Source organism: Acinonyx jubatus, chromosome E2 (genome assembly GCF_027475565.1).
Source record: "Acinonyx jubatus isolate Ajub_Pintada_27869175 chromosome E2, VMU_Ajub_asm_v1.0, whole genome shotgun sequence".
Taxonomy (NCBI): domain Eukaryota; kingdom Metazoa; phylum Chordata; class Mammalia; order Carnivora; family Felidae; genus Acinonyx; species Acinonyx jubatus.
This window is the reverse complement of record NC_069396.1, coordinates 59,895,778-60,019,663: the sequence shown is the minus strand read 5'-3', so window position 1 is coordinate 60,019,663 and position 123,886 is coordinate 59,895,778. Positions and strand designations below refer to the sequence as shown.

The 123,886-nt window shown below is 43.4% G+C and overlaps 4 protein-coding genes across 5 annotated transcripts; 3 read left to right on the top strand and 1 right to left on the bottom strand.

Annotated features, from left to right (window-relative positions):
- Window positions 1-16,090: 16,090 nt before the first annotated feature.
- LOC106989027 (zinc finger protein 586-like) lies at window positions 16,091-24,154 on the bottom strand. Its single transcript, XM_053211268.1, is given in 3 exon segments — window positions 16,091-22,087; window positions 23,356-23,500; window positions 23,951-24,154. A coding segment is annotated over 1 exon segment (636 nt). The 5' UTR covers window positions 21,580-22,087; window positions 23,356-23,500; window positions 23,951-24,154; the 3' UTR covers window positions 16,091-20,943.
- A 3,440-nt stretch (window positions 24,155-27,594) lies between these two features.
- ZNF671 (zinc finger protein 671) lies at window positions 27,595-42,050 on the top strand. Its single transcript, XM_027038196.2, has 4 exons — window positions 27,595-27,991; window positions 38,777-38,903; window positions 39,389-39,511; window positions 40,119-42,050. The coding sequence occupies exons 1-4, from the start codon at window positions 27,680-27,682 to the stop codon at window positions 41,324-41,326; spliced, it is 1,770 nt and encodes a 589-aa protein (XP_026893997.2). The 5' UTR covers window positions 27,595-27,679; the 3' UTR covers window positions 41,327-42,050.
- A 24,484-nt stretch (window positions 42,051-66,534) lies between these two features.
- On the top strand, window positions 66,535-114,679 carry LOC106989618 (zinc finger protein 658B-like). Of its 2 annotated transcripts, XM_053211259.1 has the most exons (4): window positions 66,535-66,816; window positions 69,242-69,368; window positions 73,357-73,890; window positions 74,480-77,216. In XM_053211259.1, the coding sequence occupies exons 1-4, from the start codon at window positions 66,784-66,786 to the stop codon at window positions 75,940-75,942; spliced, it is 2,157 nt and encodes a 718-aa protein (XP_053067234.1). In that variant the 5' UTR covers window positions 66,535-66,783; the 3' UTR covers window positions 75,943-77,216. The 2 variants fall into 2 exon arrangements, with proteins under 2 accessions (XP_053067234.1, XP_053067233.1); XM_053211258.1 differs by lacking the exons at window positions 66,535-66,816; window positions 69,242-69,368; window positions 73,357-73,890 and adding an exon at window positions 107,256-114,679 and having other exon boundaries at window positions 74,030-75,926.
- On the top strand, window positions 69,242-107,251 carry LOC128313294 (zinc finger protein 418-like; the record flags this gene model as incomplete). Its single annotated transcript, XM_053211052.1, has 4 exons — window positions 69,242-69,368; window positions 97,689-99,419; window positions 101,884-102,010; window positions 105,024-107,251. Coding segments are annotated over exons 2-4 (2,478 nt in total), but the record flags the coding sequence as incomplete, so codon positions are not given.
- Window positions 114,680-123,886: the final 9,207 nt, after the last annotated feature.

The window sequence follows — 123,886 nt, the reverse complement described above, 5'->3', positions numbered from 1 at the left end:
ATTTGTCCATTAGCATTTGTCACATTCTGGATTTGTCTTTTTTGCATATCTGATGCAGTTTAATTTGGTTACCCTTTCCCTAAATTTCTCATAAACTAGATATCAATGAGATGGATCAGAGAGCTGTAGTCCCAGATGAGTGTGTTGGTGATATACCTGGAAGCTCATACAGTGTTTGTGAGGACATGACCTCTCTGCCTGGAAACCCAAACATTTCAGATACCATATGCCCCAGTATATGACAAATATGCACCTGTTATACTGCAGCATAGTCTAGAGAAATATACATCCCACCAGCTCTCTGTGACAGGTATGTGGTACTGACAAACCTGTGGAGGCCCCACTAACAGCCTAAGGACAGGTGTGGGATGCTGATGCTCCCCAAGACAGCCTGGACCCACATACACATATACCACCCCGTCCACAAAACAAGTTTGACAAGCATGAGACGGAACTTGCATTTGTAAAAGGCCATAGGCCCGTGGTGAAAAGGAAGGTGCTGACACACAACAGCAGGTGTGGCCATAGGAAAACACACATACTGGGGCGCCTGGGTGGCTCAGTCCTTCGGCTCAGGTCACGATCTCGCGGTCCGTGAGTTCGAGCCCCGTGTCGGGCTCTGTGCTGACTGCTCAGAGCCTGGAGCCTGTTTCACATTCTGTGTCTCCCTCTGTCTCTGACCCTCCCCTGACCCTCCCCTGTTCATGCTCTGTCTCTCTCTGTCTCAAAAATAAATAAACGTTAAAAAAAAATAAAAAAAAAAAAGAAAACACACATACTACATAGAGACGTGTGAGATGGGCATGCGACAGGGTTATGCCAACGCTGGTGTTTGAGACACATGTGCAGTCACACAGTGTCCGTGGATTGGGTGTGACAAGGCAGGCACAGCCTGGCTTGGAGACAACCAGCTTCTCCATCATCCCTGCAGGTTTGTTGATTGTGGAAATGAGAACAAACACACACTGGTGCAACCATTTTCACGAACAAAATGATGAACTTATCCTTCCTTCCCAATGTTACCTCCTGCCCCTAGACAATTTCTCTCTTGCTGTCTTCCATGGTTTTCCTTTCCCGACAACTGTTTACTTCAGTATAGATTAGTTTGCCTTTTCTAGAATTTTATATCAATTGAATCTTTATTTTTTGTTGTGTGGTCTGTTTCCTACTGCATAATTATTTTGAGATTCATCCTTGTGCATATGGTGTATAAGTAGATTTGGGATTTTTTGCTTAGTTGTGTGTGTGTGTGTTTCCCTAAATATTCTATTGTATGTATAGAACACAATCTATTTATATATTCATCTGCTAATTGACATGTGTTTGTTTCTGGTGTTTTGGCTGTTAGAGATAATGTTGCCACAGACATTTATATTTTATATTAAGTCTTTATGTGGAAATTTGTTTCATTTCCTTGAAGTTAAGACCTAAGAGTATAATCGCTCATACAGATGATAGGTGAGTGTATCTATTGTTAAGGAACTGTCAGACTGTTTTTAAAGTGGTTAGACAATTTTACAGTCTCACCAGCACCGGTATTGTTTGAGAATTTTAGCTTATCCAGATCCTCACCAACAATTGCCTTAATCAGTCCTTTTAATTTTTGTCATTCTCCAAAGTGTTTCTTGAATCTTCTTGCAAAAAAAAAAAAAAAAAAAAAAAAAAAAAGGAAGCACAATACCTGGTAACTTCCTTTAACTTTAAAAGGCAACGTTTTGTCAACTAGAAATAGAGCTGATAAAACAGGGGACATGGAAGATGGCCAGCATTGAGGGAATCCTAGGGCAGGAAGGGACTCCAGAATGTCCTGGTTGTGGTGCAAGCAGTCCTGCCACTCCGGCCACATGATCTAACAGACGCCTTGGAACTGAAGGCATTGGTGGTGGGAAGATGTCCAGTGCTTGGTTTCGGGCAGTCCCTAGCCAGAGAATCACCATGCATGCTCCTGCCTCTCTGGAGGATGTCCATGCCACCTGAAGTCCAGATTTCTGCATCATTTTGAAACAATTCCTGTTGTGTCACTGTCCTCACGTGAGAACAGAATGGTTAAATATGAGGCATCAAATCACGCATCCAGAACAGCCTTGCTACATTCCATTATTATGGAAACGTATACGTTTATACACGTATAATGTATACCTCCTGGTTATAACCAAGATTTAGCTGGATCATATGCAGAGAACACAAGTGGGCTGTGCAAGTAGGCGGTTGAGGAGCCCCCCCACGGTAGTTGACAGTTCTGGCCAATGGCGATTCTTGGTGTTCTGCACAGCCAGATGGAGGGGAAGAAAGCCTGAACTTTGCTTCTGCCTTTGTCATTACCACCGCCTGGATGATGTTCCTTCACCCTAAATTCATATGTTGAAGCCCTGTTCCTCAGTGTGATGGGATTCGAAGGTGGGGCCTTTGGGAAATAGAGTTTAAATGAGGTTGAGAGTATGAAGCCCTCATGGTGGGATTAATGTTGTTATGAGAGACCTCAGAGAACTTACTCTCTGCTCTCTTCTTTCTTGTCTTCTCTCTCCCTTCTTCCCTCCTTCCCTTATTTTAATTAGGCCATACATGTACATTGCTTAGCATATTTGCTTCTCTGAATCACCTGCTGCATAACAGACTGAGAGCACTCTTTTTAATTCGTGTATTTCTCCAGAAATATTTTCTATCCTATTCAAATGTGGTGGGAAATCTCCTTATACTCATTTGCTCATTTTCTTTTCTTTTAAAAAAATTTTTTAAAAACATTTATTTATTATTGAGAGACAGAAAGACCCAGAGTGTGAGCAGGAGAGGGGCAGAGAGATAGGGAGACACAGAATCCGAGGCAGGCTCCAGGCTCTGAGCTGTCAGCACAGAGCCCGACACGGGGCTCGAACTCACAAACTGCAAGATCATGACCTGAGCCAAAGTCAGTCACCCAACCAACTGAGCCACCCAGGTGCCTCATTTGCTCATTTTCTATGTACCTTAACTGCTGAATTCATTCTCCTCAAACCATCTTTAACTGAATCTGATTTATGATCATGAAACACGAAATGACCAATGCCATTAGGATGTTCCATACACCTGATTTTCTTTTCCATGGTTAAATTTTTGGTTTATTAAGACTTACTATTTTCTTCCCCTCCAAATTTAATGTGTTTTACTTTTAAAAATTTTAATTATTTAATGTAATTAAACAACCAAGAACTGTTTCAAAAAACTTCTCATTTTAATGAATCTCATGAGAATAGTAATAATGATTTTTCTAGTTGGATTTAGAATTACACAATTTTAATTATTTGATCTTATATTTGCATTTTTTTCTCTTGGGATGAAAACTTTGGTTCTCAATAACATTCATACTTGCAAATAGCAGTGCCATGGGTTCCTGGGTGGCTCAGTCAGTTAAGCATCAAACTTCAGCTTAGGTCATGATCTTACAGGTCATGGATTAGGGTGCCGCATTGGGCTCTGTGCTGACAGCTCAGAGCCTGGAAGCTGTTTCAGATTCTGTGTCTCCCTTTCTCTCTGTCCCTCCCCTGCTTGCATTCTGTGTCTCTTTCTCTTTAAAAAATAAATAAACATTTTTTTAAAAAAAAAGTCAATGCCATTAATTTACTAATAATATAATGGAAAACAGTTTGAATATTTTCAGGTATTTTTCTTTAAGATAATAATCAACTAGTGATGTAGAGTCTGTAGTTTATGTTTTTAAATCTAATAAACAAATCTCTCTTGATGTGAAAATGTCACTAATTTTCCAAGTATTCAGAATATTTTTAAAGATTGCTTTTGTTTTAATGTTTTTGATTACTGTTTTATAATTAGGTAAAATGTTTACATTTGTTGAAATGTCAAAACAATAACATAAAATTCAGGTAATTGTTGCTTCCTGATGATTGATGTCTCCTCCCTATATGAGGATATGTCAATAACTTTTTACTTATTTCCTGCCTTGTTTATAAAAAAATAGATACACGTTTATTTATTATTATTATTTTAAAATATTTATTTATTTTTGGGAGAGTGCAAGTGGGGGAGGGGCTGGAAGAGGGGGACCAAGGATCCCAAGCAGGCTCTTCACTGACAAGCTGACAGCAGCTAACCCAATATGAGGCCTGAACTCACAAACCACAAGATCATGACCTGAGCCGAAGTTGGAAGCTCAACCAACTGAGCCACCCAGGTGGCCCCAAAAGTAGATACATGTTTAAATTCCTCTGCATTTTAAGTTTACTTATTTTGTGAGAGAGAGAGAGAGAGAGAGAGAGAGAGAGAGAGAGAGAGAAGGGCAGAGAGAGAGGGGGAGAGAGAGGATCCCAAGCAGGCTCCACACTGTCAGTGCAGAGCCTGATGTGGGGCTCAAACTCATGAACTGCGAGATCATTCACAACTTGAGCCAAAATCAAGAGTCTGATGCTCAACCAACTGAGCCACCCAGGCGCTCACAAAATCCCTCTGCATTTTAAAAATCGACTTTCTTTTTTGGAGCAGTTTAGGTTCACAGCAAAATTAAGCAGAAAGTACTGAGATTTTTCCCTATATCTCTTCACCTACACATGCATAGTCTCCTCCATTATCAATATCTACCATCAGCAAACATACATCACACTCATCACCCGATCCTCAGCTTCAGTTTATTTTTTGATGATTCTGGCTGCTGTAAATGTCCTCTTTGGTTCTCCCTACATGCTGGTATTGTTCAACGTTCTCAAGAATGAAAAAGATTCGCATTTTGGAGAATGAAACATTAAGAATGACCATTTTATTCATGTGCTCAGCTTAACTCTTATCTGTTCTCAGACATTGCTGCAACTTCTCTAAGGTATTACCTCTTTTCACCATCTATGATATTACACCCATGCTTTTTAAAGTAGGCTTCACACTCAGTGCAGAGCCCAACACAGGGCTTGAACTCATGACCCTGAGATCAAGACCTGAGCTGATATCAAGAGTTGGACACTCAACCTACTGAGCCACCCAGGTGCCCTTTTGCCACCACTTATGAATAACTACATAGATACTGTTATTAGCTGTTTGTAAGTTGCATTTTACAACTTTTTTTCTGAGATAATATCAATTCCCATGGATATCAGCCTCTGCAACCACAAGAGAAATGATGGTAATTTCCTAGCAAAGAGATGAAATCATGGATTTAAGATATTCCCAATATCTCAGTTTTCAGAACAACCTTTGCATTTGTGCTCTACCTTTGAACACTGCAGTCACTGCTCTGTATCAAACAGCATGGTTTTTCTGGTTCTCTTTTTGAGATTGGTATCGGATTCCTAAAGGAATATATGTCAGAATATAAAATGAGAGAGGGGCACCTGGCTGGGTCAGTAGTGCATGAGAGTCTTGATGTTGAGGTCCTGTCTTTGAGCTCCATGTTGGGGGAGTAGAGTTTATTTAAGAAGAATATAAAGAGAGAGAGATTCAACAGATATGTGTTGCTCAATAAATTGTATATGATTAAAGGCAGGAGAAATGTTTTCTGTGGGAACTATGAAGGTCCATTTTTATACTCCTGCTTCAGCATGGCCCAACATCCCCCTCCCCCCACCTTCCTTGCCATGTCATTATGAGGATTATTTTTTCTCTTATTGCTGACCAAATATACACAAAGGTGACTGAAAAAAATGATTTTAAAGCTTCAGAGTGATGCAATTGAGCTACAGTGGGTACTGTTCATTGGTATTAAAAACCAAAATTCAACTGAGTAAATTTTAAAGATCTTATTGCCTTTACTTGGCAATTCATGAATTGGGCAGCATCCAATCTAGCAGATAGGAAGTAGCTCTGAGATCTGTACCAATGAATGATTTGTATAGACAGAAGGGAGCAGGAACAGACAAATCATACAAGGCATATTTGCTGATTGGTTACAGCAGAGTTACATTCCTTAAATGGAGCAAAGAAAAGTCTTGGAGCCCAGTCAGGTGACGTGTGGGTCAGGCAAGTACTAATTGGTTGACCTAAGCATTCCTTCTCTAGGAAAGCTGAACAAAGAAATTCAGTTATATTTTGGTGTGCTGACATGGGGCTTACCATGTGTGACCATATTTTGAGTGTGGTTAGATTACTTTAGATTCAGCTTCCAGTGAATGTATTTTGTGTTTGAATGACTCTATGGGATAAAATAAGCATTTGGATTTGTGCCCCCCCCCCTTTTTTTTTTTAATTTTAGAGCGCTAGCAGGAGAGAGGGGTAGAGTACGAGACAGAATCTTAAGTAGGCTCCATGCTCAGCGCGGAGCCCCCCCTCCCTCCCCCCCGCAGGGCTGGATCCCATGACCCTGGGATTATGACCTCATCTGAAATCAAGAGTCAGATCGGATGCTCAACCAACTGAGCCACCTGAGGCGCCCCTGGATTTGTGAACTTGTAAAGCATCTAGAAATATTTTTAGTCACTAGGAACATGCCGAGCTTCTAGAATCCAAGATCCTGTCTCCAAACACTTGGTTGATTAGCTGCAGACAGTACTCCCCGGAAATCTGACCTAGCCCTTTTAGTAAGGTGCGAAGCCCCTCTGCTCTCGGCCCAGTAGTCACCCTCTCCAAGTGTCTGAGGATTTCCTCCTTTCCACCAGAATTCAGTTAGGAACCAACCCAGCCCCTGCCTGTGGATCCAGGGCACTAGAACACCCTGAAAGCTCGGCGCAGAGCTGCAGTGTAGGTAACTTAACGAAGTCCCAGAAAAATAGGCGTTTCCTGTGAGGCGCCAGGACTTCCGCGTTCTCCGCTTGGCGGTCGTTTGGCTGTTCTGGGAATGGGTCTTCCTGCTGAGGGCCCTCAGAGCGGGCCGGGGACCGAGGTGACGGGACCCAGAAGGGACGGGAGGAGGAAGCGCTGTCTCCGCCGCGCAGACAGGGGTCCGTGACACCGCCCGCCCGGGTGTCCGCCCCGCCCACAGAGTCCGATGGCGGCGGCCGCGCGCAGGGACCCGGCTGAGGTAAACGCGCGACCCCCGCACCCTCCCCGCCCCGTCCCCCCGCCCCTCCAGGCGAGCAGCGCCGGGCACCTGCTTGCGTCCCTGCGGCCCAGGTTCGGTGTCCCGGCCGGGGAGGCGCTCGCGGATGGGGACCTCGTATCTGAGCGCCGGCGTGACGGGATGCGGGAGCGGGCTGCTGGGGTGGGGCCGGCTGGTGCAGGCCTGCAGGGGGCGTTCAAGGGGGTCGAATCGGGGATGTGGGGTTCGCCTTCTGCCCTCGGGGGACACAGGGTGTGCGGCGGGGTCACAGGGGCACTGGCGGGTTGTCCCTTCATGTGAGGACTCTAGACGCCAAGGAGAATTCTGGCCGAAGGAGGGACACAATCTCCGTTTGGGATTTAAAAATTTCCCAAAGGTTGGGGCGCCTGGGTGGCTCAGTCAGTTAAGCGCCCGACTTTGGCTCAGGTCACCATCTCGCGGTCTGTGAGTTCGAGCCCCGCGTCCGGCTCTGTGCTGACAGCTTGGAGCCTGGAACCTGCTTCGGATTCTGTGTCTCCGCCCCCTCCCCCGCCTCTCTGCCCCTACCCCACTCCTGCTGAGTCTCGTTCTGTCTCTCAAAAATAAATGTTAAAAGAAAAATTTTTTTAACTCCCCCAAGGAGTTCAAAGGAAGAGCAGATTGGAGGAGGATGCGGAGTTCCTTGAGTTCGCTCATGTGGAAATGTTGGGGTGGGTTCAGAGCCAATGTTCAGGAAAATTCCTGAGAAGGCTTTGGTGCAAATAGGTGGCTTTACTAAAGTACAGCGACAGTACCTGTGGGCAGAAAGAGCTGCACTTGGGTTGTGGTGGGTGACTGATTATATACTTTCAAGTTGGGAGGGCGTCAGGGATAGCGGAAGTCTGTAAGGAATTTGGAAGCCAGGTTTCCAGGACCATTTATTGCTGCCTCATAAAACCGTAGTCATGAGGGGCGCCTGGGTGGCTCAGTCGTTTGAGAGTCGAACTTCAGCTCAGGTCATGATCTCACGGCTCTTGCGTTGTAGCTCCGTGTTGGGCTTTGCACTGACAGCTCAGAGCCTGCTTCAGATTCTGTCTCCCTCTCTCTCTCTCTCCCTAGCTCTCTCTCTCAGAAATAAGTAAACTTGAAAAACAAACAAACAAACAAACAAACACCTTAGTCATTAGGCCCTTCACGGATATATCAGAGGACCTCATGCTTGGAAAATGATTGCTAACATGTATCTTGGGAAGGTACAGACAAAGGAAGTTTCCAAAGGAATTTTTTATGTTAAAGGAGACTTACAGGATCATGGACGTTCAGGATGATGTTAAGCTAAGATTGCTTTTTACCTCTAGTAAAGTAGTAACATCAAGGCAGTTGAGTTTGTAGAGGAAGGTTTCACTGCCTCTCTCAGGGACTTGTCAGTGGGCTCTGAGTTGTAAGGAAATTTAATTTTTTTCTTTTGCCTTTGTTCCCCATATCAGTCACTGCTGGTGAGAGGCAACATTGAGCATTGAGTGAGAAGTGAGACAGTGAGCCTAAAATCAGCTGGCTCTGGGGTTAGGGAAGGGAACAGAGAGGCAGGAACTCCTCGAACCCTGCCGTGAACCCATTTCTCAAAGTCTTGCCTCTTCACACATGTTCTCATGACTGAAGCACCTCTTACAGAATTCACAGAGATCAGTGGAGGCTGTCCCAGGCCCTCGATATTGCTAGCTCCCCACCCCGGTATTTTCTGGGACTCTTAATGCTGTTCCTCCAGTCCTCGACTCTGGGGACACTGGAGAAGCCCCCAGCCCAGGGTTCTAAGTCCATTGCAGGCTGTACATAGTGGTATTCCCATGACTGGGGACTAATGTAAACCAGTGTGGAAAGTTAACCTAGGAGCTCTACCAGGATGTGTATATGCTTAGAGGTAAAACTGATCAGAATGAGGAAGTGATATGAAGATCTTATAACAGACTCCATCTGGGTGCAGAGCAGAGAACAGTCTGTGGACTTGAGAGAGGAGGAAGGAAGATCAGGGTTAAGGCTACTACCATTGTCCAGGTGCAAGTTAATGACAGAGTTGTGACTTAGGAGTTGTGGTTGGAATCTGGCCGCCTATTTTTTTTTTTTTTTTACTGTTTATTTATTTTTAAGAGAGAGAGTGTAAGCAGGGGAGGGGTATGGGGGGGGGGGGACACAGGATCTGAAGCAGGCTCTGAGCTGACAGTAGAGAGCCTGATGTGGGGTTCTATCTCACAAATTGTGAGACCATGACCTGAGCCAAAGTCAGACACTCAATTGACTGAGCCACCCAGGCATCCCTCTGGCTCCCTATTTAAAATAAAAAAAAAAGTTTTTAAAATGCTTACTTATTTTTCAGGGGGAGGGTAGAGAGAGGGGGAGACACAGAATCCGAAGCAGACCCCAGGCTCTGAGCTGTCAGCACAGAGCCCAATACGGGACTCGAACACACGAACCGCAAGATCATGACATGAGCCAAAGTTGGACACTCAACCGACTGAACCACCCAGGCACTCCACTGGTTGCCTACTTTAAAGGGCAAGTAGATTTTCTAATGTGGAGGGCAAGGGAATGAAACAGAGTAATCGATGATGACCCCAGGGTACACAAGGGTCTTAACAGCAGTTGGGATGAAAGTTGTATCATTTGAGACGAGCTACTTGGTAACTGGTGTAATATTTACTGGGGGTATAAGGAGGTCTGTGTTGACCTTATTAAAGAGTCTAAGCTATATCAGAGACCATGAAATGGAGCCCTAAAATGGGCAGCTGGACACACAGGTTGAGAAATCTGGGGAGGAATTCAGATTGGATACATCTAAAATGTACAAGATATTGTGAAGACCAAGGTGAGTGTGCTGTGGTCACATTTAAGAAAGGCAACTTCAGGTTATGGTGGCAATGCTATTAGGAGGTGAAGAAGGGAAGGGTGGGGGCCCAAGGACTGGGTCTTTTGCTTGCGTACCGGGGTGATGGTGTTGGGTTTCATATCCACAGATAAGGGAGACAAGTGACCATGAAGGCATCAGACAGGATAGTCTGGCAGGTGGTCAAGGCTTCCAAGGGAAGAGTGGACATGAGATGGATGCGGAGGCAAGGCGTAACTGAGGCAAATAACACTCAGGCTGGAATAGGTGGTTATTCTCCACTTTACGGACTCACCAAGATTTTGTTTTGACTTTGATGGAACCTGGGGTGTTTTCCTTCAGCCTGGTGTATGGTGAGGGGCAAATCTGGTCATCATCTGTGAGAATCACTAGGCCTGAGGTGGGTAGTCAGTGGGGCTGGCTTGGAATGAGGACTGGATGGACAGAGGAAAGTTGTAATTACTGAGGGCACAGCAAGTGCGGCAAAAGCAGTGTAGGACCTTGAGTGTCTGAGACCCACACGTGGTTCTGAGTGGCTAAATCTGAGGCAAGGTATGTAGCTGGACCATCATAGAATGATTTGAGGCTACCATTGCTAATGGGAGCCACGGGAAGTCTGACTTATTATTGGATGCTGTTTGAATTTGTCCAGCATACTCTGGGTTAGAGGTCAGCCTATGGAGGGAACAGTTGTTAGGCCAACCTTTAGTGTTTTCAGAGCCACATGAAGTTCTTCTCTTGCTCACGAGGTATTGCATCTTGCTTAGTACTGGCAAGGGGAGCCTGTTCCCAAGTCCACAGTGGAACCACAGGCCCTGATGTCCTGAATTCCTTGGGCCAGTGTCACTGGTTTAAGATTATAGGGGCAATCATACATGTTACACAAACACTGGATTTCTATGAAGCGGAGGAAGGAGACTGCAACAAATTGATTGAAATGTACCTCTTTTAAAGGGTGTGCACAGTATTTAGTCTCTGTGGCTGTGAAGGATGAGCAGGTGCACAAATTCTCAGGACCTCCAGAACTGTGCATCTTGGGTGTCTGACGGCTTGTCAGAGAAAATAATCTAAAGGTTTTGTTGTTTCCTGTAGCCTATCTGGGCTTTTCACCTCAAGCCCACTGCTGTACAGGTAGATGATGAGCACGAGGAGGAGGGAGATCTTGTAGTTTAGCTCTGTGGCCTTTGTGACCAGCCTGCATTCCTATTGAATCAGGTGGAAATGGCCTTCACTGCTCACCAGTATTTGTCACCACTGAGGCAAGTCGTCCCTCCCAGGGCGTGCAGAGTCCAATGGCGGAGTCAATATAGTGTTGCCAAGCTTGATTCTCCAAAAACGGAAGAAATTACAGATTTTTATTTTGAATCGTATTTTAAAGCTTTGAGAAGGTACAAATGATGTGCAATAAACTACAATATTTAAATTGTAAAACTTAGTAAGATTTGATATTCGTTTCAACTCCTGAAGCCTTTATCACAATCATGATAATGAACCTATTCATCACCCCATAATTACCTCCTTACCTTTTATAATCTCCTTTCCTCTGCTCTCCAGTCAGCTGTTGATTTAGTTTCCTTTATAATAGAGAAGTTTATTTTTTTTCTAAAATTTTATATGACTAAAGTCATAAAGTGTTTACTCTTTTCCCCCTGGGAACCCTCGTTGCAGTGTATTCATTTTGAGGTTCATTAATGATGCTTGTATGAGTAGTTCATGCTTTTTATGTTGTTGAAAAAATATGTTCTGTGGATATGCCATTATTTTGTTAATTTGCTTATGAATATTTGTTTCTAGTTTTTGACTACTGCAAATAATACTGCTACACAGATTTTAATATAATTCTTCATATGCATGTTTCATTTAGCTGTGATAATATCTTGGGTTCCAATGCTGGAAAATATGTAACTTTTAGGAAGCATCAAACTGTGATCTAAAATGGTTATTCTTAGGGCACCTGGGTGGCTCAGTCAGTTAAGCGTCTGACCTTTGGTTTTGGTTTGGGTCATGATCTTACGATTTGGGAGATTGAGCCCTGTGTTGGGCTCCAGGCTGACACCACGGAGGCTGCTTTGTATTCTCTCTCCCACTCCCTCTCTGTCCCTAGTCCTGCTCACACTCTTCTTTTGCTCAAAATAAGTAAATAAACTTTTAAATAAAATTGTTGTTCTGTTTTATATTCCTATCAGCACTGTATGAGAGTTTAAGTTTCTCCATATCATTGCCAATAGTGGGGATGGTTAGTCTTTTGAAATTTTCACCCATTTAAATAAATGTGTAGCAGTATCTCACTGTGGTTTTAGTTGCATTTCTCTGATGTTCCATGATGTTGAGCATTTTTTTCCCATTTATTTGCAACCTGTATGTCTTCCTTGGTAAAATATCTATTCATTTCTTTTGCTTACTTTTTATTTTTTAAATTTTATTTTGTTTTAAGTAATCTCTTCCCCCAATGTGGAGCTTGAACTCACAACCCTGAGGTCAAGAGTCGCATGCTCTACTGACTGAGCCAGCCAGCCACCCCAAATTTTGCTTATTTTTAAAAGTGAATTTTGGCTATTTCTCTTTTTGTTAACAGATAAGAGTGAAACAACAAACATTTATGTTAAGAACCTCATTCATTTTTCGTTGATGTGACTTGTTTGCTGTCAGCCATACTGTCTTTGAATACCAGGAGAATATTTTCAAAATGTTGTGCTGTACACAGTGCAGTGACCACATATAGCATATACTTTTAAGTTTTATCTCATTATTAATATATTCTCCATCACATTTTTAGGTGTAGATATTCAACAGTACAATAAATCAAGCCATGATTTGTAGTGTTCATTTTGTCAATTTTCCTGGTGTAAATACTGCCAGCATGACCAATTTAAAAACATCAGTGGAAAAGGCAGTTGGGAAAGTGGAACTGGGAAGAATTGCCAGTAGCCTACTGTTGTATTCTATTTCTACCATACTGATAGAATGCTGCAATTAACCCAAGAACATAAAAATAATAAAATGTAGTATAATCACTAGGAAATCAGTAGTTTTTATATTTGATTTTTAAAACAGTGGAGGTGTATTGACTTAAACTGTGCATAACTTTTTTTGTTTTGTTTTTGTTTTAGAGAGAGAAAGAGAATGAGAACGGGGGAGTAGGGCAGAGGGAGAGAGAGAGAAAGAGAAAGAATCCCAAGCAGGCCCCACACAGAGCGCGGACCCGCATGCAGGGCTTGATCCCACAACCCTGGGATCATGACCTGAGCTGAAATCACGAGTCAGACACCAACTGATTGAGCCACCCAGGGACCCGAACTACACATACTTAACATGTACATTTTGATGTTTTGATTCATGCTTACACCCTGAAACCAAAAATATCCTTCCTTTTAAAATTCATCCTTCTCGCGGGGCCTGGGTGGCTCAGTCGGTTTGGCTCAGGTCGTGATCTCTCAATCTGTGAGTTCCAGACCTGAGTGGCTCTGTGCTGACAGCTCAGAGCAAGGAGACTGCTTCAGATTCTCTCTCTGTCTCTCTCTACCCCTCCCCTGCTTGTGCTCTATCCTCTCTCAAATATAAACATAAAAAAAATAATAAAATAAAATAAAATTCATCCTTGTCAACACATAAAATTACTGATACAGCGACACCGTCTATCTTTGGTTATGGTTATTTTCAAATATTTACAAGGGGCTGGCTGATTCAGTTGTTAGAGCATGTGACTCTTCATCTCAGGGTTGTGAGCCTCACATTGGGCATAGAGCTTACATTAAAAAAATATATAAGTGTACACACACTCACGAAGGAAATGACAATATTAGAAGCCAGGTGAACCCTTCTCCAATTTTCCACCATTATTTATTGTTTCATGGCTGTTCTTGCTTTGTCTATCCCTATGTATATAAGTGGGTTAGTTTACATATTTTTCCAGACATTGTTATCATTTAATGCATACTCTCTTCAGAATGCATTTTTAAAATATAAGGTCTCCTTTATAAGCCAGTAGTTACCACAAAAATATGTTTTATCAATGTTCAGTCGTCTCAAAATGTGTTCTTTTTTAATTTTTAATGTTTTTATTTTTGAGAGAGAGAGAGAGAGACAGAGCATGAGTGGGAAGGGGCAGAGAGAGGGGGAGACACAGAATCCGAAGCCGGCTCCAGGCTCTGAGCGGTCAGCACACAGCCTGATGTGGGGCTTGAACTCATGAATCACAAGATAATGACCTGAGCCAAAATCAGATGCTTACCTGACTGAGCCACCCAGGTGCCCCAAAATGTGTTTGTTTCTAAGTCAGATTAATTGCAATCAGAATCCAAAATACATCCTTGCAGTTTTCAGTAGCTGTGTCTCAGAAGTCTTTTAACATTCAGGGTCTGCTTACCTTTTTAAATTCTTATTTGTTGATGTTGCTGGGGCATTTTCATTAAAATTTGGTATGTTCTAGGTGTGGCTTATGGAGTCTCTGACACTGTCCAGCTGATCCCCCTCACCCATGATGTGTACACTAAATAGTGATGAGACGGACGATGAGGTTTGTTGCTGCAGACTTGTGTGATGGTAACTGTTGGGGACACAAAACAATCTTCTTCCACCCACAGATCCTCTCCACAGAGACAGTAGAGACAGAAAACACTGTTAGTCAATGGCACAATGTGCCATGAATTGCCATCATTCACCATGAAACTGCAAAGACAGGGGAAAAAAATCTCACTTCCTTCTAGAGCCAACAGATACAACCCAGTAGGTACATGTATTTCAGATACACAGTAACTAGTCCTCAAGTAAGACAGCTTGACAGCAGTATTTGTCATGGAGTTTGTTCTAACTTGGTCATTGAGGTGACTATCTGTGTTAGCTTATTGGAAAAGGAATTGAGGAAAGACAAACCTCATCCTAATAACGGGAGGTAGTTTTGTGGGTTGGAGCAAGGTGTCCACGAAGAGGAGGCTCCCACCCTCCGGGGCAGGGGACTATCAGGAACTAATAGAGGAGCTGTCTCCCTTGATGCTTTTGCATTTTGAAGGGACAGGTCCTGGGTTCTTGAGAAAGACATTTCTGGTTCCAAGAGCTAGAGAAGAGGGGGTAAAGGCCTATGTAGTTTTGTAAGGCATGTATTTTATCTTAAAGCTCAAGCATATCACAAATTACAAATAACTGTGGATAAAGGGGGCAAACATATTTAAATTAATTCAAGATTATCAAAATATCTGTAATAGATTTTTTGGATTCTTCTCTTGCCCTTCTAATTCTGTACCTACTCCCCATTGGTTGCTTCAAATATTATTGATTGGATTTTTATTATGATTTCTGTATTTATGCTATAAATATTATTAAAAATGTAAAGAGAAAAACCACAAAGCACACATAGAGTGTTTGCACAACAATTGGATCCTCACTGAACAAATGGTAATAATATACCCTATTGAAGGCTGCACTGTTGACACCTCCATGTAGACTCCTAAGCAACCTAAATTGGCCTAGAATGGAGGCACATGTTGGATCTAGGGCAAATGAGTAGTCACCTTGGCATTGAGGGACAAAATAATCAGCAATGCTTTCTGTTGAAAGAATATGATCAAAAGGGAGAAATGATGAGAGAAAAATTCTAAAAGCCCGATATATAAGGGAAGCCATTTTATTTTATTTATTTTTTAATTTTTTCAATGTTTATTTTTGAGAGAGAGAGGGAGGTAGGGAGAGAGGGAGGGAGAGAGAAAGGACGAGCAGGGAAGGGGTAGAGACAGATGGAGACAGAGAATTCGAAGCAGGCTCCAGGCTCTGAGCTGTCAGCACAGAGCCTGATGCGGGGCTCGAACTCAAGAGTCAGAGATCATGACCTGAGCTGAAGTCAGAAGCTTAACTGACTGAGCCACCCAGGCGCCCCTAAGGGAAGCCATTTTAGATTTCTTTCTAAGTCAGCACAATTATACTTAAAATTTGTTTGAACTAAAAGCCTGACTCATGGCCCATCAAGCATAAATTGTATGTCTGCTTTGTAAACAAATAGCCTTAAATGTACACCCTTACAATTTTTTTCCCCACCCTTACAGTATTGATCAGTGCTCCTACTCCTTGCATTCCTGGACATTGAAACTTGTTATTCCTGCCTACATGTTAATCTATGATCTTTTTAAACTCTTACAAGAACGTACCTCTGATACACTGATTTGTGGCTCTTTATGTAAAAATTATATAATCCTATAAAAACTGTTCATTCTCTGGAGCACTTTTTTCCTCATGAAGATCACGTTTCCTAGGCAGCTATACTAATGTGGCTCAAATAAAACAATTCTTTTCCTGTATTAAAGTTCTTTCTGATCTGTTTCTGTTGACCCAGGCTAGACCTGGATCTAGGCTCTCCTAAAGCCTACATCTGTCACACAGGGTGCCCACTCCACTTTGGTCTCCAGGCTGTGCTTTGGTATCATCACCACATACTGGTTACATTTGATATCTGAAATGTTGATTCCAGGCTGTGGAACTATGTGCTAAGGAAACACAGTTATGCTTTTTGTGTTTCCAGGTGATGGAGTTTTAGAGTGATGGGGAGTTCATGAGGTCTGGAGCTGACGACCAAGAAAGAATTCTTGAAGATGTCTTTTGTACAAAAAGGTGATTTTATTAAAGCACAAGGACAGGACCCGTGGGCAGGAAGAGCTGCACTGGGGTTGTGGGGGTGAGTGTTTTATGGAGTCAGGGGAGATAAAGTCCAGAGGGTAGATAAAGTCAAGACGGAGTTTCCAAAGAGACTTTCACATGCTGAAGACTTATTGGAAGCCTAGCTCTTGTCAAGCTAAGGTTGTTTTTCTCTCTAGCAAGGCATTAACATTAAGACAGTAGGAAGTTCCTGGACTTTAGGCTACCATGGGATTGCCTTTTTCTGGTAAAATGGTGGAGACTCTTATCAGTTTATCCATGTTTTTGTATGTTTGTTTGTTTGGTTTGTTTGTTTTGTCCTTTCCTGTTTTGGGGCAGCTGGGAGTGTCCAAGGAATATCATTCATGTCCCACCTGGGGAGGGTGTGTGTGCTAACTTGTACTTTGCCCTCAGCTTGCTTCATGCTCCTTCATCACAGGTATGTCATGTAAAGACAAATATAAATTAAAAATAAGAGGCTTAATTCTCTTTTGAAAATGAGGTGTTTGGGGCACCTGATGGACTTAGTTGGTTAAGCATCTGACTTCAGCTCAGGTCATGATTTCACAGTTGATGAGTTTGAACCCCACATCGGGCTCTGTGCTGACAGCTCAGAGCCTGGAGCCTGCTTACTTCAGATTCTGTGTCTTCCTCTCTCTCTCTGCTCCTCCCTAACTCGTGCTCTGTCTCTCTCTTGCTCGCTCTCAAAAATAAACATTAAAAAAAAAGAAAGAAAGACAATGGGGTGTTTCTACTCCCCTCCCTTTCCTCATTTACCTTAGAAAACTTGTTAATTCTGCATCTCTTTAAGGAATATCCCTTTGAAAGATAGGTCTCTCCCTTTTATTCCACCTTTATGAACAGAAATGTCTTTCTCAAATATCTGGGAGCCACCTCTTTAAAATAAAAACAGGGGGAAATGAGGGGTGGTAATAGGAAGCTTTTGGTTTAAGTGGTAACCAAGTACATGAACACATACGTTTGAAATATGTGCAGCTTATTTTATGCAATTATATCAAAACGAAACTGCTTGAAAATATATAAAAACTTGTACCTTTCTAGTCACTCCACTACATTTATTTTCTGTGTTCTTGAGGTTATTTGTGGCCACTGGATCGCTATGGTGGGAAAAAAGATAGATTAGCATACTCCTGGCACCTTGGAACTCCAGCTACAGTGATATCACAGTGGTGGTTTTCACAGTGGTGGGAATATTTACACTGGGGAAACTGCAAACACTACAAGTGATGGCTTTATTTATTTTATTGTTAGATATTTAGACTTATGTGATGGAGAACATGTTAATGCATATTAAACTGTAAAGTATATGCTGTGTGTGGCCACTGTATTGTGTATAGCAGAAGATGATTTAGGAAATATTCTTCTGGCATTTAAAAGCAATTCTTTTTATTGCAAAAATGTCACATCACTAAAGAGTGAATAAAGTTCTGAATAAGTCTTTGTTGTTTCATTCTTTTATATATATCTTAAAAACTTGGCAAAAGTATAAAAAAGATATTTTGCCAAAAGGGACGTACAGCTGGCAAATCAACAAATGAAAAAATGCTCAACATCATAAAATATCTGAGAAATACAGTTTAAAACCACAGTAGGACACTGCTACACAATTATTAGAAGGGTTAAAGGTTTTAAAAAGATTAACCATACCCACTACTGCCAAGGATATGGAAGAATTAGAAGTTCCAAACACTCCTGTTAGGAATACAAAAGGAAACAACTATTTTAGATCACAGTATGGAGTTCGTTAAAAAGTTATATATCCACTAACCCTGTAACTCAGACATGTACTCCAAAGTATTAACAAAAGAAAAATGAAACCTATCCATATGAAAATTTGTATTCAAACCTCTGTAGTTTTACCTGCAACAGTCAAAAACTGAAGACAACTCGTATTCATACAGATGAATGCATAAACTAATAGTGGCAAATCCACAGAACAAACACTTAATGACTTTAATCATAAAGTTCCAGACAATGCAGATGAATATATTGTAATGAAAGGTAAATCAATATGTGACTACAGAGCACAGTGACATCATTAAAGATAAGTGTGGGGGTGAGGGATAGGTTAATTACAAACATGATGGTTTCATTTATTTATATATAAATGTCAAAATTTATCAAATTGCATTTTGAAAATATATTTTATCATTTATGTCTCATTAACATTTTAAAAATATAATTCGAAAGAAATTTGAATGTCCTATTTTAAGAATCCCTTACATTGACTTCATCATCTCTCTCCTCATGCCCTGGGAAGGGCTTCTTGCCTCAGTGGCCAAAAATTAAGTGAATAATGAAGACTTAGCAACAGATTCAGTAGGAATCCTGGCTGGGTCCTAAGGTTCCCATAACTTGAAGAAGAGCTACCCCTTCTCTCTGTACTCATATTTTTCTCTGCACGGAAATGGCTTGGAGGACATCCCAGAGAGACTACAAGAATCCACAAAACTTTTAGATTATTTTATCCCACTGTGCCTTATGCTATAAAAGATTCATAGTTCAGGTCAGAGAAGTTCTGTATCTACCAATACTTCACAGCTATAGTGATTGGAACATTGTGGAAACCCCTTTAAAAAAAGGCACATTCTAAGCACTTTGTTAGTATCCTCCTCTTACTATTAATGTGTGTGTGTGTGTGTTTTAAGTTTCTTTTATGTTTTTTCTTTTGTTTTAGTAATCTCCACACCCATCGTGGGGCTGAAACTCAACAACCTGGAGATCAAGAGTCACACACTCTTGTGACTGAGCCAGCTAGGCGTCCTTAATCTAGTGTTTCTGTGACAATTATAGTTACCCTTCTAGTCTTACAATGATGCTACCCTACAGAATTTTGAACATCAAAATTTGGCCCATGAGTCCACTGCAGGACCTGGGAGGTTTTCCTCACCAGTGCTGAGCCCAAGGCAACATTCCGCGTGAATAATTTCATGGTGCTCTCAGAAGCACCACAGGAGTCGTGAGAACTGCCCCCTCCTCACGTACCTCTGAACCCAGAAAATATTATGGCATTCAGTCTACAAACTAGGCCCAGAGATCTTGAAGGTTTTCATTGGAGGCCTTGGGCAGCAATGCAAACAAGGGCAAACCTGGAGAACAACTCTCTGCCATCATACTGTCACCTCTGAGGCACACGAAGCTTGGGATCCCAACAACAGGCTATTCTTTGTGTTTGTAAAACCCAGCTGTTTTTCAAATCATCCCATAGAGTGAACAGAACTCCAAGATTAAAGGTAGCTTAACCAATAAAGTTTCTATTATCATACAAACCAGAGCATTGGGAGGCAAGTTACTCCTGCATCGGTGACTTGATGGCTGGGAACCTCCATCACAGAAGTCACATGAAACCAATAATACCCCCAGAAAAGGCAGTCAGTCTATGTTGTCAAGTTAAGAACAGAGTCCACTGGGCCAAAATGGGTCAGGTACAAGGCACAGCTTATCAAAGAGAGAAAAAAAGAGTGAGTGCTGAGACTTTTCAGTAATCTCTGCTGGGAATGGAAACACCAAGGTTTCCTTCCCTGAACACACTGGATTGGGTGAAAGATGCATACTATAGGCACCTGCCAGGTAGTAGAGGTGAAATGGCTTTTTCCGCAGAAACCACCAGTGGCATAAATCTGGAAAGGCCATGGGCAGGTTAAAAAGTGCAATGCAGCTCCAACATACCTGGGATTTTTGTGTTTGGATGAGGTTCAATTCAGGCAGCACCGTCATTAGGGATCGCCCCCAAGTTTTGATATATGGAACAAAAAATTGTACTTGCTTGCACATTAAAGGTGTTTTCACCCATGTGAAATTTGTGGTATGCAGAGAGTAAAGGACTTGGGCTTCTGGCTTTCTTACATTCATTGCATTTGTAAGACCTTGATGTGGTGTGAACTCCCCTATGTTTCATGAGGCTGGAATTTTTATTTTTTATGTATTTTATTTATTTATTTTTAATGTTTATTTTTGAAAGAGAGAGAGACAGAGCCCAAGTGGGGGAGGGGCAGAGAGCGAGGGAGACACAGAATCCAAAGCAGCTCCAGGCTCTGAGCTGTCAGCACAGAGCCCAATGCAGGGCTCAAACCCACAAACTGGGAGATCATGAGGAGCCAAAGTCAGATGCTTAACCAACTGAGCCACCCAGGTGCCCCGAGGCTGGTGTTTTTAGTAGGGGATTTCCCACATACAATGCACTCATAAAGTCTTTCTCCAGTGTATGCATTTTGGTATTTTAGGAGCTTGAAACTGTAGGTATAGAATTGCACACATTCCTCAAACTATAAGGTTATTTTCCAGTGTGAATTTTCTGATGTGTGGTGATGGTAGAGCTTTGACTAAAGGATTTCTCACATTCACTGCACTGATAAGGCTTTTCTCCAGTGTGAATCCTCTGATGTTGAAGGAGCACAAAATTTTGATGAAATGATTTCCCACATTTGCTGCATTCATAAGGCCTTTTCCCAGTGTGAACTCTCAGATGGTAAAGGAAAAAGAGCTTTTCTCAAAAGATTTCCCACACTCATTGCACTCATAGGGCCTTTCTCCAATCAATTTTCTGATGTGTAATGAGGCTGGATATATGTCTAAATGATTTCTCATATTCATTGCACCAATAAGGTTTTTCTGTAGTGTGAACCCTCTGGTGTTGATGGAGCACAGTGTTTTAGCAAAATGATTTCCCACATTTGCTGCATTCGTAAGGCCTCTCTCCACTGTGAACTCTCTAATGTTGAAGGAGTGCAGAGCTTTTCTTAAAGGATTTCCCACTTTCACTGCACTCATAAGGCCTTTCTCCAGTGTGAACTCTCTGATGTGTAATGAGGCTGGACATATATCTAAAGGATTTCCCACATTCACTACATTCATAAGGCCTTTTGGCAGTATGAACTCTTCTATGTTGAAGGAGTGCAGAGCTTTGATGAAAAGATTTCCTGCATTCATAGCACTCATAATGTCTTACTTCAGTGTGAATTCTCTGATGTTGAATGAGATTAGAGTTTTGGCTAAAAGATCTCCCACATTCACTACACTCATAAGACCTTTCTCCAGTGTGACCTCTCTGATGTCTAATGAGGTAGGAGACTTGGCTAAAGGATTTCACGCATTCATTGCAAATACAACATCTTTCTCCAGGGCGGCTGTCTGGCACTAAACAAATGTGCATTTGCAGCTTAAAGTTTTTGTGGTCTTCCCTGTTGTAATGAGTATTTTCCTTTGTAGAGGCATCCTCACACTTGATTCCACTATCTGACTTCTCCCTGGTGTGTGTGGCCTGTTGATAAAATCCTGAGTCATCCAGGAAGTCCTTCCCAGCCTCCCTGAAGGTGAAGGGCTTCCCTGACACACAGAATTTGCAGTTGTTCACAAATAAGGCTCTCCTTACATTGCTTCTCAATAGTTTCTCTCCAATATCTGCTTTTCGTGCTGATAAAGGTTTGCTCTGAAATAAAATAGTTCCTCACATGCTGCATATATGCATAATTTCTGCCTGTGATGTGTTCCCTGGTACTCAGCCAAGTGAAAAATGTCATTCAAGATCAAGCCACATATCTCACAAGGGTTGGCCTTCTGAGGAGACAGACCTGCCTTGACAGGCCGGATCTGTGAACCCCCTTGATCTGAAATATGCTGCTCAGAAGGTCCTTCATCATCCTCTACTCCATGCCAACCACCTAAAAGCAGAGAAACCCTGGTGAAGTACATGTTGACCTTGTGCAGGGAGATGGCATTATTACAAATGTATGTCTGACAAACCCAAGAATGAGTCCATAGGATTAACAGTAGGAGAAAGTGGTTGAGTTCAGGTTGAGGATGAGGCTGATTAGCAGTACTGGCCAACTGAAGACGACAGAATGCGGGAGGCCTTACAAAGTGAAGGACAAAATCACGGGGTGACACAAAGAGAACAGGCAATGTCTACAGCCTATTCCTCTACAAACAACTTTCAGCAGGACCTTGCCTGCTGGTGACACATAAGTGCTACATGGAATGTGGTGTCCAGGCCCGTGAAAATCCAACTGCAACAGAGCCGCTATTGTTCAAAGACTGAGAATGTGCATAGCTTATGACACAGAGGCCAATGTTGTACAAGACTGCAGATGGACCACGGTGAAAAGCGTTGAGATGTGGAGTCCAGACAGGTGAGGATTATCCCTGAGAGGTGAGGAGTAAGAGCAGAAGTGACAAGTAGTAGAGTTGACAAGGTGGCTAATTGTGAAGAATGGGTAAAGACAGGCCAAAATGAGGTATGGGTGCTTCTGCCCAAAGCAAGCAAACAGGTCTCTGGTGTGCTTTGTACACAGCCCTGATGCCATGCTTTCCCCTCCCCCAGGGTGCCGTTTCTTTGGACCAGGCTGTGTTCGAGTTCATCTTGCAGCAGTTAGATTCATTTCCATCCTGTGAACCTTTCCCCCACACCTCCTTGATGAGCAACTACACAGAACCTAGATGATTCAAATACTCAAGTAAAGTCGGGCCAGATAAGCAGCCCTCACTGGCCAAAAATAATGCAGTACATTGTAGAGCACAAGTAGCAAAACTAAATATTACAAAAAGAACTTGCAAGAATAGCCCATGGTCCACATAAGTAATTACCAAGTCAGTGATGGCAATTTCTGGCACAAGAATGAAGAAATGATAACTAGAGGAATGAAGTAGAACCTAGGGTGGCTTGGATCTGGAAAATTCACCTGGTGATGGAGAGGCAAGCAAGATGGAATTGATGACTGCAAGTTTCCTGATTCTGGATCATCCCTGTGAGACTAGAAGGAAGAGGTGTTGGGTCTACTCAAGGAAGGAGAGGAGAGTGTTCGTATCCCAGCCCTACCAACCACAGCACCTATTCAGGGAACTAGGAAAGGAGGCAGTGCCCAGGGTCCTGATGTGAAAAGGGCTGACTTGCCAATGGATAAAGGGTAAGGGGTATGTTTAGGGACCTTACCAAGTGAGATCACAAGTGCCACGTTCTCCAGCATCACATCATGGTACAGGCGTCTCTGAGCCTTAGCAAGGAGACCCGATTCTTCCCAGGAGAAGTACACGGCCACATCCTGGAAGGTCACACTGACCTGTCATGATTGGGAAAACTGAAACCACAAATACCAACTTTCTTGAAGACCTGTAGTCCATTCTCCCATATGTCTATCCTATGCCCATCCTCCTCCCAATTTCCCCAACTCAGAGAAGAAACTAGGCCCTTGGCACTACTGGTGCTGTTGTCTACTTATGGGACGACTGATTACTAGGCCCAGCCATCAGCAACAAGAAGCAGGTGGACAAATATACCTAAACCGTGAACCTGGCATAGAGGCATTCAACACCCCCTGCCAGGCGATTTTCGGGTAATGCACAAGCCGGCCCCTCACCTGCAGCACACTCCCGCAGCCCGTCACGCCGGCGCTCAGACATGGGGTCCCCGCCGACGAGCGCCTCCCTGGCCCGGATCCATGGGGTTGGGGACAGGGACGCGACCAGACGCCCCGTGCTCGGGCCTTCAGAGTCTGGCTGGGAGGAGGGCCCGAGGGCAGCGCGTTTACCTGAGCCGGGTACCTGGGCGGGCCGCCGCCAACGGATCTGTGGGTGGACTGAACACCCGGGCGGGAGGCCACTATCTCGCCCCGGCGCGGAGCGCCTCCTCCAGCGACTCCTCGGTTCCGTCACCGTCTCGACCCTGCGTAGACGCAACTGGAACAGGAGGAACCAAAATAACCGCCACGCCCCTTTGTGCTCAAAAGGAAACTCCTGTTACCTTCACAGGCTCAGCGACGCCGTCGTCGACGCGTGGCTTTCTGGGAAATGTATTTTGCCCTGTCCATGGCTGAGATTAGGAATTCACCAGATTCCAGGAGAAAAGTCTTACATCCATGGCGAGGGGCACTGGGCAATGGCGGGCCCCTGTCCAAGGGACATTATGAAAATGGCTAGAGAAAGAGAAGATATCAGGCACTTTTCTCGCTTTGATATATAGACTGCACTTAAGGGTAAAAAAGTCGAAAATGAAGAAAATGTCTTTATAGATGATTCCTAGGTCATAAATGTATAAGTCCTGATAAAATTAGGTAGAATACAGACATGCCTTGACAGGTCATGAAATAATGGATTTAACCAAGATCATCAGGCAATTACTTTTGCCAAAAAACTTCTAACAACAACTGGCACAATAGATAACAGTCCAGTAAGCAAACCTGATAGTGGATGAAGACACCTAGTAACAGTTGCACTCACCGTGCAAAGTTAACATCGCAAAACAGAGACACTCAAGACTTCAGAGCATCTGTTCGTGATTAAAGTCAGAAGTCCTAGCCCTGCCTATGGAGCCCTGCCTGTGGCCAAAGTTAATCTGGGTTTGATTTATGCCTGTGGTTCTAATTGTACATTATTTGGAAGCAATGTGATGATGAGACAGGGGAACTGAAGGGACCCATAAAGGACTGCTTTTTGCTCCTTTTCCTGCTTCTGTTCTTGCTAGGACTTGCACCCCCACCCTACACATGCCTTATAGTACTTATAATGTATGTCCTCCTCAGACAAGGACAAGAAGTTCATGATTACTTTTGAGTTCCAAAGAAGTGACTGGGTGGGGTCATTATGTGTTTTCCAAGACCACTGACTCCAGATACCATGACACGGAGATCCTAGGCTCCAGGGCATAAGTGATTTCTGATCACTTCCTGGATGCTGTTTTGACCAATTCCTGGATGCCTGAGAGGACACATACACCAGACCACTGTCCTCAAAAAAATCCTCATTCCCCACAAAAAACAAGACTCCCTCTCCTCTTCTGAATCTCCCAGATGCTCTGTATCTGCATTCTATGTCTTTAATAAACTCTGCTCTCATTTCATCCTGGCTAGTGATTAATTTCTATTCTACAGGAAGCCAAGGAGTCTCTTGACTGCTCCTGTAGGATATCTTCTGGGTCCTTGGGCCTACCCAGCCTGCATCAAGGACATTAAAGAGATGCAATTACATTAGAGAACGTGGGAACTTAATGCCAGACAAATGACCTAGTTATACCATCATACATATGGCAAATATAACACAAGAATGTAGTACAAACTTTTGAAGTAAAAGAGAAGATTCTAATATAAACATAAAATGTGAGTATATTGTTTATGATTTTAAAAATATCAATTATAAAAAACAACTTTTTGAAAAAGTGGGAAAATTGAATCATGACTATAAGTTACTGGCATTTTTTTTTTAGTGTGAAAATGCTACTGTAATTATAATGAAAGAGAACTTGTACTTTACAGACATTGGAAAGACTTATAAATGAAATGATCTATCTGGCATTTTTGGTGGTATAAGATTAGGAACATATTAGGAATTATATTACAGTAATTGAGGAGTACATATTCATACTGAAAGTTGACATATGAAAGCTGAGAATCCTTTTAAAATCACATGAAAAGTTATAATTAACAAGAAATTATAGGTATTCCTACATATAATGAAAGTTAAAAATCAATAGCAGTCCTGTCAGAAGCTTTCTCCTATTTAAAAATTTAAAACAAACATCTTACTGAAATACAAAAGGTTGAAGAACATCAACAACACTCACCTGGATTAAAAAAAATTTTTTTAAAGTAGTCTCCACACCCAACATGGGGCTTGAACTCACCACCCTGAGATAAAGAGTTTCATGCTCTACCAACTGAGCCAGCCACGGGCCCCTAAATTCCCCTTCTTGTTCTAATTTCACCATTAAAGAATATGCCCATAAAACTCTAGGTCCCCATCTTCCAATTCAATAAAAACAGAACCCCAGGCCCATTCTCTCTGCTCCCCCTCTTTGCCTCCCCCCACCCCCCCAACATTTCTCTCTCCCTACAGCAAACTTGCTCTGTGGCCCCAAGTGTGCCATGTGCTTTTCAGGGCCTGTAAGTAATCTTGTCTCTTTCAAAGTTTCCTGATGGTTATCACTGAGGGTGTTTTACAATCATAATAAGAATCACAAGGGTCATTCCAGACATTATATTGGTTATTGATAGGCTGAGACTGGCATAAAACACATGGCTACTATCACCATTTTTGCCATGTTTTCAGGTGTATGTAAACACATATTACCCTATTACTGTGGTGGGAAAATAGCCCTAACTGCTGATTTTTGGTGGTGTATTGAAAACAGCTGAACATAAAACACTTTAGGCATCCTGACAGTGTCAATGAAGAATGCAGGACAAAGATCTCTGAAGGTAGGATATTTCCTATATATACACAACTCCTTGAAACCCCACTAATTAAGACAGGGCAGTTGTTCATTGAAAATACACACGAGAAGAATGAATTACCATGACAACATAGTTTTGCTATTGATTTTTACCATTCTAATGTCCTCTAAATATCCTCTTTCTCTCTCCCTCCAACTGTTCCATGTTTCCAGGAGAGAAAAAAAGAATCAAAACTTGTAGACAAAGCTTTGACTGTGGTCAGGATTTCAATACAGACATGTGCTCAGCTTTATTCCTTTGTTTCTCATACTTCAGTACTCAGAAATTTTTTCAGCCATAATCTCAACTCCCTGTTCAGAAACCTACCCCCAAAATATCACGTGAAATAGTGATTACTTCACAGGAGGATATGTGAGACACCTCATGGTGTCTCAAACATTTGACAATGACAGACCCCGTCCAAGCAGGAAATGACCTTGAAATGGTTGCATTCCTTTTCGACCTGTCTCAGATCTTAAAAGCAATTCTATGTATCTTAGGATATAGAGTAAAAAATATTATCTGGAAAAAAATGTCCCTTGCTGGGCTGGTACAATCACCAATTGATTATACAAGCTGGAGAAAACTTTCCTGAGGAAATCTGTCCACTGGCTTCACAGCTGCTCAACATCCCTTTTTTCCCTTCCACTCAGTGGCCCTGTCTGGTCTTTTCTCTCTTGTCCCTGACCAGAACTGAAGTTCACAAAACTGATCCTAAAGCTTCCTTGTGTATGTATTTAAAAAGCAGCCGGGTGATACTTATTAGCTCCCACACATGAGTGGACAGAGAGATAGGGTGTGGTGTTGTGTCCTTTTGGTTTTGTGGCTTTGGGGAACATCTGAAGTAATGTCAACAGACATTTCTGTAATCGGTCAGGAGTACACTCCACGGAATCCGGGTCCTGCCCCTTCCTCGAAGAGAGCGGGTACCATTTACCACGCCCTTCTCTGTGGCCCTTTGCTTTTGCCAGGAACCTCAGCCCAGGACCATTTGTCTGGACCTAAGGCTCATGGGAAACTACATTACCCAGAAGCCTACTCGCCGCACGTCCAATGAAGGCCCGGGAGAGCTGCGTTTTCGTGCGTGAGAAAGGCGACTGGGCGGGCCTGGCATCCTCCTTGCAATCGGCATTTTCTCACTTTTTGTTAGGATCTACACAAGCCGGGGCCTTTGAATGCTTGGTTAGGCCGGAGGCGGAGACGTTGTCCTCGTTTCATGGAGACAAATCCGAGGCTCGGCGTTGGCGACGCCCACCGTGGCCCTGCAGCTGGGGTGAGACTTGGGACAGCTGTGTTTGCGTCCCCGACCTAGAGCCGGCGTCTCCCGCCCCGCCCACAGAGTCCGATGGCTGCGGCTGCGCCCAGGTACCCGGCTCAGGTAAACGCGCGGCTCCCGGGCCCTCCCCGCCCTCCCCACCCCCCGCCCAGACCCTCCAGGCCCGAGCGCGGGGCGCCTGGTCGCGTCCCTGCGGCCCGGGTCCCGGTGTCCGGGCCGGGGAGGCGCTCGCGGGCTGAGGCCCAGTGTCTGAGCGCCGGCGTGACGGGGTGCGGGAGCTGGTTGTAGGGGAGGGGCCGTTTGGTGCAGGGCCTGGGCGGGACTGAGACGGAGGAAAACCGGAGTCTGGGGTCTTGCGTCTGCAGTATGCAGAGTGTGAGGGCTCACGCCTTGGGTGAGAAGTTGCACTCTTTGTGAGGACTCTGGGACCCATCAGATTTTGAGTAGAAGGACTTGGTGTGTGTGTGTTGGGGGGGGGGGGGCGGGCTTCAAAAGTAGCCACATTTTTTGCGCTCAGCAAAAATTAGATTAGGGCGGGCGGGGAATATGAATTCCTGGAGACCAGTAAGTACGTAGTGTACCGGGCTCCCAAAAGTGTTTTAACGATGGGTGAACCAGAGTAGTGCCAGAGGAAAGGGAAGAAGTGGTCGGATTCTGGATAGATTTTAAGGTTAGAACCAACACTATTTACTGCTGCAACAGAAGTGGCAGTGATTGAGAGTAAGGAGTGAAAAACTAACTTTTTAATTTTTGCTGTTCTATTATTTTTCACGGACGTCTTGAAAATGGAAATCAATAAGTCAAAGTAGGAAGGTTTCAAGGGGATCCGAAGTTGGATTTTGGACGTGGTTAATTGTGAGATGTCTGAGTTTGGAGGTGTCATATGGGGTTTGGGGATGGAAGCTTTGGGATTGTGGGAGAATGGGCTGGGTTGGAGATGTCCACAGGGTGAGGATGGTGATCTGGACTAGGTCAAGGCCTGGAGATCAGAATTAGGGGTAGAATTCTTAAGCATGTTATTGTATTGTATTGTATTGTATTGTATTGTATTTTTTAAGATTTTAAAGTTATCTCTACACCCAACGTAGGGCTTGAATTTACAACCCCGAGATCAAAAGTTGTGCGCTTCACTGAAGGAGCCAGTCAGGCACCCCTTAAGTGTGTTTAGTTTCAAAAGTTTTGTTTTGTTTTGTTTTGTTTTGTTTTTTTCAGGTGCACCTGGGTGGCTCAGTCAGTTAAGCCTCCGACTTCGGCTCAGGTCATGATCTTGTGGTTCACAAGTTCAAGCCCCACATCATGCTCTCTGCCAACAGCTCAGATCCTGGAGCCTGTTTCAGATTTTGAGTCTCCCTCTCTCTCTGCCCCTTCCCCATTTGGCGCTGTCTCTCCCTCTCTCTCTTTCTCTCTCTCTCTCTCTGTCTGAAAAATAAATAAAAAACATTTTTTTAAAAAGTGTGTTTTTTTCTTTAAGTTCATTTTATTTATTTTGAGACAGAGAGAGAAAGCACAAGTTGGGGAGGGGCAAGGAGAGAGGAAGAGAGAATCCCAAGCAGGCTCTATGCTGTCAGGGAGGAGCCTGATGCAGGCTCAGACTCACCAACCGTGAGATCATGACCTGAGCAGAAGTCAGACGCTCAACCAACTGAGCCACTCAGGTGCCTCATGTCAGACTGTATTAAATGCATTGGGAAAACTCCATACAGTCTGTTATAAAAGATCCCTCATTACTGAAATAGAGATAAGCTAAAAGGAATGGAGTGGAATAAGATATGAATACTAATAAGTTTGGAGTGATTAATATAAGAAATGGTGAAGTTCAAAAAATATTAAAAATTTAAAAAAATGGTAAACTTCCGGGAAAGTAATATTACCAAAGATAACATAGGGATATTTTACAGTATCAAACAAGTAATTTAATCAAGAAAATACAAGAATGGTAACGTACATAAGAACAGACCTTCAAAAATTCTTTTAAAATATTTTTATTTATTTTATTTTTTAAAGTAATCTCTGCACCCAACATGAGGCTTGAACTCATGACCCCAAGATCAGGGGTCTACCAACTGAGCTAGCCAAGTGTCCCCCAAAATTATTTTAATAATTAATAGAATACACACAAAAACAGTAAGGATATGGAAAACACAACATCTCAGCTAACTTGATTCAATAGATATGTATAAAAGATTGCTCCAGGGGCACCTTGGTGGCCCAGTTAAGTGTCCAACTCTTGATTCAGCTCAGGTCATGATCTCATAGTTGTAGGATTGAGCCGCACATTGGGCTCTGTGCTGAAGCTAGAAAAAGAACAAACAGAACCCCAAACCAGTAGAAGGAAAGAAATAATAAAGATTAGAGCAGAAATAAAATAGAAACTTAAAACATAATAGAACAGATCAATGAAACTAAAAGGTGGTTCTTTGGAAAGATCAACAATACTGATAAACCTTTAGCCACACTCATCAAAAATTAATAAAAATTAAAAATAGAGGGGTGCCTGGGTGGCTCAGAGTGCAAGCCGTGTGTCGATCTCTGTGCTGACAGCCCAGAGCCTAAAGCCTGCTTCAGATTCTGTGTCTCCCTCTCCCTCTGCTCCTGTCCTGCTCATGCTGTGTCTCTCTCTCTGTGTCTCTCAAAAATAAATAAGCATTAAAATTTTTTTAAATTAAAAATAGAAGACTCCAACAGAAGCAGAAATGAAAGAGGAGAAATAACCAACACCACAAATACAAAGTATTGTAGGAATATTATGAAACATTATATGCCAACAAATAGGACAACCTAGAGGAAATAGATAAATTACTAGGATCTTATAACCTCCTAAAACTAAATCAGGAAGAAGTAGAAAATTTAAATAGACTTATTACTAGCAATGCAATTGAATGAGTAATCAAAAATCTCCCAACAAAGAAAAGGCCAGGACCAGATGGCTTCACAGGTGAATCCTACCAAACATTGAAAGAAGAGTTAATACTTATTCTTCTCAAACTATTCCAAAAAATAGAGGAAAGAAAACTTCCAGATTCATTTTACAAGGCTAGTATTATCCTGGCACCAAAACCAGATGAAGACACTACCAAAAAAAAAAAACAAAAAAAAAACCAAACAAAAAAAAAAAAAAAGAGAGAGAGAGAGAGAGAACTACAGGCCAATATCTGATGAACATAGATGTAAAAATTTTCAACAAAATACTAGCAAATGGAATCAAACCAAACATTATAAAAATAATTCACTACAATCAAGTGGGATTTATTCCTGGTATACAAGGGTGAGTTCAGTATTCACAAATCAATCAATGTGGTACGTTACCTGAACAAGAGAAAGAATAAAAACCACATGATCACTTGAGTAGATATAGAGAAAGCTTTTGTCAAAATACAACATCCATTCATTTTTTAAAAGTTTTTCTAATTTATTTAAGTGATCTCTACACCAAATGTGGGACTTGAACTCATGACCCCAAGATCAAGAGTCACATGTTCTTCCAACTGAGCCAGTCATGTGGCTCATACAACATCCATTTATGATAAAACTCTCAACAAAGTAGGTTTAGAGGAAATATACTTCAACTTGATAAAGGCCATATATGAAGAACCACAGCTACCCTCATGCTCAATGGTGACAAACAGAGCTTTCTCCCTAAGATCAGGAGATAGACAAGGGCATCACTGTCACCACGTTTATTCAACATAGTACTGGAAGTCCTAACCATAACAATCAGACAACAAAAGGAAATGAAAGGAATCCAAATTGGTAAGGAAGAAGAAGTAAAACTTTCACTATTTGCAGATGACATAATACTTTATATAGAAAACCTGAAATACTCCACCAGAAAATTCTAAAATTAATAAATGAATTCGGCAAGGTCACAGGATACAAATTAGTAGCATTTTGGTGAGTCTAGGTGGTACAGTTAGTTAAGCATCCAACTCTTGGTTTCTGCTCAGGTCATGATGTCTTGTTTTCATGGGTTTGAGCCCCACATTGGGGTAGCACTCACAGTGCAGAGCCTGCTTGGAATTCTCTGTCTCCCTCACTCTCTGCCCCTCCCCCACTTGCACTGTCTCTGACTTTTTCAAAATAAATAAACGTTTAAAAAAGTCAGTTACACTTTTACTTACTTTTTTTAAAGTTTATTTATTTATTTATTTTGAGAGCGTGAGTGCAAGAGAGGAAGAAACAGAGAGAAGGAGAGACAGAATCCCACGTAGGTTCCACACTGTCAGTGCATAGCCTGACGGACTTGAACTCACAAACCATGAGATCATGACCTGAGCGAAGATCAGGAATCTGGTGCTTAACCAACTGGGCCACCCAAGGGCCCCTCAGTTACATTTTTATTCACTAATAATGAATTAGCAGAAAGAGAAATTAAGAAAACAATCCCATTTATAATTGCACCAAAAATAATAACATGCCTAGGGATAAACTTAACCAGAGGTGAAAGACTGTACTATGAAAACTATAAAACATTGATGAAAGAAAGTGAAGATAACTGAAACAAATGGAAAGATATTCCATGCTCATGAATTGGGAGAGCAAATATTGTTAAAATGTCCATATTACCTAAGCAAACTACACATTTAATGCAATCCCTATTAAAATACCAACAGCATTTTTCACAGAACTAGAACAAATAATCCTAAAATATGTATGGAACTACAAAAAACTCCAAATAGCCAAAGCTATCCTGAGAAAGAACAAAACTGGAGGTATTACAATCCAATTTTCAAGATATACTACAAAGCTCTAGTAATCAAAACAATATAGTAATGACAGAAAACAGACACATAGATCAGTGGAACAGAACAGAGAGCTCAGAAGTAAACCCACCATTATATGGTCAATTGATCTTCAACAAAAGAAGCAAAAATATCCAGTGAGAAAGATAGTCTCTTTAATAAGTGGTGTTGGGAAAACTGGGCAGCTACATGCAAAACCATGAAACTGGATCACTTTCTTACATCATACACAAAAATAAAATGGATGAAAAACCTTAATGGAAGACCTGAAACTATAAAAATCCTAGAAGAGAGCAGAGACAGTAATTTCTGTCTATGGCCATAGCAACATTTTTCTAGATCTGTCTCCTAATCAAGGGAAACAAAAGCAAAAATAAAATATTGTGACTACATCCAAATAAAAGTTTCTGCAGAGCAAATGAAATGATAAAACAAAAAGACCACCCCTACTGAATGGGAGAAAGTATTTGCAAATGATATATCTGATAAAGTGTTAGTATCTAAAATATATACAGAACTTTTACAACTCAACACCAAAAATACCCAAAGAATTTAGTTCAAAAATGGGCAGAAGATGTGAACAGATAATTCTCCAAAGGCAGCATCCCAATGGCCAACAGACCTATCAAAAGATGCTCAATATCACTTATTATCAGGGAAATGAAAATCAAAACCACAATGAGGGGTGCCTTGGTGGCTCATCTGGTTGAGCGTCTGACTCTTGATTTTGGCTCAGGTCATGATCTCACAGTTCGTTGAGTTCGAGCCCGACATGGCAGTGCAGAGCCTGCTTGGGATTCTCTCACTGTCTCTGCCCCTCCATTGCTTGCTCTCCTGCTTTCTTAAAAATAAGTAAATTAGACACACACACACACACACACACACACACACACACACACAATGAACCTTACACCTGTTGGAATGGCTAAAATAAAAAACACAAGAAACAACAAGTATTGGTGAGGATATGGAAAAAAAGGATCCCTTGTGCACTTTTGGTGGGAATGCAAGCTGGCAAGATGGTATGTATATCCAAAGCAATATTTTTCAGCGATAAAAAAAGATGAAATCTTGCCACATGCAATAATGTGGATGGACCTAGAGGGTGTAATGCTAAGTGAAAATTGGTCAGAGAAAGACAAATATCCTATGATTTCACTTGTATGTGAAATTTAAGAAAGAGAGTAGATGAACAAGGAAAAAAAATGAAACAAAACAAGATTTTTATTTACTTTATTATTATTATTTTTTTTAATGTTTATTTTTTTGACAGAGAGACAGAGCATGAGCGGGGGAGTGGCAGAGAGAGAGGGAGACACAGAATCTGAAACAGGCTCCAGGCCCTGAGCTGTCAGCACAGAGCCTGACGCAGGGCTCGAACTCACAGACTGCAAGATCACGACCTGAGCCGAAGTCAGATGCTCAACCGACTGAGCCACCCAGGCGCCCCAACAAGATTTTTAAATATAGAGAACAAACTGGTGGTTACCAGAGGGGAGGTGGGTCGGAGATGAGTGGAAAAGATGAAGGGGAAGGGGAATAAGAGTACACTTACCATGATGAACACTGAATAACACGTAGAATTGTTGAATCAATATATTGTCCACCTGAAATTAATATAACACTGTATGTTAATTATACTGGAAACAAGAAAATCAAGAGAGGATATCTCCAATGTCTAAAATTGTGAAGGGATCAATGCATAGTCCATACAAAGAAATAGCATTAATCAGAGCAAGAAATAAGACTCCAGTCTAAATGCCCAAATTATGAGCGGTCAGTAGAAGTGGGTACCCAAGTGGCTATCAGGCATGTGAAAAGTATACAAACACATTTTAGTTTAGAAATTAATACCAAATACAACTGTCTTACAGAACACATAATAGAATATAAAGAGAATTCTAAGTCATCTGAAAAGTATACTAGAACTAACCTCATGAATATAGATACAAATAACATTAAGACTATATTAACAAAGTTCAGCAATGTATAAAATGTACTATACACCATAACCAAGAGAGATGTATTCCAGTGATGCCAGGCTGCTTTAATATTAGCAAAACATTATGTTATCTAACATATTAAACAGGTCAAGGAAAAATTATCATATCAATTGGTACAAAAAATTCACTGGCATAAGTAAATGTAAAGTGCTGTGTACAGGTTCTCTCCCTTTACATATATGTATGAATACACATATGAAGCGTAGACAGATGTAAGTGAACTATAGTCTATATGTCAACAATGCATAGAACACAAAAATTGAATGATGAAATTGTTACAGGTCAATTCTATAGCATCAAATAATAAAATTCTTAGGAATCAGAATAATATGTTTAAGTTACTTCATTACATTCATTAACAAAAATTTTTTTAATGTTTATTTATTTTGGGGAGAGGGAGAGACTGAGTGTGAGCAGGGGAGGGGCAGAGAGAGTGGGAGACACAGAATCCAAAGCAGGCACCAGGCTCTGAACTGTCAGCACAGAGGCCGATGTGGGGCTGAACCCACAAACAGTGAGCTCATGACCTGAGCCCATGTTGGATCCTTAACCCTGACTGAGCTATTCAGGCGCCCCACATTACATTCATTTTTAAATATTTTTTTGAAAGCTACAAAGTTATTTGAATTTTACTGAAAACTTGGTTGTTGAAACCTACAAAACTCTTCTGCTGAGAGAAATTAAAGGTGTCCTAAATAAATGGTATGACATTTTCCATAGAATTCATTGGCTTCACTTTTTCTCCCTAGAAGTGTACAGTACCCTGTTTGGTCTTCAGTATCAAGGGACGTTATCCTGTTGGGACACTGAACCTGGTGGGTATGAGTCAGGAATTTAGTGTGAGCTTCCACTGAATACAGAGATCCATGTGAGACCCAGTTTACCTGAGGGTGGTAGCAGGAGATGAGCACCTGGAACCCTCTGAATCAAGGGTGCAGGTTAAGAAGATGTGGATGGTCAGGAGTCACTTTCTTTCCTCCGGTGGGAAGGGTCTGAAGTGCTGTTGGGAGAATGACCAGAGGATAGCATGTAATTCCCCAGGTAATAAATAGTTCCAATCACCATATGTTTTGTATACTAGTATTTCCCCACTTCAGAAATGAGGAAGTGGAGGCTTGGAGAGGTGAGGCCATGCTCAAGGAATCATAATCAATAATGGAGTTACTGCAAACCCAGGTTAGCTTTCCTCTAGAGCTGAGGCCCTGAAGTTAGATGCCATCTGGCAGATTCCATTGCCAATTGGAACCTAAACACTGTGTGATTGGTTGTAATTCAAGTTCAAAGTTTGTGAATTTGAACAGAAGATACAGAAGAAATGTGCTACAAAATTTGAAATGATGTCCACCCTAAGCTACAATTCAGTCCTGAGGAAAAACATTTTTTTAACTTTTTTTTTTAATTTTTTTTTAACGTTTTATTTATTTTTGAGACAGAGAGAGACAGAGCATGAACGGGGGAGGGACAGAGAGAGAGGGAGACACAGAATCGGAAGCAGGCTCCAGGCTCTGAGCCATCAGCCCAGAGCCCGACACGGGGCTTGAACTCACGGACCGCGAGATCATGACCTGAGCCGAAGTCGGACGCCCAACCGACTGAGCCACCCAGGCGCCCCTTAACTTTTTTTTTTTTTTTAATGTTTATTTGTTTTTGAGAGAGACAGAGACAGGCCGTGAGTGGGGGAGGGGCAGAGAGAGAGGGAGACACAGAATCTGAAGCAGGCTCCAGGCCTTGAGCCCGTCAGCACAGAGCCCTATGTGGGGCACGAACTCATGAATTCACGAACCATGAAATCATGACCTGAGCCGAAGTCGGATGCTTAACCGACTGAGTCACCCAGGCGCCCCGAAAAATATTTTTTAAATTGTAAATCTTGAATCATCTTGCTTAGAAAAACATAACCTTAGTGCAACAGGCTACCCAAAACACGCAGAAACGTATAGCATTCTGTATGTTTGATTGTTTTTTCTTAGAATAGTTTTGAATGTCACAGGTTGTACACACTGTTCTGTCCTTTAAAAATTTTAATCATTTCTATTAAGGCTACTTGTTGGTCTGGGGTATGTGTATTTGAATTTTGATAGATATGGTCTTTAAGTCTGCAAATGGGCAGCATGGACTCCTCTTCAGCCACATGGGTATATGAGAGCCCAGATTGGTGGTGATGAGGATTGTATCCAGCACTAAATGTGCACCTTGCACCATTTTAAGTGCTTTATACATAACTTCACCAATATATACAGACTGTTTTTTCCTGCCATTTTAATGAATGGAGCATTATGTGTGAGAAGCATTTAAACAACTGCACAGAGGTCTACCAGGGAGGTTTTGTCTTCATTTTTCATTTCACATCCTGGAGGTGAAACTGTTCCCCTTGTGTCCTAAATTAGGAGGGGTGAGGCTGGGATTTACGAATCCTGAACCTCCAGAATAGCCAGGGCCAGTTCATTCATGCTTAGGACATGGGACACCTGCTGTGGCTTGGGAGCAACTGGCAGACTTAGCACACAGTAGGCTCTCAATAAATGATTTCTTTGCCTTCCACCTCTGACCACCCTGGCTTCCTGTCCGAGCCCCGTGGGGTGGTAGTCACTACAATACCCAGAAGGCTCTGCATCATGAGGTGGCAGCTCCCAGCCAATGATGGGCCAGGAGAGGAGGTCTTTTCCTGCCAGTGCTTCTGGTCACAGCAGAACTTCCAGAGTCATCCTCCTGGTGGCTAGTTTGTTTTTTTTTTAGGGGAGGTCTGTGTGTGTGTGTGTTTCTTAATGTTTATTTTCAAGAGAGAGAGATTGACAGAGCAAGAGTGGGGGAGGGGCAGAGAGAGAGGGAGACCCAGAATCCGGAGTGGTCTCCAGGCTCTGAGCTGTCAGCACAGCGCCCGACACGGGGCTCAAACTTACGAACCATGAAATCATGACCTGAGCTGAAGTCAGATGCTTAACTGACTGAGCCACCCAGGTGCCCCAGATTATATTTTCTGTTTGTTACTTTACTAAGGCCTGTTTTGTTTGAAGTGGATTGTGAGAAGAAAGGTAGGGAGTTAGAGGTGACTCAAAATTGTGAACATGCTGCACTATGAACTGAACTGGGGAAGTCAGTCGTAAAACTAATGTTCAGAGGATTGGGTGGAGATAAGGAAGTTGTGACTACTGAGGATAAAGCATGTGTATAATTGATGAAATAATGCCTCCCAAAGATGTCCATGTTCTAATCCCTTGAACTTCTGGATATGTTACCTCACGTATCACAAGGGACTTCGTGTATATGATTGAATTAAGTATATTAAAATGGAGAGATTATCCATTGGGCCCAGTGTAATCACAGAAGAATAGAGTCAAAGAAGATTTGAGGAAACAAACAGAGGTCAGAGTGATAACATATGTTGGCTTTGAAGACAGAGGAAAGGGCAAGGAGTCAAGGATTGCATGAGCTCTTGAGAAACTGGGAAAGTTAAGGAAACAGATTCTTCTGTAGAACTGCCCAAAGGCACACAGTCCTGATTTTATCCTAGTGAGTGCTATTTTGGATTTATAGCCTCTAGAGTGGTAAGAAGATGAATTTGTGTTAAGCCACAATGTGGTAATGGTTTGTTACAGCAGCTATAGGAAACTAATACAATGTGCAGCAGAGAATTGGAAGAAGGCTGCAGGTACCTGAAATACACATGGAGTTCTGGGTGCCTGAAATTGAAGGAAAGGTCCAGACTGAGAGGCCTTCAAAGCAGGAATGGGGGCTTTCCTTTGGCAATTGGGGCCACTTGAGGTTTGTTGCAAGATGGGATCCCGAATGTACTGCCAAGCGTTCTCTCTGTGCTAGTTGCAGGGCAACATGTGAGGAGTCTGGTGTGGGCAAGAAGAGTGGTGCTAGGTGACTGAAGGTGTGTGTGGGGGTGTGGTCTGAGAAGTGACGTGCACGAGACGGGAGAGTGTCAACTGATGGTCCTGAAGCCCTGTTACTGGGGGCTTCCGTGAGAGCAGTGAGTCTAGGTTTATGTCTAGGAGGCATGATTTAGGGCACCCCAGAGGAACTGGCAGGCACATGGGGATGTGGCTGAGCCTGATATTGTTGTGGGTAGAGTGGGGATACTCAGTCAAGAGACTTTTCCTGGACCCTGCTGGCCATGTCATTGCAGGGCTGTGTGATCTCTGAGGACGTGTTTGTGTACTTCTCGTGGGAAGAATGGATGCTCCTTGATGATTCTCAGAGACTTTTATATCAGGATGTGATGCTCGAGAACTTTGCACTTTTAGCCTCACTGGGTAAGGTCCGCACACCAATCCCATCTTCTTTCTCTTTTTCGCCACGGTCCGCTGTGTCCTTCCCTGGTCAGATCACAGGCACTGCTTCCCTGCCAGGCTTCCTGGAGTAGGCACTGTGGGTGCCAGGTCTGAGCCGTATGGAGTGTTCTCGCCTCTTAGTGACCCCATCCCGAAGCCACACAGCTAAGGCTTTGAGAGTCACAGCGCATGGTTTGCCCCATGGATGCTTTTGTCTTGGGCATTTTCTGGGCTGGTGAATCTGTCCAGAACTATGGTATCTCTGTGCCTAAAGTTCCTCTCCCTTTTTCTAGGTGACATTTTCTGGGGCTTACTTATACCAGGAGTTTGCAGGACCTTTGTGCCTGCAAAACCTTCCTTCAAGGTTTTTGTTTTGGTGATAATTTTTTTTTTTGAACTTGTGGAGCATCATGGGATGAGTTGCTCTGGCCGGTAGTGGCCGCTCACCTGTCCTGTGTCTCCCTCAGGAATTGCACCCTCCATATCATGCTTAGTCGCACAACCAAAGCAAAGGGAATATCCCTGGGTGCCTGACCAGGTGGATGTGACCCCAGCCACAGAAAGAGAGGCTCCGAAGGGACCTGGACCTGGTGAGTGCATGTGGGGGAGGGCCATGATATCAAGGTGGGGTTCAAAACCAGCAGAATTAATTTTGCACACTAGTGCTTGGTTTCAAGGCTGGTGGCCACACAGTATTCCCATCCTTCCCCGTTCTTGACGTCGTCGCTTATTTCCCGTCTGACTTGAAGCCCCTTGCCGTCTCTCATTTGCCCCGCACCCGGTCTTCTCCACTGCTCAGTCCACGTTGTTTTACAGCGTTGACACTTAACGTGTCAGGAGATGGGCCCATACCCTTAAATAATCCTCAAGCACCAGCTATACACTTGTAAGTGGATCTTCCTGGGCCTGTGCGTGCCCTTCTGCCTAGCACTCCCCTGTCTCGGCAGCCAGATTCCTCCCGGAAGCCGTTTGCCGTACTCTGTGCACATATCCTTGTCTTCGGGGGGCTTCCGTCATTCTGTGACCTTCAGAGACCCAGTTCTGTGTTTTCAGCCCATTTCTTAACCTGTCCCAACTTCCCTTGTCCTATAAACGGTCCTGCTGATGTGTTCCTGTATGCGTCATACACTTATTTGTGATGGGGTTGCGCGTCCGCAGAGTCCAGCATGCGTGTTAGCAACGCTTCTCTGGTTTCAGGTTGTTGGCGTGCAGTGGAGGATAATGATACATCCTCTGTCTCCTCAGAAGGAGTGTCACGGGTCAGGACTCCTGAGGCAGGTGTGAAGACCCGCCCATGTGACAGCTCTGGCTCAGTGTTGAAAGAAATCTTATACCTGACTGAACGCCAGCAGGGAGAGGCCAGGCCGAAGCCACCCGCACGGGGGGCACGTTGGAAGCAATGGTGGCTCAGTGCCAGCCTCCATCAGCACCAGAAGCAGCCCACTGGAGAGAGGCCCTTCCGAAGAGGTGAGGGCAGGGCCTCCGTGAAAAGCTGCAGACCATATGTGCCAGAGAAGACCTCCATATGCACGGAGGGTAGGATGGACTTGCCAGCCCCCTCTGGCCTTCCTCAGCACCAAGTCCCCTGCATGCCTTTGAAGCCCTACAAGAGCACCGGGCTTGGCGGAGCCCTTCACACTGGACAGAGGCATCACAGGTGCACTGAATGTGGGAAAGTGTTCACCCGCAAAGACACGCTTACGCGGCACCAGAGAATCCATAGTGGAGAAAGGCCTTATGAGTGCAGCCAGTGTGGGAAACTCTTTAGCCAAAGCTGTGACCTTTTCAAACATGAGACCATACACACTGGAGAAAGGCCGTATGAGTGCTGTGAATGTGGGAAATTTTTTAGACAAATCTCTGGACTCATTGAACATAGGCGAGTTCACACTGGCGAAAGACTCCATCAGTGCAGCAATTGTGGAAAATTCTTCAGTAGTAAGTCTAACCTCATTAGGCACCAAGAAGTTCACACAGGAGCAAGGCCTTATGTATGCAGCACATGCGGGAAAGAGTTCAGCCGCAAACACACACTCCTTCTGCACCAGAGAACTCACACTGGAGAGAGACCTTACGAGTGCAGTGAGTGTGGGAAGGCCTTTAGCCAGAGCTCTCACCTTAACGTGCACTGGAGAATTCACAGCAGTGATTATGAGTGCAGCAGATGTGGGAAAGCCTTTAGCTGCATCTCTAAACTCGTTCAGCACCAGAAAGTTCACTCTGGGGAAAATCCTTACGAGTGCAGCAGGTGTGGGAAAGCCTTCACCCAGAGGCCGAATCTGATTCGGCACTGGAAAGTTCACAGTGGAGAGCGGCCTTATGTGTGTGGCAGATGTGGGAAAGAGTTTAACTGCAAACACACACTTGTTCTCCATCAGAAGATTCACACAGGAGAGAAGCCTTAATACTGCAGCAAATGTGGGAGATCCTTTAGTCAATGCCCCAACTTATAGTTCATTTGAGAATTCCCAGCAGGGATCGTGTGTGCATCGGACATAGGACAGCCTTCACCCAAAGACTAAACCGTTTTCAGCACGGGAAAGTCTACCCTGGACAAAGGCCTCAGCTGTACAGCGAATGTGCTGTCTCCTCATTCAGCCTGACCGTTCTCCCCAGAGTGAAGCTCTGAGAGTAGGCTTTGTGAGGGAGCCATCATTCACAAGTCGTAGCTCACACTTGTGCACATCTACACTGGGGAGATTCCTTGGGAGCGCCTGGTATGTGAGGTGCGTTCGGGAGCTGTGTTGCACATTGTAAACTGCTGAGTCCCTTTGCCAGTGGCAAAGCCACCCTACCGTTACCATCTGGCAAAGCTCCACCGTGTGTGTCTGTCACTTCAATATGCTCAGGCAGGCGGACCTCTGTGCTGTCTCCACAGTCCCTTGCAGTCATGTTTGGCCTCCATGGACCATCAGGGGCCTCATTTCCTTCCTTTTGTCTGGGTTAGGTGTGGAAAGAATTGGCTCATGAGATGGGTTTTCCAGGAAGCTTGCAAAGGTTTGTCTTCATGGACTTTTTGGTCTCATGTCATGCTCTCTGTGGATGTCTACGGTCTCACGTCATCCAGCCCTGGAACTGCATGCCTCTCGTTGCTCATGTTTGTACAATGAGAAAATGCTTATTCTTTCAGCCTTTTTTTTTCTTTTTTTTTCAACGTTTTTTATTATTTTTTATTTTATTTTTTTTATTTTTGGGACAGAGAGAGACAGAGCATGAACGGGGGAGGGGCAGAGAGAGAGGGAGACACAGAATCGGAAACAGGATCCAGGCTCCGAGCCATCAGCCCAGAGCCTGACGCGGGGCTCGAACTCACGGACCGCGAGATCGTGACCTGGCTGAAGTCGGACGCTTAACCGACTGTGCCACCCAGGCGCCCCTCTTTCAGCCATTTTTAATCTTGAGGGTTCTGTTCATTGTGTGGGGTGTGTTGAGGACATAGTTGTGTTCTACCAACATGAAAGGATCAAGTTTATGGGAGCCCCCAGTTTTTCATGTCTCAGAGAGGACAGTGTGATGGCAGAGAAAAGCTCTCATTCCAGGTTTGGCCTAATTTGTGCTGCTGCCCGAGGTCTTCTGGGAAAGACTTACGGGCTTTGTGGGACCTGTCATGTGGCCCGGGTCCGTAAGTAACTGTGGAGAGGTAGTTGTGACAACCTCCAGTGTATCTGGAAGCAGAATGAGTTTGGTCCCTGGTTCCTATGGAATGTCTCATGTCCCCAGGCACTATGAAGAGGAAACTGGCCTCTGGTACCTGACAAGGAGCCTGAGTCAGAATTCGGTAGGCAGATGTCACTGGCTGGAAGAGCTACAGGAGCCAGGCAGGAACTATAATGGATACAGGAACAAAGTGTAATTAATATGGGGTTAGAGAGATTGCAGCATGCTAGAAGGGATGCCCCGCAAGAGGTACCTGCTTGGATATTCCCCAACTATGGCTGAACAGAATGAGAAGGTGCAGACATTTTCAGGACCTCCAGAGCTGCCTCCTGTGGCCAAGACCCCTTGCAGGACAAATAATCTAAGTATTTTGTGGATTTTCTTAGACTCTGGATGGCTCAAGTCAGAGCTCTTGCTGTGCAGGCAGGAAAACGGGTTGAGAGAAGGGAGATCTGGGATTCCAGGGATGTGGCTTTTGTGACTTACCCAGTGTTCTTGGTGACTTATATAGAAACAGTTTTCATTGGTTGCCAATTGACACTGCCCCTGTGGCAGGACTGCTCCCAAGGTGTGAGAGGAGAGACGATGAAGTAAACAGGGTTGCCTATAGGATTTAATTTCTTTCCTATTTTCTTAAGATGAACCATGTCATTTATTTGAGAACTTCCTTCTAATATAGTCATTTTGTAAGTTTCCTTATAATGACTATGTTAGCAGCATTCCCCGCATTTTGATATATTGTGCGTTTGTTTCATCTAATACAGAATCAGTTTAAAATTGGCTGAAAAAGTTCTAGCTTTATTTTTAGGGACTTCTGAGTATCTGGCTTTGACACTTGGCTAAGATGAGGGCCATGCATTTATTATGTGTTGCTTAATACCCCAAATTTCCTGACCACACCTAGTCCCAGTTTGGGTTGGCATAATGGTCAGATAGTCTAGCTTGACTGTGTTACCAAAAATGCATAAAAACTCCTACCGGTATCTTCTGACTCTCTGTAAGCCAGGGCTCATTACTCTGGGAATGAACCACAAGAGTGTGTAAATAAGAATCTGGGAAACTACCTGGATGTTTGACCCCCAATATGCTTTTAAGAGAACCTTACATACAAGTGTGCTCTGTGGAGTCATGCAAATATTTTCAATTACAATGTGTGAAATGTTTGCAGTTGGTGATGAGGATGGGGTCTTTGATATGATCCTTGATTCCAGTTCAAATAATAATGACTAAGAGGGCAGTGCCTGGATGGATCAGTCGGTAAAACATGTGACTCTTGATCCCAGGGTCGTGAGTTCAGTCACCACATTGGATGTGGAGCGTACTTTTAAAATATGACTAAGGGGTTATTACACAGGAAGAAAGATAAAAGATGACAGAGGCTGATGAGAGGATTTTTATTAACAGGTTGGTTACTAGGCCATCCCTGAGTTGAGTATGCATAAGTGTTGTACTCAACCAGAAGAAAAGCAAGTGAGAACTGAATTCTGTAGGTCCAGTGTAAATGGATTGCAAATCAAATACAAACTAAGAGGATGTCAGCCAAGAATATGGTTCCTTTGCTGCCCCTCCCCCATTATTCTAGCAAAAGTAAATGGCATCAGAGAAACAGCTAGAGGCTCTTAAAGCTGTAGATTATAGCCTGTGGTTCAGTATACCATACCTTCTATCTCCATCCCTCTGAGCCAGCTGGTGATTGACATCATGATAAAAGGGGAGATAAGGGGCACCTAAGTGCTCAGTCGGTTAAGCGTTTAAGCGTCCGACTCTTGGTTTCAGCTCAGGTCATGATCTCATAGTTCGCAAGTTCGAGCCCTGTGCCCAGCTCTACTCTGACAGTGCAGAGCCTGCTTGGGATTCTCTCTCTCCCTCTCTCTCTCTCTGCCCCTCCCTGTTTGCTCTCTCTGTCTCTCAAAAATGCATAAAATTTTTAAAAATTAAAAAAATATGGTGTGGGAGACAATATGATGTGAGGCATGATATTATACATCTCTTTATTCAACTCTCTTGAATGGGGCTTAATGCTGGGAGAAAGATAAGGATTATTCAGAAGAAAGGTAACAATTTAAATAAAAGAGTTGGAAGAAATCTGAGAATAACTGAATCAGATAAAGATGTTCAGGTAGTTGATTAAAAGTGACACTAGGTGCCTGGGTGGCTCAGTTGGTTAAGTGTGCAACTCTTAGTTTCGGCTCAGGTCATGATCTCATGGTTTGTGAGGTCGAGCCCCACCTCGGGGTCTATGCTGACAGCATGAACCTGATTCTCTGTCTCCTCTCTGTGCCCTTCCCCTACCCACATGTGCTGTCTCAAAATAAAAAAGATTATTTAAAAAATGCCATTAAAAAGGAGAGAGTAGATGGAATAGTTACTAAAATTTTGATGGAGCACTATAAGAAATTGATACTCTGTTCAAAGAACTGGGACAAATTATTTCAATTGATCCCAGTCATGATAAACTTTAAAATATTAAGATTATAGGGGCGCCTGGGTGGCTCAGTTGGTTAAGTGTCCAACTTCAGCTCACGGTCATGATCTCACGGTTCACAAGTGTGAGTCCTGCATTGGGCTCTGTGCTGACGGCTCAGAGCCTGGAGCCTGCTTCAGATTCTGTGTCTCCCTCTCTCTCTGCCCCTCCCCCACTCACGTTCTGTCTGTCTGTCTCTCTTTCTGTCAAAAGTAAGTAAAACATTTTTAAAAATTTAAATATTAATATTATAAAAAAAAAAAAAAGAGGCCTCTATAATCTTTTGAGAACCTGTTCTGATGCTAACCAGGCAAGGAAATGCAGGGGATTATGATTGAATGATGGGCAGGCCTGGGTGTCATGATCTTTTAGCAGGGACCCCAAGTCTACTTTCATTGGTATTGGTAACATAACCTGAAGACAGTACAAATTTACAATTGCTAGGCTTGTTGATATATGTATTGTTTTAACTTAAAAGTCAAATGAAAACTGAGAGGGCAATATGTGATGATTGAATGTGATGATACTATAGAAGGCTTGCAGGTGAAAGCATAGTCCACAAAGGAATTTCTGGATAGAAACCATGTATGGTTGTTGCCTCCTCCTGGCCATAGTGCATTATTGGAATGGATATGATGTCATATTAATCTACTTAGTCCTTTTTTTAAAAGTAAGCTCTATGCCCAACGTCGGGCTTGAACTGAGGACCCCAAGATCAAGAGTTGCATGCTCTACCAGCTGAGCCAGCCAGGTGCCCCAAGGATCTTTTATTTTATTTTTGTGTTTTGTTTATTTATTTTGAGAGAGAGAGAGAGAGAGGAGAGAGAGAGAGAGAGAGAGAGAGAGAGAGAGAGAAAGCATGTGAGCGAGCGAGTGAAGGGCAGAAAGAGAGGGAGAGAGAGAGAGAATCCCAAGCAGGTATCGTATTGTCAGCACAGAGCTCAGTACGGTGCTCTGTTCCACGACCCTAGGATCATGACCTGAGCCAAAATCAAGAGTCAGATGCTTAACGGACTGAGCCACCCAGGCGCCCCCAAGGATCTTTTAGGTGCAGCTGTGTTAGCATTTGCAAATTCCCATTTAACGGTTTCATAGTGTGTGAGGAAAGCTGATGGATCTGAGAGGTTAACTATAGATTTTGGAGGGCTTGATAAGTTGTAACCCAAACCCTCACCCTAAATTGTCAGCTGTATTTGATATGGTATCAACAGTTAAAGCTCAGGGGCATCATTATTTCGTTTTGGATTTGGCTAATGCCTTCTTTTCCATTGGGAAGCCAAAGCATTCATTAGGGGTAGACCCCAGTATTCAGATACTGTTCCCTCACAAGAACATTTTCAATAATCTGGCTGAAACTTGGCCCTTGATTTAAACTTCATTCTATGACAATATTTAGTATATGGGCAAAGGCCACTTTTGGAGGGTTAGGCCGAGAAAATACTATTTTAAATCCGACTTATTTTGTAATGATCTTGTCTAATTCATAATGTAATTGTTATTTGGTGTAATGCTGGTATAACTGGTATGATCAATTTAATGGGTTCTAACAAAACCTGTGGTAATACTGACATAGGTTATAAAGTATATTGGCAAACTGAATTAAAACCTCTACAGGGTGCTCTCTCAATGGAATATGTTTGGCCAGAAGAGGGACTAGAATTATTTAATAATAATATAATTTCAAATTTAATAAATCCACAGATACCTTTAATTGACTTACTAAAAGTTTCTTAAAATCAAATTCCAGTGTAATTAATGTACATTAATTAATATATTGGTTTTAGGCATTACTATAGTGAACAATTCTATACATTACTCAGTGCTCATCATGGTAAGTACACTCCAATTCATCTTCACCTTTTTCATCCAACCCCCACCCACCTCCCCTCTGGTAACCTTCACTTTGTTCTCTGTATTTAAGGGTCTGTTTTTTTGTTTGTCTCATTTTTCCCTTGTTTTGTTTCTTAAATTCCACATACAGCTGAAATCATATGGTATTTGTCTTTCTCTAACTGACTTATTTCACTTAGCTTAACACCCTCTAGTTCCATCCATGTTATTACAAATGGCAATATTTCATTATTTTTTATGGCTGAGTAATATTTCAGTGTGTGTGTGTGTGTGTGTGTGTGTGTGTGTGTGTGTGTACACACGCACACATACATATATATCACATCTTCTTTATCCCTTCGTCTATCACTGGATAGATGTTGCTTCCCTACTTTGGCTACCATAATGCTGCAGTAAACATAGGGTGCATATATCTTTTTGAATTAGGGTTTTCCTACTCTCTTTGTAAATACCCAGTGGTAGAATTACCGGATCATATGGTAATTCTGTTTATATACCGATACCTTTTTAAAGTTCCAATCTTGGTGGTGGAGAATTATAACAGTTACCAATCTTGTACACGATTACACACACCTTTGTTGCTGGAGTATATTGTTTTTTATATTTTCTTTAAACCAATAGCCACATCTCATATGAGGCACACATACATATTATATTGGCAGCTGTCTTTTTCCAGTGATGCAGGCAAAGGATTGAGAATGTGATTTATAATTAAAAACATTTAACCAACAGAAGGATAACTATGGAGGATAGAGATAGTTTTGCGCTTATCTCTGGGGATATCTGGATATCTGGTTTGACTCCTTGTTAAGATAAAGGCAGTGGGAATACAACATACTCTTTAAACTCTCCCAAGGTTGGTTTCTTTCCTGATGGCTTTCACCTGGCATAAATGATGGCTCAGGTCATGGAACCAGAGGGGCATTAAAGTTCCTCCTGGAACTTCTGCCATCTGCTCTCCTAAAGTCAAACTCTGTCATCACACAGATCTTAGTGGTTCAATCCAGAGATGAAGCATGTCCATTTGTGAATAAGGATCCTGAGGGTCTTCTGACCAGATGTGTCTTTAGGCCTCAAGGTTGGACTGCCTTGTCTTTGTCTAATTGTATCCTATACTTTGCACTTAAATAAAAGCCCTAAGGGAGAGTGGTCTTGGAGGCTCACAAGGCCAAGGATAGGTGTGATATCTCTATAGGTATAATTATAATTCAAGAAATCAATGTATGTAGAAAGCTATACATGTGTACATATCCTAGGCTCCCACTGTGAAATGACCTATGGCCCCCACAATCAATGACTTACCAGTAGAAGAGAACACAACTAGTGCTCAACTATTGATTTACAAATGCCATTTTTTTAAAATGTTTATTTTTGAGAGAGAGACAGAGACAGAGCATGGGCAGGGAAAGGGCAGAGAGACAGAGGGAGACACAGAATCCAAAGCAGGCTCCAGGCTCTGAGCCGTCAGCACAGAGCCCAACATGGAGCTCAAACTCATGGACTGCAAGATCATGACCTGAGCCAAAGTCAGATGCTTAACTGGCTGAGCCACCCAGGTGCCCCTATAAATACCATTTTCCTTAAAAAAATTTTTTTTAATGTTTTTATTTATTTTTGAAAGAAAGAAACAGCACGAGTGGAGGAAGGGCAGAGAGAGAGGGAGACACAGAATCTGAGGCAGGCTCCAGATTACCAGCGTCAGCACAGAGCCTGATGCAGGGCTCGAACCCATGAACTACGAGACCACAACCCAAGCAGAAGTCAGACACTCAATCTACTGAGCCACCTAGGTGCCCCTATGAATACCATTTTCTAGTGAAAGGAGCCAGAACTCCTTGGAGAAGCTGATTCCAAGCTGGGACAGAAAATATTTTTTTTAAGCAGTTTACTTATTTTTGAAAGTGGGGGAGAGGAAGAGGGAGAGAGAGAGAAAGAGAGAGAGAGAGAGCAGGGGAGGAGCAGAGAGAAGGAGATGGAGAATCCCAGGCAGGCTCCAAGCCATCAGCACAGAGCCCAATGCAGGGTTCTATCTCATGAACCCTGAGATCATGACCTGAGCCAAAATCAGGAGTTGGACGCTAAACCAACTGAGCCACCCAGGCACCCCACATGCCTGAAAATATTCTTGCATTTGCAAATAAGAAAATTGTAAAGAATAACACACACACACACACACACACACACACACACACACACACACAGGCTGTAGCTTTAAGGTGTTCCCACTGTCCAAATCTGGGACAATTTTATCGTAAAAATAAATATTGACAGTAATTAATTATAAACCATTGAATATATTCATAATCAGAGCCCAATTTCTTTCTCAAGCAGTGATTCCCAAAACGTCCAAGTTTCCTTCCCACCCTCCATAACTAGAAAATCAAGCAAAATATATGACGTAGTTCAAGACGTCTCCAAAACTACACTGAGGCGCAATATTTCACTAGAAGAATGCACAGAACACAGCAACGCTGTTATATTCATGGTTACAATGAATTGCAGCAAAAGATTCAGATTAAAACCAGCAATAGAAGATCCCTAGGGCAGGGTTTAGGAAAGAGCAGACACTGACCTTCCAGTTGTCCTCTTCAGGGGAGTCATGTGGACAGCACTGATTTCCCTCAGCAACTGTGCTTGATAGTACACATGGAGTTTTGCCAAGCTCACTCAAGCTTTGGTGTCCAGAATTTTCACTGAAAGTTGGTAATGCAGACTTGTCTGATCCCCTTGTAGCTGACCTTAGTCTCTAGCTCCTCAGCAGTTAGAGCTGCTAACTGTGGGCCAACGCACGACCCATATGGTCATGTGATCATAGGATCCAGGAGCCTCCACATGTGTTTCCAAAATTGGCCCTAAGGGAAAAGAGGCTACCTGCTTGTGAATCCAAAGAATACCTCCTTGGATTCCCCTGGTAGCATATTCCTGCATAAATCATTTCTGTTTTATTAGTGAACACTTCTGGGCACTGCCTTCCTTACTAGAGTGTTTCTCTAACATCACCTGAATCATTATGGGTATTTTAGGTATCAGAATTACTTTATGTTTTTCAGTATTATGAGCAGTTTCAAATCCCAATAGCCAGGCAGTAATTGTATCTCAAATGGAAAATTTCTGGTGCGACATCCTAGCAGTTGCCCCTGGGTAGTGTTCAGAGGCTTTTGCCATAGGTCCCAATCTGGATTCCACATAAGCTATCACAGAATGGTAGAGCTACTATATGCTGTCAGAACTCCAGCTTCTAACATGTCGTTAAAGTGGTAATTGCTGGGGCGCCTGGGTGGCTCAGTCGGTTAAGCGTCCGACTTCAGCTCAGGTCACAATCTCACGGTCCATGAGTTCGAGCCCCGCGTGGGACTCTGGGCTGATGGCTCAGAGCCTGGAGCCTGCTTCCAATTCTGCGTCTCCCTCTCTCTCTGCCCCTCCCCCGTTCATGCTCTGTCTCTCTCTGTCTCAAAAATAAATAAACGTTAAAAAAATTTTTTTTAAAAAGTGGTAATTGCTTTGTCCACCAGGTATCTATACTGTTTCATATGAACAACCTGTGTGGGCTCAGGCAATCTTACTGGTACTCATTTGGCATGTCCAGTCAGCATTATTGAAGGGCAAATTTATATGCTTCCATTTTACAGTACCAGATAAGGGGAAGGCAGAAGTTGTTTGTTACACATAGATACTTCAGTGTAATCTTTTTTACAAATCAAATGACTATGTAGGGACATTATTCTATTTCCCTATTTGTGCCACAATCACACTGTCCCAATTTGTATAGTCTTTTTTTTAAGTGTATTTATTATTATGTTTATTTATTTATTTTGAGAGAGAGAGAGAGGAGAGAGAGAGGGAGAGAGAGAATCCTAAGCAGGCTCCATAAGGTCAGCACAGAGCCTGATGCAAGGCTTGAACCCATGAACCATGAGATCATGACCTGAGCCAAACAAAATCAAGAGTCAGATGCTTAATGGACTGAGCCACCCAGGCTCCCCTGCAGTATTTTTATCTAACAGATTTGCCATTCTTTATGTTTAGATCTAGTACTTATTTATTTTTCTTTAAGATTAAAGCTAGAAATGTTTGCTGTTTTTAACTATATCTTCGATTTCAATATTTTATTTTTTTCAGTAATTTAAAATATAGTAATTTCTGTTAACTAAATTCCTTCTCTCCATGAATTCATCATTTACTTTTATCACATATAAGTGCCTATAAATTTATGCTAGGTATATAATAGTAAATAAGGATTCTTGTATTCTTTTTTGCTTTTACCAATAAAAATATGTGGTAGTAATATTTTATATATTGTAATGCAGTTATTTTCATCCAATGGATTACTTATTTAGTTACTTATTTAAAATTTGTGTGCTTTTGTTAACAGCAGAGGACATCAGAAATGTTTATGTTTGTGCTGGAATTTTATTCAATAAGGTACTTATTTTTGTGAATTTAATTATTGCAAAAGGAAATGTTTTCCTATAAGACAACAGTTTTATGTTATTGTTTAAAATGGATATTAATTAAATGTAATTTTTAGTTTTTTTTTCAACATTCCCTCATTTTTCTTACTTTTATTGTTGTATTGCACAGTTTTGGTTGTGTTTTATTCATATCTTTTTCCTTAGAGATTTAAGGAGAATGTTGCCTATATAAATGGAAAATTTTGACTCCCTGACATATGTGATGATTATGAATGACACAATTGATTCTAATAGTATTTCATAAGTTTCTGTAGTGTTTCTCAACTATACACTGATAGTTCTCAATCATGGGAATTTAAATCTATCTTACAGCTATTATTTCTGCCCTATTGAAAGGATTCTGCCTGGAAGACTTGATAAGGGGATATCCAGCATGGTGGTGTTCTTCCTTCTCAATTTAGGAAAGCCCTCATACTTCACCATCTAATACTGATTTTTTTTTTTTAAGCAAGCTTCACACCCAGAGTGGAGCCCAATGCAGCTCTTGAACTCAGGACCCTGATACCAACACCTGAGCTGAAATCAAGAAATGTTTAACCAACTGAGCCATCCAGGTGCCCCCTCTAATACTGAGTAATCAGTGAATTTTGGAAAGAAAAAATGTGTTCCTCATATGCAAATGCTCCCTAAAATGTTGATGACATTTTTTCTTTTTATTATTTTGTTTTATATCTTTGCACCTTGAGCCATCATGAAACAGATCTCATCCAAAATTAACTTTGTATATTTGTTCAGAATTTTCTTAATGTGATCTCATTTTCTAGTTGTAACAATTGGGAGACTCCTAGAGCAATCTAGATTCCCTCCCTATTCTCACAAATGTGTAACTGGGTACCCTGTGTCATTCATTGACCAAAGTTTCTTGGCAGTTCCAGAGTAAGCAGGTTATGTTTTCTGCTGTTCATATAGTACCCCAGAAGGCTGGCATTCATTGTTCATTTAGACAATATGAGGAATAACATTATTTGAGTATTGAAAAACAATTCAAAATGCAGAAAGAAAATAAGACTTTTACATAATACCATTAAGTGAAATGCTAAATAAATACATAAATACATTTCTTAGAAAAAATATTGTGGTAAAGAGAATTCTCAAAAATAGTGATAGAAGGATACATTTTTAAAAGATTCTCAAGGAGAAATGTAAAAATATTTACCAAAATGGGAAGAATACATTAATGAGGACTGTGAATATATCACATAAACTAAGCATTTACTTATGTGGATATTTTACAGCAAACCTCAATTATAAAATTTTATTCAAATACAATTAGGTATGCATTTTTAAAAGGTAAACAGTTTAGGAGTGCCTGGGTGGTTCAGTTGGTTAAGCGGCTGACTTCTGCTCGGGTCATGATCTCACAGTTCTTGGGTTTGAGCCCTGTGTAGGACTCTGTGCTAACAGTTCAGAGCCTGGAGCCTGCTTCAGATTCTGTGTTTCCCTCTCTCTCTGCCCCTTCCCGGCTCTCACTCTGTCTGTCTCTCTCTCAAAAATAAATAAACATATAAAAAAATTTTTTAAAGGTAAATAGTTTATTTCATTAAGAACTAAAATATTTTTATTGTACCAATAATAATAATATAAAATTATCATTAAGTGTTTATGTTAGTTTTTCCCTTCACACAGGTATTACTCAATGTTTTCAAGAATGAAGAAAATCTCATTTTGGAAGCAAAATGTTTAGTGACCCTCGTAGTCAAATGTTCAGATTAATTCTATATCTTCTCAGACTTCACATCTAAAATTTCTCTAAAGTCTTAATTTTTTTTCATCATCAACTAGTGTTTTTACAGAGATATGTATGCCACCACCTTTGAATCACTACATAGTCACTGGTTTTTTTTCAAGTTTTTATTTAAATTCCAATTAGTTTACATACAGTGTGGAATTTAGTGATTCATCATTTACATACAGCAGCCAGTGCTCATCGCAGCAAATGCTCTCCTTAATACCATCACTCATTTAGCCCATCCTTCCCTCCTACCCCCCACCATCCCTCCAGCAACCCTCAGTTTGTTCTCTATATTTAAGAGTATGTTTTCTGGTTTGTCTCTCTTTTTCCCCTCTATGTTCATCTGTTTTGTTTCTTAAATTCCATATATGAGTGAAATAATACGGTACTTGCATTTCTCTGAGTTATCTCACTTAGCATAATACTCTATTTCTATCCACATCTTTACCAATGACAAGATTTCATTTTTTATGGCTGAATAATATTCCATCGTATATATACACCACATCTTCTTTATCCATTCATCAGTTGATGGACCTATGGGCTCTTTCCATAATTTGGCTATTGTTGATAATGCTGCTGTAAACATTGGGATGCATGTATCCCTTTGAAACAGCATCTTTGTATGCTTTAAGTAAATACTTAGAAGTGCAACTGCTGGATCCTAGGGTAGTTCTATTTTTAACTTTAAAAAATGTTTACTTATTTGGAGAGAGAGAGAGAGAGAGAGAGAGAGAGAGAGAGAGAGAGAGAGAGTGTGTGTGTGTACTAGTGGGGGAGAGGCAGAGAGTGAGGGAGAGTGAGAATCCAAACAGATCCACACTCACCACTGAGCCCAGCACGGAGATCAAACCCACAACTGTGAGATCACAACCTAAGTTTGTATCAGAAGTCAAATGGTCAACCAACTGGGCCAACACAGGTGCCCCTATTTTAACTTTTTGAGGGACCTCCATACTGTTTTCCAGAATGCTGCAGCAGTTAGCATTCCCACCAACAGTATAAGAGAGTTCCCCTTTTTATGCATCCTCACCAACAACAGTTGTTACTTGTGTTGTTTATTTTAGCCATTCTGACTGGTATGAGGTGATTTCACTGTTGTTTTGATTTTTATTTCTCTGATTATGAATGATATTGAGCATCTTTTTATGTGTCCATGAGCCATCTGTATGTCTTCTTTGGAAACATGTCTGTTAATGTCTTCTGCCCATTTTGTAAGTAGATTTTTTTTTTTTGAGTGTTGAGTTTTATAACTTCTGTATATCTTTTGGATACTAACCCTTTATCAGGATTGCCATTTGCAAATATCTTTTCCCATTCTGAAGGTTGCCTTTTAGTTTTGTTGATTGTTTCCTTCGCTGTGCAGAAAAAAGTTTTCTATCTTGATGAAGTCCCAATAGGATACTTTACCTTTTGTTTCCCTTGCCTCAGGAGACATATCTAGGAAGAAGTTTTTAAGGCTGATGTCAAAGTGGTTACTGCCTGTGTTCTTGAGGATTTTGATGGTTTCCTGTCTCACATTTAGGTCTTCCATCCATGTTGAATTTATTTTTTGTGTGAGAAAGTGGTCCAGTTTGATTCTTTTGCATGTTGCTATCACTATTTGTTGAAGAGACTGTGTTCTTTCTATTGGATATTCTTTCCTGCTTTGTGGAAGATTAGTTGACCATATAGTTGTGGGTTCATTTCTGGGTTTTCTATTCTGTTCCATTGATCTATGTGTCTGTTTTTGTGCCACCGTACTGTGTTGATCACTACAGATTTGTAATATAACTTGAATTCTGGAATTGTGATGCCTCCAGCTTTGCATTTGTTTTTAAGATTGCTTTGGTTCTTTGTGTAATTTTGTGGTTCCATATAAATTTTAGGATTGTTTGTTCTAGCTCTGTGAAAAATGCTGGTGGTATTTTGGTAGGGATTGCATTAAATGTATAGATTGCTTTGGGTAGGATAGACATTTTAGTAATATTCATTCTAGTCCATGAGCATGGAATGTTTTCCCATTTTTCTGTGTCATCTTCCATGTCTTTCACCCATGTTTTATAGTTTTCAGAATACAGATCTTTCACCTCCTTAGGTTTATTCCTAGGTATCTTATGGTTTTTGTTGCAATTGTAAATGGGATTGATACCTTGATTTCTCTTACTGCAGCTTCATTATTGATGTACAGAAATGCAACACATTTCTGTACATTGATTTTGTATCCTGCAACTTTACTGATTGTGTGTATCAGTTCTAACAAATTTTTGATGGAGTCTTTAAAGTATCATGTCATCTGCAAATAGTGAAAATTTGACTTCTTCCTTCCCAATTGGGATGTCTTTTATTTTGATTCATTGTCTGATTCCTGAGGCTAAGACTTCCAGTACTATGTTGAATGACAGTGGTAAGAGTGGACATCCCTGTCCTCTTCCTGATCTTAGAAGAAGAACTCTTAGTTTTCCCCCATTGACAATGATATTAGCTGCAGATTTTTCATATATGGCCTTTATTATTTTGAGATATTTTCCTTCTATGTCTATTTTGTTGAAGGTTTTTATCATGAATGGATGTCTTCCTTTGTCGCTTTTTCTGCATTTATTGAAAGGATCCTATGGTTTTTATTCTTTTATTAATTAATGTGGTGCATTACATTGATTGATTTACAAATATTGAACTACCTGTGCAGCCAGGAAGAAACCCCACTTGATCATGGTGAATAATTCTTTTAATATACTATTGGATTTGATTTGCTATTATTTTGTTGAGAATTTTTGAATCCATATGCATCAGGGATGTTGGCCCGTAGTTCTCTTTTTAAGTGGAGTCTTTGTCTGGTTTCAGAATCAGGGTGATTCTGGCCTCATAGAATGAGTTTGGAAAGTTTCCTTCCATTTCTACTTTTTTTTGGAATACTTTGAGAAGGATAGGTGTTAACTATTCTTTAAATGTTTGGTAGAATTCCCCTGGGAAGTCATGTGGCCCTAGAGTTTTGTTGTTGGGAGATTTCTGATTACTGATTCAATTTCTTTGCTGGTTTTCAGTTTCTTTAAGTTTTCTATTTTTTCCTGTTTCAGTTTTGGTATTTTATATGTTTCTAGGAATTGATCCATTTCTTCCAGATTGTCCAATTTTTGGCATATGGTTTCTCAAAACATTCCGTTGTACTTGTTTGCATTTCTGTGGTATTGGTTGTTATTTTTCCTTTCTCATTTGTGATTTTCTTTATTTTTATTCTTTCTCTTTTTGGTAAGTCTGGCTAGGAGTTTATCAATTTTATTAATTTTTTCAAAGAACCAGTTCTTTGTTTCATTGATCTATTCTTTTAGTTTCTGTACCATTTATTTCTGCTCTAATCTTCTTCTGCTGGCTTTAGGCTTGATTTGTTGTTCTTTTTCTAGCTCCTTTAGGTGTAACGTTAGTTTGTTCATTGGAGGTTTTTATGGCCTTTGAGGTAGGCCTGTTTTGCTATATACATCCCTCTTAGGACCACTTTTGCTGCATCCCAGAGGTTTTAGAGAGTCATGTTTTCATTTTCATTTGTTTCCATGTGTTTTTAAAAATTTCATTGATTTCCTGGTTGAGCCATTCATTTTTAGTAGCATGTTGCTTAACCTCCATTTATTTGTGGTCTTTCCAATTTTTTCTTGTGGATGACTTCAAGCTTCATAGTGTTGTGGTGGGAAATATGCATGGTATGATCTCAATCTTTTTGTACTTGTTGAGGCCTGATTTGTGATCTAGTATGTGATCTATGCTGGACAGTGTCCAATGTGTACTTGAAAATAATGTGTATTCTGCTGCTTTAGGATGGGATCTTGTGAATATATTTGTTAAGTCCATCTGATCCAGTGTGTCATTGAAAACCATTGTTTCCCTGTTAATTTTCTGCTTAGATGATCTGTCCATTGATGTAAATGGGGTGTCAAAGTTCCCTATTATTAATGTATTATTATCAATTAGTTCTGTTATGTTTGTTATTAATTGTTTTATATCTTTGTATTCTTCCAAGTTGGAGGCAAATATATTTACAATTGTTAGATCTTCTTGTTGGATAGTTCCCTTTATTATGATATAGAGCCTTTCTTCATCCTTGTTACAGGCTTTGGTTTAAAATCTAGTTTTTCTAGAGCATTGGGTGACTCAGTCAGTTGAGTGTCCGATTCTTGATTTTGGTTCAGGTTATGATACCAAGGTTGTGGGATCGAGCCCCATGTTGAGCAGGGAGCCTGCCTAAGATTTCTCTCTCTCTCTCTCTCTCTCTCCCTCCCTCCCTCCCTCTGTCCCTTTCAGCTTAAGATTTTATCTCCCCCACCTCAAATTAAAAAAATAAAATATTTAGTTTGTCTAATTGTTTAATTATTGCTACTTTAGCTTTCTTTTGATGTCCATTAACAAGATAAATGGTGCTCCATCCCCTCATTTTCAATCTGCAGTTGTCTTTAGATCTAAAATGAGTCTCTTGTAGGCAGCATAGAGATGGATCTTATTTCCTCTTTTTGTTTGTTTGTTTGTTTGTTTTGTTTTATTGGGGGGGGGGTCTTGCTTTTTAGCCATTCTGATACCCTATGTGTTTTGACTGGAGCATTTAGTACATTTATAATCAGGGTGATTATTGATAGGTATCCATTTAGTGCCATTTTATTACTTGTTTTGTTACTGTTTCTGGAGATTTTCTCTGTTCCTTTCCTGTCTTTGTTCCTTCTGGTCTTTCCTTCCCACGTAGAGAGTCCCCTTTAATATTTCTCGCAAGGCTCATGAACTCCTTTCATTTTTGTTTGTCTGGGAAACTTTATCTCTCCTTCCATTCTGAATGCCAGCCTTGCTGGAAGAAGTATTCTTGGCTGCAGATTTTTATCATTTAGCACATTGAATACATCATGTCACACCATTCTGGCCTGCCAAGTTTCTATGGAGATATCTGCAGTTATTCTAATTGGTCTTCCCTTGTAAGTTAGGGACTTCTTTTGTCTTGCTGCTTTTAGGATTTTTGCTTTAGCAGTATATTTTACAAATTTAATTATAATATGTATGGTGCTGGCCTTGCTTTTATTGATTTTGGTGGGAGTTCTTTTTCCCTCCTGGATTTGGAAGTCCATTTACTTTCTTCAAGAAAGTGAAGTTTTTAGTCATAATTGTCTGAAATCAACTTTCTATCCCTTTTTCCTTCCCTAATTCTTCTGGGACTCCTATGATATGAATGTTATTATGTTCGATGGAGTCACTGAGTTCCCTAAGTCTACTCTTGTGCTCCATCATTCTTCTTTCTCTCTTATGTTCAACTTCGTTATTTTCCCTAACTCTATCTTCTATATCGCTTGTTTGTTCCTCTGCTTCTTCCATCCTTGTGGTCATTGTATCCCATCTGTTTCAAATTTCAGTTATTACATTTTCCATTTCTGCCTGGTTGTTTTTTAACTCTTATTTCTGCAGTAGGGACCTCCCTTAAGTCTTCCATTTTTTTCTTAAGCCCAGTGAGTGTCATCAGGCATATGAATTATGTCTGTTTCAATTAGATCTCTATCTGTGACCTTATCTTGTTCTTTCTTTTGGGAAGAATTGCTCCATCTTGGCATTTTGTTTACATCTCTGTCTTCTTCTGTGTGTTAGAAAAGCCTATTATGTGTCTTGATCCTGAGAGTAATGACTTTATGAAAAGAGGTCATATAGTGTCCAGGGTCTGGCACTTCAGGGAGTGTCTCTGGTGTGTGCTGCATGCATTCTGCTGCTGTGTTTTGGCTGCTCTATCCTCCAGGCCAGTTGTCTGCAGAGGCTCTACATGCCTAGAGTGGTCAGTGTTTGGACCTTGGCCAAAGTGTGGTGAGTTTCAAGTAGGTGTGCTCTGGTCTGCTTGTTAAGTGGGACCTGACGCTACTTCCACTAGATTTGAAGCTTTGTAAAGCTCTCTGGTCAGGAGACATGGTGTGGATGGAGCTTTGTGCTGGTCTCCCACCAAAGAGGCCCACTGCAGTGAGACTTAAGCACATTTGCCCCAAAAGGGCAGTACTGGCAGAGCACAGGTGGATGGGACATTGTGTATGCAAGTTAGGTGGCCAGTGTTCACTGCTGTGCTGTTTACTGAAACATTTTATGCTGATGGGAAGGGAAGAGAAATGGTGCTGTCAGCTCCTTTGTTCCCAGAGAGGGTGTCCTTGCTTGCTGCTCTCAGGGAAGCACTCCCAGTAGAGTGAATTATCCCTCGTGCATCACAGGCATTTTTCAAATCACTGTGTACGCTCTGTCTGTCTCCAGGTTGTTTGTCTGCCAGGAGCAGTGCAGACACTGCTGCAAAAAAAAAAATTGCACTGTACAGTGCAATTTGGGCTCTATCCTAGCCAAGCCTGCTGACTTTTAAAACTCAAAAATTTAAGTTTAAATTAAATCAAATAAAATTAAAATTTAAGTGCTGTGGGAGGGGTCTGAGCTGGTCTCCTGGGGGAGGGTCTCATTGTGCTGGGACTGATACAGGTTTGACTCAGAAAGGCAGTTGCACCAGAACAGGGGCTCGAGACTTGTAGCAAGCAGGCTTGCAGCCAGTGTCAGAATAAGCCACCCTTGGCACAAGGTTCAGCATCTGTGCTACGAGCAGGGGAGGAAAATGGCACCCACTGGCATTTTTGTTCTCAGAAAGCCGTTTCTGCCACTTCTCACAAAGGGACTCCAAGAAGAGTGAATATTGTCTCCCTTGTGAGCCTTAGACATTCTTCAGTTTATGCCTTCTACCCCCAGGTGGCTTGCCTGCCTTCTTTCCAGGAATAGGGCAGTACTCTCAGGCCTCTATCTGAGTCAACTTTAAAACTGCCAAACTTTAAAAATGCCAAACTTTAAAACTATATTCTTTGAGCCCTGCTGGTTGCAAAAGCTCAGGAAATCAATCCACTTGTTTTCCCAGCCAATGGCTTTGGGGAAATTTCCTCCTCTTGTGATCTCCTGTGCTCTCTCTCTTTCTCAGTGACCTGGGCTCTCTTCCCTCAGCAGCACCCAACATATGTTTCTCCCCAAACCACATCTCTACACTTCTTACATTCCTCAGGGTGGCCTCTTTTCTCTCTCTAGTTGTGAGATTTATTCTGTCAGACCTCATGTTGATTTTATGGGTACTCAGAGTGATATGATAGTTATCCTGTTGTGTCTGAGGGAAGAGATGACCTAGGATCCTCCTACTATGCCACCATGTTAGCACTGCCCCCCATCCCCACCCCAGAGTGAAGGTTTTAATGGACACCTCCTGAGTATCTCTGCAATGAATCAAGCAGTCCATAGGCTTAGAGGGCTAGAGTCCCAGGGGCTCCTTACTGCCAAGGAATCCACACACTAAAGTCATCTAGCCACCTGCTTCTTTTGCTTGGAACTGTAAATCACGAAGGCCATTATAAGGGCACCTGGGTGGCTCAGTCAGTTTAGTGCCCGACTTCAGCTCAGGTCATGATCTTGCAGTTTGTGAGTTCAAGTCCTGCATTGGGCCCTGTGCTGACAGCTCAGAGCCTGGAGCCTGCTTTGGATTCTGTGTCTCCATCTCTCTCAGCCCCTCCCCAGCTGTCACTCTGTCTCCGTCTCTCTTAAAAATAAATAAAGGTTGGGGCACCTGGGTGGCTCAGTCGGTTAAGCGGCCAACTTCGGCTCAGGTCATGATCTCGCGGTCCATGAGTTCGAGCCCCGCCTCGGGCTCTGTGCTGACAGCTCAGAGCCGGAAGCCTGTTTCAGATTCTGTGTCTTCCTCTCTCTGACCCTCCCCCGTTCATGCTCTGTCTCTCTCTGTCTCAAAAATAAATAAATGTTTAAAATAAATAAATAAATAAAGGTTAAAATATTAAAAATAAATTAATTAATTAAATAAAAAAAGGTGGCCATTATATCAGGAGGCTCCAATGCTCTAGCTGCCCACATAAGCAAACAGAAACCTATTTTCAAACAAATTCTTGTGAATGCCTCAAGGGTAAGAGAACAATCCTAAGAACACCCAATCTCAAGCAGCCAACTAACTAGGCTTTCCTAAGTAAGGCAATTCCTTAAGCTATAGCCAATCTTATAACTTATTTGCTTTGTTTTCCCTTTTTGTCTACAAAAGCCTTTCCCCTAGTTTGTTTTGGTGCTGCCTGATTGGATTTGCTGTATGGTGAAATATACTGTGAAATTTTAATATACCTCAGTTTATCTGTTAACAGAACTAATTTAAAAAAGCCCATAAGGCTCATCCTTGCTCAGTTCTGCTTTTATTTATTAATTTTAAAGATTTTATTTAAAAAATTTTAAGTTTATTTATTTATTTTGAGGGTGGGGGAAGGAGCAGAGAGAGAGAATTCCAAGCAGGCTCCACACTGTCAGCGCAGAGCCTGATGCAGGGTTTAAACTCATGAACCATAAGATCATGACCTGAGTCAAAATCAAGAGTTAGATGCTCAACCAACAGAGCCACCCAGGCACCTCTTAAAGATTTTATTTTTAGGGGCACCTGGGTGGCTCAGTTAAGTGACCGACTTTGGCTCATGTCATGATCTCATGGTTCATGGGTTTGAGCCCTGCGTCAGACTCTGTACTGACAGCTCAGACCCTTAAGGCTGCTTAGGGTTCTGTGTCTCCCTCTCTCGCTGCCCCTCCCCCAGTCGTGCTCTGTCTCTCTCTGTCTCTCAGAAATGAATAAATGTTAAACAAAAAGATTTTATTTTTAAGTAATCTCTACAGCTAACATGGGACATGAACTTACCACCTCAAGATCAAGTTGCCTGCTCTACCAACTGAGACAGCCAGGCACCCCTCAGTGGTGCTCTAATTAAGGAGGGCTTCCTTATTGCCCAGTGTAATATTACATCCAGTCTGCTGTTCTCACAAAATTACCTATCTTTGTTTCCATAGCAGCTGCCACCTTCTAACATACAATATAACTTACTATTTCTGCTTCCCTGTTTCCTGTGTCTTCCTTGAACATAATAAAAGTAACATGAAGATGGGACTGCTTGTCTTGTGCCTGCATTTCTCTCATGCGTCTCCCAAAAGTTCCTGAAAACCCAGTATGCGCTCAGTGCACATTTCTTAGAACAGTGAATAAAATGACATTTCAATTTCCCTCTCATTTTAACTATTCTTGGTGCCCTAAATGTCCCCTTTATGTCTCTCTCCAAAGTAGTGTGAAAATTAGTAAAGGATGCCTCATTTAAAATGGATTCAGGAGGGGGACCTAGGTAGCTCAGTCAAATAAGCGTCCAATTCTTGTTTTCAACTCATTTCAGGATCTTACAGATGGTGAGACTGAGCCCCATGTTGGGCTCTGCACTGACAGCATGGAGACTGCTTGGGATTCTCTCTCTTTCCCTCTATCTCTGCACCTTGCTGTGCTCTCTGTCTCTCAAGTAAATGAACATTAAAAAAAAAAAATAGAATGGAGTCAGGAGACCCTGAAGGCTGACCTCTCACATAGGTTGGACATGAAAAATCAGCAGGAAAAAGGAAAAGAATTTAGATCTTGACAGGGAGGATGCTGCCCAGGTAGGACTTTAATCTTTAGCTTTAAATAAAAGAAGGATGATCTCTCCTTGTCCCAGCAAGGACACACTAACCATGGCATGCAGCCAATGAAAAACTACTGTAAACTCAAACTCTTGTTCTTCAATGTCATTTATTGAAATATTCCTCCCCAATTTCCTTCTAAAACCTAGTAAAAGACAACTTTTCCTGTGTTTCCTCAGATTTGCTGGTGGTATGCAATAGTGTGCTTATATGCAGTTGAAATTCCTCTGCTTTTCCTGAATAAACTCAGTTTGCTAATAAAATAACTGGCTGTTTATTTTTAAGCTTGAAAGTAGTATTACTCAGTGTTTTCAAAAATGAAAAAGTCAGGGTGCCTGAGTGTCTCAGTCAGTTAAGCATCTGACTTTGGCTCAGGTCATGATCTCATGGTTCTTGAGTTCGAGTCCCACATTGGGTGAGCTTGAGCCCTACCCCCCTTAGGGTGAACACAAGCACCACTTTAGATGAGCCACACTTCTTACTCTCTCTCTCCCTCTCTCTCTTTCTGCCCCTCATGGGATTCTCTCTCTCTCTGCCCCTTACTCGCTTATGCCCTCTCTCTCAAAAAAAAAAAAAAAAAATCACAATTTGGAGATAAAACCTTCACAATGACCAAGCACATTGGTGTAGCACAGTCACATGCTCCATTTGATTCTATCTTCTCAGACTACTTAGAGTCGGCTTCTAAAAGTCCTGTGAGTTTGTAACTGTTTTTTAGTCTTTACTGATGTGTACATAGAATGTTGGTTTACCCATAGGTACTTCGGCCACTGCCTTTAAACCACTAGATAAATGTTGTGAACTGCTTTCTGAAATGGCTTTTCACATCTGATTTTGTAGCATACTTTCAATTCTTACTGCCAGTGCCTGAAGAACTATGAATCACTTCCCAGCAAGGAGATGAGATCATCGGGTTCAAATGACCCTTTAACTCAGGGTTCAGATTCTCCCTTTGCACACTCGCTCCAACTGAAAATGGCAACATGTGTTTGGGACCCAAAACAGCATCAGTTAAGTTGCTCTCTGTTTGAGATTAATGTCAGACTCCTAAAAAAAATGGAGTATGATGAAGTTTGGGGGTGAGGGAGGGGTGGTCCAGAGCCAACGACCAAGAAAGAATTCTTTAAGACATCTTTGGTGCAAAAAAGTGATTTTATTAAAGTATGAGGACAGGACCTGTGGGCAGGAAGAGCTGCCCCAGACCCTGTGGAGAGACTGGATATATATTTAGGAGTTGGGGGAGGTAAAGTCAAGGGGAAGTTTCCAGTGAGATTTTCATATGCTAAACAAGAGTCACAGGATAATGGAGACCCAACTATTGTCAAGCTAATGTTGTTTTTTCCCTCTAGCAAAGCATTAGCATTAAGAAAGTAGGGAGTTCCTGGAGAAACATTTTACTCTGCCTGCCTCAAGTATCTATCTGCCAATGGGCTGCAGGTTATAAGGAAATTTTACCTGCCATTTCCTTCTTTCTGCCTTTGTTCCCTCATATCACTATTGACGGGTGATGTTGGAGCTCGAGGAAACTGAACCTATAGTTTTCTGGAGATTAGGCTATTGATTAAGATTGCCTTTTTCTTGTAATTTACTAAGATATTTGCAAACTGATGGAGACTCCTGTCCTGTATAACTGTGATCTCTACCAGCCCTTTGTTTTCTGTCCTTTCCTTTGTCCTTGGGCAGCCAGGAGTGCCTGAGAAATGTCACACAAATCGCAAATGGGGTGGGGAGCATTTGTGGCCTGTCAGCTTGACTTATGCTCCTTCATCAAGTATATATGAAAATATGAAGTAAAAATATACGGATAAAAGTGTTTCTCAACAGATGGGACACAATCACGATTCAGGCAAGTGTAGAAGTGATGAAGTTTTGGGGTGATGGGGGGGTTCATGGGGTCAAGAGCCGACGGCCAAAAAAGAATTCTTGAAGATGTCTTTCCTGCAAAACGGTGATTTTATTAAAGCATGGGACAGGACTTATGGGCAGGAAGAGCTGCACTGGGGTTGTGACAGGTAACTCATTATATACCCTCAGGTTGGGAGGGGGTCAGGGATAGAGTATCTCTCTAAGTAATTTTGGAAGCAAGGTTTCCAGGACCTTGAGAGGCTAGCTGTTGCTAGGGAAACATCATTTATCACCGTTTAATAAAGTCTCAGTGATGAGACCCTTTAGATTCATATCAGGGAACCATAAGCTTGGAGTATGATTGCCAGCATGTATCTTGGGACAGTTGAGAAGTTGACTTACAGGATCCTCGAGGTTGGGATAATGTGAAGCCAAGGTTCTCTTTTGCTCCCTGTAAAGTGTCATCCTTGAGGCAGCTGAAATCCTAAAAAGGTGGTCCTGAAATCCCAAAAGGGTGGTCACTCTGCCAGTCTCAAGGACTTGTCAATGGGCTATAGGCAGTAAGGAAATTTAATTTTTCATTTGCCTTAGTTTCCCACATTACGATGGCAAGCACTTAACCTCTTTCCTTTGTTGTTCAGTAGCCAGGAGTGTCTAAGGAATATCACACATATTCCACTTGGTTGGGGAGGGGGGTGCAGCCTGTATTTTGCCCCTCAGCCTGCCTCATACTCCCTCATCAGAACCAGTGGCTAACCTTGTCATTGTTCACCTAACTCAGGGTGGCCTACCATCCCTCTTCCATCTTCCCTGTCACTGACCTGTATAGGGTGTGACAAAGAAAACCACAGGCCTCAGATGGAGTCACTTCTGCTAGGCCATGTCACCAAACCTGGGCATAATACCTACACTCATTGTACTCTCAACCAACCCCAGAAATTTAGTTTGGGGTTGGTCAGTCAGGAATATTGGGGTCAATACCAAAAAGGTAATTAGCCATATGGATGGACCCTTTCCATCACCAAAGATGAGGTATTCCCCTGATAAGGCCTTTTTGTCCCATAACAAAGTGACCTCACCTGACATAATCCTTTTTTTTCCTGTTTATGAAGTTCTTACCTTAAGCTTTCTGTAGCCCCTTGTTGCTTCCCTCTACTTGGTAGATGTGATGCTGCCCAATTCACAAATGAATGACTAATCCTAAAGACCTTTAAAATGCACTGGGCTGAATTTATATGGTAACAGGGACTTTTCTATTGTTCTAACCAATTACAAATTGCTTCTAACACTTCAGGCTGCAAGCATTTGAAGAGCAACAACATCTTTCCAGCTGTGCACAGACACATTTTGATGTCGGAACAAAGGCAGGAGGAAATGGCAGATAGAATTAAATTTCCTTATAACCCACAGCCCATTGACAACGACTTGAGGGTGGCAGAGTAAAATGTTTCTCCAGGAAATCCTACTGTCTTAATGCTAATGATTTGCTAGAGGGAAAAACAACCTTAGCTTGACAATAGCTAGTCTTCCAATATCCTGTGACTCTTCTTTAGCATAAGAAAATCTCATTGGAAACTTCACAGTGACTCTCCCAATTCCCAAATATATAACTAGTCTCTCCATGTGGGTCCTGTCCCCGTGCTTTAAGAAAATCACCTTTTTGCACCAAAGATGTCTTCAAGAAATCTTTATTGGCCGTCAGCTACAGGCCACCCCACCATCACCCCAAATCTTCATTAATTTGACTTCTGAAGCACTGTACACAACGGAACGAGGTGTAATTTCCGTTAGGAAGAGGTCGTGGGAGCATCTAAAATAAGTTCTCCTTTGGAAGCTGACTGAGCTTCATGGGGTGTGAAATTAGGGCACTTCTCGGTTTTTAACAAGGTTCAAAGCAGTTCCCCATGGGTAGGACCAGCACTTTCCAGTAACCTGCCAGGTGAGGCGTGTCCAGGCTCCGGGTGCAGAAGCTACTTCTGCTCCAAAGCTCCAGGGTACAGAACCCAATCTCAGCTACTGCACTAGGAGCTAAGGTACCCGGAAGACACTGGGCACAGAGGCCAGAGCGAGGAGCCAACAAGGGAACAGGAAAGGGATTTCTAGGCGTGCGCAGCGGCTGGGGGCGGGACTTCCGGCCTCACCCCTCGGACGACTTCTGGCCTTTCCTCAGGTCGGCTCAACCTCTAAGGTTCCGGAGCGGACTTTCGGGGACGAGGTGACAAACTGACAAAGCGCGAGGGGAGGCGACGTCCCCGCCGCATAGACTGGGGATAACGACTCGCTGACGCCACTCGGGCTGCTCCCCGCCGGGGCCGGAACTGGGACCGCGGGCGCGAGTGTCGGTTCTCCCACAGTCCGATGGCGGCGGCCGCGCCTAGGAACCCGGCTGAGGTAAACGCGCGGCCCCCGGGCCCACCCCGCTCCGCCCCAGACCCTCCAGGCCCGAGCGCGGGGCGCCTGCTCGCGTCCCTGCGGCCCAGGTCCCGGTGTCCGGGCCGCGGAGGCGCTCGCGGGCGGGGTCCCCGCGTCTGAGCGCCGGCGTGACGGGGTGCGGGAACGAACGGGCTGCAGGGGAGGGGCCGGCTGGTGCAGGGCTGCAGGGGGCCTGCGCCACCAGCGGGGCTCGGCAGGTCTCGGTTGGTTCAGCGAACGCAAGGTGCAGCGGCGCCCGTGAGGCCTGTCACCTGGCTGCCTGACCAGTCCATCCGTGCTGGCGGTGTGCCAGGCGGTGTAACCCAGGTGTAAATAGATAGGCCCAGTCTGGCTGCGGAGAGGACAGATTGCAGGGGTGGGGGGCAGAGGGGGCAGGGAGCGCAGGAGGGGGTGCCTGCGCCAGTGTATGTCATCGTTGACGGGCCAGAACGGTCACCGTGGATGTCAGAGAAGCGGTTGAATTTGGCCCCGGGTTCGAGGAGGGCCAAGGCAATTTTGGGGTGTTGCAGGTGACAGGAGAAAGGGAGGGGTCCCGGAATGCCTGGGGGCTTTGGTCCTTTGAAGTATAATCTGCCAGTTATTTGACGGGAAAACTGAGTTTGTTTGAGAACGAAAGAGCACCGCAGTCTGGAACAAGCAAGCTGAGGCTCAACAGTAGGCCAGTCTGGAGGACACGAGAGAGGTAGGCTTTTTTAAAGGGGGAGGGGCTAAGTTGGGAAGGCTGTTAAAATCTACAAGTCCCTGAGAGTAAACTGGGAATTGAAAGTATAGTGGCTTCCCATTGGCTGAGCTGTGGGTGGGGTGGTCCCGAAAGCCTGTCTTTTCCCCTCTGGGCTCGTAGAGGAGGTAGTTTCCCAGTCCCCAAGTTCAAGTGTGTCGTCCTGTCGGGTCTGCACTGATCATGGCGGTAGTGCGTGAGAGCTCCCCCAGCTGCGTCCTCCCGACTCCCTTTTAGTGAGGTTTCCCGTTATTAATTTTCAGCGGTCCTAGCAGCGGAAGGGGTGGACGCTCCCATCAGCTGGACGGAAGGTGGCAGGAGGTTGATTGTCCTTGGAGATCTCCCAAGTTGCTCGGACGTCGTTAAGTCTTAGATGTTCAGAGAGGCGTGGGTGACGTCATCGAGTGGGCAGCGGGACAGGAAAACCCGGGAAACCGGGGCAGGTTTCAGGATGGAAACTTTGAAAAGTGACGGCAGTTGTGTGGCCCCGGCGGAGGTTTGGATCACACTGAGAGGGGGTGCAGACTAGGGGGGCAATGCTATTAGTAGGCAGAGGGCCTTAGTGAGGTGTGCTGAAGAGTGGTCCCCTGGCTCAGCGCCTGGTTGGGGCTGTTGGGCAGTGCGGGCACAGGCGAAGGAGAGAGAAAGATGTGGCAGATGGATGGGTGGGTAAGGCTTCCATGGCATGATGGGACAAGAGATGGCTGAGGACACCGAGGAGTAATTGCGGCAAGGTGACAGGGAGTCTGGGGCTGCCCTTTATTCAGTGGTGTAGGGCTTCACCAGAACTTTGTGGTGCGCTTTTCTGGTGTCCGGGCCGTTTCACAGTCTTGCTGATGGATAAGGTGTGGGGCCAGTGTGGTCACTTGTGCGTCTCTGTGCCTGGCAGGGAGACCTTTAGGGCTGGGCTTTTCACAAAGGTTCAGTGCAGAGTGGAGGGTTGTGACTGTTGGAGGGACAGCATGGGCAGCACAGAAGTATTAGAGGGACTGGGAGTATCTGAAACGGCCACGTGGCTGTGGGTGTGTGTCCCTGAAGCCAGGATCCCCGGCAGGCGAGGGGGACTTCTCGGCCGCATTTGAGGCTCTCCCTCTGGTGGGATCCACGTAGTGGAACCTGTTTGAATTTGTCACACATCCTTTGGGTGTCTTGTGACAGGTACCAGTGTGAGTCAAGGGGGCATCCTTTGGTGTGGGGCAGGAAGCTGTGGGGGCGCAACTGTGGGGTCTGAAGGTGTGAGGGAGATGCAGACTACAGGGTCATGTTCACTTGGAGAGAGGGAGTGTGAGTGTGAGCTTAGGGTCTCAGGGCCCTGGGATTGGAGACTGACTGGTCGAGGTGGGCCCATAATTGTCTGTGTTTGAGGGCACATTCGGGGAGACTCCACGGGAATTTCCAGGCAGAAAGGATGGCGCTTGGGGGGCCAAACCCAGATTGGCCCCCGCAGATTGCATGTATGCACCCCCTGCCTGTTATTGCTGAGGACCGCACACAGTGATTGGTGGGATGGTGAGGAGACGGTGGCATTAATGACACCAGGACCTGGTATTTATTCTGAGGTAGGAGCTGGGGTGGCTGGGGAGAATGGGGTGTATGTGTCAGGGTTTAGATTGTGGGTTCCCCGAGAGAGAATGTTCATGGTGCCATCTGTCCGTTTCATGACAGGGTGGTGTGACCTTTGAGGACATTGCCATCTACTTCTCCTGGAAGGAATGGAGACTTCTTGATGAGGCTCAGAGACGGCTGTACTATGACGTGATGCTGGAGAACTTTACACTTATATCCTCCCTGGGTAAGGCCCTCACCCTCCCCAGTGACCTGGACTGGGCTCTGTATTCCCGCTTTAGCCCCCAACTGCCCATTCCCTAGGGGATGCTTTGTACCTCTTGGGTGTGGACTGTGGGCCCTGCTTGCTCCCCCAGCTTCCGTGGTGGTTGCATTTGTTGCTAAGGCTGGGTTGTTGGTGTGCCCTTTTCTCTCCCCTGCCGTTCCAGTGCTCTCTGTGCCGAACCCTCATAGGGTAAAAGAGTAGTCAGTCAGTGACGCTAATGGATTGTGCCTTACTTACCCTCTGACCCACCGGGTCACTGTGTTGAGATCCATGCCTTTTCTATGGCCCCTGTTTTGATACCTTCTTTTGACTGACATTTCCTTGCCTGCCTCTGCCGGAAATTGCACGGATTGACTGGGTCCTACTTATGAGGACTATGGGCTACTTCTCAAGACTGTCTTGTATGGTTCTTTTGGTGGTGTTTACATCTCTTCTTCCACCTGCCCCCATCCCTTCCGTTTCGTTGAGGTATGAACTGACCAGGAAGATTCCATTTCGAAAGTGTATTACATGAGGATTTGATCTGCTTATACATTAGGAAACTAGTTCCAAATAGAAGGTAGTCAACACACCGATTAGTTGACATAATTACCTTTTGTGGTTAGTGAGAAGCTTAATATCTACTCCCTTAGCAAATTCCAAGCGTACAGTACAGTATTCACAAGTGTAGTCAACATGCTGTTAGGTCCTTAGAACTTAGTCAGCTTTAAAAAACTTTTTTTAGTGTTTTTTATTTATTTTGAGAGACAGAGAACGTGTGAGCAGGGGAGGGCCAGACTGAGGGAGGAAGACAAAATCTCAACTAGGCTTCATGCTTAGCATTGAGCCAAGGTGAGATCATGATCTGAGCCGAAATCAGGAGGGGGATGTTTATCAGAGTGGGCCACCCAGGCGCCCAGAACTTACTCATCTTATAAAGGGAAATGTGTTCCCCTGACCAGGATCTCTCCATTTCCCCCATTCCTTAGCTTTTAGCTTTCTACCTTCTGGGGGGGTGTGATTTTTTTTTTTTTTTAAATTTTTTATTTATTTATTTTGAGAGAGAGAGAACCAGCAGGGAATGAGCGAAGAAAGAGGGAGACAGGATCCCAAGTGGGCTCTGCTGACAGCAGGGAGCCTGATGTGGGGCTGTGCTCACGAACCCTGATATCTAGACTTGAGCCAAAGTCAGATGCTTAACCAACTGAGCCACCTAGGCGCCCCTGATTTTTCTTTTTTTAAAGAATATCTATAAGTGATATCCTACAGGATTTGTTTTTTGCTGTATGGCTTATTTGATTAGCATAATGTATTCCAGGTTCATCCATGTTGTGGCAAGTGGCAGTGTTGCCTTCTTTTTTTTATGACCTATTATTTACGTATGTGTATGTACTAAATGTTCTTTGTCACTGTATTCGTTTATTTTTAAAATACAATTTACTTATGTATTTTAGTTTTTTAAAAGTATGCTCCGTGCCCAAAGTGGAGCTTGAACTCTGAACCCTGAGATTAAGAGTCCTGTACCCCACCACTGAGCCTGCCAGGTGCCCCTTCTTTGTCACTTTAAACACTCACCACACTTAGGGGCGCCTGGGTGACTCCTTCAGTTAAGCCTCCAACTTCTGCTCACATCATGATCTCGCGGTCAGTGAGTTCAAGCCCCGCCTCAGGTTCTGTGCTGACACCTTAGAGCCTGGAGCCTGCTTCAGATTCTGCGTCTCCCTCCGTCTCTCTGCCCGTCCCCAACTCATACTCTCTCTGTCTCATGAATAAATAAACCTTAAAGAAAACAACACTCACCACACTTCATTGTGTTTCCATATATTGGCTATTGTGAATAATACTGCGGTGGATGTGCAAGTGCAGGTCATTTGTGGAGTTTCTGATTTTGTTTCCTTGCGATACATACCTAGGAATGGCAACGGTGGACCATATGGTAGTTCTATTTTTAATTTTCTTGTGGGTCTTCCCTAATATTTTCCATAACTTGCCTATTTATATTCCCAGCAACAATGTTCAAGGGTTTTTTTTCCCTCCACATCCTCACCAACATGCTATCTCTTGACTTTTTTGTCTTTTACTGTTTGTTTATTTCTGAGAGACACAGAGACAGAATGCAAGTGGGTTGGAGCAGAGAGAGAGGGAGGCACAGAATTTGAAGCAGGCTTGAGGCTCTGAGCTGTCAGCACAGAGCCTCAAGTGGGGCTCGAACTCACGAGCTGTGAGATCATGACCTGAGCTGAAGTCAGACGCCCAACCTACTGAGTCACCCAGGTGCCCCTCTTGTGTATTTCTTTGGCTCTGCTGCAACTTTTGAATTTTGTACAGTGGTACTTGTTTTTGCTTTTTGTCTATGCTTTTGATGTCACATTCAAAAACTCATTGACAGGAATTAAGTTAGGATTTTCCATACGTTTTTCCTAGGAGTTTTAGGTTTTGATGTCCTGTGTTTAAGTCTTTATTCGATTTAGAGTTCATTTCCACAAGTGCTGGACGATGGGGGTCCGGTTTCATTGTTTTGTCATTTGGATATTCAGATTCCCGAGAGGAGAGTATTCTTTGCCCAGTGTATTCTTGGCATAATTGTCAAGGATTAATGGATTGTAGATGTGTGGGTTTCCTTCCGGGCTCTTTATTCCGTTGCACTGGTCTGTTTTTATGCTTTAGTGCTGTTTTATGTTTTAGTAGCATATTGTTTTGATTACTACAGCTTCGTAATAGAGTTTGAAATCACAAATGTGTGCCTTCAGCTTGGAACTTCTTTCTCAAGAGTGCTTTGGCCTTGAGGATTTGGATAACTCGGTGCGAGTGTCCCCTGGAGCAGGCAGCTGGCGTCTCCTGCGCAGGGACTGCAGTAGCATCTGCCCTGTGGCTGATAGAGATGCCCCAGCTCGTTTCCTACCCATCTCCACGTGTCTCTGATAATAGTCTCCAGCCATCCTTTCTTCGTGCTTCTGCTCTCTTTTATGCTGCACAGTATAGTAGTCCGTCTTAATTGGGCCCTTGAGCCCTGTGAGTCTAAAGTCATTCATAGACAGCTGTTGAATTGATTTTTGTTGGTGTGAAAGATGGCATCTCCTATTCTACAGTCCTGCCAACATCAGTCACATAGGATACTTTTCTGAGTCTGTTGTGTGCAGGGCAGCTCTGGAATACCCCTGGCCATCTACTTTTTTTCCTACATTATTTCTACCCTCCCTGTGCCCTGTAGTTGCTCACTTAGCGCTTACAGGAAAAGAGTGTTCTGTGTAGCATAGGACGGACATGATGCAGACAGGACCATGTGGCTTCACAGGGGGACCATTTCCGGTGAATGGCAGCCGGGGAAGGTGTGATATCAGGACTCTGTTCAGCTCACACTAGACAGCTTTGTTCAACCAGACTTTGGTGCCATTGTCAAAGGCCACACCTCGTTCCTGTCTTTCCTTCTTCACTGTTGAGAGTTTGTGTACTTGTGTGTTCTACTCCTTTGGTAGTCCTGTGACTTCCAGCGCAGGGGTAATTGCTGTTTCTCGGGCCTCCGCATCCCACCCATTTCTCTCGCTGGACTTTCTGTTTACCGTAATATTCACCCCTGAACATTTTGCCATGAGATGTTCAGTGTCCTTAAACTGACCGTGAATAGCAGCAAATGTCTTGTGAATGGATTTTCTCACACTCTTCTGTTCAGCGAAACATCAGCAGCCAGAAAGGTCCTACACAAAGCTGTGGGAAGAGATGTAAGGTTTAGATTCCGGCTCTGTTCCTTGTGTCACATCCTAAATTTGTATCCTTCCAGTGAGCGGTCCACAATGCTTTGACTTTAGGGGCCCAGTAACGCAGACCAGGCACTCCTTCACCTGAATTCCAACTCCACTGTCTGGAACAGCATCTATTGAACTCGTGCCTACACGAGACAGGTGCATATGTGTGACGGGCTTACCCCTCACTGTAGTCACCACGTATTTCATGAGAGTTTCTTTGCGTTCAGGTTGCTGCTGTGGAGCAGAAGATGCGGAGGCACCCCTTGAACAGAGCGTTTCTGTAGGTGTATCACAGGCCAGCACGCCCAAGGCAGCTCTGTCTTCCCGGAAGACCCACCCCTGTGAGATGTGCGGTCCGGTCTTGAGAGACGTTTTCCGCCTGGGTGAGCACCAAGGAAAACCAAGCTGCAAGAAACTGTTGAGGTGTGGGGCATGTGGAAAACGATTTTACTTCAGCGTAAACTTTCAGCAGCAGCCGGACCAGCATACGGGAGAGAAACCATTCAGAAGTAGTGTGGACACGGCCTCTTTTGTGAAGGAATATGGATTCCATGATTTAGAAAAGCGCTTTACATGTATAGAGGTTCAGAAGGATTTCATGCCTGGCTCAGGGCATCTGCAGCAAGAGGCCACTCATACTGGAGAAAAGCCAAACATAATCAGCCAGTGCAGGGAAACTTTACAGTGTAGTGAAGGTCATTACACTTGGGGAGAATGCAGGGAAGCCTTTGGTCCCGAGCATACACCTGTTCAGGATCAGGGTATGCAGCCTGGACGACCGTGTTTTGTGTGCAGTGAATGTGGGAAAACATTCAGGTACAAATCTTTATTGACTATCCACCAGAGATTCCATACCTGCAGAAGGACATCAGGAGTTTGGCAAAGGTAGAAAATCCATTAGGAAAAGGTCTGTCCTTAGTCAAAATGGAAGGGCTCACACTGGGTCCAGGCAGTACACCTGCAGCAAATGTGGGAAATCCATAAGCCACAAATCTGTGCTTATTCATCCCCAGAGAGGGCACAGGGGAGAAAATGTTTATGTTTGCAGTGGATGTTCAAAATCTTTTAGCCATAGTTCAGTTTTAATTAGTCACAGGGTTCAACCTAGAAAAAGGCCTTATAAGTGTGGTGACTGTGGAAAATGTTTTACCTCTATGTCTATTCTCAGTTATCATCAGAGAACTCACAGAGGGGAAAAACCTTATCAGTGCATGGAATGTGGGAAGTCTTATATCTCCAGTACTGGCCTCCGTTATCATCGCAGGGTTCACACTAGAGAAAGGCCTTATAAGTGCCATGAATGTGGCAAATCTTTTTTCTCTACTTCTGACCTCCATTATCATCACAGAGGTCACAGTACAGAAAAGCCTTATCAGTGCAATGTATGTGGCAAGTCCTTTCTCCGAAGAAACGTCCTCAATGCACACATAAAGATTCACTCAAGTGAAAGGCCTTATAAGTGTAATGAATGTGGGAAATCTTTTAAGTGTAAGGCGACATTCATTAAACACCAGAGAGTTCACACAGGAGAAAGACCTTATGAATGCAGTGATTGTGGAAAATCATTTAGTACAAGTTCTGTCCTTCGTTCTCACCAGAGAATTCACACTGGGGAAAGGCCTTATGAATGTAGGGAATGTGGGAAATCTTTTACCACTAGTTTTGTCCTCCATAATCACCAGAGAGTTCACACTGGAGAGAGGCCTTATGAATGCAGTGAATGCGGCAAATCTTTTACTGCTAGTTCTGCCCTCCACTATCACCAGAGAGTTCACACTGGAGAGAAGCCTTATGAGTGTAGTGAATGTGGCAAATCTTTTACCACTAGTTCTGCCCTTCAGTGTCATCAGAGAGTTCACACTGGAGAAAGGCCTTATGAGTGCAGTGAATGTGGGAAATCTTTTACCACTAGTTCTGTCCTCCATGAACACCGGAGAGTTCACACTGGAGAAAGGCCTTATGAGTGCAGTAAATGTGGGAAATCATTTACTGCTACTTCTGCCCTCCGTTATCACCAGAGAGTTCACACTACAGAGAGGCCTTATGAGTGTGGTGAATGTGGCAAATCTTTTTTCTCTGGGTCTGATCTCCAGTGTCACCAGAGAGTTCACACTGGAGAAAGGCCTTATAAATGCAGTGAATGTGACAAGTCCTTTCTCCGAAGAAATAGCTTCACTGAACACATAAAAGTCCATTCAGGTGAAAGGCCTTATAAATGTAATGAATGTGGGAAATCTTTGAACTATAAGTCGACATTCATTCAACACCAGAGAATTCACACAGGAGAAAAGCCTTACCTATGCAATGAATGTGGAATGTCTTTTAGTCATAGTCGTGCCCTACGGATTCATCGTCATTGTCACCTTGGAAGAAGTCCTTATGAGTGTAGTCAGTGTGGGAAATCTTTTACTTCTAATTCTTCCTTCATGTCACACCAGAGAATTCACACTGGAGAAAAGCCTTACGAGTGCAGTGAATGTGGGAAGGCTTTCACTGCTCGTTCTCTTCTCCGTTCTCACCAGATTGTTCATACGGAAGAAAGGCCTTATGAATGCAGTGAATGTGGCAAGTCCTTTCCCCGAAAAACTACGCTCAATGCACACATAAAGGTTCACTCAGCTGAACGGCCTTATAAGTGTAATGAATGTGGGAAATCATTGAAGTATAGATCGACATTCATAAAACACCAGAGAATTCACACAGGAGAAAGGCCTTATGAGTGCAGTGAATGTGGGAAGGCTTTTATCAGTCATCCAGCTCTTAGTTATCATCGCAAGAGTGCACACAGGAGAAAGGCCTTAGGAGTGCCATGAATCTAGGAAGTCTTTGAACTAACTCTAAAAACGTACTCAACATGAGAAACTATACGGTAGAAAATGTCTTTATTCTTAACATGATGACCTGAATGCTCATGTTCACTAAAATTTCTATGTTGAATACCCATTCTGAAGGAATGGTATTTTTTTTATTAACTTGTATTTTTTATTTTTTTAAATTTACATCCAAATTAGCATATTGTGCAACAATGATTTCAGGAGTAGTCTGATGGAATAGTATTAACAGGTGATATCTTTGGGAGGTATTTCAGTTGAGAATGGTCAGGAGTGTGGAACACTCATGAGTGGGGTTAATATCATAATATGTCTAAAGCAAGTTTCCTTCCCCTATCAGTCATGTGAGGACCCTTGAGAAGATGATCTACAAATCAGGATGCTGGTGCACCAGTCACAGAACCAGGCCATATGCGGAATGGTAGGTCAGATATACAGCCTCCACAACTGGGAAACTTCTTGTTTGTTTACAAGCCCCCTCCTTTGTGATATTTTGTTAGAGCAGCCTGAGCCGAGACAAATGTGAAGAATATGGGTAATCTTTTGACCAAAGATACAGTTTTGAAATCCGAATTCACCTTGGAGCAGGGCCTCATGGGTGAGGTACATGACCATTCCTTTAGTCCAGTGATCTGTCTTCATTCCACGCTCAGAGGTCACACTGCAGAAAGACTTCAAAGTAGCAGAGAAGGTGATCTTTCCTTGCTTCGTGTAATCACAGTGGAGGAGAACCGTTTGCGAGGCAGACACCTACCTGAGTTGAACTTTGTTCACCTGAATGTCCAGAGGGGAGTGACTTACCATAATTTGAAGCTATTTCAGAAAAATACAGAAGCTGCGTTGTGCTTTTGCTGTGTTTGGAGTCCTTGCTCAATTGAGATCACTGCCAGTTTCTGTAGCAAAAGTCACTTCACCCCTGCCACTTGCCAGGTTCCCATCATGTGTATCAGCCACCACCCACCGTGCTCAAGCATGCTGACCTCTGCGCTTTGTCATGGCGACGGACATTGTGGGTAATTGGAACTCCTTGTTCCCTTCTAAGTCAGGACGTGGATGTGACCCAGTGTTGACCATCCTACCTGAACTGAGTTTGGGGTGGTGTCTTGCAGAGAGGCTGAGTCTCTTAGGACGTTGTTGGTCTCCTGATGTTTGTGATCAATGTGTGCAGCACCCAAGTCACCAGCACAGGAATTTGGTGCCACGTTTTGCTCTGGTTTATGCATTAATAAATGCCTTTTTTGTTTAATTACCTTTAACCTTATGTGTTGTATTCACTCAAAGGGGTTGTTTGAGAGCAGAATTGGCGTCTGCCAGCATGAAGAAGTGAACAGATTTCATTGCATCCCAAACTTACTGTGCTTGGATGATTGTAAATAAAAAAATAACTACGACACATACTGTGCAGCTTGGATGTGAATTTGCATTGTGACCCAACACCTTTGTTGTGGGCTGAATCGTGTACCCCAAATTCCTATGTTTAAGTTGTGACCCCCAGTATGTCAGAATGTGACTGTAGTTAGACATAGCATGTTTCATGAGAATGAAGTTGAAGTTTAATGAGAATGAGGTTATTAGGATGGAGTCTTAGTACTCTTAGTATGACTGGTGTCCTTAGAAAAAAAGGAGCTGAGAATAGTGGTACAGAATGATGACCATTTGAAGACCAAGAAATCCCCATCTCCAATCCAAGGAGAGAGGCCTCAGAAGAAACTGACCCTGCTGATACCTTATGTCCAATTTCTAGACTCCAGATTTGTGTGGAAGTAAATTTCTGTTGTCTAATCACCTCGTGTGTCGGACACCGTTATGGCAGTTCTGGATAATACAGCCCCCTGTGTTGTATATCTGGCTTCTGTGGTGGATGCCGGCAATTTTCCTGTGCTCAGAGGTCACCCTGAAGAGGAAGCATCTCCAGTGGTTATGAAACCATCTCCAGTGGTTGTGGAGACGACATGAATGTTTTGCTTGTCCACAGCTGATACCACATACTGCCAGGCACTATTGAGTGGAATATCTACCCCAAATGCTTCAAAGGAGCCATGTGGCCTGACGCACACTATTCGTGTGTTACCCCACAGGGGCAAGGGAAGTGTAATTGGTAATCTAGAAGATAGGGTAATGAGGGAATAGAGGAGACATCAGCCACTTAGTGGAGTGTATCTGTTATAAATATGTATCCACGGGTGTTCTAGTGACCAGGCAGGATCAGTGTGTACAGAAATTCTTCACTATCGACACATGTGTCCTGTGTCTAAGAGGTCACTGTCCTAAAATAATCCAAAGGTGTCTGAACTCGCATATCCTCTCTGGTGTTTACGTCTCAAGGCCATCGTGTGAGAGAGGAAGAGGATACAAGACAAGGGTGGTTTCACAGTCCAGAGAGGTAGCTTTTTTGACACGCCTAGCCAGCATTGTTGTTGGTACCAACTGTGCCTGTGGCAGATGCTTGTTCTGAAACATTCACCTCCCAAGTAGTCTTCCAGGTACTCCCCAGCCTCCTTGGCTGTAAAAACAGGTCGTCCTGGCGTTGGTGGTGCAGGGACCGACTCCTCTTATGGGTGCCAAAGTCACGCTTCTGTCCCTGAGTCCGTAAATAAACCGTTTCTCCTCCAGCTGGACTTCTCAACCTTTTCCCTTGCTTAAGGTTTGGAGGTCATTTTGCGTATACGTCCCTTCCAGGCAATACTACTATTTTCTTCTCTGGAAGTATACCACTATTTACCCATTCATCTGTTTGGACCATTTGGGTTACTTAGAGTTTTGGCGTTTGTAAACAAAGTGCTCTCTAAAAATTTTCATTACCGTTCTTTATGTGGATAGAGGTTTCCTTTCTCTTGTGGTGAGACTCCAAGCGCAGTGCCCGTCACAGGTAGGTTAGTGCTAATATTTTTAAGAAACTGCCAAAATGTGATCTAAACTTCAGTTCTGCATTCCCACCAGCATGTAGGAGAGTTCCAGTGCCTCCAGTCCCTGCCACTACTTGATAGTGCCAGTCTGTAATGTCAGCCCATTTCATAAGTGTGTAGTGCTGTTGCCATTGCATTTCCTAGGGGTGTTGATTTTGAGTATTTTTTCGTGTGTTTATTTACCACCTGTCTATCTCCTTTGGTACAATTTCTGTTCATATCGTTTGCCCATTATCTTTCCGGTGAGTTATGGCTATTTCCATTTTCATTTACAAATAAGAAACGCATACAACAATGGTTTGTATTCGAATTTTCCTCATTCTTAAATGGTGTGACATTTTGCTGTATGGAGTCATAGTAACAGTGTTAGGCTATTTCTTCACTATTTTCACTCAGCTGCTTTTGTGTCCTGCACACGTGACGGCCCAGAACACCATACATGTGTAAGTTTAGTGTGCATTCTTACCATTATGTCTTCACTTTCTTACATCCAGGCATTCAGAAATACAAAACTGCAGCCCTGCTTTGTAGTGCTTGCCAATTTCCCAAGTGTAAATTCTCCCATCATGAGAGCGGGATATGCTGGGAGAAGGCGCTGAAAAATTCCACTTGGGTGTTTGGTGGAAGACTAAACTTTGGCGTGTGCAGGAGACTTTACAATCCCAGGCGGACAGGAGCTGGGGTGGGGGTGGAGGTGGGGGTGCTGTGAGCCAGCTGCAGGTCTGCACAAGCCTCAGGAGAAGATGTTAATCCTGATTGGCCAGAGGGGAGGGACCTCCCTAAACACCCTGATGGGTGAGTGAAAATATGGCTGGCCTCACCTTAGTGGTGACCAGGTTGTCGGGCAAACCCGCTGGGTTCAGATTGCTTCCTCGGATCCCACCCAGTACCTTGGAAGGATTTCTCACCCTCTAGTGATCACCTCCATGTGATGTAACTCTTTCTTTCTGTACTAGTTGAGTGCATTCCCCAAAGATGAATGCCTTTGGTGCATCTCACCCTGAATCTAGGTTGCCTTACCAGCCCTCCCACTCAGGGGAAGACTGCTGGCCGGGGCACTGAGGCCATTTCTGGCTTCCCCCTCTCCAGGGAGGACTGGGAGCCAGTGGAGCAGGTAGAGGGTGACTCCCAGGAGAGGTCAGCAGCCTTAGTGTAGGAACCCGCTGAGACCTTTTTTCCTTGGACCCACGCGTGACGGTGGTGTCATCTCAGAGCATCAGCCAGGAAGGGGCCTGCAGGGAGAAAAAGGTGCTGGGTCGCAGGTCAGGAGTGGCACAGGGACAGGGGAGGAAAATGGCACCCCCCGGAGGTGACTTTGGAAGGACCTGCTGGGTTGAGTCCCCGTATGTCCTGTGGAGCTCAAGGTCCCACTGTCGATCCTTAATGCAATGCATTGCCCGGAGCGCTGGCCATTCTTGACCCGGGAGGCGCCTGAGGGACACAGCCCAGTCCACAGGTGAGTTCTTGATTCCTTTCCACGTGCACAATTGTGACCACTCTGGCAGCTCCTCGGGGTGACGGGGTGTGACATCTGGGCTAAACTCATTGGATTAGGTTGTCCAAGATTATGTAAAGGAAAAAACTTCAGGCACAGGTTGGTCAACAAATTATGAGTTTGTTGTACTGTGGGGTACAGGGATGTAAGAGCACCAATCCTGGGGGTCCCAAGTGGACTAGGTTTGGCTGCTCAGCGTTGACAAAATCCCAAGGCAGAGGAACGAGTTGGGGGTGAATCTCTTTCAGGGAGGCTAACATAGGGAACACAGTGGACTAAACTCTCAAAGACTGATCCAAAGTGGTGAAAACACTTCTAGGTTTATATAAGAAAAATGTCAGCAAAGGTGGGTGGGTACATGCAGGGAGGCAGTGAGTCAAGTAGATCATTATCATGGAGTCACTCACGGGTGGGGTCTTGCTGTTCAGGGCCCTCTTTATTGCTTGAAGGGGTCGTTTTGGTTCTCATCTGGGAACGCTTGCCATCAGGGTCTTCCTTAGCCAAGAGACAAGCTGGAAGGAACCCAACGAGAAAGTTTGAAGTCAAAATAGAGGCAACTGAGGTCCTCTTTCAGTACTAACAAAGATAGTATGTGGGGGTGCAGCCACCTCAAACCCTATGGCCAATCCAGTCATCTTGAAGGTTTGCCAAGCATCCTTCGTCCCCATGATTTCTCTGCGGATGTTTCTCTGTAGATCAGGCATTCTCTCCTAGAAGAGCAGAGCAGTTCTGCATGCCACAACACAAAGCAGACCCTCTTGCACAACCCCTAGGCACTGGGGAACCAGAACCTGTTGTAAAACCTTTGAGCACTGTGATAACATCCATAGCTAGCACCAGAAGAGTCTGCATGTAGTCAAGAGATGCTCCAGACCGCTGTGCTCCCTTTTCTGGTTAACTGCCCTAAACTGCTTTTAAAACCCTTGGGGGAGGCAGAGACCTGGGAGTTGGCCTGTGTACAAAAGTCCGCCTTCTCCCCGGGTGGCCAGCTGCCTGAATGAGCTCATGTTCCTTTCCATTGAACACTTGTCTCATGAGTATTGGGTTTTCGAGCAATGGGCAGCAGAACTTGAGTTTTGGTAATGTAGGAATGTATTTGAACATAGATACACAGATGTGCATCCAAGTGCCAAAGCAGTTGGATACCAGTACGGTATGCAAATACCGTTTTTCTGTAGGAGGGAGAGTGATTGAAGGCTTTTCACTTTGTATGTTCATAAAGGAGTAGTAATCCATTAATAAACAATAGACAATATTAATTAATATTAATAGACAATAGACAATATTAATATTGTTATTAATAAACAATAAACAAAAATCAGCTATTGTAGACCTTACTTTTTAGTGAAGGAAACATTTGTGTGCTGATAAATTTTGCAGGCTTGGTTCTCAAATCCTGCAGCCTTAGAGAAGATTCATGTTAAACACAAGCATATTGGGTTTACTGTCTTCAGGAACAAGTAAGTGGAGGGAATACTTAACTCTGTGTCTATTTCACCCGGAGACTTCTTAAAACACCGCTCTTTAGTGGCGCCTGCATGGCTCAGTTGGTTGAGCATCTGACTTAGGCTCAAGTCATGATCTCATGGTTTGTGAGTTTGAGGCCTGCATTGGGCTCTCCGCTCTCAGCGCAGAGCCCACTTTGGACCTTCTGCTTCTCCCCCACTCACACTCTCTTTCTCAATAATAAATAAACCTCAAAACAAAACAAAACAAAAGAAAACAAAAGCACTGCTTCTTGGAATCACCTGGAAAGTGTCTGAGTCAGTCAGTCTAGGGTATAGGCTGAGAATGAGCATTTCTAGTGAGTTGGTAGGTGATCTAATGGAGGTCAGTGCAGAGATGAAACTGTGAGAACAAGCATTTAGGGAGGGCCAGGCTCCCTCCCTCCAGGCTGCAGTACATGCAGACTGTAGCTCTGTAGACTCAGAGGACAGCAGAATACTTTTTTCCTCCAAGTATTTATTTAAATTCCAGCTAGTTAAAATACAGTGCAGTATTAGTTTCAGGTGTAGAATTTAGTGAGTCATTACTTACAACAACTGGTGCTCATCACGACAAGTGCACCCCTTGATAGCCATCACCTGTTAACACATCCCCCACCCACCCACCTATCCTCAAGTAACCCTGCATTTGTTCTCTATAGTTAAGAATCTGTTTCTTGGGGAGCCTGGGTGGCTAGTTGGTTAAGCATCCAGAACTTGATTTCAGCTCACAGTTCGTGGGTTGATCCCAGGATCAGACTCTTCACTGATACACAGAGCCTGCCTGGGATTCTGTCGCCCTCTCTCTCTGCTCCTCCTCCCCCCTCAAAAAAACCAAAAAAACAAAAAAGCAAAAAGCACCTAACAAGAGTCTATTTCTTGCTTGCCTCTCTCCTCACCGCCCCCCCCCCACCCCATGTTCATTTGTGTTGTTTCTTAAGTTTCACATATGAGTGAAGTCCTATGGGATTTGTGTTTCTCTGACTGACTCATTGCACTTAGCATCATACTCTCTGGCTCCATCCATGTCGTTGCAAAGGCAAGATTGCATTCTTTTTGGTGGATGAGTAGTATTCCATTATATATATGTATATGTATATGTATACACACACATATATACATATATGTATATGCATAAACATATATGTACATGTAATATATACACACACGTATATACATATATATGTATATACACACATACAAACACACACACATACATACATATATACACTCATACACCTATCACATCTTTAGCCATTCATCAGTCGATGGAAATCTGGGCTCTTTCCCTAGTTTTGCTATTGTTGATAGTGCTGCTGTGAACATCGGGGGTGCGTGTATTCCTTTGCATCAATATTTTTGTATCCTTTGGGTCAGTACCTAGTAGTGCAATTACTGGATTGTAGGGTAGTAGCATTTTTCACTTTTTGAGGAACCTCCATACTGTTTTCCAGAGTGGCTGCAGCAGTTTCCATTCCCACCAACATAAGAGGGTTACCCTCTTTCTGCATCCTCACCAGTATCTGTTGTTTCCTGTGATGTTAACTGTAGCCATTGTGAGTTGTGTGACATGGTATCTCATTGTAGTTTTGATTTGCATTTCCCTGATGATGAGTATCTTTTCATGTGTGTGTTAGCCATGTGTATATCCTCTTTGGAAACATGTCTGTTCGTGTCTTCTGCCCGTTTCTTAAGTAAATTATTTGTTTTTTGGGTGTTGAATGTTATAAGTTGTTTATAAATTGTGGATATTAACCCTTTCTCACATATGTCATTTGAAAATATCTTCTCCCGTTCTGTAGGTTGCTTTTTAGTTTTGTTCGTTGTTTTCTTTGCCAATAAACTATTCCAATAGTTTACTTTAGCTTTTATTTCCCTTGCCTCAGGAGACGTATCTAGTAAGAACTCGTTAAGGCCAATTTCAAAGAGGTTCCTGCCTGTGTTTTCTAGGCTTTCATGGTTTCTTCTCTCACATTTAGGGCTTTCATCCACTAAAAAAATTTTTTTTATTTTTATTTACTTAGAGAAGGAGAGTATGCATGTGCATGCCTGCACGAGAGGGGGAGGGGATGACAGGGAGGGAGAGAGACAATTCCAAGTGGGCTCCATGCTGGCATTACAGAGCCGGACGTGGGGCTTGAACTCACAAACCGTGAGATCGTGATCTGAGCCAAAATCAAGAGTTGGACGCTTAACCGACTGAGTCATCCAGGCGCCCTTCTTTCATCCATTTTGAATTTACTTTTTGTGTATGGTGTGAGAAAGTGGTCCAGTTTGATTCTTTTGCATGTTGCTATCCAGTTTTCCCAGCACCATTTGTTGAAGAGACTGTCTTTTTTCTATTAGATATTCTTTCCTGCTTTGTCGGGCATTATTTGACCATATAGGTGTGGGTTCATTTCCAGGTTTTCTACTCTGTTGCATTGATCTATGTTTCTTGTTTTTGTGCAAGTACCATACTGTGTTGATCACTACAGCTTTGTAATATAACTTGAATTCTGGAATTGTGATGCCTCCAGCTTTGATTTTCTTTTTTAGGATTGCTTTGGACATTTGGGATCTTTTGTGTTTTCATACAAATTTTTGCATTGTTTGTTCTAGCTCTGTGAAAACTGCTGGTCGTATTTTGATAGGGATCGCATTAAATGTGTAAATTGCCTTGGGTAATATAGACATTCTAACAATATTTGTTCTTCCAACCCATGAACACATAATGTGCTTCCATTTGTTTGTGTCATCTTCAATTTCTTTCATAAGTGCTCTATAGTTTTCAGAGTACAGATTTTTTTACCTCTTTGTTTAGGTTTACTCCTAGGTATCTTACGGTTTTTGTTGGCAATTGTAAAAGAGATCGATTCCTTGATTTCTCTTTCTGCTGTTTTTTTATTGGCATATAGAAATGGAACAGAGTTCTGTACATTGCTTTTGTATCCTGGAACTTTACTGAATTCAGGTATCAGTTCTAGCAATTCTTTGGTGGACTCATTCAGGTTTTCCGCATGGAGCATCATGTCATCTGCAAATAGTATAAATTTGACTTCTTCCTTGCCAATTTGGGTGCCTTTTATTTCTTTTTGTTGTCGGATTGCTGAAGCAAGGACTTCTGGTACAATGTTAAATAACAATGGTGGGAGTGGCCATCCCTGTCTTGTTCCTGACTGTAGAGGAAGAGCTCATTTTTCCCCATTGAAGATTATATTAGCCTTGGCTCTTTTATATTTGGCCTTTTGATGTTGAGATATGTTCCCTCTATTCATACTTTAGAGGGTTTTTCTCAAGCATGGATGCTGTACTTTGTCGAGTGTTTTTTCTGCATCTATTGAGAGGATCCTATTGTTCTTATCCTTTGTTGTTGTTGTTGTTGTTGTTGCTGTTGTTGCTGTTGTTGTTGTTGTTAATGTGGTGTATCACATCGATTGATTTGTGAATATTGAATCACCTTTGCAACCCTGGAATAAGTCCTCTGTTCATGGTGAATGATTCTTTTAACATGCTGTTTGATTTGATTTGCTACTGTTTTGTTGAGAAATTTCTCATCCGTGTTAATCGGGGATATTGCCTGTAATTATTTTTTTCTAGTGTGGTCTTTGTCTGGTTCTCAGATCAAGGTAATTCTGGTGTCATAGAATTGGTTTGGAAGTTTTCCTTCCATTTCCATTTTTTGGACTAGTTTGAAAAGAATAGGTATTAACTCTTCTTTAAAATTTGGGAAGCCATGTGGCCCTAGAGATTTATTGTTGGGAGATTTTTGACTACTGGTGCAATTTCTTTGCTGGTTATCAGTCTGTTCAAATTTTCTATTTTTTCCTGTTTCAGTTTTGGTAGCTTATATGTTTCTAGGTTTTTTTTCATTTCTTCAAGATTACCTGGTGTGATGGTATATTATTTTTCATAATATTCTGTTATATTTGTATTTCTGGGCTGTTGGTTGTGATCTCTCCTCTCCCATTTGTGATTTAATTTATTTGAGTGCTTTCTCTTTTCTTTTTCATAAGTCTCACTAGGTGTTTATCCCTTTTATTGTGTCTTTCAAAGCAGAAGCTCCTGGTTTCATTGATCTGTTCTTCTATTTTTGTTTTCATTTTTGTTTTTGTTTGCTTGTTTGTCTCTATGTCACTTATTTCGGGTCTAATCTTTATTATTTCCCTTCTGCTGGCTTTAAGCTTCGTTTGTTCTTCTTTTTCTAGCTGCTTTAGGTATAAGGTTAGGTTTGCCTTTCTTCTTTTTGAGGTGGGCCTGTATTGCCATATACTTATCTCTTAGGACCACTTTTGCTGCATCCCAAAGTTTAAAAAACTTTTTTTTAAATGTTTATTTATTTTTGAGAGGGGGGGGGATGAGAAGGGCAGAGAGAGAAGGAGACACAGAATCCAAAGCAGGCTTCAAGCTCTGAGCTGTGAGCACAGATCCTGACATAGGGCTCGAACTCACAAGCCATGAGATGATGACTGAGCCCAAGTCAGACGCCTAACCGACTGAGCTACCCAGGCACCCCGCATCCCAAAGGTTTTGTACCATCATATTTTCATTTTCATTTTTATTTGTTTCCATGAATTTTTTATCTTTCATTTCCTGGTTGACTCATTCCTACTTTAGTAGGATGTACTTTAGTCTCCACGTATTTGTGGTGCTTCCAAATTGTTTCTTGTGGCTGACCTGAAGTTTCATAGTGTCATGGTGGGAAATATGCATCACGTAATCTCAATCTTTTTGTACTTGTTGAAGCCTGAATTGTGACCCACTGTGTAATAATATTCTAGAGAATGTCCCATGTGCCCTTGATAAGAATGTGTATCTGCTTCTTTACGGTGAAATATTGTGACTATATCTGTTACTTGCATCTGGTCCAGTGTGTCATTCAAAGCCATCGTTTCCTTGTTGATTTTCTGCTTGGATGATCTGTGGATTGCTGTCAATGGGGTGTTAAAGCCATCTACTTTTATTGTATTATTATCAGTGAGTTTCATTATGTTTGTTATTAATTGATTTATATCTTTGGGAATGCCAAGATGGGGGCATAAATACTTACAATTGTTAGTTCTTGGCGAATAGATCCCTTTATTTTGATATAGTGCCATTCTTAACTCTTGTTACAGTCGTTGGTTTAAATCTAGTCTGTCTGATATAAGCATGGCTACTCTGGCTTTCCCTTGACATCTATTAAGTAGATAAATGTTTCTCCATCCCCTCACTTTCAATCTGCAGGTGTTTTAGGTCTAAAGTGAGTCTCCTGAGGGGCCTGGGCGGCTCAGTTGGTTAGGCGACCAATTTCAGCTCAGGTCACGAACTTGCAGTTTGTGGGTTTGAGCCCTGTATTGGACTGTGTGCTGACACCTCAGAGTCTGGAGCCTGCTTCGGATTTTGTGTCTCCCTCTGTCTGTCCCTCCCACAAGCTCTCCCTCTCTGTCTCTCTCTGAAAAATAAGTTTCTAAAAATTTGTAAAAATAAAAAAATATAAAGTGAGTCTCTTGTAGACAGGATGTAGATGAATCTTGTTTTCTTCATCCATTCTGACACCCTAAGTCTTTTGATTGGAATATTTAGTCCATTTACATTAGAGTGATTATTGACAGTTATGAATTTAGTGCCATTCTATCACTTGTTGTTTTACAATTTTTTTAATGTTTATTTCTTTGAGAGAGAGAGAGAGAGAGAGAGAGAGAGAGAGAGAGAGAGAGAACAAGCAGGGGAGGGGGAGAGAGAGAGGGAGACAGAATCCGTTGCAGGCTCCAGGCTCTGAGCTGTCAGCACAGAGCCCGACACGGGGTTCAAACCCATGAACCATGACATCGTGACCTAAGTCAAAGTCGGACGCTTACCCAACTGAGCCAGCTAGGCGCCCCTGTATCACTTGTTAAGTCATTGTTTCTGAAGCTTTTTTTCTGTTCCTGTTTAATCTTTGTCACTTTCAGTCTTTCTTTCCCACTCAAAGAGTGCTCTTTAATATTTTTTGCAGATCTCATCTGGTGGTCACAAACTCCATAATTTTTGTTTGTCTGGGAAGCTCTTTATGTTTCCTTCTCTTCTGAATGACAGTCTTGCTGCATAGAGTATTCTTGGCTGCAGATTTTTCCCATTCAGCACAGTGATTCATGCCACTCCCTTCAGGTCTGCCAGGTCTTTGTGGAAAGATCTACCCTTATTTGTCTTGCCTTGTAAGTTATGGATTTCTTTTCCCTTTTCCCTTTTAGGATTTTTTCCATATCTCTATATTTTCCAAATTTTACTATGATATGTCCTGGTGTTGGCCTGCTTTTGTTGATTTTTTTTTCTTTTCTTTTTCTAAATTTACATCCAAGTTAGTTAGCATATAGTGCAACAGTGATTTCAGGGGTAGATTCCTTAACGTCCCTACCAATGTAGACCACTCCCCATCCCACAACCCCTCCAGTAACCCTCTGTTTGTTCTCCATATCTAAGAGTCTCGTATGATTTGTCCCCCTCCCTGTTTTTATATTATTTTTGATTCCCTTCCCTTGTGTTCATCTGTTCTGTGTCTTAAAGTCCTCATAGGAGTGACGTCATATGATATTTGTGTTTCTCTGGCTAATTTCGCTTAGCATAATATCCTCCAGTTCCATCCATGTAGTTGCAAGACGGCACGATGTCATTCTTTTTGATTGCCGAGTAATACTCCAGTGTGTGTTTGTGTGTGTGTGTGTGTGTGTGTGTGTGTGTGTGTGTGTATACATACACACCCCACATCTTCTTTATCCATTCATCCATCGATGGACATTTGGGCTCTTTCCATACTTTGGCTATTGTTGATAGTGCTGCTATAAACATTGGGGTGCATGTGCCCCTTCAAAACAGCATACCTGCATCCCTTGGATAAATACCTAGTACTGCAATTGCTGGGTCGTAGGGTAGTTTTATTTTCAAAATTTTTAGGGACTTCCATACTGTTTTCCAGAGTGGCTGCACCCGTTTGCATTCCCACCAGCAGTGCAAAAGACATCCTCCCTCTCAGCATCCTCGCCAACATCTGTTGTGCCTGAGTTTGTTAATGTTAGCCCTTCTGTCAGGTGTGAGGTGGTATCTCATTGTGGTTTTGATTTGTATTTCCCCAATAATGAGTGACGTTGAGCATTTTTTCATGTGTCTTCTTTGGAGAAATGTCTATTCATGTCTTTTGTCCATTTCTTTACTGGACTATTTGTTTTTTGGGTGTTGAGTTTGATAAGTTCTTTTTAGATTTTGGATACTAACCCTTTATCTGATATGTCGTTTGCAAATATCTTCCGCCATTCCACTGGTTGCCTTTTAGTTTTGCTGATTGTTTCCTTCGCTGTGCAGAAGCTTTTTATTTTGATGAGGTCTCAATAGTTCATTTTTGCTTCTGTTTCCCTTGCCTCTGGAGACTTGTTGAGTAAGAAGTTGCTGTGGCCAAGATCAAAGAGGTTTTTGCCTGCTTTGTCCTCAAGGATTTTGATGGCTTCCTGTCTTACATTTAGGTCTTTCATCCATTTTGAGTTTATTTTTGTGTATGGTGTAAGAAAGTGGTCCAGAATCGTTTCTCTGCATGTCATTGTCCGGTTTTCCCAGCACCACTTGCTGAAGGGACTGTCTTTATTCCATTGGATATGCTTTCCTGCTTTGCCAAAGATTAGTTGGCCATACGTTTCTGTGTCCATTTCTGGGTTCTCTGTTCTGTCCTACTGATCTGAGTGTGTGTTCTTACGCCAGTGCCATACTGTCTTGATGATTACAGGTTTGTAATGCAGCTTGAAGTCCACTGCTTTTGTTGATTTTGATGGGAGTTCTCTCTGCTTCTTGGATTTGGACGTTTGTTTCCTTCCCTGAATTAGGGAAGTTTTCAGCTATAATTTCCTCACATAAGCCTGCCCCCTTTTCCTCTCTCTTCTTTCTCTGGGACTCCTATGATATGAGTATTACTACATTTTGTGGAGTCGCTAAGTTCCCTAGTTCTACGTTCATGATCCAATATTTTTCTTTCCCTCTTCTTTTCAGCTTTATTATTTTCCATAATTTTATCTTCTATATCACTTATTCATTCCATGGCTTCTTCCATCCTTGTTGTCATTACAATCCATCAGTTTCACTTCTCGGTTTTGGCATTCTTTATTTCAGGCCGACTAGTGTTTCCTTCTTTTATTTCTGTGCTAAGGAAGTCCCTGCTGTCTTCTGCGGTTTCTCAAGCCCAGGTAGCATCCTTATGATTGTTGCTTTAAGTTCTATATCAGGCATATTACCTATACCTCTTTTGATTAGATCCCTATCTGTGACCTTTTCTTGCTCTTTCTTTTGGGATGAATTCCTCCCTCTTGTATTTTGTCTAGGTCTCTGTCTTCTTCTCTGTGTCAGGAAAGCCTGCTATGTTCCCTGATTCTGAGAGTAATGGCTTTGTTAAAAACAGGTCATAATACTGACCAGAGCCTTGGTGCTTCAGGTGCCAGGTATATGCTGTGTGTATGCTGTGTGCAGTCTGCTGCTGTGTTTTGCTGCTGTTTCCCTCAGGTCACTCTTCAGCAAAGTTTCTCCATTTCACCACTGGGGAGTGTTTGCACCTTGTCTAGAGTGTGGTAAGTTTTAACTAGCTGTGCTCTCATCTACTTGATGAAAGAGCCCTGATGCTATTTCCAGTTAACCGAAGCTTTGTAGCACTCTGTGGTCCGTAGTCTTGTATGCGCGGGGTGTTTGTGCTGGTCTTCAGTGGGAAGGGCATGCTGCTCTGGTTCTCAGGCACGCTTGCCCTGGTAAAGAGGCACTGGCGGAGTGCAAATTGGTGGGGCTTGGTGTAAGCAGTTCTGGACTCCACTGTTTGTGCTGTGCTGCTCACTGAAGTCAGTCCATACTGATGGCTGGGCGATGAAAATGGCACCAGCCCTCTTTCTCATTCCCGAGAGGGAAGTTCATGCCGGCTGGTGTCTGGGAAGCCCTCAGAGATGAGTGAATCATCTCCCTGCATGTGTCCCAGGTGTCCCACAGATCCCTGCCTTCACCGCATCTGTGTCTGGGCTGTCTGCCCATCTGGCAGTGCAGTGCACCTGTGTTATATCCCAGGCAGGCTGGCTGAGTTTTAAAACTCCAAAGTTTAGGGGCCTGTCGTGGTGCAGACCCACACCGGTCCTCTGGAGTGGGGGGGATTGTGTTTTGCCATGCTGGTGCTGATGCAGGTCTGTCCTAGAAAGGCAGTTGCACCAGTGCACAGGAGCTTGGAGTTTGGGGTAAAGTGCAGCAAAAACCGGTGTCTAGGTTGGCTGCCCTCAGCAGATGCCTCTGCCCTTGTGCTAAGAGGTGGGTGTGCACAATGGCAGCTGCCAAATGTTTGGACCAGTGAGAGACAATGTCTCCTCTGCCAGATGCACTCCAAGAAGGGGGAAACATCTCTCCCAGTGCACCCCAGGGGATCCTCAGATCATGCTGTGTGCTCCAGGGCCCTGCCCTCTCTTTCCACATGAGCACTACACAGCCACCAGGATCCATACCAGCCAAAATGAGGATCTCTGAGCTCCACTCATTCTAAAAATTCACGATAATCAGCCCTTCTTGTTTTCCCTGTGCGTGGCTTTAGAAAGTGTTTTCCTTGTGCAATCCCCTGGGTTCTGTGTGGTTTCTTCCTCTCTCCTGCTCTCTCTCTCTCCTCTCCCTCTCCCTCCCCTCCCCCTCTTGCTTCTCTTCCCCTTCCCCTTCACTTTCCCCTTTCCCCTTTCCCTTTACGTTTCTCTTTGTGTGTCATCTCTCTGTGATCATGGCTCCCTCTGTTCTGCAGCATACGCGGCCCTTTCCTCCCCAAGTCATATCTCCTACCTTTCACGGTGTGGCCTCTTGTCTCTTTCTTTAGTGGTGCAGTTTGTCATGTCTCTCTTCATATGGTTTTCCTGGGTGTTCAGAATCATTTGATATTTATCTAGCTGTGTTCAAGAGATGAGGACTGTATAGGGAGGGCCCGTCTGTTACTCCACCATCATAGCTCCCTTTATGTTTGTTATTTATTGTTTTATGTATTTGGGTACTCTCATATTCTGGGCATAAGTATTTACAATTGTTAGATCTTATTGTTGGATTGTTCTTTTTATTATGATACAGTGTCCTCTTCAACTCTTGTTATATAGTCTTTGGTTTAAAATCTTGTTTGAGGGGCACCTGGGTGGCTCAGTCAGTTAAGCATCCGACTTTGGCTCAGGTCATGATCTCACGGTCCATGAGTTCAAGCCCCCCGCGTCGGGCTCTGTGCTGACAGCTCAGAGTCTGGAGGCTGTTTCGGATTCTGTGTGTCCCTCTCTCTCTGACCCTCCCCTATTCATGCTCTGTCTCTCTCTGTCTCAAAAATAAATAAATAAAATAAAATCTTGTTTGATATGAGTCTTGCTATTCCAGCTTTCTTCTGATGTTCATTTGCAGGATAGATGATTCTCCATCCCCTCACTTTCAATCTGCAGGTGTGTTAGGTCTTAAACGAGTCTTTCTGAGGCAGCATACAGAAGGGTCTTGTTTTCTTGCTGGTTTATTGGGTGGGGGGATTAGTCTTGGTTTTTTTAGAGACTGTAATACCCTATATCTTTGATGGAACGTTTAGTCCACTTACATTCAGAATAATTTGTTTAAGTTTATCTATTTATTTTGAGAGATAGTGAGAGACAGAGAATGCAGGAGGAGCAGAAAGGTAAGGGGAGAGAGAGAGACAGAGAGAAGTGAGAGAGAGAGAGAGTGAGAGAGGGAGAGAGTTAGAGTGAGAGAGACAGAGACAGAGACAGGGTCCACACTGTCAGTACAGAGCCTGATACAGGGCTTGAACTCATGAACCATAAGATCATGACCTGAGCCTAAAGCAGGAGTTGGTCACTCATCTACCTGAGCCACTCAGGCACTCCCAGAGTAATTTTTTTTAAGTAAGCTACACACCCAGCACAGAGCCCAATGCAGAGCTCAAACTCAAATGCAGAGATCAAGACCTGAACTGATAAGAGTAAGTATTGATGACAATGAATTTAGTTCCATTTTATGACTTGTTTTATCATTGTTTATGGAGATTTTCTCTGTTCCTTTCCAGTCTCTATCACTTTTGGTCTTTCCTTCTCACTCTAGGAGTCCCCTTTAATATTTCTTGGAGGGCTGGTTTAGTGGTCGTGAGCTCCTTTCATTTTTGTTTTTTGGGAAACTCTTTATCTCTCCTTCCATTCTGAACGACACTCTTGCTGCATAGAGTATTCTAGGCTGCATACTTTTCCCATTCTGCACGTTGAATATATCATGCCACTCCCTTCTGGCCTGCCAAGTTTCTATGGAGAGATCTGCAGCTATTCTGATGGGTCTTCCCTTGTTAGTTAGAGGCTTCTATTGTCTTGGTGCTTTTAGGATTTTTGATTTAGCGGTATATTTTGCAAATTTAATTATAATATGTATGGTGCTGGCCTTGCTTTTGTTGATTTTGTTGGGAGTTCTTTTTCCCTCCTGGATTTGGATGTCTATTTACTTTCTCAGATAAGGGAAGTTTTCAGCTATAATGGCCTGAAATCAACTTTCTATCCCCTTTTCCCTCTCCAATTCTTCTGGGACTCCTATGATACAAATGCTATTATGTTTGATGGAATCACCGAGTTCCCTAAGTCTATCCCCATGATCCTCTGTCTTCTTCCTCTCTTTTGTTCAGCTTCATTATTTTCCCTAATTCTATCCTCTATATGACTTATTTGTTCCTCTGCTTCTTCCACCCTTGTCATTACATCCAATGCGTTTCAAATATCAGTCATTGCACTTTTCATTCCTGCCTGATTGTTTTTTAACTGTTTTGTTTCTCTGGTAAAGACCTCCCAGATGTCTTCCCTTCTTTTCTCAAGCCCAGCAAGTATCCTCAGATTATTGCTTTAAGTTCTCCATGAGTATATTAATTAGATCTGTGTTAATTAGATCTCTGACTATGATTTTACTCTTGTTGTTGTTGTTGTCTTGAATTGTATTTATTTATTTTTAGAGAATGAGAGAGTGAGACAGGGGATGGCTGGAGAGAGAGAGGGAGAGTGAAAATCCCAAGCAGGCTTCTTGCCTAATCACAGAACCCGATATGGGCCTCAATCTCATGATCCGTGAGATCATGAACTAAGCCAAAAATCAAGAATTGGATGCTCAACCATCTGAGGCGCTCTGGCTGTAATTTTATCTTGTTCTTCCTTTAGGGAAGAATTCCTCCATGTGGGCATTTTGTTTAGGTCTCTGTCTTCTTCTGTATATTAGAGAAGCCCATCAAATTTTCTTTTCCTGACAGTAATGGCTTTATTAAGGAGAAGTCATATAGTGTCCATGGCCTGGTGCTTCAGGGAGTGTCTGTTGTGTGTACTGTGTGTACTCTACTGCTGTGATATGCTGCTCTATCCTTCAGGCCAGTTGCTTGCAGAGGTTCTCCTTGCCCACAGTGGGCACTGTTTGGTCCTTGGCCTGAATGTGGCCAATTTTAACTAGGTGTCTCCGGCCTGCTTGTTAAATGAGACCTGATGCTGCTTCCACTAGAACTGAATCCTTGCAGAACTCTCTGGTCAGGAGATGTGGTGTGTGGGTGGGTTTCTGCTGGTCATCTTTCGAATGGGCCCACAGCTGTGGGACTTAAGCCCACGTGGCCCAGAAGGGCAGTGCTGGCAGAGTGCAGGTGGGTGGGACTTGGTGTATGCAGGTTAGGAAACCAGTGTTCGCCCTGTGCTGTTTACTGGAGCTGGATTTTGCTGAGGGGCAGTGGAGGAAAATGGCACCAGCCAACCCCTTTGATCCTGGAGAGGGGTCTCCGTGCTTACTGCTCTCAGGGAAGCGCTCCCAGAAGGCTGAATAATCCCCCATGCATCCAAGGCAGTTTACAGAGAGCCGTTTTCACTCTGTCTGTCTCTGGGATGTTTGCTTGCCAGGAGCAGTGCTTTGGGCTCTATCCCAGCCCAGTATGCTGACTTTTACAACTCAAAAATTTAGGGACATGCTGTGGCAGGGGCCTGTGCTGATTACCTGGGATAGGGTCTCTCCATCCTGAGGCTGATGCGTGTTTGACCGAGAGGGGCGGCTGCCCCAGAGCACGGGCCTTGGGACTTGGAGCAGGCAGGCTAGGCAGCCAGTGTCAGCTTGAGCCACCCTCAGCAGCTCTTCTGCATCTATGCCAAGGGGCATGGGAGGGAAATGGTGCAGCTGGTTCTTTTGTTCCCAGGGAGGCATCTCTGCTAACCCACTTGTCACAGATGCACTCCAAGAAGAGTGAACAGTGTGTGCCCTGTGGTCCCTAGGTGTTCTTCAGGTCGTGCCTTCTGACTCCAGGTTGCTTGCCTGCCTTCTCTAGAGGAGTAGGGCAGACGCTCAGGGCTGCATCCCAGTGAAACCCACCAACATTTAAAATCTAGTCTCTGAGCCCTGTTGGTTGCAAAAGCTGCCAGGTGTAAGGCCCTCTCATTTCTCCAGCGAATGGCTTTGGGGAAGTGTTTTCCTAGTGCAATCCCCGTGCTCTCCTCCCTCCCTCCCTCCTTCCCTCCCTCTCTCTGTCTCTCTCTCTCTCTCTCTTTCTCTCTCTGTCTCTCATCTCTCAGGGATCCCAGCCCTCTGCAGCCCCCCAATCTGTTTCTTGCCCAAACCCCATCTCTGCACTTCCTGCTTCCCTTGATGTGACATCTTCTCTCCCTCTAGTTGTGCAGTTTGTTCTGTTGAACCCAGGTTGATTTTATTGGTATTCAGAGTGATTGGATAGTTATTTAGTCGTGTTTAAGGGAAGAAATGAGCCTAGGATCCTCCTACTCTGCCAGTATCTTAGCTCCTCCCCTCCCCCAGTCCAAAGATGTCTAATGGACACCTCCTGAGTTTCTCTGCAGTGAGCCAAGCAATCTAAAGGCTTAAATGAATGGAGTTCCAGGGGCTCCGATGCCAAGGAGTCCACACACTGAAGCCACCTACCAACGTGTTTCTTTTGCTGGAAACTGTACATCCACAAGAAGGCCATTAGACTCAGGTGGCTCCAATGCCTTAGCCACCGACACCTCACTTCAAGCAAATTCTTGTAAATGCCTCAAGGGTCAGAATTCAAAACCCAAGGGTACCCTGTCTCTAACAGGCAACTAGGCTTTCCCATATAAGATAGTTTCTGAAGCTATAGCCAGTCATGTAACGTGTTTCCTTTTCTTCTCATTTTGGTCTACAAAAGCCTTTCCCCTAGTTGGGTTTGGGGCGGGGCTGCCTGATTGGATTTGGTGTTTGCTCAAACAGGCACTTCTAAATTTTAATGTACCTCACTTTATTTAAACAAAACTAATAAAAGTAATAACCCACAGGACTCACATTTACTCATGGTGCACGTAATAAAGAGGGCTGCCACACAGCCCTGTGTAATATTACATAAAATGTCCTCCTCTTTTTTTATTTTAATTTTTAAAATTACTTATTTATTTCAAGAGAGACAGAGTGTGAGAAGGAGAGGGGCAGAGAGAGGGAGACACAGAATCTGAAGTAAGCTCCCGTCTCTGAGTTGTCAGCACAGAGCCCGATACAGGGCTCAAACTCATGAACTGTGAGATTATGACCTGTGCCGAAGTAGGACACTTAACCCATTGAGGCACCCAGGCACCCCTCCACTGTCCTTTTCTCACAAAATCACCTCTTGTTGTTTCCATCACACCTGCCACATTCTAACGTACAATAGAACTTAGTATTCCTGCTTCATGTTTCCTGTGTTTTTCTTGAACACGATAAAAGGCACATGAAGACGGGACTGCTTCTCTTGTAACTGAATTTTCCCACGCATCTACCAAAAGTTCTTGCAAACACATTATGTGCTCAATGCACATTTTTTAGAACAGTGAATAAACATGACATTTGAATTTACCTCTCATTTTAACTATTCTGGGTACCCTAAATGTCCTCTTTAAGTCTCCAAATTGGTGTGAAAATTAGTAAATGAAATCTTACTAGAATGGATTCAGGAGGCCCTGGAGGGAGACCTCTCACACAGACATGACATGCATAAAGAGCAGGAGGAGGGGAGATAACTTTTGTCTTGACAAGGGAGGACACATTCCCAGTAGGAAATTAATCTCCTGCCTTTCTCAAAAAGAAGGATGATCTCTCCTTGCCCCAGTAAGGAAACACTAACCACGGCACGCAGCCAGTGAAAACCCGCCACAACCTCAAACTTTTGTTCTTCAGTGAACTTTTGTTGAAAGCAACTGTCCCCAATCTCCACCTTAAACCTAGTAAACCCAGACTTTTGTGGTGCCTAAGTGGCTCACTTGGTGGAGTTTCCAACCTCAGCTCAGGCCATTTTTTTATGGTTCATGAGTTCAAGCCCCACATTGAGCTATGTGGTGTTCCCTGGAGCCTGCTCTGGATCCAGTGTGCCCCCCCCCCCACCGCCCCTCTCCCACTTGCTCTCCCTATCTAAAAAATAAATAAACATTTGTGAAAGTAGCTCTGGACTTTAATTTTTTTTTAAATGCTGACTTTCCCTCTGTCTCTTGAACCTTGCCTGTGGATTGCCATGGTGTGGTTATCCTCAGTTGAAATTCCTTTGTCATTCCTGAATAAATTCAGTTTGCTAGTAAAGTAACTGGCTATTTATTTTTAAGCTGGACAGTAGTATTGTTCAATGCTTGTAGGAATGAAAACGTCACATTCTTGAGATAAAACCCTCACAAAAACCAAGTGTTGGTTTAGCACAGTCACATGCTCCATTTGGTTCTATCTTTTCTCAGACTTACAGCCTGCTTCTAAAAGTTCTGTTAGTTTGTAACTGTTTTTTACTCTTTACTGATGTGTAGGGAGGTGGAATGTTGGTTTGCCCATAGGTATTTCTGGCACTGTCTTAAACCACTAGATAAACGTTGTGAACTGCTTTCTGAAATGGGCATTTCACATCTGATTTTCTAGGATACTTTCAATTCCTACTGCCAGTGCCTGAAGAAATGAGAATCACTTCCCAGCAAGGAGATGAGGTCATTGGGTTCAGATAATCCTTTACTTCAGGGTTCAGATTCTCCCTTTGCACACACGCTCCAATAAATGGCAACATGTTTGGTACCAAATATTACATCAGTTAAGTTGCTCACTGTTTGGGATCGATGTCAATCTCCTGACAGGAACTGAGTATATCTGGGAATGTGGAGTAAGTAATATATGGATAAAAATGTTCCTCAAAAGATGGGAAGACACGGGGCGCCTGTGTGGCTCAGTCAGTTGGGGGTCCAACTTTGGCTCAGGGCATGATCTCGCTGTTCCTGGGTTCGAGCCCCACTCAGGCTCTGTGCTGACAGCTCAGAGCCTGGAGCCTGCTTCGGATTCTGTATTTCCATCTCTCTGCCCCTTCTCCACTCACACTCTGGCTCTCTCTCAAACGTAAATAAACATTAAATTAAATTAAAAAAAAAAAAAAAGATGGGACAACAATCACGATATGGGCATATGAAGTTTTGTGTGGAACCAGAGGCTGACATTGTCAGTTTACCTAATTCAGGGTGGCCTACCATCCCTGTCACGGACTTGTATAGGGTGTGACAAAGGGAACCACAGTCCCCAAATGGAGTCACTTCTGCTGGGTCATGTCACCAAAGCAGGGCACAATACCTAAGCTCATACAACTTCAGCACTACCCAGAAATATAGTTTCCACTGGTCAGTGAGGAATTTTATGGTCAGCACCAAAAGGGTAGTCGGCCACACGAATAGGTCCTCTGCGTCGCCCAAAGATGAGGTATTCCGCTGATAAGACCTTTTTGTCCCATAACAAAGTGACCTCGCCTGACATAATCCTTTTTCTGTTTATGAACTTCTTGTTCTACCTTTAAAAACCTTACCCTTTCTGTAGCTCTTTGTTGCTTCCCTTAACTTGCTAGATGTGATGCTGCCCAATGCACAAATGAGTGACTGATCCTGAAGACCTTCAAAATGCACTGGGCTGAATTTTTATGATAACGGGGACTTTTGTATTGTTCCCGACCAATTGCAAAACTGACTCTAACGCTTCAGGCTGCAAGCATTTGAAGAGCAACATCTTTTCAGCAGTGCACGGCCTCCTTTGATTTCTTAAGTGCTGGACATATTTGAATGATGTTTCATTTACCTCAGGAAGAGGAAGTGGGAGCAACTAAACTACTAGTTTTAGGCTTTGGACTTTAAAAACCAACAAAGCCGCTCCCTCTGGTAGGAGCAGCACTTTGCAGGAACTCTCGGGGACAGCTGGCCGAACTCTGGAAGTCCCTGGGGCCGAACCCCCTTCGGTGGCCGCTGTAACTCTGAGATCTATGGTACCCGGAAAAGCGTGGGATACAGGACGCAGGCAGCAGCCAATGAAGGAGCAGGACGAGGCATTTGTGGGCATGCGTGGCGCGTGGGGGTGGGATTTCCGGCCTCTTCACGGTGGACGACTTTTGGCGTCAGGCTTGTTTACCCTGGGAGGTTAGAGAGTGCAGAATCCGGGTCGAGGTGACAAACGGACAAAGCAGGAGAGGAGGCGACGTCCGTGTCGCGGATACTGCGGTCCATGGCTCCACGACGACGCGCCCGGCCTGCCCTGCGCCGTGGCCGGGACAGAGAATGCAGGTCTGATTTCCCGATCCGCCCACAGAGTCCGTTGGCGACGGCCGCGCCCAGGGACCCGGCTGAGGTAAACGCGCGGCCCCCGGGCCCTCTCGGCCCGCCCTCCCAGCCTCCCCTCCCCTCCCCTCCCCTCCCCGCCCCCCTCCGACTCTCCAGCCCGAACGCGGGGCGCCTGCTCGCGTCCCTGCGGCCCAGGTCCCGGTGTCCGGGCCGCGGAGGCGCTCGCGGGCGGGGTCCCCGCGTCTGAGCGCCGGCGTGACGGGGTGCGGGAACGAACGGGCTGCAGGGGAGGGGCCGGCTGGTGCAGGGCTGCAGGGGGCCTGCGCCACCAGCGGGGCTCGGCAGGTCTCGGTTGGTTCAGCGAACGCAAGGTGCAGCGGCGCCCGTGAGGCCTGTCACCTGGCTGCCTGACCAGTCCATCCGTGCTGGCGGTGTGCCAGGCGGTGTAACCCAGGTGTAAATAGATAGGCCCAGTCTGGCTGCGGAGAGGACAGATTGCAGGGGTGGGGGGCAGAGGGGGCAGGGAGCGCAGGAGGGGGTGCCTGCGCCAGTGTATGTCATCGTTGACGGGCCAGAACGGTCACCGTGGATGTCAGAGAAGCGGTTGAATTTGGCCCCGGGTTCGAGGAGGGCCAAGGCAATTTTGGGGTGTTGCAGGTGACAGGAGAAAGGGAGGGGTCCCGGAATGCCTGGGGGCTTTGGTCCTTTGAAGTATAATCTGCCAGTTATTTGACGGGAAAACTGAGTTTGTTTGAGAACGAAAGAGCACCGCAGTCTGGAACAAGCAAGCTGAGGCTCAACAGTAGGCCAGTCTGGAGGACACGAGAGAGGTAGGCTTTTTTAAAGGGGGAGGGGCTAAGTTGGGAAGGCTGTTAAAATCTACAAGTCCCTGAGAGTAAACTGGGAATTGAAAGTATAGTGGCTTCCCATTGGCTGAGCTGTGGGTGGGGTGGTCCCGAAAGCCTGTCTTTTCCCCTCTGGGCTCGTAGAGGAGGTAGTTTCCCAGTCCCCAAGTTCAAGTGTGTCGTCCTGTCGGGTCTGCACTGATCATGGCGGTAGTGCGTGAGAGCTCCCCCAGCTGCGTCCTCCCGACTCCCTTTTAGTGAGGTTTCCCGTTATTAATTTTCAGCGGTCCTAGCAGCGGAAGGGGTGGACGCTCCCATCAGCTGGACGGAAGGTGGCAGGAGGTTGATTGTCCTTGGAGATCTCCCAAGTTGCTCGGACGTCGTTAAGTCTTAGATGTTCAGAGAGGCGTGGGTGACGTCATCGAGTGGGCAGCGGGACAGGAAAACCCGGGAAACCGGGGCAGGTTTCAGGATGGAAACTTTGAAAAGTGACGGCAGTTGTGTGGCCCCGGCGGAGGTTTGGATCACATTGAGAGGGGGTGCAGACTAGGGGGGCAATGCTATTAGTAGGCAGAGGGCCTTAGTGAGGTGTGCTGAAGAGTGGTCCCCTGGCTCAGCGCCTGGTTGGGGCTGTTGGGCAGTGCGGGCACAGGCGAAGGAGAGAGAAAGATGTGGCAGATGGATGGGTGGGTAAGGCTTCCATGGCATGATGGGACAAGAGATGGCTGAGGACACCGAGGAGTAATTGCGGCAAGGTGACAGGGAGTCTGGGGCTGCCCTTTATTCAGTGGTGTAGGGCTTCACCAGAACTTTGTGGTGCGCTTTTCTGGTGTCCGGGCCGTTTCACAGTCTTGCTGATGGATAAGGTGTGGGGCCAGTGTGGTCACTTGTGCGTCTCTGTGCCTGGCAGGGAGACCTTTAGGGCTGGGCTTTTCACAAAGGTTCAGTGCAGAGTGGAGGGTTGTGACTGTTGGAGGGACAGCATGGGCAGCACAGAAGTATTAGAGGGACTGGGAGTATCTGAAACGGCCACGTGGCTGTGGGTGTGTGTCCCTGAAGCCAGGATCCCCGGCAGGCGAGGGGGACTTCTCGGCCGCATTTGAGGCTCTCCCTCTGGTGGGATCCACGTAGTGGAACCTGTTTGAATTTGTCACACATCCTTTGGGTGTCTTGTGACAGGTACCAGTGTGAGTCAAGGGGGCATCCTTTGGTGTGGGGCAGGAAGCTGTGGGGGCGCAACTGTGGGGTCTGAAGATGTGAGGGAGATGCAGACTACAGGGTCATGTTCACTTGGAGAGAGGGAGTGTGAGTGTGAGCTTAGGGTCTCAGGGCCCTGGGATTGGAGACTGACTGGTCGAGGTGGGCCCATAATTGTCTGTGTTTGAGGGCACATTCGGGGAGACTCCACGGGAATTTCCAGGCAGAAAGGATGGCGCTTGGGGGGCCAAACCCAGATTGGCCCCCGCAGATTGCATGTATGCACCCCCTGCCTGTTATTGCTGAGGACCGCACACAGTGATTGGTGGGATGGTGAGGAGACGGTGGCATTAATGACACCAGGACCTGGTATTTATTCTGAGGTAGGAGCTGGGGTGGCTGGGGAGAATGGGGTGTATGTGTCAGGGTTTAGATTGTGGGTTCCCCGAGAGAGAATGTTCATGGTGCCATCTGTCCGTTTCATGACAGGGTGGTGTGACCTTTGAGGACATTGCCATCTACTTCTCCTGGAAGGAATGGAGACTTCTTGATGAGGCTCAGAGACGGCTGTACTATGACGTGATGCTGGAGAACTTTACACTTATATCCTCCCTGGGTAAGGCCCTCACCCTCCCCAGTGACCTGGACTGGGCTCTGTATTCCCGCTTTAGCCCCCAACTGCCCATTCCCTAGGGGATGCTTTGTACCTCTTGGGTGTGGACTGTGGGCCCTGCTTGCTCCCCCAGCTTCCGTGGTGGTTGCATTTGTTGCTAAGGCTGGGTTGTTGGTGTGCCCTTTTCTCTCCCCTGCCGTTCCAGTGCTCTCTGCCGAACCTTCATAGTGTAAGATTCAAGGTCAGTAGTCATGCCTTGAAGATTATTGATTGCACCTTGCTTGCTCTCTCCCTTGCTGGGTCTGTTTGTTCAGATCACTGCCATTTCTGTGGCCTGGGTTTTGATCTCTTCCTCTCGAAGCCAGTACTTGTGCCTGCCTTTGCCAGAAATTGCACACATTGGCTTGGTCATACTTAAGTGGACTCTGGCCACTTCTCAAGACTATCCAGTGTGGTGCTTTTATAGTGTTTACATCTGTATTCCTACCTCCCCCTACTCCCTTCACCTTTGTTAAGGTACAACTGACAAATAAAATTATGTGATTGAAAGTGTATTATTACATTATAGTTTGATACACTTACACTTTATGAAGTTTTTACCAAGATGAAGGTAATCAACAATTACTTGACATAATTACCTTTTCTTTGGTTAGTGATGAGAAAGCTTAATATCTACTCTCTCAGCAAATTGTTAGTGTACAGTACAGTATTCACAAGTGTAGTCAACATGCTGTCTCTTAGATCCTCACATTCATCTTATAAATGAAATTGTGTATCCATTCCCAGCATTTCCATTTTTCCCAGTCCTTAGCCTTTGGCTTTCTAGTTTCTATCTTTATTAGTTTGAATAAGAAATACCGTGCAGCACTTCTCTTGCTTTGTGGCTTATTTCACTTTGGGTACTGTCTTCCATTTCATCCATGTGGTGGCAAGTGTCCATTTTCCTTTCTTTTTTATCACCAATTATTACTACATATGTGTGTACTAAATGTTTCTGACTGTATCTTCTCACACACACCTATTCATGTTTCCGTATATTGATTTTTCTGAATGATACTGTAGTGGATGTGTATGCACAGACACTGTGTGGATACTGATTTTCTTTTCTTTGGATACATATATAGAAATGGCAATGGTGGGCTATATGGTGGTTCTGTTTAAAGTTTTGGAGAGGCCTCCGTAATATTTTCCATAATGACTTCCCTGATTCACAGTCCCAGCAACAGTGTTCAAGGGTTCTATATTGTGCACATCCTCACCAACGTGTTACCTCTTATCTTTTTGGTCATAGCCATTTTGACAGGTAGGAGGTGATATTTGTGATTTTTTATTTGCATTTACTGATGATCAGTGCCTTGATTGCCTGTTGGTTATGTGTATCTATCTTCACTTTCTTCTCTGTCTACGGTTCTGCTACAACTTTTCAATTAGATATAGTCCTGTGTGTTTTTTTTTTTTTTTCCTTTTGGAGTATATGCTTTTGAAGTTTTAGGGTTTGAGGTCTTAAGTTGAAGTTTTGAATCAATTTCATGTTCATTTCCATGAGTGCTGTGAGATGTGGGTCAAGTTTCCTTGTTTGTTCTTCTGGATATTCAGATTTCAAAACAGCATTGAAGAGATTGTTCATTCCATAGTGTATATTCTTGGAAATTTTCAAATACTAGTTGCTTGTATATATTTATTTCTGGTCTCTTTATTCCATTTATGTCAGTGTCCTATTGTTTTGATTATACAGCTTTGTAATGTTGTTTGAAATCAGAAATGGGCTGCCTTCAGTTTTGATTTTTGTTTTCAAGATTTCTTTGCTTCCTGTTTTAGGAGACCCAGTGGCAGGGGTGCCAGTGTCCTCTGTGGAGCAGGCAGTAGGAGTCCCTGCTGAGCAGGGACCTCAGTAGCACCCACCTGGTGGCTGACAGAGATTCCCCAGCCCCTGTTTTCTACCCATCCCCCCATGTCTCTGCTAATATTGTCTCCAGCCATCCTTTCTGTGTGCCTGTGTTCTCTTTTATGCTTCACTGTGTATTAGTCAGTCTTGATTGGACTCTTGAGCCCTCTGAGGCTACTATGATTCATGAATAGCTGTTGAATTGATTTTTTTTGGTGAAGGCTGGAATCCCGTATTCTACCATCCTGCCAACGTCAGTCACATAGGATGCCTTTCTGAGTCTGTTGTGTGCTGAGTAGCTCTGGGACAGTTGTGGCCATCCAGCGTGACCAATTTTCTTCAGTATTTCTAGCCTCCCTGTGCCCTGTAGTTGCTCACCTGGAGCTTACAGGGAAGAGTCCATACATGGACTGTATCATACAATGGACCTGATCCAGACATGACCAGGTGGGCTCACCGGGGCCTTTTTCTGGTGAATGGCAGCTGGGGAAGGTGTGATATCAGGACTTTGTTCAGATCACACTAGGTACCTTTGTTCAACTAGAGTTTGGTGCCATGCCAATGGCCATACCTCGTTCTTGTCTTTCCTTCTTCACTGTTGACAGTTTGTGTACTTGTGGGTTCTACTCCTTTGGTAGTCCTGTGACTTCCAGCACAGGGGTAATTGCTGTTTCTCAGGCCTCCACATCTTACCCATTTCTCTCACTGCTCTTCCTGGGTAGTCCAACATTCACCTTCGCCCATTTGCCAGAAATGTTCATGTATCCTTAATGTGACCTTGAACAGCCACAGATTTCTTTTGATTGGATTTTTCAGCAGCCTCCTACTCAGCCAGGTGTCAGTAGCAGAAAAGAACCTTGCCAATGCTGTGGGCAGAGAAACAAGTTGTAGACCCTGGCTCTCTTCCTTCCATCAAACCCTGGTTTTCTGTCCTTCCAATGAGCTGTCCACAGTGCATTGACCTTAGGGGCCCAGTAACGCAGAGCAGGCACTCCTTCACCTGAATTCCAACTCCCGTGTCTGGAATAGCATCAACTCAACTCATGCCTACACGAGACAGGTGCATATGTGTGACGGGCTTACCCCTCACTGTAGTCACCACGTATTTCATGAGAGTTTCTTTGCGTTCAGGTTGCTGCTGTGGAGCAGAGGATGCGGAGGCACCCCTTGAACAGAGCGTTTCTGTAGGTGTGTCACAGGCCAGCACGCCCAAGGCAGCTCTGTCTTCCCGGAAGACCCACCCCTGTGAGATGTGCGGTCTGGTCTTGAGAGACGTTTTCCGCTTGGCTGAGCACCAGGGAAAACCAAGCAGCCAGAAACTGTTGAGGTGTGGGGCATGCGCACAACGATTTTACTTCAGCGTAAACTTTCAGCAGCAGCCGGAGCAGCACACGGGAGAGAAACCATTCAGAAGTAGTGTGGACACAGTCTCTTTTATGAAGGGATATGGATTCCATGATTCAGGAAAGCCCTTTATCTGTACAGAGGTTCAGAAGGACTTCCTGCCTGGCTTGGTGCGTCTGCAGCAGGATGCCATTCATACTGGAGAGAAGCCAAACACAATCAGCCAGTGCAGGGCAACTTTGCAGAGCAGTAAAGGTCATTACACTCGGGGAGAATGCAAGGAAGCTTTTGGTCCCAAATATACACATGTTCAGGATCAGGGTGTCCAACCTGGAAGTCCATGTTTTGTGTGCAGTGAATGTGGGAAAACATTCAGGCAAAAATCTTTATACACTATCCACCAGACATTCCATACTGCACAAGGACATCATGAGTTTGGCGAAGGTGAAAAATCCCTTAGACGAAGGTCAGCTCACAGTCTGTACGGAAAGACTCACACTGGGTCTAGGCAATACACGTGCAACAAATGTGGGAAATCCTTAAGCCACAAATCAGTACTTATTCATCCCCAGAGATGGCATAGTGGAGAAAGTAATCATGTTTGCAGTGGATGTGCAAAATCTTTTAGCCATCGCCAAATGTTGATTACACGTTCTGTTCAAACCTTAGAAAGGCCTTATAATTGTGGTGACTGTGCAAAACGTTTTACCTCTATCTCTGCTCTCAGTTATCATCAGAGATCTCACACAGGGGAAAGACCTTATGAGTGCAGTGAATGTGGGAAGTCTTTTATCTCCAGTACTGGCTTCCGTTCTCACCAGAGTGTTCACACTGGAGAAAAGCCTTATGAGTGCAGTGAATGTGGTAAATCATTTTTCTCTAGGTCTGACCTCCATTATCATCACAGAGTTCACACTGGGGAGAGGCCTTATGAGTGCAGTGAATGTGGCAAGTCCTTTCACCGAAGAAATAACCTCAATGTACACATAAAGGTTCACTCAAGTGAGAGGCCATACGAATGTAATGAATGTGGAAAATCTTTGAAGTGTAAGTCTTCATTCATTCAACACCAAAGAATTCACACAGGAGAAAGGCCTTATGAGTGCAGTGAATGTGGGAAATCTTTTACCACTAGTTTTGTCCTTCGTTCTCACCAGAGAGTTCACACCGGAGAAAGGCCTTATGAGTGTAGTGAATGTGGGAAATCCTTTACTGCTAGCTCTGTCCTCCATAATCACCAGAGGGTTCACACAGGAGAAAGGCCTTATGAATGCAGTGAATGTGGGAAAACTTTTACCACTAGTTCTGTCCTCCGTTACCACCAGAGAGTTCATACTGGAGAAAAGCCTTATGAATGCAGGCAATGTGGCAAGTCCTTTCCCCGAAGAACTAACCTGAATGTACACATAAAGGTTCACTCAGGTGAAAGGCCTTATGAGTGTAATGAATGTGGGAAATCTTTTAAGTGTAAGTCCAAACTCATTGAACACCAGAGAATTCACACAGGAGAAAAGCCTTATTTGTGTAGTAAATGTGGGAAATCTTTTAGTCGTAGCCACGCCCTCCAGTATCATCGACAAAGTCACCTTGGAATAAGGCCTTATGAGTGTAATGAGTGTGGGAAATCTTTTGCTTGTAGTTCTTCCCTCAGATCTCACCAAAGAGTTCACACTGGAGCAAGACCTTATGAGTGCAATGAATGTGGGAAATCTTTTACAGCTAGTTCTGTCCTTCGTGCTCACCAGAGAGTTCATACTGGAGAAAGACCGTATGAGTGCAGTGAATGTGGAAAGTCCTTTCTCCGAAGAAATAGCCTCAATGTACACATAAAGGTTCATTCGGGTGAAAGGCCTTATAAGTGTAATGAATGTGGGAAATCTTTTAAGTGGAAGGCAACATTCATTCAACACCAGAGACTTCACACAGGAGAAAGGCCTTATGAGTGCACTGTATGTGGGAAATCTTTTATCAGTCATCCTGCTCTTAGTTACCACCAAAGAGTTCACACTGGAGAAAGGCCTTAGGAGTGCTGTGAATGTGGGCAGTCTTTCAGCCAAAGCTCCAGTCTCACTCAACAACAGAAAGTATAGTAGATGAAGCCCTTCTGAGTGATCAAGTATGAATTGTTTATGTTCACTAGAAGTTGTATTTCTCTTCCTATCCTCTATTCAGGATTAGCAGATGATGTCTTTGGGAGGTAATTTGAATCAGAATGGGTCATGAGTGTGGATGGAGCCCTCATGAATGGGTTTATTGTCTTCATACCAGTTCTAAGAGAGCTTGCTTCCTCTGTGTACCATGTGAGGACCCTTTTGAGAAGATCATCTGTAAATCAGGAAGTTGCTCCTCACCAGACATGGAACCGGACCCTATAGGGAATGTTAGGTTGGCTATCCAGCCTCCAGAAAGAAGTTTCTGTTGTTTGCAAGTCACCTAGTTTGTGGTACTTTGTTAGAGCAGCCTGAGGTAAGACATGTGAAGAATGTGGGCAATCTTTTGGCGAAGGATACAGTTTCATAAAAATCAGAAATTGCCCTGGGTAAGGCCTCATGAGTGAGGGGAATGACACAATTCCTTTTGCCAGTCCTCTGTCTTCATTGCACACTTAGAGTTCACACTGCCAAAGGGCATTAAGGTAGCAGAGCAGGTGGTATTTCCTTGAGTAGTGTAATCACAGTGGAGGAGTGCCTTTGTGAAGCAGCCACTTAGCTGGAACAAACCTTGTTCACTTGAATGTCCGCAGTGGAGTGACTTACCCTAAGTTCCAGCTATTTGGGAAAACTTGAGGAGCTGTGTTGTGCTTCTGATGTGTCCGGAGTCATTGCTAGATTGAAGTCACTGCCAGTTTCTATAACAAATGACTCCACTTTGATACCTGACAGGTCCCCCTAATGTGTATCAATCACCGCCTACATGCTTAAGCATGTTACCCCTGCGCATTGTCATTGGTGATGGACATTATGGGTAATTGGAACTTCACATTCCCTTCTAAGTTAGGACATGGATGTGATGCAGTGTTTATCCACAGTACCTGATCTGAGATTTGGATAGTGTCTTGCAGATAAAGAGTAAATGTCTTAGGATATTGTTGGTCTTGTGATGCTTGTGATAAATCTATGCAGCATCCAAGTCCCAACACAGGTATTTGCTGCCACATTTTGCTCTGGTTTATGCATTAATAAATGCCTTTTTTGTTTAATTACTTTAGTCTTAGGTGTTGTATTCTAATGGGTTATTTGAAAGCAGAATTAGGCTCTTCCAGCAGTAAGGAGTGAACAGATTTCATTGCATCCCAAGCTTGCTGTGTCCTGGAGAGGATAATTGCAAATAAATAATATGTACGTGTGCACTCTCCAGCTTGGGTGTGAATTTGCATTATGACCCACTACCTTTCTTATGGGCTGAATTGTGAATCCAAAATACCTATGTTGAAGTTTTGGCCCCCAGTATGTCAGAATGGGACTATAGTGAAACACAGGATGTTTAAAGATATAATGAAGTTGAAATGAGGTTATTAGGAGGGACTTTTAGTGTGACTGGTGTCCTTATAAGAATAGTAGCTGAGGATAGAGGACCAGAAGAATGACCATTTGAAGACAGGGAAATCCCCATCTCCAAGCCATCTCCATCTCTCTCCAAGGACAGAGGCCTGAGAAGAAACTAACCCTGTTGATTTATGTCCAGTTTCTAGATTCCAGATTTGTGGGCAAGTAAATTTCCGATGTCAAATCACCTATGTGGTACATTATTATGGCAGTTCTAGCTAATACAGTCCCCTGTGTTCTATATCTGGATTCTGTGGTCTGGATGCCAGGATTTTTCCTGTGCTCAGAGGGCACCCTGAAGAGGGAGCATCTCCAGTGGTTATGAAACCATCTCCAGTGGTTGTGGAGACGACATGAATATTTTGCTTGTCCACAGCTGATACCACATACTGCCAGGCACTGTTGAGTGGAACATCTACCCCAAATTCTTCAAAGGAGCCATGTGGCCTGACGCACACTATTCGTGTGTTACACCACAGGGGCAAGGGAAGTGTAATTGGTAATCTAGAAGATAGGGTAATGAGGGAATAGAGGAGACATCAGCCACTTAGTGGAGTGTATCTCTTACAAACATGTATCCACAGATGTTCTAGTGACTGGCTGGGCAGGATCGGTGTGCACAGAAATTCTTCACTATCAGACATATGTATCCTGTGCAACAGAGCTCATTGTATCTGAAGTCTCATATCCTCTCTGGTGTTTACATCTCAAGGCCATTGTGTGCAAGAGGAAAAGGATAGGGGACAAGGGTGGTTTCAAGTCCAGGGTGGTAGCTTTTTTGACACACCTAGCCAGCATTGTTATTAGTACCAGCTGTGCCTGTGGCAGATGCTTGTCTGAAACATTCACCCCCCAAGTAGTCTCCCAGGTACTCCCCAGCCTCCTTGGCTGTAAAAACAGGTCGTCCTGGCGTTGGTGGTGCAGGGACCGACTCCTCTTATGGGTGCCAAAGTCACGCTTCTGTCCCTGAGTCCGTAAATAAACCGTTTCTCCTCCAGCTGGACTTCTCAACCTATTCCCTTGCTTAAGGTTTGGAGGTCATTTTGCGTATACGTCCCTTCCAGGCAATACTACTATTTTCTTCTCTGGAAGTATACCACTATTTACCCATTCATCTGTTTGGACCATTTGGGTTACTTAGAGTTTTGGCGTTTGTAAACAAAGTGCTCTCTAAAAATTTTCATTACCGTTCTTTATGTGGATAGAGGTTTCCTTTCTCTTGTGGTGAGACTCCAAGCGCAGTGCCCGTCACAGGTAGGTTAGTGCTAATATTTTTAAGAAACTGCCAAAATGTGATCTAAACTTCAGTTCTGCATTCCCACCAGCATGTAGGAGAGTTCCAGTGCCTCCAGTCCCTGCCACTACTTGATAGTGCCAGTCTGTAATGTCAGCCCATTTCATAAGTGTGTAGTGCTGTTGCCATTGCATTTCCTAGGGGTGTTGATTTTGAGTATTTTTTCGTGTGTTTATTTACCACCTGTCTATCTCCTTTGGTACAATTTCTGTTCATATCGTTTGCCCATTATCTTTCCGGTGAGTTATGGCTATTTCCATTTTCATTTACAAATAAGAAACGCATACAACAATGGTTTGTATTCGAATTTTCCTCATTCTTAAATGGTGTGACATTTTGCTGTATGGAGTCATAGTAACAGTGTTAGGCTATTTCTTCACTATTTTCACTCAGCTGCTTTTGTGTCCTGCACACGTGACGGCCCAGAACACCATACATGTGTAAGTTTAGTGTGCATTCTTACCATTATGTCTTCACTTTCTTACATCCAGGCATTCAGAAATACAAAACTGCAGCCCTGCTTTGTAGTGCTTGCCAATTTCCCAAGTGTAAATTCTCCCATCATGAGAGCGGGATATGCTGGGAGAAGGCGCTGAAAAATTCCACTTGGGTGTTTGGTGGAAGACTAAACTTTGGCGTGTGCAGGAGACTTTACAATCCCAGGCGGACAGGAGCTGGGGTGGGGGTGGAGGTGGGGGTGCTGTGAGCCAGCTGCAGGTCTGCACAAGCCTCAGGAGAAGATGTTAATCCTGATTGGCCAGAGGGGAGGGACCTCCCTAAACACCCTGATGGGTGAGTGAAAATATGGCTGGCCTCACCTTAGTGGTGACCAGGTTGTCGGGCAAACCCGCTGGGTTCAGATTGCTTCCTCGGATCCCACCCAGTACCTTGGAAGGATTTCTCACCCTCTAGTGATCACCTCCATGTGATGTAACTCTTTCTTTCTGTACTAGTTGAGTGCATTCCCCAAAGATGAATGCCTTTGGTGCATCTCACCCTGAATCTAGGTTGCCTTACCAGCCCTCCCACTCAGGGGAAGACTGCTGGCCGGGGCACTGAGGCCATTTCTGGCTTCCCCCTCTCCAGGGAGGACTGGGAGCCAGTGGAGCAGGTAGAGGGTGACTCCCAGGAGAGGTCAGCAGCCTTAGTGTAGGAACCCGCTGAGACCTTTTTTCCTTGGACCCACGCGTGACGGTGGTGTCATCTCAGAGCATCAGCCAGGAAGGGGCCTGCAGGGAGAAAAAGGTGCTGGGTCGCAGGTCAGGAGTGGCACAGGGACAGGGGAGGAAAATGGCACCCCCCGGAGGTGACTTTGGAAGGACCTGCTGGGTTGAGTCCCCGTATGTCCTGTGGAGTTCAAGGTCCCACTGTCGATCCTTAATGCAATGCATTGCCCTGAGCCCTGGCCATTCTTGACCCGGGAGGTGCCTGAGGGACACAGCCCAGTCCACAGGTGAGTTCTTGATTCCTTTCCATGTGTACAATTGTGACCACTCTGGCAGCTCCTCAGGGCGACAGGATGTGACATCTGGGCTAAACTCATTGGATTAGGTTGTCCAAGATTATGTTAAGGGAAAACACCTCAGGCGCAGGTTGGTCAACAAATTATGAGTTTGTTGTACTGTGGGGTACAGGGATGTAAGAGCACCAATCCTGGGGGTCCCAAGTGGACTAGGTTTGGCTGCTCAGCGTTGACAAAATCCCAAGGCAGAGAAACGAGTGGGGGTGAAACAGGAAAGGAATCTCTTTCAGGGAGGCTAACATAGGGAACACAGTGGACTAAACTCTCAAAGACTGATTCCAAAGTGGTGAAAACACTTCTAGGTTTATATAAGAAAAATGTCAGCAAAGGTGGGTGTGTACATGCAGGGAGGCAGTGAGTCAAGTAGATCATTGTCATGGAGTCACTCATGAGTGGGGTCTTGCTGTTCAGGGCCCTCTTTATTGCTTGAAGGGGTCGTTTTGGTTCTCATCTGGGAATGCTTGCCATCAAGGTCTTCCTTAGCCAAGAGACAAGCTCAAAGAACCCAATGAGAAAGTTTGGGGTCAAAACGGGGGCAGCTGAGTTCCTCTTTCAGTACTAAAAAAACAGGATGTATGGGAAATCTACCTGGGCCCTCCAGCCAACCTAGTAATTGTGAAAATTTAACAAACACCTTTAGCCCACATGATTGATTAAGCTTTTTCTGTGTATCCAAAGATCTGGCGTTGTCTCATGGAAAGAATTTAGCACTTCTGCATGTCACAAAACAAACCTGACCCCTAGCATTAAGTCATCAGACCCCCTTGACAACCTTCCAGCACTGTGAAAACATCTATAGCTGCGACTATTGAGTCTGCATGCAGTCAAGAAACTTATGGACCACTATACTCCCTTTACGATTAACGTCTCTAAACTCCATTAAAAACCCCTGGACTACACACAGACCTTGGATTTGGCCTTTGTACAACGGCCCCACCTTCCTTAGGTGATCACCCTCTTGAATAAAGCTCATATTCCTTTCCATGGAACACTTGTCTCTTGCATATTGGCTTTTGGAGCAATGGGCAGCTGAACTTTGTCTTTGGTAATGTACAAACAGGAATTAACAGACACATAGACACATGATGGGGTTTTGGAGTGATGGGGGTCCAGAGGTGATGGCCAAGAAATAATTCTTGAGATGACTTTGATGCAAAAATTGATTTTATTATAGCATGGGGACAGGACCCAGGGGCAGAAAGAGCTGTACTGGGATTGTGAAGAGAGTTAACTGGTTATATACAGGGACCTGGGGGAGATAAAGTCCTGAGGATGTTTCTGATAGGATCTTCATCTGCTAAAGAAGACTCACAGATTGCTGGACGCCCAGCTATTGTCAAGCTAAGGTGGTTTTTCCCTTCAGCACATTAACATTAAGAGGATAGGGAGTTCCTGGAGAAATGTTATGATCTGTGTTTGACTCAAGTATTTGACAATGGACTGTTGGTTAAAGGAAATTTAATTTTATCTGCCATTTCCTTCTTGCCATTGTTCCCCACATCACTGTGGAGGGAAGGGTGAATTTGGAGCTAGAGATTTCTGGAGATTAGGCTATTGAGAAGGTTGCCTTTTTCTTGTAATTTTCTAAGATATTTGTAAACTGATGGAGACTTGTATCTTGCATGACTGTGATATCTATCAGTTAACCATTTGTTTTTCCCTTTCCTTTGTTCTTGGACAGCCAGGAGTGCTTGAGGAATGTCACACATAACCCACTGGGGGGAGGGGGAGGTTTGCTGTTAGCCTGTACTTTGCCCTCAGCTTGCGCCACCCTCCCTCATCATATCCCCTGAACAGTTTTGATCCTGAAGTCATTAAGGTTGTTAAAAGTGGAAGGTCTCATCTTCTGTAGCTTCTTCCTGCTGAGTAGGGGTGTAGAGATGTCCCTACCTATGGGTCAATATTGATCAGGTGGGAAATGTATGGGGGAGTTGCAAATGGTGGAGGCAACTGGATCCAACGTGGACAACAGGTGTGAACCTCCTTGAGGAGAAAAGATCATCTGTTGTTTTGAAGTTATTGCAGGGGTGGACTCTGGGCATCAGAGTAGTTGACAAAAATCCTCTAGTCCAGGAGGTTAACCAATCACTAAAGGAAAGAGAGGGATTGTTTAAAGCACCAGTTTGAGTATTCATGTCAGTTAGAAATCCAGAAATATTTTTGTGGTAATCTGGAATGCACATACAGCATTGTTTGTGTGAGAGCACGAGTTCCACTTTAAGTAGCAGCTAAAACATTTAATCCCATTTTATTTTGTAGAACTGTTTTATGAATTTGGGCTATTTTAGCATTGAATAATATGTTATTTTAAGAGTCATTTAAGAACTTAACTGTGTGGGGCGCCTGGGTGGTTCAGTCGGTTAGGTGTCCGACTTCAGCTCAGGTCATGATCTTATACTCCGTGAGTTCAAGCCCCACGTCGGGCTCTGTGCTGACAGCTCGGGGCCTGCTTCAGATTCTGTGACTCCTTCTCTCTCTACCCCTCCGCCTCTCACTCTGTCTCTCTTTCAAAAATAAATAAACATCAAAAAAATTTTTTTAAATACTTTAACTGTGTAACAGGTGGTGTTTAGCCAACAGGTGCTTTCCTGTTTAGTAAGCAATCAGGTAATTTTAAAAAGACATTTTTATAACAAAAATAAAGGTTAATGGATAGAGAAAATTACAAACCCAGTGTCTACCAGTGCTGCCAGTGAGATTTTTAGATGTCAGGCTTGACGCATCCTCAGATGGAGTGGAAACAGGCAGCAGGAATCAGATTGGTCTTTCTGGTTTGTAACTCAAATGTCTGTGGTGATACTTTTGAATGGCCCATTGTAAGAAGGAATTGTTAGTATAAATTGGGGAAAGGATAATGAAAAAGAAAGGTACAACCACCATAAGAGAAGTTTGAGGCTCACAGGAATGAGAAGGCACATTAGTTTGCTCATTGATTAAAGGGGGTACAGGTTTTATTTGAGATATAGGAGCCTATGAAGAGTGTCCCTCTAATTTACTGCAGTGGGAGTACTCAATATGACCCCATAGGGGCCCTTCCATTCTGGAGTTAGATCTGCTGCTGTATTAGACTTTCAATCTTTTTTAATAAACCAGGTCTTTGGGTGTAAATGGTATGGGTTTCTATTAGCTGTCAGATTAGGTTTAGGGAGGATATGGTTTGCATATTCACTTAGAGATTTATGAATTAACCCGGCCTCAAGTGAATAATTTAATGAAGTACTATCGTCCTTATCTATTGATAGGCTTACAGTGATAAAAGTCTTTACATACAATTGTTGGGGGAATCCATCCCACTTTGCAGTTGTTTAAATAATCATATGCCCATGGGGTCTTATTATTACCCCCACAGAACAAGAAGCAAAAAATTGTCCACACCTGTGCCATTGTGACAATTTTTCTGAAGTTTACCTCAAGTTGTCTAGTTTAGGCAAATAACATTTAAAGACAATGAAAACTAAAGTTTAACATCCATAAAGGTGCATTATTGAAACATAGTTTTTCTAAGAACCCTCATTTCCAGGGATAGCCAAATCAAGATTAATTCATTTGTAGACCAAATCAAGTTTTAACAAACTTGGCCTAATTATTTACATAAGCTCAGCAAGAACAGCAATTTATCATGTAGATCTTTTAAAGTTTGCTTTGCTGGAAACTTTTGTAAGGAATCTCCAGATTGAACTTTTAGTAGGCTCTCAAGACCAGAAGCCAAGACAAGTACTTGCCATCAGACAGTCCTGCAATACCTGTAGAATTATGCAAATTCCTCTTCACACAGTCCCCAAGATATCCTGAGGTTCCTGCACCTGCCAGGAAGTGACATTCTTTACTCACCTGGTAAGGCTGCTGGGAACTCTGTAAGCAAGGTATCAGGCTAACATTTCCAAGGGGGTTTATGCCTCCATGTTTCTTAAAGTGAACCTGTTATGCCCAGAATTCATGATCCCCAAAGACAACCAGGGAGCTGAGTCCAATGCAAAAGCAAAGAGCCTTTATTCGAGCTAGCTCGAGTTCAATCCCCTACCTGCACTGACGCAGGGGTGAGATGCCGGAGAGAGAGTGAGAGTTTCAAAAGCATAAAGGTTTTATAGGGATCTAGGGGGTAGTTGGTGGGGTAATGGTCGTGGCCTTAGCCGATTGGCTGGGGAAGGGTCAGAGTCCCGTTGCGCAGGTCACCAGACGTGGTTTGAACGGGAAGTTTGAATGGGTGAGAGGGAAGTTACTCAAGGGGAGGAGGTGTGGTCTGAGGTTTGAGCAGGAATTTCTTTCTGCGGTTTTCCCGGAAAGGGGGCCATGTCGGGGACATAGTCACTCAAGATGGAGGACACAGAACAAGATGGAGGACACAGAACAAAATGGAGGATACAGAACAAGATGGAGGACACAGAACAAGATGGAGGACACAGAACAAAATGGAGTCGACCGGCCTAGGTCTGCTTTTTCAAACCTTAGTTCCTTAGAGCTGTGTGGTCATATCTGAGTCTATGCATGTCTCTCAAATATGACATTCCAGTCAAAGCCTTGGTAAAATAACCAGTATTTCCAATGGCATCCTGTTACAAGGTGAACATATTCTTATTGAACTTACGCAAGTAAGTATGATTGCCATGGAGAAAGAACACTCACTGAGTTTGTGAATTTCAGAGGGTTTAGGTAGAGAGAAAAGTTCAATACTATAGTTTGTTGACAAATGAATACTTTATCACATTCCTGTATATCATAGATATCTTAAGAGAAAGTTTCCTTAATCTGGGTGAGCAAATATTAGAGATCCAACAATATTTCCAACAAGAATCACAAAACTATAATGTTCCTCTCAGTTCATTTAGTCCCATGTTCCTAATTCTTGTTCAGTTTGAATGCAGCTTTTTCATTCTGGAAATTCTTACCCATTTTAGTTTTAGGATTTTTAAAGATGTCAAATACCTGTGTTTGTCCTAAAAGTCCTTTTTTTGAATCTTCTTGAAGATGAAATATGTTTTGAGAATGAGAACAATTATGAATGACACAATCTCAGAAATGGACATTGCTAAAGATCTTATGAGAGTTCCTTATATGCAATTGACAGGGAAATTCAGTGATTTCTGTGACATAACATTTTATGATCAGAATATCAGGTGATTACCTTATTACCGAAACATATTAAAATTTTAGGAGTTGCATATGTATTTGAGCATTTATAGCATTTACTCATGCAATACAACCTAAGGTTTACCATTATTTGGGAGAGCTTTTCCAAGTAACTTAACATACCAAATAAGTCTGAATGGTCAAAAGGACTTCATTTACAATTTAAATCCTGGGAAGTTTGTTAAAACCTTACAAAGTTATAAAACATATCCTAAATAGGATTACAGATCATTACGAATCTTATTTGTTTAACCAAGGTGGCAATAAGAGATTCCAAAGGCAAATATGTAGGGTTATATAGTTGTTAGCAAAACTTTGCTGGTTTAACATTGACAAGTTTTAACTTTAAGTAATCAAAGACCTGATAAAGACAAAACATAAAGCTTTGGTTTTCCTGGCCGACAAGAGAGCAAAAGCTATTGTTTATTCTTAACAGCAGATCAACAGTCCAAGAAAACTTTGTCTTTTGAACCGAGAAAAAAGCAGAATTTTAATCTAATACCAGTGTACTTTTAAAATCCATCCATTTCATCCTTAGTCCATTCTGACCACCATAAAATTCCTTTCCAAAGATTTCCCTTTACAGACCTACAACTTTCCTTCGCCTTCAGATTTTGTCCCAAGCCATTTCTCTGCAAACAACCAATCTCATTTAGGACAAAATTACTTTCTTTTACCTTCAACAAAATTGTATTTCCATTTTACATACAGAGTTGGTTTTCTTATATCTGTTAGTCTTAACTACATTCTGCAGAATTTTAACTCAGAAACCTTAGTCTCCAGTGAAAACAGTAACCAACTGTAACCTGTTACACCAGAATTCTTTAGATGACAAATTTATAAACCAGTTAAGCACAAAGCATGTTTACCAACAGATCCAATAGCCTTAGTTTTTCTGCAGTAAGTCGAAGCACAAACCTATGTTTAGTAATCAATGCTTTAGTATTTTATCTCATTAGATATCCAATGATTTCAATCGCATTTAATGTGTGTGAGAGAAACTTTAAAGTTTCAGATTACCAAAGGCTTTGAAAGCTATCTTAACAATTACCTATGAAAACTTTGGAGCAGACAAAATTAACCAATATTTTAAGTCATATTTTGCTAACAAATTCGAACAGAGATAATATGAGTTTACTTGACCTTCAGCAAGCCTAGGTAGATGAGTTCCATATTTAATGCTGATAACTATAAATACAGGTCTATCTTAATTAAACCAAAGAATTTAAATTAGTTTACCAAATATGTTTCACTTGGGTCCAGTTAAGACAAATTTTTCCCCATTGTCCATTTTTTAACCTGGAACACTGGTGGGAAAATCTGAAGTGGGCATTCCATGGGTGGGGGGTTGCTCTTCTTCTCTGACTTTGAGGGTGGGAGGAGGAGTTGATGGTGCCTGAGGCACTGAGGATGGTATAGGAACGAGTTCTGCAGGCCGCACCCAAGATGGTGCAGAAAGAGGAAGAGGGGGAGGGGAAGGAAGAAGCAAGTTGCCAGCAGAAGGTAGACAAAGGGAATTCCCAGTCCTGAACCTTGTCACCTTGGACAGAGCAACAGATGCCATTTCTGTCTATCTGTCTCTCTCTCTCTCTCTCCCCTGCCCCCCACCAACTATTGGAATTAGGCAGTCCATATCAGGCTGGAGAAGACAGAGAATTTCCCTGAAACAAATGGAGTTTCAGCAGCTGCTTGGGAATATTCCTTAAAGTCCCTGTCGCAAGGTAGACTAACCACAGTTAGTTTCAATTATAGCCATTAACCTGGGAAATGATTGAGGGAGAGGCCTTCACAGCTATTACGAGGAGGAACAGAGAGTCAGTGACCCTTTCATTAAGGATGGCCTGTGTTTCCTCCAGCAACTGAGTTCTAGCAGGAGGAGGCCTGTTTAGACATCCAATTTGTCAGGAGGGAGTTTAGTAGCCAAACACATTTGGTAAAACACATTCTGCAAGAGGCCTTTTGGTCTGGGTCCTGATTTAGAGCCATGAAGACCTGGACCTAGGGTACCTCTGTCGATTTTCCCTATTGCCTGCAGAAGAGATCTGTTAGATTCGACTAAGGCCTTGCAGTGTTGCAGGACATCAGTCCTTTCCTAAATCTTGCAATCCAAATTGTTTTCAATGAATTAAAAAGGCATCCCAAGGGAGAGTCCTTAGGGATGGAAGAGAAGCTCCCAGGCTCCTAGAAAGAGAAAAGTAGAGAAGGTCCATTACCATGAAGATCCCCCCTGACGCCCAGGTGGTGTTTCATGCACCGTATATGTCAGAGGTTCCTGGTGTGAAAACGAACTGAGACATCCCTCAAATGAAGTCATTATGATGACCAACCAGCCAAACAAGACCGCTGAAAAAGGGATGGTAGCTTCCCCCCCCCCCCACCCCGCTTCCCCATTGCACCCTGGCTACAAATGGGTGCTGGTATATGGACCAAGTTTGCCTTGCTGAGAAGGCCAAGAAACCACTGTTTGTTTGTTTTTTAATTTTGTAATGGTTATATTTTTGAGACAGAGAGAGACCGAGCATGAGCAGGTGAGGGGCAGAGAGAGAGAGGGAGACACAGAATCAGAAGCAGGCTCTAGGCTCTGATCTGTCAGCACAGATCCAACGCGGGGCTCAAACTCATCAACCGCAAGATCATGACCTGAGCCGAAGTTGGACACTCAACCAACTGAGCCACCCAGGCACCCCCAAGAAACCACTGTTTTTAACCCATGGAAAATATTGGGAAAATGTTACATGGAGGAATTACTCAATTTTGTAATTTAAGTAGTAGTTAGTAGAGGCCATTGACCAAAAACAGTAAAGACAGAAATCCATCATGATCTAAGCGACATTCCAACACATATAGTTTTTACAGCCAACTTCCTAGGAAATGGTCCCTGGTTGGGTTTTAATTCAACTGGTACTGGCTTTGGCCAGGTCCCGGTGCAGGTCCCCCTGCCAGTAGTGGCTAGACCAGGCATGTGGAGGGGGTCATGTTAGACCAATGAGGAGGAAACCTTATACTGGAGTCTTAAGATTGGCAACCATCTTGGTGACTTGGGTGGCTGTCCTGTGCCCAAGACATACAACTTTTTATAAAGACAGGAATAAAGAGAGGGCGTCAAGTTTCTGGGTCTTATTACTATTCTGGCCAAGGTACTAACTTCTAGCCAAAAGTCAGGCTTTCTCTTCCATGTAGAGTAGCCATGGGCTAGAGGATTGCAGCCTGAACAATTGACCAGAAAATGTTCCAATAAGACCATACTCCTTGAAAGGCCCTCGAAATGAGAGTAAAGGAAGAAAAGAGAAAGTACTCACCAAGTTTGCACCGAAGCTCAGAGTCCAGTTGAAAAGACTCATAACCCCACACATTGGACGCCATATGATGAGGTTTTGGGGTGATGGTGGGGTTCGTGGGGTCCAGAGCTGACGGCAAGAAAGAATTCTTGAAGACGTCTTTGGTGCAAAAATGTGATTTTATAAAGCATGGGGACAGGACCCATGGGCAGGAAGAGCTGCACCGGGGTTGTGTAAATGACTGGTTATATACTTTGCAGTTTTTTTTGGGGGGGGGGGGGTAAAATCAAAAGGGAAGTTTCCAAAGAGACTTTCATATGCTAAAGACTCACAGATTACTGGAGGCCTAGTTATTGTCAAGCTAAGATTGTTTTTCCCTCTAGCAAAGCATTAAGACAATAAGGAGTTCCTGGAGAAACATTTTATTCTGCAAGCCTCAAGTATTTGTCAATAGGCTATAGGTTATAAGGAAATTTGCTTTTATCCACCATTTCCTTTTTGCCTTTGTTCCCCACAATACTACAATATTTACTAAGATATTTGTAAACTGATGGAGACTCGATCAGTTTAACCATTTGTCTTCTTTCCTTTCCTTTGTCCCTGGGTAGGCAGGAGTGCCTGAGGAATGTCACACATATCCTACCTGGTGTGGGGGGCAAGGAGGGCTGCTAGGATAAGAAATCGAAACCTAAGAACACCCAGTCGAAACACCCAATCACAAACAGCTAACTAGGCTTTCCCAAATAAGGCAATTCCTTAAGCTATAGCGAATCATGTAACTTCTTTGCTTTGCTTTCCACTTTTGTCTAAAAAAGCCTTTCCCCTGAGTTTGGTTTGATGCTGCCCAAATATATTTGCTGTTTGCTCAAATATGGTCTTCAGAATTTTGATGTTCATCAATTTGGTGAGGGAGCCAAAGGCAAGTAGAGGGCGAACCACAAGCCAGCAACCTGCCAACCTCATTGGGATATATGTGACATTCCTCAGGCATTCCTGACTGTCATAAGCTAAGAGAAGGAGAGAACAAATGGCTAACTGACAGAGATGATAGTTATGCAGGATGCAAGTCTTCATCAGTTTACAAATGTCTTAGTCAATTACAAGAAAAAGACAATCTTATCAATAGTCCAGCCTCCAGAAACCCATATACTCAGTTTCCTGGAGCCCCAACATCACCCTCCCTTTCATAGTGATGTGGGGAACAAAAACAAGGAAGGCAGGAAATGGCAAATAAAATTAAATTTCTTTATAACCTGTACCCATTGACAAAGACTTGAGACAGGCAGAGTAAAACATTCCTACAGGAGCTCCCTACTGTCTTAATGTTAATGCCTTCATGAGGAAAAAACAACCTTAGCTTGACAATAGCTAGGCCTCTCATAACTTATGCGTCTTCTTTAGAATATGAAAGTCCTTCTGGAAACCTCCCTTTTGCCTTTACCTCCCCCAGCTCCATAGTACATAACCAGTCACTCCTCACAACCCCAGTGCAGCTCTTTCTGCCCAAAGGCCCTGTCCCTATGCTTTCATAAAATCACCTTTTTGCAACAAAGAGGTCTCAAGAATTCTTTCTTGGCCATTCGTTCTGGACCCTCACCACCACTCCAAAACCACCTCAACTTTATCTTTTAAAAGAACTAAAAAAAAAAATAAAACCCACATGACTCATCCTTGCTCAGTAGTGCTCTTATTAAAAAGAGCTTCCTTGCATAGGGTGCCCAGTGGCTCAGTCCAGTGGGCATCTAGCTGTTGATTCCGGCTCAGGTCATGATCTCACAGTTCGTGGGTTTGAGACCCAAGTCTGTCAGTGCAGAGCCTGCTTGGGATTCTCTCTTCCTCTCTCTCTCTGCCCCTCCTCAACTCTTTCTCTCTCTCAAAATAAATAAACTTAAAAAAAGGGCTTCCTCACTACACAATGTAATATTACATCCAATCCCCTCTTCTCACAAAATCACCTCTCCTTTTTTTTCATTGCACCTGCCACATTCTAATGTACAATATAACAGTATTTCTGCTTTCATGTTTCCTGTGTTTTCCTTGAACATAATAAAAGCCACATGAATATGGGACTGCTTGTCTTCTCTCCCCATTTCTCTCGTGAATCTACCAAAAGTTCCTGAAAAGGCAGTATGTGCACAATGCAAATTTGTTAAGACAGTGAATAAACATGACAATTTTTAAAGTTGATTTATTTTGAGAGACACAGAGCAAGCAGGGCAGAGATAGAGGGAGAAAGAGAATCCTAAGCAGCCTTTGCACTGTCAGTGCAGAGTACAACGTGGGGCTCAATCTCATGAACCCTCAGATCATGACCTGAGCTGAAATCAGAAGTCTGAAGCTTAACTGACTGACCCACCCAGGTGACCCTAAACATGACATTTCAAGTTCTTTCCCATTTAAACTATTCCAGGTACCCTAAATGTCCTCCTTAAGTCTCTCTTCAAAGTAGTGTGAAAATTAGTAAATGAAATCTCCTTTAAAAATGGAGTCAGGAGGCTGAAATGAGGGAGCTCTTAGTCTGGTAGGACATAATCTGCAGGAGGAAGGAATATCATTTATTTTATTTTATTTTTTAAATTTACATCCAAATTAGTTAACATATAGTTCAACAATGATCTCAGGAGTAGATTCCTTAGTGCCCCTTACCCATTTAGCCCACTCCCCCTCCAGTAACCCTCTGTTTGTTCTCCATATTTATGAGTGTCTTATGTTTTGTCCCCCTCCCTGTTTTTATATTATTTTTGATTCCCTTCCCTTATGTTCATCTGTTTTGTCTCTTAAAGTCCTCATATGAGTGAAGTCATATACTATTTGTCTTTCTCTGACTAATTTCACTTAGCATAAAACCCTCCAGTTCTTCCCACGTAGTTGCAAATGGCAAGATTCCATTCCTTTCTGATTGCCGAGTAATACTCCATTATATATATATACATATATATACACATATGTATATATATGTGTGTATATATATATATATATATATATATATATATATACCACATTTTCTTTATCCATTCATCCATCAATGGACATTTGGGCTCTTTCCATACTTTGGCTATTGTTGATAGTGCTGGTATAAACATTGTGGTGCATGTGTTCCTTCGAAACAGCATACCTGTGTCCCTTGGATAAATACCTAATAGTGCAATTCCTGATTTGTAGGGTAGTTCTATTTTTAGTTTTTTGAGGAACCTCCATACTGTTTTCCAGAGTGGCTGCACCAGCTTGCATTCCCAAGGAATATAATTTTTATATTGACAAAGGAGGATGCATTCTGGGTAGGAATTTAGTCTCCTGCCTTTAATAAAAAGAAGGATGGTCTTTCCTTGCCCCACCAAGGACACACTAATGAAGGCATGCAGCCACTGAATATCTGCCACAGCCTCACACTGTTTTTCCTCAGTGAACTTTCATTGAAATCAGCACTCCCCAATCTCCTCCTAAAACCTCATAAAAACTGACTTTACCTGTGTCTCTTGACACTTGCCTGTGGACACTTGCCAGTTAAAATTCCACTGTTATTCCTAAATAAACTCAGTTTGCTAGTAAAATAACTGGCTGTTTATTTTTAAGCTGGAAAGTATTGCTCAATGTTTGCAGAAATGAAAATTTCACATTTTGCAGATAAAAGTCTCACAAAGACCAAGCACATTGGTCTGGCACAGCCACATGCTCTGTTTCATTGTATCCTTTCTCAGACTACTTAGAGCCTTCTTCTAATATTTATGTGAGTTCCAAGGCTCACTTGTTAGAGTGTCCAACTTCAGCCCAGGTCATGGTTTTGCGATCCCTGAGTTCCACCACCACACTGCACTCACTGCTGTCAGGACAGAGCCTGCTTCAGATCCCCTGACCACCGCCTCCCCCCGCCACCTCCGGTTCTC

What these genes read in the sequence shown, in the direction of transcription:
- ZNF671 (XM_027038196.2), top strand. Translation starts at nt 27,680, where the DNA reads ATGAAGGCCCGGGAGAGCTGCGTTTTCGTGCGTGAGAAAGGCGACTGG. An exon ending in TGCACTTTTAGCCTCACTGG is followed by an intron (nt 38,904 to 39,388) that starts GTAAGGTCCGCA and finishes TGTCTCCCTCAG; the next exon opens with GAATTGCACCCTCCATATCA. An exon ending in TCCGAAGGGACCTGGACCTG is followed by an intron (nt 39,512 to 40,118) that starts GTGAGTGCATGT and finishes CTCTGGTTTCAG; the next exon opens with GTTGTTGGCGTGCAGTGGAG.
- LOC106989618 (XM_053211259.1), top strand. Translation starts at nt 66,784, where the DNA reads ATGGCGGCGGCCGCGCCTAGGAACCCGGCTGAG. An exon ending in CGCCTAGGAACCCGGCTGAG is followed by an intron (nt 66,817 to 69,241) that starts GTAAACGCGCGG and finishes GTTTCATGACAG; the next exon opens with GGTGGTGTGACCTTTGAGGA. An exon ending in TACACTTATATCCTCCCTGG is followed by an intron (nt 69,369 to 73,356) that starts GTAAGGCCCTCA and finishes CTTTGCGTTCAG; the next exon opens with GTTGCTGCTGTGGAGCAGAA.